Genomic DNA, 144,179 nt, shown 5'->3' on the forward strand with positions numbered 1-144,179 from the left:
TGATAATCTGCTTGTTTCCTGTCAAGACATATGGCTAAAGAAAATCCCTGCAGGCCTCTTGGTCAAAGATCACTAAATGATCAGTGATGTGTTCACTGAAAATGGGAATGAGTCAGATTGATTTTCCTGAAAGGCAGAACTTGTATGTGTTATAAATAAATAATTAAACACTCTCATAACTTAATATTGTATTTTAGCAATTATAATATGCACTAAATGTACATATTTATAGAATATGGTCACATATTGTACTTAGATAAAGGTGCAGCTGGGTATTTATGAGACACCAGTTTTTCCTAAATATAGAAATCTGGTAATTATCACTGTTGTGCAATAGGAATAAGCACAGCTGGGGAATGCTGCTGCAGTTGTTTCTTTGGCTACAAAGTTAATTTCAGACTTGCAGGTTCTCTCTAGTTTTCATCTGCTTTTTTTATTCTATATTGAATAAAACAGCCTCAGCACATCAGACTTAAATCTGTGCCTGCTCCATAGATCTGATTGTCAATGGCATGTTCTGAGGGAGTGGAAATGGAGGCAGTAGGACTGCTTCTGTGCCTTTGGATCAAGCCACAGACAACATTCAGAACTGAATCACTTATATGTCTAAGCAAAAGCCGAAACTGAAAACAACAGCACTTGACTCCCTCTCCACCCTTTCCTGTTGTAAATTTCCTAGCTGTTACAATAAAAATACTGGAATTATCTCTTATGCCTTTCATGTTTTCTTCCTACCTTTGTCATTTTCTTATTCTCTTTCCCTCTTTTTTACTGAGTAATCAAATACCGGTCGTGTTTAAACTAATGGGCAGTATGGATGAATGCTAACTATGCAATGATAGACAGCCAAACTGAACTAATATCCAGGAGGCTCTAATTACTTCGAAATTATCTAGACACATAGGCACCTGGTGGCTAACATTCTAAATTGTCACCTGCTAATTAAATGTGAGACATTCACGCACAGACTTCATTTACAGCTTGTAGAGCTTGATCTACATGAATAGGTAGAAATTGCAGTTGTTTAGTTTTTTTAAGAAAAAAGGCATTCAATTGATTTATTTCTTTTTACTTCCTCTCACTTTGTATTCCCAGAACTAACATGGAGCTGCTGTCTTTAGTTTACTCCCTCCAGCATAAGATGGTCAGATAGCCCTTCTTTTGGAGTGCATTCTCCATGACCTGATATGATTATTGTTAATATCAGAATTTATATCATCTGTGCATCTCCCATTGGAAACAAAATATCCCCAAAAGCTGATTGGAAGAGTAGCCTTTGTTGGCCCTTTGCACTGGCCTTCCAAGCTGACTGGCAGGGCAGAGGACAGCTGCATTTCACACTGTAGATTTGTTTCATTCCATTGTAGATTTATTTCATTCCTCATTCTTTTCTGGTTTTGCAACCAAGAAGTTAATTTTACTTCTTGAATACAGTTTTAATTTTTTGTGAACTACATTGATGAAGAAATCATGTAATCACCAAGTCAAACTAACCAGTGAACCTTCATTGAAGTCCACAGGATTTTCAAGAATTCATGGCCTGTGAAGTACCAAAAGTGAGACTTTTATACTCTTGACAGAAGGTATTTGTTTAATTTCTGTTAAAGGAGACATTTTTGAAACTTGTTCACAGTCTGGCTATACTTCAGCTTTTGGCAGTTTTTCTTCTAAATCTTTGTGGTTGAAAGTACTCTGTGAAAAAGTACTATCTGTGAAACAAATTTTAGGGACAACATCCTGATTAGAAATTTGTGTTTCTTTCTGGGGAGAGGTATTTACTTGGTCTTGTTTTGTTTTCAGCTCATGCAGATGGAGACCATGTGATGAAATGTAAAACAGAAAAAAAAGAAAAATAGAGAAGGTAAGAAGTAATGTCATGACTCAGTAGAAAAAGTGAAGCAAAACTTAGTGCAGGCCCTGTAGGAGAGAAAGGTGGTTTTATAAACAACGCAACAAAATGAAAATAAAAATAATAAATAAATTATAAACCACTATATTAACTCACATTGACACCCATGCTCACATACAGGCACCAAGATTTTTGTGGTTTAGCATCCTCTTCAGCATGCAGTAACCAAGATTCTTGTATATTAGCTGTTGGCCCCAGTATGATACAGGTTCCAAAGAACATCAACAACCCATCACCTCCTCAGTTTTTCTTAGGTAGGTGATTTGCCCATTTTTTATGTGTTTGTCAGACTCTTCAGATATTAATCTCTCCATCCTGTTCAACCTCTATAGGCCTTCAAAATTTACTCAGTTATTTGTCTATTGAATTGGATGGTTTGAAAATCAATGGCTAAGTATGGGTGAGTCTTGATGATCACCTGCTCATCTACATGCTATTCTTATAGGCTTAGTGTTCTGCTTTTTCTTCCATTGCTTCTAAAGCAGAAAAATCATCTTAGTTCTCCATTCACACCAATCTCAATTATTTTACTGCAGTTCCATAAAAATGAAAGATGCAGAACCAATTTCCTTTCAACTAATCACAGCAACTAATAGGTTAAAGTCATCTCTCAAAATGCAATAGCATGTTTTTTGCACAGTTTGTAAGCAAACTATGCCAATCAGTAAGCATTACTGCCTGGTCAGATGTGACAGCTGAGGAATATGCATGAACCCATAATGGTCCATGGTTCTCTGATGAGTAAACTGATCATTAGCAAAGAACAGAAAGTCTCTCAATTGAAGTATGTTTATACAGCAATACATAGATTGTTTTGAGGAAAACAAAGTCTGAGTGGCAGGAAGGCAGGAAGAAAATATATGCCTAGAGATGTTAAACCATTTCCCATTCTCAGCCTTCATCTGGGTAGTACAGACTAGGACATAACAACTGCCTTGTGTCCTGGAGATACAATTCCCATTTCAAGCCTGAGGAACTGTTTTGAAAACTTTTCAGCCCATCATCCACTTTCTAGGTTTCTTCAAAACTAATTTTTCACTTTTGATTACAAGGCCTTTAGTCTGAACTATCGCTATTGTTAACATTCTTGTTGATATTAATTTCTTTGTCCTAACATACCTTTCCAGATTTTCAAGGTTTCTTTGAATGACAAAAGCTTCTTACCTAAAGTACAGATGTAGTATTGAAAATTATTCACATAAATATTCTGTCATTTCTCAAAATTAAAGCAGAACCTGGATATTTTATATTTACTGCAGTTATTACCACACATGAGTAAGACTCTGTGAGGAGGAAGGAGAACATAAATGATGAATGATTACTCTCCACTACAGCGCTGAAAAGCTGCCAGTCACATCTTTCTTGGCTGTAGATCTCTACTTTCAATCTCTGAATAAAAAATATAAGTATGAATGCGAAACATAAAGTTAATCACATCTGGTAAAAGATTTTGTGGGACCATATTCAATAACAAGCACACAAACCCTGTTGAATTGCAAACCTGCAGTCCTTCACTGTAAACCTCCCTTTGAGTATGTGACAAATTCATTAAGGTGCAGCAAGAGGTACTCAAAGACTATGAAATATTAACAGGTAGATACTGTATAGTCATTCCACGCACTGTTAGATATTTTAGTCCCCTAGCACTCTGAGCAAAGTAATAGCAGGTACATTACAGCACCCAAAAGTAATACAGAAGGAATCTAGTTTTCTAAATCTGAGTATAGGTTTTCAAAAGGACTTCTGCAGAGATGAGTTAGTAGCACTTCATATAAGTGTGCTACAAAAATGTAATTTTAAGTGGATTTGAATACATTGGTAATCCACTGAAAATTTTTTTACAGTTTGAATATTTTAACACCTGTCTGAGTTTATAATTAAAAATTGTTTAATGCTATTGCAAACACCAGGGGGAAAAAAAAAAGTGAATACCCATGAAAATGCATGTGTTACTTCTTATTCTATATTTTCTGAATTAAATATTGATCATAAGGAAAGAGTCCTCTTCCCTGTCATTCTTGGTCTGATTCCACACTGCCTTAGGTAATTGCTATCTTGTGTGCAAAGAAGTATGATCAGAATAGTAGCATTTTACATGCAAACTGAAAAGCTATGAGAAATTACAGAGGCTTCAGGCAGTAACGAATTGGATTCTCTGCCTATGTTGGATTGTACACTGCTGTCTAGAACCCACTTTTGCAAAGGCAAAAGATACACAGAAGATTTATAGACAGCTGTTCTGTCAAGCAGTGAAACTTTAAGCTCATACTCCCTCTTGCTCCTCCTGATTTTCTTATCATCTTATTTTTGTTCCTGTTTTTATGAACATACAGAACCACAGATTACCCTACAGGAAGCATTTATAGAGATTTTCAGAAGACTGCACTTATCTTCCTGGAAAACTTTTGCTAGTAATTATTAAAAAAGCCTATGTCAAGAAAAAAAATCACCTAAAATAACTAACTGCTGGTGTTAGAAATGTTATAGTTCTGAATGTCTTTCTTCACTGACTCATCCCTTGAAATTTACACCTGCTTTGGGGAATTACTGTTCAGAAAGGCACATTGTGTTACCTCGGAAACAGCTGCGACTGCATGTGTATATTTAGATAGAAGGTATTTCACTTCCTTCACATTTCTGTCTGATATGCCATTTACTGTGTATTTAAGCTGTTAATGCAGTCAGCCCTTCCCTATCACATCTGCTCTATTTTAGTCTTAAATCTTCTCAGCTGCAAAAGATGGTCCTGTAAGGATGTACCTCTGGTGACACTGCCACACTTCTGTTACATCCAAAATTTCTACAGGAGAAAGAGTAAAAGAATATTGTTAACATATTTAAGACTGGAAAGATAAATCCTATGCACCATCTTTAGAGGATTCAATATTTCATAAAGATAGGTCATCTAATAAAATCACAGAAGGTGACTTCATTTCCTTTCATTTCACTTCACAACGGAGAACGAGAGTACTTGTCTGTAAGACAGATGCTTGACAGGAATGAGGTATAGCTAGGTAAGAAGGAGACCTAAATTATGGAATCTTATTTTTGTTACTGGAATGTGGACTTGGGTAAGTCACTTAAATGTTACTTGTGTGGCATTGGGTAAGTCACTTAAATTGTCTATGCACTGATTCCTTGTTTCCCCTGTGCCAATAGAATTTTAATAGTTGGCTAAATGCTGCTGAGCTTCAAAAATACTTTGAATTCTTCACACACAGCACATAATAGAAATCCAAAATTTTATCACCACCATTATTATTTTCATTCTACACTGACCTTTCCCTAATTAGGGGAAACAGTTGCATTGCTGATTTAAACGTAGCATGATTCTGCTTTGAGTGAACCTAATATTGCAAGTCATTCTGCTTTCTGGGTATGAATGATATTTACTTCAAAACTATGTATTTTGTAAAGCTATTATGTAAAAAATAGTGCTTTAAAATAAGTAACAAAAGAATTGAGAAAATAGATCCAGCAATTTCCTACTACTTTCTTGTCACAATAGCGCAGAGAAAATAGTGAAGAGAAGAAAGATTAAGAAGAAAAAATAAATATCATCGTATAATTTTGTTTCCAAATTGATCTGCATTTGTTCATTTTTGCATATAAAAATATTAAAACTCTTGATTGAAATGGTTTACTCCTTCAATACCAAACACAGGATTTTCTCCTTCCTTAATTTCAATTTACCCTTTTATTTTTAACTAGCAAAACCTCTTTTTCTTTTTTCCCCATTTCTCTTCTGGAGTCCTGTATACAAAAATACTGCACATGTCTTCTGAATTTCTTGCTCTTTTCTGTTCAGTGATATATATAGAGCAACATCAGTCATGATAACTTAGTGATGAACACTGCTGCCTGCAAATATCATGAGGTTATTCCTGCCAGACTGAGCTGTCTTTTCCCAATTAACTGCAGGGAAAGTGGTCTTGAGTGACATACAGTAGAGGAACAATAACAGTTAGTTTCAGATATTCAGCCAGAAATGAGAGAAATTGGAAAAGGTGAGATAAGTTTCAGTGAATAAAAAAGAAAAAAAAAAAAAAAAAAAAAAAAAAAAAAAAAAAAAAAAAAGAGAGAGAAGTCAGAATAGCTTAACTAAAAACAGTGATTTTAGAGGTATATACAATTGTGATTCTAGAGGTATATACAATTGCAGTGTTTAAGGCACTCTAATTTCTTGAGAATTACATAAAATGGAGTATTACTTGTGTTACCATGTAGAAAAAAAGTCAATAGCTTAAACACATAAATAAATGCAAATAAATAAGGAAAGAGAGCTTGCAGGGGAAAAAAGAGTTCTAGAGCAAAAGAGGCCAGTGCTGACCAGTTATAGATTGAATGGCATCTGCTTGGATTGGCACTGAAAAACTTAAACCCACAAGTCACAATACTATGTTCCTTTAACCAACCAAAAATGTCAGTGTTTAACATCAGATCAAAAGCTACTAAAATGCATAGAAAAAAAGCGGAGAACATGAAGGTCATTGATGCTGTCTTAGATTACAGGAAGAATATGAGCATTTTTCAGATGAAACCATATAGGTACAAACACTGAAAACAAATTTCCAATGTTTTCTAACAGTCTTTGATTACTTCCTGACTATTGCTTTAATGATATGTGATGATCACTTCAGTATCTAAGTATGAAATACCGTGTAGGCACTTGAAAAATTATCAGAATTTCTACAGCTACTTTTGAACATGTACAGTAGTCAGTGATCAGTCTCCAAACGTTTTTTGTGAAGGAGAATGAAAAATGAAACATCAAAACAAGAGCAAATTTTTCTGTCTAAGAGACAGTCTTGATGACATATAATTTCTGTGTAGTACCAAAAACCAGGGTTGGCATTTTTAATTAGTGAAACAATTGAGTTAATTTCAACAAGCTTTGAAAATTTGAATGAGTTGAATACATATAATCTTTCACTGTGAGAATTAGGATTTTTGTTTTATGTAATCCCTTCTTCTCTAATCTTCTCAATGTCAATGTTAGAGTCAAAATCATTAGAAAGGCTATCCCAGGACCTTACTTAGAAACATCTTTCTGATTGTGATGAAAACATTATTCATGACTGTCCTTATGGTCATGCATGAGCATCTTCTTCTAAAGCAGATCACTCTTGCCCTTCTTATATTTTCACACTAAAAAGAAAGTTATCTTCCCTCCACATTTGTTTTACTATATCTTCTAGCATGATTTCATAGGGATTTTTTTCATTTTCAGTTGTCTTTACCACCTTTTTCTGTATCTAATTCATGTAAATTTCATCATTATTAGCTGAGTAATACTGTATACAGTATTTTGAGTAAGATCCTCACAATATGTTACAAAACAGGAGCAATATTTTCCTATCTGTAATGGGAAATCCTTGTTTGATGCACTCCAGAATATTATTATTATTTTCACAGCCATGTCACAGTCCTCTTATTACTCACCAGTGTATTCAAATTTTCCCTTCCTTTCTTTCATACAACAGATGTCATTTACATTTATAGGCTCAAAGTCTTATTAACCATAAAGTATTAATCTTTGGCATTTGTGGTATTTAATTTCATTTAATTTCATTTCCATTGCTTTAGCTCCCAAGTTCATCCAACTCTTCCACTTACTGATCAGGTCTGGATAACACTTTCCCCTTTCTAACACTTCCACATTTCAGGGTGCCTACTTACTTCCTGCATAAAAGTCTCTAATGAAAACATTAGACATATCTATCCCAAGTAACATGACTGAGGGAAAGCATTGTCTAGTTTCTTCCCATTCTTATCTGTTCAATGCAACTTTTGCCATATTCCTGTTGTCTAGCTAATAATAATTTCTAATGAATATGAATCCATTCTTCTATAGGGAACTGTGTGAAGTTCTCTGTAACTCTAGATAAATTGGAATGACTTGACTATGATTATATAATAGATCAGAAAATATGCACATCTGTGTACTTCCAAGAAAAAATATATGGAGTGAATCTACTGTGCTAGACAATAACTTTATAACTTACACAAGGGTCCACAGAGTTCCATGGATTTGGTAATTTTTTCCTCCAAAACATGTTCTTGGCAACTATCCAACGCAGATTCCTGTTATGTGCATATATCTGCTGTACATACAGTGCTGTATTCTCTTCATTCAGAGAGCATTTCTGTCATTCATTCTTAGTACTGGACTTCCAATTTCAAATGATGATTCTTTTAAGGACTAGATTATTCAAGACAGAGACTATGGGAGTATTCAGATTAGAATTTGAAATGTAAGTTTTGTTTCCATTTCAAATATCCTTACTTTTGCCACATACTTTTTTTTTTTTTAGCCATTGTTTTTTGGTGTAAGTTTCTTTTTATTATCATTGGTTACTTTTTTTTTCTGTATAGCAGTTACATTGAAAGGAAGAAAGTCTGAGGCAAAAATATTCCTTTGGCAACTGGAATAGATTAACCTTGATATTTCTCCTTTCTGGGCATGTATTAGTATCACTTTACTTCTGTTTCCTATCCCTGCTGACCCTTTTCTATTTTTGTCTTTGTCACTGACAGATTTAATTTTCCTTAAAAGACTCAACTGTATTTTGACAATTTTTACATTGTTTCTGTACTTCTTTCCAATTTTGTCATAGGAAAATTTATTGGAGAGTCTTTTTCCATACTTGTTTTCCTAATAATCATTTGGACATACATGATATCATTTTATGTTGGCTTTCATTCATTAAGGCTTGCATTTCTTCCATATGAATGCCCTCCTGCTTTGAATGAAAGACTGTTCTCAAATTTCCGCTTTTTACAGAAAATAATTCTTTGCTCATTCCATTCAAATACTTGTGTCCCTCATTCAAGCCAGTCAACATCATCAATTAGAAATAAGAAACAAAAAAGTCAGAAGTTACGTTTTGTCTTACATTTCAATAGATCTGATTACGTTCTGTGGCTATGTATATATATGTTTTCTGATCTAAAATAATTTATTTCCCCTTCATTTCAGTACTTCGTAGAGATATTGCTCTCTCCAAGTACAAGAATAATTTGTTCCTAAAGTTATTATGAAATCTATTTTGAAATACATGCCTCAAAAATGGCAGTGTTTCAGACTTCTTTTACTTGTTACTTCCAGGATTTTACTGAGATTGTTACACAGTGAACTGCTGCAATTTATTATAGGTGAAAGAAAAAAAAAATCTAGAAAGGAAGACTTCAGAACTTTGTCAAAAACTGGATTTAAATTCTATCTAAACACACATCTCATTTAATGATTACTTTTGACCTGATTTGAACATAACTGATGGAAGTTTTGAAAGCTGAGCATGGTAGCATATTAAATATCGGAAAGATTTTATGACTGACCTTAACTTGAATTTTCTTTGCTTAGTCAACAATCTTCTTTTGTTTCTATAAGAAACTATAAGAAAAATGCTGAATTAACTGTGCTGTGTGAATTAACACCTAAAGCTTTCTTGTTCTTTCTTTGTGATGGCTAATAAAGCTGGTGTGACTAAAAAGAAAGGGCCTGAAGGAAACAATTTGTAATCAGATGGACCAAGAGAGGGTATTTCACTCTGTATGTTGTTTTAGTTCTTTTTGTCTTTATTGAGATTGCTGAAAAAGGTGTTAAACTAATGGTCAGCAGTTATGTAAGGACTTTATGACCTAGTTTCAAAGCACAGTTCATGTGATATAAGCTCCCTGATTGCCACCTGATTGTAATGTAATGTCTTTCAAATTTTATTGACTAGCAACTCCTTCCTACTCACAACTCAGTTCATATAAGTATGAGGTTTTTCTTCCTGATTCACTGTTAACTTCCTGAGGCATGAAGTCACTGTCTCACTCCATCCTTACTCTGTACAGTGCAAAGTTTCTTGAAAAGCTTTTCTTTTAGAATTCATAGAATATACATGCAGAAGAAGAAGACATAAAGCAGTGTATTGGTTTTATGTCTTTTGCCTATCTTTTATAAAAAGAAGAAAAATTCTGACCACATGTAAAGAGTGGTAGAGAATTTTTTTGCAGGTGAATCTAGAAGGCAGTGCTACCAGAAGCCCTGTATATAAAACTGCAGTTTAATTTTGCAATCAGATTGCCTTCCTTCAATCTAATTTTGCAACTTAAATAGTGAGAGTGCCTGGTATATCTTAACCTTTTAGAGGTTGTATAGCAAAACAAATTTATTAAAGTAGAAAAGTGTAAGGAAATAAGGAGAGGAGAAATAACAGAAAAAAAGTGGAGGAGTATGGTTGTAAAAGATGTCTGTAAAATCATGTGAGAAGTCATTTATTTTTCAAGCTGCCAACATGGCTAAACTCAGTAATACTGGTGTACTAACACTGCTAATTGACCTTTAAATTGTATGCTAACATTATATTTTGTATATATTTTAGAAACAGGAGAAGGTTAAATTTATCTTCTTGCAGACTACAATTTATGTATTTAGTCTTCCATGTTCAATTACATTTTCTGAAGTGCTCTAAGTTTAATAATTCATACTTAACAGCTCTCTGATGAATACTCTCGGTTGTAAACAAGATGTGCTATTTCTAAGCTGGTTAAAGTTGCATCCTTTTTAGTCTAACATCATGTCATCTTGTACATACTGAGTCTTCTGCCTGTTAGGTGTAAATAACATGTCTCTATGTCCTTGGACAATATACATAAAACCCATTGCATTTGCTGTCTGTCTTGTAATGCAGAAGTCAGTAGGCTCTTACTTACATAAAAATGATTTAAAAAATGAAAAGAATAGGGAGTTTCAGGAGCAGAACTATTACAGTTTTATCCTAAACCCAGGAAATTTGCCAATCTGCTAAACAGAAGATAATCTGATTTTATACATCAGTTATATTGTCAAAAAATTAGATTTTATAAAAGACCAAATAGGAAAAAAAGAATCCTTATCGATGTATGGTTCTCCCTCCAGCATGTGGAGTGCACTGGTTTAAGACCAGCTGGATGCCAGGTGCTCAACAAAGCCACTCTTTCACTCACTTCCAAAACTGGACAGGGGAGAGAAAATACAGAAAAAGTTAATGAGTTAAGGACAGGGATTCACTCAGTGGTTCCTGTCATGGGCAAAGGAGACTCAGCTTGAGGTTATTAATTGAATTTATTACCAACAAAATCAGAGCAGGAAAATGAGGAGTAAAACAAACCTTAAAAACACCTTTCTCCCACCCCTCTCTCCTTCCCAGTTTTACTTGCTCCCCTCCAGTAGTGCACAGAAAGAGGGAATGGGGGTTATGTTCAGTTCATCACATGTTTCTGCTGCTGCTTGGGGAGGCAAATTTTCCTCCATAAAAGGAGGAAACTTACACACTTCTCTGGTGTAAATCCTTATCACAGGCTACTATTCTTCATGAACTTGTCCAAAGTGAGTCCCTTTCCCCAAGGGTGCAGTCCTTCAGGCACACCCTGCTCCAGCATGGATTCCTCACATGGTCACAAGTCCTCCCAGGAAACCTGCTATTCCATGGACTGCAGGGGGGCAGCTGCTTCACCATAGTCTTCACCATGGGCTGTGGGGAAATCTCAACTCTGGCACAAGGTGCACCTCTTTCCCCTCTTTCTCCAGTGACCTTGGTGTCTGCAGAGATATTCTTCCCACATATTCTCACCCCACTCTTTTCTGGTCACAATTACATCTGTGCAACAATGTTTTTTCCTTCTAAAATATGTAATAATGGAGGCATTGCCACCATTTCTGATTGGCTTAATCTTAGCCAGCGGCACACCCATCTTGGAGCCAGCTGGGTTTGGCTCTGGAGGACATGGAGGAAGCTTCTGGCAGCTTCTCACAGAAGCCACCCCTGAAAACCCCCTGCTACTAAAACCTGGCCATGTAAAACAATACACAGAGAAATAAGGCATAGATAATTAGAATTTTTAAAATACTTCATTTTTAAATGCCAAATATTTCCAAGAAAAATGAAGGAGACTTTGTAAAGAATTTAACTAACAGACTTTTCATGAGAATTGTGAAGATAAAGCTTCATATGATGCTTTGGTTATTTGTAGATAAAAGACTGGTAAGATCACTTTCAATACAATAAGAAAACACCAAAAGATGAAACATATATGACCTTTTTTCTCTTATAACTAGCTTTCATAAGGTAGAGACTCTTGTCATATTCCAGTGTCTGAAGTGTTGTGCTCAGATGACTGATCTCTGGGAAATTGGGAGATGAGGGTACAGCTCTAATCATGGCCCTTAAGAGGTCTTTAGCAGCCACACTATCATCAGTCATGTGCCTAAATGCCTCCAAAATTCTGAGCTTGGCTTCATTCTGATGCTGAGTATGCTGAAAACCATATTGTTCCCTGGGTCAGTTCTCTGCTGCTCTAGTATCAAATAATTGCCACCATATTGCAAAAATTCTGAGCTACCGGAAGGCAAATAAAACATTGACTGTAGTTACAAAAAATCCTCTTTGATCACTTTGAACTCATGTCTTATGCTTCTCTGTGGTTTTTCTTTTTCCTCTTAAACATGTTGAAAGCAAACAGTAGAACGCATGTTCTGTGAGATCCCATTTAGTTCAGAAAATAATTTTGCTGTCAGAGTATTGGAATCCTTTTCAATTCACTCAGAAAAAATATAAGCAGTCCAGGTTTATTGGCCTGAATCTTGATGAAATATTTCACACATTATGTTTGAACAGTATGGCCACCTTTAAATTTAGTAATGTGTTGTTTTTTTCTGTATCAATTGGTGTATATAATTTCCATCCACCAACAAATTACAGAGATAAAGTGATAGAGAAAAACCTGGTTTTCTACTGAAGTTGGTAAGTGCTTACCTGAACTGCCTCCACTTTGATTTTCTAGCAGAGCAGTGATTTTGCTTTTCTAACCTGATGAATTCTTAGGCATATGGCAGATTAATCTTAAAGATATCATTTGGTGAGGTAGTCTGTTCAAGGCCATTAGCTTTCCTCACACATTGCTTTGCCAATAAAACTTGTTAGTGAGGGAGCCTTTAATTTCTTTAATTTCTAATTTCCAAAGAGAGGATAGATTTTCACATTTACAAAGCCACTGGGTTTTCTTATGATTGAATGGCAAGCAAGATTAATTAATTATCCCTCCTCAGATGGAGCTTCCATGTCAATAAAGTTTTTAATTTTTAGTCTCGTATTAGTTAAACCATAAGGTTTTAAAGATAGATGTTTTATTTTAGGCTTGGGTATTAACAAGCTTCAGCTGTTGAAACAAGTTACCTGAGGAGAAAATGCATTCTCAAAACCTTTCTGGTTACTTGCGAATATGTCTTCTTTCACATTAAAACATCAATCAAGTGTTTGTCTTTACCTCCTTGTATACTCAATGGAAGACTAGGAGGATTCCTTTTACCTCACAACGAAGTATAGCAGTCCTCAAAAATATTTGTAGGCCACTGCTTCACTGTGGATTTCAGAGAATGCTTACTTCAAAGACAGAATGACTAAGCAAATTAATTCTATCTCTCTTTCTTTGAAACTCTATGAATCATAAAATGTATGAAATTAAATTATTGGAAGCTATTTTGTGTGGGGTTTTTTTCCTACAGCATTCCATCCCACTGGTATGACTATCACATTGCATTTGTATGCCTTCCTAATGCCAAATAATTTTCAGGACTGCTTGTTGTTTTCTGATGCTTCCTTGCCATCCATACAGCATTGAAATTAAATTGTTGCTTTCGTTATCTAGGGAATAGTTTACTCCAGATTTTTGCCAAGAATGAAATAAACTAACAAGAAAAAAACAAACAGTAACATTAATGTTGCCATATTATTTTCATTCTCAAAAATTTTGAAAGTTCTCTGTTCCTCTTCACGTCTTTACATCAACAGACAAAGCAAATGGACCAACCAGTGCCACAGATGAGATCACTGACAAAGGTGGGCAGATAACTTGATATTCTGATTCCAAGACTGACAATGTCTCTTTTTTGACAGCATTATTGTTATTAGTAGTAAGAGTAACATTAGTATTGGTGTTCTGTTTTTATGGTTTAATCAACATATGTGATCAGTGGTATATATGACCATATAGAGAGAATTCACAAGTTAAAACTCTCCTCTAGGAAATACCATCTAGCGAAAGAGATGAGTAGCAGAAAAATGAAGAATGAGGCAACAAGATATTATCACTCATTGTAGGGAAAAGACTGAGAGAGAATTAAAGAAAACTGGGAAGTTAGTACAGAAATTATAGGAGGGAAATGCAGTTTCTTTTCCTTGGATAAAATGTGGTCAACATGCCCCATTTTCTGCACACAATACATGGTAAGGGGGGATGGAACTGCAAGTGGAGCAGAATGGAGAAACGGTGACCAGGCTCTGTTGAAATCCTTGCAGAGAGCAGAACTCAGGGGTACTTTTTAGCTGATAAGCCACGTGTAAGCTGCCTACCAAGGGAGATAAAAAGAGATGTCTTGCTGTTGAACCAGAAACCTGGGTGAAATCACTCTCCTCAGATATAATACACCCATCTCCATCCCAGGGTTACCTCAGATGTAATACTGATCCACACCTCCATCCCAAAGCTACCTCCCTCCAAGGTATGGGTACCCCTCACTGAGCATGATGCATGCCTAGAGTCACTCAAGCTCCACCTAGATACAAAGAAATATTGTAAAAGTAAGTTAAGAATTGGGAGAAGTTACGGAAAACTTCATCATAACTGCTGGGGTCAGTTGATAAGCGGAACATATAGTCTCTCTCATGGGGATATCTATCAGGTAGGAATCATACTCTATGCACACTGAATTATTATAATTTTCACATGACATTCAACATAGTCTGCCTCTACCATCAGTCTTATCTATATTGCAGGTGAGGCCAGACTACTAGTCAGCCACAGCTTTGGTCTATATTTGCTTTACTTCTTCATGAATGCAAAATTGACCAGAAGGCAACATAAATCTTTTCAGTTTCTGAAGCTGTGTTTTTTGTAGCACACAAAGGCCAAACTGAACTAAGAGAACTCTTAATACAGATGATGATAATTGGCTAAATTAGACTGATTTGAATGAATGCCATTGACAGAGGTTCCTGTGTTTCTATCTTGCTTTCGGTTTTAGTCAATTGGATTTTCGTACGTATTCACTGCAGGTGTTAAATTCAAAGAGTTTGCCCTTTCTGTCTTCTCTGCATATATCTACCCATTCCCAGAAGGACAAGAAGTATGGATTGTTGGTTACCACTGTTTATTTCCATGGAACAGTGGTTTTTTAATATTTGAATAACTCCACATTTCATAGTAGCTACTTGAATCAAAATCCCTTCATAAGAGTGCTTTGTGCATGAGCCAAGTTGGTGTACATTAATCTCTGAGTCCCAATAAAGTATATTGACCTGTGCTAAGCTACAGTAAAAAATATATGTCATACATACTATATCAGTCTATTTTTCATGATCATCTGTTACTAAGTATATATTTTTTCATATTATTTTATTTTGTTATCATATATTAACTTACACTTGTAAAAGGTAAATCAAGTCGAAAACTACTAGAAACTGAAAGGGAAAAAAGAACAAATATCCAGCAAGAATCAATAGCAGGTATAGGTTGTACATCCTATGAGAGCTCTATTCATGTGTTCCTCATACAGGTGAAGTTTAATCTCTCCCCTAATACCTGTTTCTTTATATTTGAATGAGAAGATGAGGCCAGGCCACTGCAGACTGCTGGAAGATATTGTTCCACAGGATGGAAATATTATTAGCTCAAAGGAAATTGTGTTCCAGTAGCATCTGGTAAAACATTATTTTTCACATCACTAGATAATCTATGAAACACTAAGAACACCAGAAAAATCTTGATACTTTTTACCTCTCTGTCATTTTGTTGTTACAACCCCTTTCTATGTTAACAAAATCTCAAGCATCAGCAAGACATGTTTCAAAACAAGAAGAATATGGTTAATTTTGTTTGTACCTACAATCTTCAAAGTCAGTAAAGCTACAGATGGTCCCACAGGCTGAGAAAAGTATATTAATTTAATTTTGATAGCCTGGAAATTCTGTGTGTTCTTTTTTTTTAAGGAGAAACCGTTGTTTGTGTTTTGGTTTGGTTTTATTTTCTCTAGGCAATATTTTACCGTTAGTACTTCATCAAATGTAAACCTTTCCTAACACTGTCTGTATTTAGCATGTGCACAGAAATGATCTTCATGAGCAAGGGTACTTTTCATTACAGCAAGGTTATGTGTACTATGCTGATAGTAAGTATCTTATGCCATTAAAAACATCCTATTAAGATACATGCATTACCATTAAAAGAAGCAGATTGTGCCTTTCAAAATGGGAAAGTCAGCAGAAGAGACTGTGTAAAAAGAAAAGGTATGTTGCTCAAAGCAACAGCCTCCTGTCTTGATGCTGTAAGTGATCATTTATCTGTCTCCCCTAACAATGTATAAATCCTGACACCTCTTGAAAACCACAGGGAGATCTGCCAAGTACTTCAACATGATCAAGACTACCTAGCATTCTGTAGGTGCATCAATAAATACTTCTTTCTCCATATAATTTCAGCAGTCTGATGAAAATAATAAAGGATGTTCTGCTCATTAAGGAAGTAGAAGGACATTAAAATTCAGGCTGAATATTCTTGTCAGACTCAAATGGTTTAATGTGGCTTGAATATCTGGCTCAATATCCCACTATCTTAATTTATTAGTAGTTAGTCTCAAAGAGAGGAAAAGCTATCAGTGTATGAGGAATACTAAGGCAGAGCAGTAATTAAAATGCTGCATTAAATGTTAGTGCACATAGGGACATTTTGTACTTGGGCTGTTTTACTTTTGCAATTTTTCCTTTTTTTCTGTGCATCAAGACCATGATATAAATAATAGTGATGAAACTGAGTTGCAAGTAACAAACCTTGACAATTCTAAAATATTATTTCATTAAATGTGTAAAAATGATTATAGTAGTGCCAGAATATTTCAAAGTTTTAAGATTAGATCCATGTCATGATTTGAATGGTGTTAACGGCAGCTTAACTATGGAATTTGTGAGCTTGTATTTTGAGAAAATGACAGATTAGTTTCACTGCAGTCTGTTGATCCTCTGTCCTTTTCTCCATAGCTTCTTGACATCAAAGAGAGAGAACACCTCAAGACTTTCTTCTGTGCTATTAACAGTAGAGAAAAAGGTGGGTATGGGGTCAAAAAGAAGAAAACCATGGCCGGTATGGTTTTGACCAGAGAAGAATAAACCCAAAAAATTCAATGAAAAAGGTCAGCTCATTCAAACATAAGTATTTCATCAAGAATACCAATTTTAACATTAACAAAACCATAAACAATCAAACATTACCCCCCAGGTCAAAACCCCCAAATCACAACTTCACAAGTCTCAGGTAGAATGACCTAGGCAGTGAAGACATAATCAGACAAGAATATTTGAATGGAATGACCAAGTAAATGTGTTTGAGCCTTCATGAAAAGGGGTAAGATCTAATTACCTGCTGTATTCAACTTAGGCTCAACATGATTTTGATTTGGTGTACAATGAGAAGAAATTCTGACTTTGACTGAGATGCTGGTGAGTAGGAGAAAGTAAAATCCTTGATTTTTTTCCAGTACTTGTTCATCATTCAGCTTGCTGTTAATGCTGCACAACAGGTTTATGACCTTAGTTAATCATCCAAATATTAAACACCATTTAACTTTACATAATTTATAGCAGTAGGAATTTCAATCTGATAATAACACTTTAAAAAATTCATGGAAATCACAGTCCTTGCAACACTTCTAACAGTTTTTAAACTATTTTGGGTCAAAATATGAAACCAATTTTCTTTCATTGTGGGGGCAATCTTAAAAATTTTACCTGACTCTAAACTACATTTTTCTATCTCAGCCATTGATGGGGATATACAAAGATTTTGAGAGCAGGATTACTTTTTTCCAGATATTCTCTGATTAAAGAAAAAATATTTAAAGAGGAATAGTTTGGGGGTGGAATGTTTAAATATTCATATAATTTTAGAAAATATGTTTTCACACATGAGGAATGTATGCAACACATCACTGTGGCTTCAAATGATGTTTTCTTCTGACTGCCAGAAAATTCTTATGCTAATTTCTTCTTTCATTTTGTTTATTAGATATATAAGGATTCATATAAAGATTCCATTACAACCTTGAGTCATATAAAGATTTAGTAAAAAAAGTCATTTCAACCAACATAATTCTATATGCAATTGTAAGGCTTTGCAGATTTTATGTACTGTAGGGAAAGATTTTTTTCTTTCTTTTGTGAGAAAGGGTAAATTATAGTAACATATTATAGCCTATCATATGTAGATTTTTTTTCATTCCCTTCATCTAGAAAATAGATTATATTGTTTGCTGAGATTCCCCTAGTTCAAAGAACAGCTAAGGAAAAAATCTATAAAAAAGAATCAGTGAACAATTAAATACATTTTTAGCTGCCTTGAAAATGAAGAGAGGAAGAATTTTTGGTGTGGAAGGAATCATCCTGGGGTGAAAATATTTCTTAGGATGTGTCTGGGAAACATAGATGTAGATCTGGCAAACTTAGGGATGACATAGTTAAGAGAGCAACTTGTAGAGCTCTGGTTTTTCTGTAGACTTTCCCACTTCTGTCAAATAAAAAACTGACATTTCTATCTTTAACAATTCATTTTTAGATTCAGAGACCAATAAATATATACTTGGCAGCTTCTATCACTAATAAGGTGAATAGAATGATGTCTCAAAGCAGTATTACTCTACATAGATTTTAAAGCAGATGAAAAATTTCTGTATAAAAAAAAATCAGTTCCATGAAATTGACAATTTGTACCAGATTTGATAAAAGTAATTGGGTTCACCTTTCAACTCTTTAATGATCTTAAAAGTCAATCTAATTGTATTTTTTATAGTATATTTATTTCCTTTACAGAATGACAAACTATGACTTTTGTTTATATCATACAAGAGTATTTGTCCATAAAAATCAGATGCTGCCATTTTATATTTCATAACATGCTTTCATCCAAAATCCCTAATAGGAAATATTTTTTTATTAATTATTGCTAGCATCTGAAGGGTAAATAGAAAAAATATTTGAGAAAAGATCTTCACCGAAAAGGGACAGTGCAAGGAATCTTCCTTCTCCCTTTCAAAACAAATAAAAGAAAGGGTAAAAAGGAAGCTGGGGTTTTTCTCCCTTCATTCTTAGAGACAAGGAGAAGTTTCACTTGGTAGCATCAAATTTCACAAGTCCCACAGTGATTGTATTAAGCAGCCATCAGAACTAGGAGACTTAGGAAGGCCTGTGCTATGTCTTAGTGGGACTATAACCTCGAATAAGCACACTAAGTTTATTCTTTTCAATGAGAAATAGAAGTCAGAATGTCTGTTCTTTGACTCTGTTGAATTTAATAGATTTCACACTGGTCAAAGCAGAGTAAAGAGTCTTTACCTTCAATCTTCTTCAAACAGGGTAATTTTATGTAGGGGTTTTTTGGACCCACTCTTAAAACTATGCACTTTTCAAGGTTCTTGGAAATCTCAATTTAAAATAAGCCTATTCAATTGGCATATGGCAGAAGGAAAGACATATTTTTATTCCACTTTAAAATGGGAGTGATTGCAATGTTTGATATACTTTTATCTGGGATTTGTGGCCTCTAGTTAGATTCTGAAACTCTTCAGAAAATTAAATAAATAAATACGTTTGGAAATATTTTTAAAGGGCTGTTCTAATTAATTTGCCTGAATAACTGCATTAACTTTCTAGCATAAAGAAAATATTCCTTACGTTTTATACCATTTAGCCATAAATAAGACTCAAAGAAAGAATTTGAATCAGATTACACACTCTGAAAGCCTATAGTCGTGGTAATTTATGGTGACAGTTATATAGTGTGTGTATTATGCACATCCTTATGTGTATGCTATAGTAATATCTGTCATCAAACATAAGAGATTTCCACCTTTCTCACTGCAACAATACAATCAGTAGGTAAGAATGTAGAATGTAACGGCAAACTTAATTAAATTAGAACTGTGCAAAAGAAAACATATATGCGCAAGGGTTTTTATGGCATGAGAATGAAACACATTTTTGCTATAAAAAGAACACAAAACCATACCGACCCTAACATAGTTTCCTAATAGTGGAGCTTTTTGGATTTTTTACAGATATAGGAAGTGGAAAAGCAGGAAAATTGGGCTGTTTACTCTAAACCACACTTAAATCTCCTGTGAATGTTATGTGTTAAAATCAGTATTTTTGACACCTTAATCCAGACACATGAATTATCTTCCCACAAACAAAAGAAGATTAATGAAAAACTGTTCTCTCAGAACCTTGCTGATTTAATACCTGCTTAAATTCTGCAGCATATCTTGCTCTCATTAAACTGTATACACATGGTTCTTTTTTTTGCTGTTTTTTAATAATTTTATTGAAAATCTTACATGTATGACTAAAAGTCATGGACGATATCTTTCAGTTCCATTACAAAATCTGTCATATATATATATATATGCCTATATATATATATTTAATACAACTAGAAGCAAATCTACTGAATTATGAAACAATGATTGTCTATTAAAATGTAACTCAAATTAAGTATGTTGTAGATGATTAAAATTATTTTTCTTCTGTGATGGAGCTGAAGGCCACTTTCACATAGTTAATTGATAATGCTGGGCTACAAAAATTACAAAGCCTTAATGATAATTTCCCATCCCCAGCCTCACATCACTCATACATTAGGATTTCAGTACAAGGATCCTTCTATCAGAAAGAAGTATTTTAGAGTGAGCATCATCCTCTGTGGAGTACCTTCTGTTCACAAACACAGTTCTGCAAACAATTCTGTGTACCTCTCAGTAACTGCAGGCAGGTCAAGTCATTTTAAGTTAGGTACCAGCAAAAAATTTGCAGGAACAGAGTTCTATTTAGGAACTCATCTACATTTTATCTAAAACAAAAACAGTCTGAAATAATACTTAAATCCACTATTTTACTTGAATATATGCCTTATCATCTAGTAATAAATCATGAAAGATGAAGTATAAATATTGTCAGAATCATAAAAAAGTTGTCTTACTCTAAGAAATCCTACTTCAAAACCATACAGTATATTAACCAGCAATGGTTGTCCTTCTGATTTGGCACTCCTGAACCAGCATAGAAATTATGTGTAGTGAGTTAACACCTCGGGGAAAAAAAATACTTATGTGCAGCAGGATCTAAAGATGACTTCTGAAGTTAATAGTATTACATTGCTTAACATAAGAAAGAAATTCAAAAATCTTTTACTGTGATTCATCAGCAGCAAAAGAGAAGGGGAAGGAGAAGAGCAAGGTGTTTAAAGTCTTTGAAGTATACAGCATGTTTAACCTTGAAAATTAAATCTTGCATTAAAGACACTCCCAGCTACCTCTGCAGTCTTCTTTCAAAAAATTCAATGTACAAATATTTTCTTTAAATGTCTCAGACTTTGTAATGGCTCAGAAGAGCAACTGCACATCCTTGGAGCTGCTCTCCTTTCTGTGGGATGAATGGTGGGTGGCATTGTTTGCCATGATTTCTCCACTTCCATGCTTCATTTCCTACATTTATCTGAGACTGAAGAAAAATCAGCATGTTCTGACAAGTCTAATACTATGAGGCAGTAAAATGGACCTGAATTTAGTGGAGATTGGAGCTCCAAAATAAATACAACACCTTATGTAAAACAATAATAAAAAAGGATAAATTCTCCTGTACAAATCAGAAGAGAGAATAAAAAAATAGCAAATAGATAGCAACATCTTTTCTATACCTACATGGGCATCACAAAACTTCCCAGCAATAAGACTGCACCTCCATATTTCTCATTTCATGTGGATTTTAAGCTGCTTCTTAAGCTGAAGACAAACACTGTGGCATTTCTTAGTACAAACAATAATTTCTCAAAAACTACTCAGAAAATTACAGAGACTTGTAATTAAATAGCTCTGAAAACAGAGGGTGAAAAAGAAAAAACAGATCTCCTGAGCTTTTCTTTGTTTTCATGTCAGTCTTTCTGCTTTTGTTCCAGCAAGCTGTATGCACACTGTAAAGAAAATTTTCTAAAAAAACCCTTGCATTTCTAAATACCATGTATTTTAATATCGTCTTGAGTTATATATTTAAAAATTTATTTCTTCTTAAACCAGATACACTGTATTCTCAATATACCAATACTGTGAAGGCATTTGCAGTGTCAGCAGCTTGCTGAGGTGGCTGCATAACATAGTCTTGAAAGTGATTTGCCTCTGCAGGTATTTGAGGGTTGCTATCTATTTGAATGTGGCTGAGCATTTCATTTTATCAAAAATGCCACCAAATGCTCATATACTGTGTGGTCAGTGCAGTCCCTAGGACAAGTCTAATGAAGATATGTTTCACCAAGGCAAAAAAAAAAAGAAAACTAAAAAAACTAAAATTTTACAAATGGAGAAATATTTACAACTTTCCTCAGTCTGTAAGGTTGAGTTTTCTGTTTTAATATTCTTCAGTGCATTTTCAGGGAAAGGTTCCAAGGCTATGAGTATAAGCAGTCTGCTCCGGTCCCATACATATCTGCAAGCCTTTTAAAACGAGGGCCCCAGTCACTGAGGTAATCATAGTTCTGGTCAGAGTTTGAGCTGATGGAATCTAAAGAGCTGAGCGACTCTGCCACCGAGCCGTTCCCCTCAAATGCGTACGTCTGCAGGGAGTCGTAGGGTGGTGCGCAGGGGTCCACGTCAGCTTCTTTTAGTCTTTCCCAGATAAATTCCCTAAAAATGACGTTATCTGGGATACTTTTAAAAGTTGGTCTGCTCAAGAACTGAATCTCAGGTGTCACATCCCTTCTGGTCTTGGTGTCTCGCATGATGTTGAGGTTCCTCAAGGCAGCCATGTCAAAAGCCTCTGTGTCTTCTTCTCCACCACCCTCATCATCATACCTCACAATGTTTTCTCTGATATCTCTCTCCTCATCAAAAATGAGGGGCTCTTTTTTCCGTCTCCTCATGGTGACAATCAGCAAGACAAGAACTGAAACAAAAAAAAAGCTAGAGTTTTAGCAGTGCTGAACTTCTCTTGTATTTTTCCTAATGTTGGAATTACACATTAATTTATATGGCAAAGACCCAAGGAAATAGCAGGCAATTTATGCAGTTAGATATGATACCTAAAAGGTTCTGAAATAACTTTTAAACCATAAGCCTTTTGGAGTCTAAAGAATCTATTTCCCAAATCACTCAGGATTAGCATCTTCATCTCTAATTCTATACCTTATGTTGTCTGCTAAGCATAAATTTAAATACTGGTTCAGTCTGACTATGACAATCTCACAGACGAGAAAAAAAATAATTTTAAAAAAAAAAGATCTTATCCTGAAATCTTAAGTGCCCAAGTGATAAAAGCACATTCATAAATTAACAGACTAGAATTTAAAAACCATCATTTGGGAGGTGTCTGAATTAAAGTGTATGACAAATATCTGCTGAACAAAAATAAAGTAAAAAAATTATAGATTGGAGAACACCGAATTGTTAAGCAATGTGTGAAATAAGACTGTCTCAGTTTATAATAAAGAGTGTCTTAGTTCATGGAATAAAAACACTTCTATGTAAGATCTCACTTTCCTGAAAAGTGCAAAGTACCACACTTGAGATTTATGAATTACACCTAATGAGAACTTCCAGGGCTGGTGTTTATTGGATGAACCAGTACAGAAATGTAATTGCTTATTTAATTCTAAGCCTTAACGTTTCTTTCAGCTTGAAAGCTAATACTAAACTGCAGCCAAAAGCACTGCAAGAAACTAGCTCAAGGCTCCTCTTGTTCAAATACAGTTTTGGTAGAGAAACATCATTTCTGACACACAAAATATGGAACCAATAACATGACTATTGCACCCATCTGTGGAACATGATGGACTGTGAATCATCCACCTGGAAAATGATTAATACTATATTGTAGCATCTGGATAACATTTGTTGAGTTTATGATACTCCCAGGAAATCACAGGCATCACTATGATTTTAAAAATAACAGTATGTTGGAAAGTGTCCCTCCACATTTAATTCATCTCTTCTGATTTTATATTTATATATTTTTAATTTTTAGAATATGTGATTATATGCATTGATAAGGTTTTCAATCTTTACTTACAATGCCAATTAAATGCTGTAGAAACATCTGGAAAAGCAAAAACTAAATGGAGATCTAGATAAACATAAGCTAGGTAGTCTCAAATGTGGCCTCCATAAATTCCATGACATGGGATTACTTTTCTTGAAAGCTTTTCTTTTTGTGGAGGAATTTTAAAATCAGTATCAACCTAGTCATTGTGAGGAATGATTTAATATTAGGAACACTTGGCTAGAATAAACCAGTAATATGTACATGCAAGAAAGCTGTATATGTCTACAGCTATTATGGTACTATTTGGAATTGGCTAAAGCAGGAGATGCCTTTCTGCACTCTTTTTATTTGCCTTTGGAGCTACACACATCTAAAAATAAAACTTCAACAAGCTTGTTGTTTGTTTTTTTCAGGAACTCTTTGAAAAATACATTAGACAACATTTATTTCCTCTTAGTAGCTACCAAGTGCACATCCAATAATCCATCTACTAATAGATGTCTTGTGACTATATTACAACATAATCAGCATCACCTTTTCACATTTTTGCCCCTGGCATCTACCTGATTCATGCTTTATGTATTGAATTCAGAAGCCAATAGTTTAGGGCTTTTTGCTTTGAACAATATTTACATAAGCAGTTTAATAATATGAAATATTGACCTTTAAAGTGGCATTTGTGAAATTTCAAAACATTCTGATATTTGTATAATACAAATTAAGCTGTAAATTATACAGCAGAGAACAGAAAATTCTCATCATAGACAATTCTTCATCAGAGACAATTGCACTCCACTCTTAATGTTTCTCCTTATTGTAAAAGATATTTTAAAGTGAAAGGGAAATTAGCTTGCTGACAGTACAAATATATATTTAAGCCAAGATTTCTATTGACATAACTTTTTTAATTATTATTTTTTAACATTTACTGCCACATTTTTATTGATGTGTAGGTAAGCAGCTAATCATTTACTTTAACTCAAGTGGAAATGCATTTTCACTCCACCGTCCCCCTTAACATACTTCATGTTGAAAGTTACAGACCTGCTAATAAGTGTAAAATACAAAACTTAGTAGGAAGGTCTGCCTAAAGGTACAATAAAAATCAAGATAAAATGAATGTTTTATATAGTGTTCTTTCTACTTCTCACACTTGCTTGAAGCCAAGAAAAATACAGAGTCTTTCTAAAGGTTAAATATTTTAGCATTTAGATGACTTTACAAGATTATTAATTTCTAGCCTTTCCAACAGCCATGAACAATAAAGTTTAACCTCTAAATGAACAAAGCTTTAGCTGCATTGCAGAAGCTGCAGAGAGGAATACAAGCCCTAAACAATTTTCACTGATACCTAAATCAAATGCAAATGGTTTCAAAGTCTTTTCATTTCTCATTAGGTCATGGTGGGTCTTTATTTCCTACACTTATGACAAAAGCAGAGATTAGGTTAGTAATTAGGGACTGGCTAAACTTCTAAAAACCTGATTTCATGATTCTTAGAAAAGAAATAATATGATGGAAAACCTCTAGGCATATATGTATTGCTCATTGAGGGCACTAGATTGGCTCCATACAGATACACCCAACTCATAACAAAGAGATGAAATACCAGTAAAAATTTCATATGTGATATAACAAATAAACAAATCAATTGGTATTTTAAGCAACTAATTAAAAAGACTAAATAACCAGAATCAACAAAGACAGATTTAAACAAACCTTTCATTTCTTCTGATTTACCTAAATTGTTAGAAATATTGATTTTCTTTAATAGGTACAATAGCCAAGAAAAAAATTCATTTGTCTTTATATTAGCTGTGGTAATACACAGTTTTATCCTTATGTCAGTATAGATTTAGCACTAATGTTCATAGTTTCAGTCTAAATCAGTCTTTAAACAAACACCTTTGAATGCAAGAGTGGGTTCCTGCTTTGCCATTTTGTAGTGTGCTTTCAGGAATTATTATGAAATTTCCGGTTTGGTATTATCTGGTAATAAGTCAGTTGTAGGTCACCTGAACACATTTCTCTGGTTAGTATTAATTTTTCCTTTTGTACTCAAGGCAACTGCAATGTAATTGTAAGGAAGCTATAAAAGTCGTGAGACACCATGAGAGAGAAGACTACATGCAGAGCTGTACAGTAAGGCACAGAGCTAAATCACAAGCATTATCACACTTTGTGTACACTACACCCCTAAGCCAGGAATTTACTACAGCAATAAGCCACATCAGCTGCAAGCAGATCTGCACACTGGTTTATGCCTTGGGTGTGTCACGATTCATAAAGCTGATGATTGGAGATCCTCAGCCATCTAAGCAGCACACTAATAACCTATTTAGTTATACCTTGCAGTTGCCAGTAAAGTCAGATAAGGTTTGGGGGATTACAGAGGCCAAGACTCAGGAAACTTGAATTTAATTCCTACTTAACAAGCTTCACCTATACCTGTTTAATCAGTTTGGACTGATATTTGCAAAGTGACTGTGACCTTTAAATGCCCACCCTGAGTGACCCTAATCAGCTCCCTAACTTTCAGAAAACAGCTGCTGCATTTCATATTCAACCACTTTCTGAAAGTGTTGCTTTGGGAACCCCCAGTTAAATATTTGTCCCCAGGTAAACATTTATCACTCTTAAAACTGCAAGGCTAAACTCCACACATATTACATGATCACATTCTGTACATGTTATACCTATTTAGAGAATAAGATTCTTAAACTTCTACTGCTTCTTGTTTGCAAATCAGTTATGTGTTCTGATTTAGTTTGGGTTTTGTAGGTATTTTGACAATGATAACAAATCTGCCATCTTTCAAAAATTATTTTTGAAAAAAAATAATTTAAAGCTGTATTTTGAAGTATCATCAAGGCATTATTAACTTATAAACTCTTGCCACACCAATAGGAAGCTGTCTTCACTCTTTCTAAGAAAAAAGGTGGTCCTAATAGATAACATTCAGGAGTATGCAAGAGAAAGATCATGAAAAAGTATTGCATCAATCTAGCTTTCCATTGGTTCAATAAAAAGAAAATATTTAACCTCTCAAATGCAATTAGGTTATCTACAGGTGAATATTCTGTGTGTTTCATTTTATGTCAACATTTTATGCTAAACAGTTTTTACAAAAGCAATTTCAGTGTTTGCTAGATACTAACTGAAAAACAAATTACCTTGAATTAAATTATTGTATCATTTCCAGAAAAGCTTAAAAATTCCTACTTACTTTCCTCAAAATTATGTGCAGTCCAAAATTAACTAAACTATCATTTCATATAGTTTTTTTCATTTTATATATTTTTTCCTTTCTGTAAAACTTAGCCTTACTGCACAATTGCAAAGCTGCTTTGAGTAATTAACAAAGTACAGGAACTTTCTTGTGAAATAAAGTTTACAATTTAATCTCCAGCAGTCAGTATGAGTATAGAAAGAGCTTTTGTTTTTAAATGTTTCTAAATTTTAAAAATTATTTTCATTTCAAAAAATGGTCAATACCATGTTATATGCAATTATCTTAAAATAGTATGATTTAGCAATGTTCTCCCTTCTTAGGGTCAGTGAAAACATTGTGCTTATCTAAAACTGATTGATTGCTTAGTAAAAAAATTAACACTAAGAAATCCCATTGAGAGAATCTGGGCTTTGGTAAAGACAAATGGTTATTTTCAGACAAAGGGATGTATGGGGCAAGAACAAATATCAAAGTATATCACACTAACTTTAAGAAAATAAGAGCTAGTGGAGAATTCAAGACACTGGTGCTAGAATGCATGCATTCATTCCATTTATGCAAATTTCATGCCTTCTCAGCTTTACAACTGGCACCCACTTTAAGATGACATTGATTAATGTGACTGGATTTGCATTGGGTGTTAATCTTGAGTCAGAAACAGATATTGATCCAGTAGACTGTATCCTCTTTTCACTGATAAAGTCTTACAAAAGAAGGTGCATCCCTTCTCCCAGGCCTGGTATTTTATGCTGTACCAGTGGACCTTCAGCCTTTTGCTCAGGAATGAATACAAAGAGCATTCAAAAAGGGAAAAAGGAAATTCCTAGAAATACCACCATGCAGTTGGTCTCAGAAAACATATTCTAGGAACAAATGAGAGAAGAAGAAAGGCTCTGGGACCAGACAAGCAGCAAAAATTGGCTGGGGTTTCACTGGGCAGCAGTGATGCCTAGGTGCCTCTTCCTTGAGGGCACTGGCATGTGGTTGAGAATGAAACAAGATACAGTACCAAAATGCAGGACTCAAAGCCAGGGTTATCACACAAATGCAGCCTAACCTGTTCCTGCAGCTTTGAACTGTACTCAAAAGGAACAGTTTAGACTGGAAGTGATGATGACACATACAAATGTCTTTTTGGATAAACAATGTTGATGCATTCAGACAGATGACTTTGGAAGTCCAAAAACTTTGACAAATAAAATCAGTCCTAAGGTGGTAATATGCAAGATTTTTTTACCAAACACTTGTTCAGAACAATTCCAAAATGACTGGAATAAAAGCTCAAGTTTCTTGATTTATTGGTTGTATTTGAACCCACAGGTACCAAGTAGAATAAGCAAGTTATTTGGTGCCAACATGTTGTGTCTTCACTCAATGGTCTTCTTAAAATCACACTGCTTCTATTTAAGAAAAGTTTATGACCGGACCAGGCTGCATGATACCTGCATGATATCAGTTTCCTAAGTAATCTTCAGAAACTCCCTTCTTATGTACAACAGAAATGGTGATATTTCATTTTGGGATCAGATGAATTGCTATGGTTACAGAACTTTTATTCCTAACTATATTGGACTAATGGGTGTTTTTTTCACTGATACTAATGCCAGTTGATATAAGAGGATATTTTTATATCTTTTTGAACTCTAACATTTAGCTTCATGTCCAAATAAAGTTCATTTGTATAAGTTGCCTAGAAATGTTTCTAGAAAAATGGTATTTAAAAAGGTTCATTAAAACTTTTGGCAATAATTCCCTTCCATTTCTTAAACCTAGGCCCAACCATGTGTTGAGTGAGAATAAAGTCTTATGGTGTTAGAGTTTTTTTTGTCACAGAGATGGAAAACTTTAGAAATACCACTTCTTATATATATATAGCTACTGAGTAAGTTGGTTGAGTTCATTGCAGACGTAGTGATTTTTATTACTCTGTAAAAAAAGTATGCAACAGGTTTTTCATTTTGGAGTCCTTTAGAAATACTTTAGCAGAAGGAACATTTCCTTCTAATGGTTCCCAGCAACATGAATCAGAGTGCAAAAGAAGAGATATCTATACATGGTGGAAATACTGCCATGAACAGAGAGGCTGTCACAAGTCATTTGATTCTACCTATCCAAATTACTTTGATAACAGTGACAGATAAAACACCACTGGGATTATACCACCATAAGAAGACTGTAGTCTTCTCCCTTTCCTTAGACTGGTACGTACAGCCCAGGAACAGAAAAAACGCTTAATTGATAAAAACAGGGTTGAAAATTGTTGTGTGCTGAACCAGCACACAACCTTGTTACCACGAATTTTCAGACAATAAGCAAAACTGCACTTTTGCTCACCTTATCCTTCATCTTTATTTTTGATGTGACCCTTTAATCTCCCACTTACTCTTTAATGACTAGGTATTACATGAGAAATGCTAGGCAAACTAGGATGTTGACACCATTCCACTCCTTTTCACTGCCTTTAATCTAGCTTCAGTTCCGCTGCTCAACATAAAATCCAGCTGTGCTACCATTTGCAGAAGTAACAAAAGATCACTCTGCAGATGCTGTCAATTAACTATGATTCTCATCAGGAAATTATATCCATTTTATTTTCTGAATATTTTTTGTTCTCTGCAAATCAATAAATGTTTAAAACCAGTTATTCCTGTGGAAAAGGGACACACTGATACTGGTTATATGGTCAGTATGCTAAACCAAATGCTTCTGTAAACTACATTGTCTATCTTTTAAATATTGCATTTGATGCAATATTTTTTTTCTTTTACTGTTATCTCTTGTAACTGTCTGGAGGCAGCTCGATATAGAAACAAAGTATCTAAATTGATAATCCCAATCTAAAGGCTTTTTGGTGTTCATGATATACAAATCTTGTTCTTCCTTGAATACAGGCTGTGCCTGTTTACAGAAATCAGTGTGGAGGAAACTTATGTTGAAGCTTATATGCATGCACATTTTGCATCTATGCATTGAATGGAAAATAAGGGTAACATAAAAAAGACATACCTAGCAGTGTCAAGACACAAGCCAATATTGCTATCAGGGCTCCAGTGCTAAGTCCTGCAGGCAAGATATATGCTTCTGCATTGCATGTCTGAGCAATGCCATCTGCATCACAATCACAGACCCTGATGGTGAGAGTGTTGGTGCTACTAAGTGAAGGTGATCCACTGTCCACTATGAATATTGGCAAGTAGAAAACAGACTGTTCCTGTCTTCGAAACCCATTTCTTTTGGTTAATACTGTCGCAGTATTATCTAGACAAAGGAATAAAGAGACAAATTATAAAATATGTGACTTTTCTATAACACAAGCTTATAAATACTATAGCCTTCGACTTAAAGATTTTATAGAAACATTCATATTATTTCAAGTTTACCTTTCTCAGTCATATATTTTTGAAGCTGTAGGAGTAAGATCAACTGAGAAATCATACCCAACTAAATAAAAAGATTTCTATTTTTAACAAAAGAGTATTTCAAAAATGCAGAGGTCCATTTGGTTTTAGCTAAGCTCAATTTCACGCTCTTTATAGACAGTTGAAGATGAGCTCATTATTAAAAAGAAAAAAAAATTCCCTTCTTTGATCAGATTAGCTATCTACATGCAAGTTTCCAGTTAATTCACAAGCATCATTTCAAATATTTACAGATACAGATATATTATTGGAAACAATGACCATATGAATAGGATAATAGGTTCTGAAGATCGATGAAATATTCTTTGAATGCAAAAAAATCCAGTCAGTGCATTATCACAGGTAATTGTGCATGCAACAAAGACATGCTGTTGCTTTCAGACTCTTCTGAGATTCAAGGTGACTATAATAATCTGTCTAAAAGGTGTAGTTTGACACTGCTCTCTCTGAGTTGTGTGATTTAAAAGCCCATGTGTTCAAAAAGATACGTGTAAAACTCACATTGTTAACACAGACTGAGAGTTCCTGAGAGGTAGGGAGTTATATCTCCCAGGATGTATGGAAATGTACATTCTGTTGGTCTATTTATCTACTTACCTATCCATCCATAGACAGATATATGGGTAGTCAGTAAAGTTATCTTTTTGTGCACAAAATTAACTTATATTGAATGAGGCATCTGCTGCTTGTAACACCACTGATTTTACTGGCATTACAAAAGTCCACAATCACTTTTATCAAATTATAAGTTCTCTGGAAGAGATCTTCTCTTTTCATTAAGTACTTTACAGTACTCATGATGTCAGTTTTCTGAATGGTCTTATTCTAATGCACTTTCATGATTTTGATCATTACTACTGTTAGAGTCTTCAGTTTCAAACTACAAGCTGTTCATATGAAGAAAATTAAGCATTTCATTAACCACATGTAAGGTAAGGCAGTGAAGACCTGTGTGAAAGAACTTTATTAGGTCACACATTATACTTCCTGAATATTATTCAAACTCTTCCTGTACAAACAGTGTCCTTCAGTTTCCATATGTCTGTTTTTCTCGTTTTACTAATAGGATGACTTTGTAGCTCTGGCTTAGTACTGATCCATAAAAGAGCAATGCAAGAGCAATACCATGTCTATTTAGTTTGTTTGCTTCAGCTAATAGCTAAACTGCCTGATGCTGCCTGCCCAGCTGCTGTACTGTGCAGTGCAACTAATGAGGGCAGTAATTAGAGTGTGTTCTCAGATATTTTAACAGAAATTTGATGTCAATGGGAGACTTTGAGGAAACAGTCATAAGAAGTCTGTGCAAATATTATAGGCAGCTTGCATTATCAGAAACATTCTTCAAAAGGGGGTTTACTTACGTACTGAAAAGATGTGTTTTTCTAAAAACAAAAGAAAATCCCCACAAATCGCAAAATATCTCCATTTACTGTGCAGTCATTTTTTATGCCCTGAGTTATATTAATAAGACATGAATTCCTAGACATTTTTCAGTCACTGCCCCAAGGTAAAATCTAATTTAGATAAAAACCTGCAAATACAGGGAGAAAATGTGAAGAGCGACTGATCAAAAAAAAAAAAAAAAGGAAAGATTTAAAGATTTGATGCTGCTCCGTTTAGCTCAAGGCTTTACATGATTCAAACAACAGCCTAATTCCTTTGACAAATAGTCTACAGATAAAGTTATTTTGCAGGCTGATTGTAATTTAATTTAAGTCCTTCCCAGAACAGAACTTTATGCACGTCACAATAAGCATGCTGCATTGAAAATGAAAGGTGGTAGTGGTGATATTTACCAAGTCAAAATTTTCTTACCTTTGTTGTCCTGCAATGTAAAATTGTGGTTATTTGCTGCCTCTGCTGTTAAACTGAAGTAGAACTGATGTCCATTTGGTGGGTCATCCTTATCAATTGCACTAATTTTCTGGATCACCTGTTTTAAATACATCAGGGTTTCACTGAAGCATATGTACATATACATTGCATAAACCCTCTGCTATCTATCAAAACATCAATACTCCCCTGAGTTCTGATCATCTTGCATTTTGGTTTCCTAATCTCTTAAGCGTGTAGAGGCACTGTTAAAATTAAAGCGTGAATCAACTCTTTACTTTACCTGTACCAAATTTATTGGCCAAAACAACACTCTGCAGGGCCTGGGAGAAAGTTAAGTCCTGTCATTCACCAGAGCTTGGAGTAATAAACTACATAACACTGAAAGAAGTGTATCTGCTGGATGGTTCTTAGTGTAGTTATCAGTGGCTGCAATCAGTGTTGTAACCCCTCACAAGGAAACCGTGATACTTTTGAGCATTTGAATTCAGGTACTCTTTTTTTTTTTTTTAATGTAATGAAAAATAGAAAGGCACATCATAAGTATATTAACATTCTCTGGAATTTATAATTATTGGTGGTGGTAGTGGTGGTGTTATTAAAAATTTCCATTTTCTAAAATTCTGTTAAAATCTACCTCTAAAGAGAGTGTTACCACTGCTTAAAATCCATAAAAAATGGAAACTCCAGTTCTTTGGTCCAATTGGGCCAGAGTCAATTGAGAACAGGGAAAACAGACAGGTACAGCAATAAGAGCATGCATAGTCTGTACCTCTCATGATCACAAGCTAATAATTGTAGTGGTCTTGTTCAGAATTTAAATTATGATGTGATTTTGAAATGTGCAGTAAACAACACCTGCCACAGGAACGACAATACTCTGGGAGAAGGCACAAAAGTGCAAAGTCTTCCAGGGAATATGCAGGACCTATGTAGGTGCAATGTTCACAAGTCTTTTGAAAGTAGGAGGGGATTCTGAGAAAGTACTTGTATTTTGTGAGGTCTTCCAGCTTAGAGAGGAAAAGGCCAAATATGAGTGACACCAAAGACAAAAAAGAGGAGATAGTTTTAGTTGAGTCTAGGACTACTTGGAAGATATTTGGCTAGTTGAAAATGTAGGAAGAAAAAATAAGAATATATTGTCCTTCTGAAACTGTGTTCTTAAGGTCCATACTTCCTAGGGGAAATAAAAGCATGTACTCATTTTCGGCATGGTAGACATTTAGTCTCAGAATAACCTTTGTGTTACTGCCTCTCACTTCCCACCAAAATTAGGAGGAAGTATATGTTCTTATTGGTATTCGAAATTGGATGAGTTAAGCAGAATGTATCAGTTATACAAGTAAGAAAGCCAGAGATTTTAACAATACCTTCAACTACTAATTTGTATACCTGTACCTTTCTTCCTGTTTGCTTGTACTGTTCATCAAAACCTTTTTTTTCCTGTTATAAACTGATTTTTCTATATCTTAAAACTGGAAGCCTTTCCTACGTAATGGCTGCCTATCTGACAAAAATAAACATAAGACTTATCAAGACATACCTGACCAGCTTGAGCATTTTCACAGACAGTCGTCTCATACTCCATGGCGAACTCGGGGGCATTGTCATTGATGTCAAGGATAGTGATGGCTACATAGCCTCTCCCAATCTGTGCTGGATTTTCTATAGGAAAAAAATCCAACAAAATAATTAGGAGTTATTGCAAGTTATTCTTAAGGTCATTGTCTTTTTCATTTGCATTCTTCTTTCAGATATGCATTGCAAATCAGTTATAATCTCTCCCTCAAATACAAAGGAAGTTCTTCTCTTGATCTTCTGGATCAACATTTATGTGTTCCAACTGCTTCAATTAAACTAAGATTTTACTCTCAAGATAAAGTGGAAACCTAACTCACTAATCAGAGCATTGAATCATATCAAATGGAGGGATAAGATCAAGATGATGTAAAATCATCACCAACCTAGCCAGAACATCATTATTATTCATACTGGGAATAACATAGTTATTATGGGTTATTTTTTTTTTCTGAAATTCAGATGGATCAGGCCATTAAAAAGTCAAATCCAGAAATTTATCAGCTATGTAAAATGGAAAAAATAGAAGGCTGCATTCCAAAGCAAATCCCAAGGTATTAAAGTGCACACACAAGTATTTCAATACTCTCATTAACATGTTGAACACCTTAAATATGAATCACATAATTCAACTGATACACACCTCTAACTAAAATATCAGTAAGTTCAGGGTGCAATGTCATAATTTAACCTTAAACAGTAATTATGTTTTGGGCTAAGCATAGGAACATCAGTGAGTGCAATACTCATTTTGCTCCTCTTTCAGAGCAGGGAAAAGGGATTTTTACCAAAAGTGGTGATATTAGTGTCACAGCAGAACAAGATTAAAAACCGTACAAAACTTCAAATACGTATGCATCTTTTTATAGTGTATTGCAACCACATTTCAATAAATATTTTAAGAACCCAAATGTAAATCACAGTGGTTTTGTTTGGTTTGGTTTTTTTATTCCACATGTGAAATACCAGAGAAGGAAGAAATTTTGACGCCAATGATAAATGTTAACTTTCAGGTTAAATGTTAAATTAAACTCTCTGAAATCAACAAGTGATGATTTTTACAACAGCAAGCCAGAGAACTGATAAATCTTTTATAATCACAGCCTAATAGAGTAGTAATAAGGATAAAATTTGAAGAAATAAATTCTACAGATATAAAAGCAGAAATATATTTTTCTTCACAGAATTTTTATTCAAAGCTGGACAAGTTTAGGTTTGAACTTGCATTAGAAGAATTCTTGTATCCATTTGAAGTGTTACATTTTTTAAACAATTTTTATCCTACACCAGAAAAAGATACCAAGTACAAAATCACCTCTACAGTGGTACCTTAAAGTCAGGAAAATGAAACCACATTAGCATTCACATCCCCTTTTTTTCATACCTTCTAAGAATGCTGTGGTTGACCAACAGCAATCAATTCTGACTAAGATGGGGTAGCCACTCTCTCTTATCTTCCATATCACTTTTCCTGTAATGACACTTGTTCTGAGACTGCTGACTTAATACATTTCATCTTCCTTTGCACTTGGAAGAGGAATACACAAGGTGTGAAGCAAAGGAAAGAGCAAATACCTAAACTATTGTATTTTTTAATTTTTATCATATAGATTTCTTTTGCGTTAAGCAATAAGTTATTTTTATCTGCCACGGTTTGCCAGAATTTTTCAGAATGAATCTGATCACAGCCAAGCCTGAAGCTTTACACACAAACTGTCGATAAAAATCTCTCTATGGATACTTACGACTTTCCATAGCCAAAACTGTGATATTATGAACAGCATTAGTTTCCCTGTCCAAAGATTTGGCAGTTGTAATGACTCCACTGTTGGCGTCAATATTGAAATATCTCTCCAGGTCTGTGTTTCGATCTATCGAATACCTAGGTAAAGGATGAAAGAAAACTTTTCATTTATGTTCAATTACAGCTTGTAAAAATATTTCATTGATTTATTACAACAGGGAAACGTGTTTCCACTGTTTCCTTAGTTTGAGCCTTGCTCAGCCAAGTTTCTCTGGGGCACTGAGAGAAGCAAAGCCTCATGCAAAGGTGAGAGAATTACACAGTGACTTGTGCTGATAGTAATGGGCTCCACTCCCACCATGTCCTCTTAAGGGAGGTTGTAGGTATTCCTGTCTTTTCTTGCTTCCGCTCTACTGTAAGACAAACTCAGGAATTAATCAAATAACATCCTCCTGAAAGCCAGCTAAAGAAGTTGGAATTTGCTACAAAGCTGTACTAGCCAGGCACTGATCCCATGGGGACTGGCAGTCTGAGCACAGAGCTTTCTATCACCAGCAGAAGAGCCCCTGAGTCACCCAGAGCTGAAGGGGAAGAGGGAAAAAACAAAGATGATGCAGACTAGGGTCAAGAGATTGCATGTCATCACTATCAGCTCCCAATGCTTTACTGTCATTCAACAAACACAGGCTCATGACCTTAACTCTTTGTCTCAACATTTTTACCTCCCAATTTGTTTTAGAAAGGAGAAATGAGTTCCTTAGTAAACTGAAAATAGCATAAGAGAAAAGGTCAAAATGCCTGTGGGAGATTTGTTTATATCCCTTTTGAGAGAAAGGGACAGTTGATTAGGCAGATTTAGATTTACAACTGGAATATTCTCAACATTAGATTTATTATTGGGTCAGATTCTTGCACTCACATTTAGGTCAAGTATGTACTCCAGAGCACTTCCCTATACTCAGGATGAATTAAAATGTCTGAATCACAACAAGCGTGATCATTACAATTACTGTCACAGTGATGATATATTAGACTATTGATGTAACATTAACCAAATCCTTTGAACAACATGGAAAGAAAGAATTATGGAAGACAATTAAAAAATGGGACTTCCTAGACAGAATGATCTTATGAAACTGTTTGTTCTGTGTTATAATACACATCTTCTTCTTTACTGTATTACTGTGTTTTTATCTATCCCTCTTTGCTTTACAACCTAAGTGCAGAAACTTGTTACATAATTAGAATTGTTTTGCTGTATTATGTCACAGTGAGGGAGAGAATAACAAGTTGTTAACAGCAACAGTAACAGCAGTTTTCATGGATTACTGCTTTCCCTTTTTCACTCTTTCTTTTCTTCTTTCATTTTATGTTAACTGCAGGCCATTTTAAACTTCATTTCTTGCCAGCACTGTTGTTTATTTGGTCAGTAGTGCTCTACAGCTGTTTTGTAGCTGGCAAGTTTCCCCACGAGACTATACTTGTCACCTCTGCCATGTTGTCAATCTTGGCAGGCCTTATAGCTGAGATTCAATCTCCTGCCAGATTTCCCTTAGAAATCCTTAGGTTTCCCAATTATTAAGACAATTATCACCATGCCACTTGAAGAGTCAAAGGAGAAGGAGGAGAAAGAGAAGGAGAAAAGGAGAAGGAGAGGATGGAGAGGTGAGAAAGAGGAAAAGGAAGCAAGTAAAAGAGGGAGACAAGGAGGGAGACAGGGAGGGAGGAAAAGCAAACAAGTTATATAAATTGGATGACAGACTCTTATGAAACAAGAAGAAAAATAATTTTTATGCATATGAAAAGGAAGCAGTTTCCCTTATTTACAAGCATTGTATCCATACTCAAATTCTAAAAAATATATTTTAAATACTTTTAATCCTTTAATTCCTCACAGCCATTAATACTTGAAAATCTTTGAGCTGCAGGAGTTTTAAATCCTTTATTTAAGCTAGTTCAAACAGCAATAGTTCTCTGGTCCTTATGAGATAACCTCTTATTTTCAAAACATTTATTATTTTCCCCATTCCCTGATATTGTCAAGGTTTTGTGTCTGATCTTGTAATTTCAACATTTTCTGAATTGAAACAAATCTAGTTTCTAATCAGTATCAATATAATCCAATGTTTGGAAGTTGGAATACTTATTTATAGATTAATAGTTTGAACTTCTTAAACAGATCATGAAAAGTTTTATGTGTTAATCCTCCTTAACACATTCCAATTTTAGGTGAATATGTCTCTGATTTATCATAGCATATGTAGAACAGCTTTAAATTATATGGTCTTTCAGTACCTTCGACAATGTACATAGCAGGTTCACAAGCATATAGATAAATCCTCACTACTTTTCTTTTTCCCTCTCCCTGAATTCCAAACTACTTTGAAAAGAAGGAGTCTTCAAGATGTTAGCTGGTGATAAAACTATTTTTTATGCTGGAGTTGTAAAAATTAACCAGCTCAAGGCCAATAAACTCATCTTTATGTTTACACAGGAGTTGAAAGCATTCTGAGCATGGTCTGCATTAATGTAACAGTGTTTAGGCCTTTTCTAAATGATTCTGCTAAATCAGATATTATACACCAGATGCTAACATCAGTGCTAGAAAATAGTGCCACAGCAAAGAAAGAGCTCAGCAAAGATAAATTTTACAAGTAAATCCATGCCAAACATTCATCTAGTACTTATTTATACATGATAGGAATCAGCTATTTTGAATATGTTGCAAATATATAAGGAAAGAGACAGAACACTTGCATCCCTTCTAGGAGTGAAACATATGCTTTACTTTTGCAACATAAGATTGGTGCTTTAGAAATTACACTAGAATCCCAAGCTCGTTTTCAGTGCATGAAAGGAAAGACTTAACATCACCAAAACAAGTGACATCCAAACAAGTGCTTGCAAAGGTCTTTACTATGTATGCCCCTAGTGAGCAATAAAAAAAAATTAAACTGAGCACTAACTTTTATTTGTTCCTCCTCCTGCAGATGTCTAAATTTACAGAGTTCCTAAGTCATAACCATTATTCTCTAGATCCTTTGCATATTTCTTTGAGAATTAATATTACTATTCTGCATAAGAAAAATAACAAGCAGCTTGTTACTGGTTTAACTTAGGGGATGAGTTTTTGTCCTTGAGCTCTGACCTTAGACACCAGCAAACATAAAATTGATAATTTGTGTTCTCATATGGTTTTGTAATGATCATGGACATTATATTATGGAAGACTTGAAGGTTTTTAGACACTGAAGACAAAGGAAGAGGACCTTGACAGTTCATGAATCTCTGGTGACTATATCCCTTCCCATTCAAATAGAAGATATTTGGCTGCAGCAAAACTTACAAAATCAAAAGCCTTTAACCATCCTGGCCAGAAGAGCATGCATCTCATCCTGGCCACTTCTTTCATGTAAAGAATTTTTACTAATGTTTCCTGCTGTGGGACCTCAGCTCCAATTTACCATGTGGGAATTTTTGTCCTATTGCATTCTGATTCCTAACGTACACAGCCTGTGAATCATTACTCATACACACAGAGACACACACACACATACATGTATATTATAGATATAATTTTTGATCCTGGTTGATTAAAGAGAACATAACTTGCTATGATAATAACAACAGGCTCTTCCTAAGCTTAGAGTGTAATAAATACAAACAATATTTTGAGATGCCTTTTCTCTTTGGGATTCTGAAACTGTATCTTCTCTTCTTGTTTCACAGAGATTTCATTTTTTTTTTCTATAGGTTCTGTAGTTTAGGTTATAAAAGTCAAACCACGCAAACTCATAGAAGATCTGAATCTCCCTCTGCAAGGGAATACAGCTTATTAATTACTTTCAGGGTAACCAAAACGCTCCCACCACAAAATTAACAACATCAAAGTCAAGGCTAAATAAAAAATTAAGACATCTTACCTGACAGGACTATTGGAGGCATCTGGATCATGGGCTGCTACAGTTCCAATGATGGTGCCAACCTTTGCTGCTTCAGACACCACCATGGAGTACAAACGTGATGTAAATACAGGTGGCTCATCAACATCTTCTACAATTATCTTCACTGTTGTCATATCACTGAAGGGCCCCAGACTCAGGAAACGAGGGTCAACATGCATATTGGCTGCTTCTATCCTCAAGGTATAGCTTGTCTTAGCTTCAAAATCCAGCTCCTATACAGGCAAAGTTATTTGGAAGTTTTATTAATCAGTGACATTGAAGCAACCTGTTTTGCTTATAACTCAGGAAGTACAAAATGGCCTTTGCCATTGGTATACAACCAGTACATTTGACTGACACACCATAGTTGATGGTTCATTTTTTAGATTTCTCGAAACACAATTTGCAGAGTCTCACTAGTGAATATTCTGCACTGACTTTAATGGTAAAGACAGTTCTACCTTGTGAGTGAAACAATTTTCTGAGATAATAGTAAAACTTTCTGTAGTTTCTGTGAGGACCTAATTCTCACTCATTATTTCACCATTGTGAATTAATACTTATTTTTGTCTTAACATTTTATCTAAGCTAATGGCAAATACAATGTGGCATACTACTCAGATGTAAGAACTCAACATAATCTTTACAGGTTATTTAGAGGTGAAAACTCCTCATTCAGAAAACTGTGGGTGGGGTTTTCTTTGGTTTTATATTTCTTTGGATTTTTTTTTCTTTTGTATAGTATTTGGATTGACTAAACAATTTTTCTTCAAGCTCTTATAAAGTTGTGTAGCAAATGTAGCAGTTGCTTAAATAATACTGCTTATATGACAATATTTCATACTGAGATGCAGCCTGGAAGTTGTTTTGCTTTGTTTTGTTTATTAAGCAAAACACACATAATTTTTTTTTTTTTAATATCTTCCTTCTGCCTTTTTTTTTAATGGAATTACAGTTTCTTTTCGAATAAATACTGCATTAGAATCAAAAATTACCCCCCACAACAAATGAGATCTCTGTGATCTGGAGGACAGTCTCATAAAGAAAATAATTTTAGAGGAAAAAAAACCATTTTCATTCACAGGCCATTACTGAAAGAAAGCATCAAGTTAATATTAGAACCATTTACCCTATATCTATCATTTTAGTTTGTCAGCTTCCACCAAACATTCAGCTAACTATTTCTTTGTAATTCCAAGTTTAATCATTAAAAACAGCAGCAAAATTCCTAAGCACTTCTAAAGCTGCAGTCTGGTTACTCAACAATATCTTCAAACTATAATTCCAAGTGTATAAAACAGATTAAAAATGTTTTTTTGCTATTCTGCTACTGAATACATCACAGGGATCTAAGATGTGCTTGCAAATTAATCCTCCAGCATCTGCGAAATATTCCAGTATTCACTCAGAGGAGCAGCAGAGGTGAAACACACATCTGTTGACCTACAAGGGCCTAAGTTCTCCATCTAGTTACAGTAGGATAAATCCCAAATGAGCATCTTAAAGTCAGCGATTATGCTGATGCTATAATACAGCTGCAAGCAGTCTAGATTTAAATATGACAAATGAGCTGCAGCACAGAAAGGCACTGAACTTTTACAAACTCTGTGTGGCAGCAAAAGGCTTCTCCGAATGGGAATACATGTGATCCTCACATTATGCAAACACTTATTTCTTGCCTTGAATCAAAGCTGCAGTATCCACAGCTCTCACAAAACAGATATTCAGAAATAGAAAGCTTGTCTGGATACTGGTCACAGTACTGGACACAACTGGTCAGTATTTATTACTAAAGCATGTTTTGTAGTTTTTTATTTTCACTTTGGTTTTATACTTAAAGTACAATACATGTTATGAAACAACCTCACAGCCACAATGCAAATGCAATGTGATGTTGGGATGATGAAAAATGCCTCAGAAACTATATTATATGCTGATAGCAATTAGGCAAGTAATATGCCCAGATGAGCAGCAAGGTTAAAGAGAAGACAAACAAACACACAAATATTCTAAGACGTCACATTATCCAATAAAAGCAAACTATTAATTAAGAAAGTATAACCTGAAAAAATGGCATATTAAATAAAGAAATTATAACCTGAAAAATGTCAAAGACAAAAGGCTCACATCTGTTGAACTAAAAAAAACCCAAAAACCAAAACCAAAACTCCCCCTCAGTAAAAAAAAACACTGACCATTTAGCAAACAGTATCTTTTCAGTCAGAGTGTACAAAAGTATGTAGTAAAGAAAAGAAAGCTAATTTATCCTCATTAATGAGTGATATCTGATGAAACTGTGTGATTGAGATTACAGTGATACCTACTCAAACACATGGATATATATTATGACACTGCAGACAAGACAGCTTCTTCTGATACACTAATGTTAACAGCACAGTCCTTTTCAGTAAAAAAGATTACGAAATTTCTGATTTAATAGACAAAGGGCATACAGCACAATATATGCAACTGGACAAACTACAAAAATTTTAATTTTAATAGACTAGCACAACAAAAAATAAATACTATTTAAATTAATTTTAAAACACCCCCACATTTCTGTATTGATCAAAGAAGGCTAAGTTAGTACTTTATTTAATTAAAACCATAAAAATGTGGTTTTCCATGTAAATGCTTATCATAAGGGATTGTTTGACTAGCAGGGAATTCACCAAAAACACACATTCATTAGGAAAGTATTTCTGCATAGGGAAGGGTGGAAAACTAACAGTGGTGTTGATACAGATTCTAAACAGCATTGCCTACTAATCACATGTTCAACCTTCTCTAACTTAACCACGTACATCTGAGAAAATCACCATATGGTCCTTAGCATAATTGTATCAAAGTTCTTCCAGGAGAGAAATCAGCTGCTCAAGTTATGAATGCCTGTTTTTCACCAGGCACTAGTAAGGGAGTCTCAATAATGGAAAGTAAATATTGCCTGTCAGCAACATGAATCCTGCCCTAGGGTTCCCTCAGATATCTTCTGGTATCACATGCTCCTGACAGTATCCAAAATCTATACGGAGCCTTGTTAATGAAAAGTAAATAAATAAATTTTAAAATCTAATCTATGTACATTTACAGTGGAGAACATGATGTTTAGAAAAGGCAAATATGACTTGGCAAAGGAATTTTACATGTCAAGGGTTATTGTGTTATGCAGTGGAAGTAATGCTGCTTTATTTCAGTTCTTTCTAGCAGAGCCTGTTTTCTGTGGGGTGTGGCAAGGTCTACAAAAGCTATGGTCATCATCTTCAATCTGTTCGTCTAAGACACACTACCTCAGATCCTGTGGGGAATACAGATCAATCAGGGTTTGAGGAAGAATGTAAACTGGGCAAAACAAACAACATATTTAAGGTATAATTAATATGCAAGAGCTCCTAACCTGGCATAAATATTTCAACATTTCTTAGCTAATATAATGAAGAAATTACACGCTACTGACACTAATGAAAGATGGAGAAAGTGAACAGAAAGTATTTTCTTTTTCTTTGTTTCTTATCTAATTATCGCTGGTGTCGGTTATACAGAGAGCATTATTTAAATGGCCTTGGGATAATGCCTTCATTATTTCCTGCTATAACAAAAGCACAAGATTCCAGTGATGGAACACCAAGTTAAGAGACTGAAAATCACTACATCAATGCTGAAGGTTAAACGGACAATGTATACTTCAGTCCTTCAGTACAGTGAATAGAGCTTGACAGCTTCATTAATATCTGTGCATTAGTATTATCTGATTAGATCTTGTGCAGGATCCATTAATCTTTCCTTTTGTGAGGCCTGTCTTTTTTTTATTCTTTTCCTTTTAAGGGGTAAGAATTTTATCCTCTCTGAAGCAAATTACAAAACAAGTCTTCTATTTTAGAGAGGCTGGATATGAAGTTATAACTCACGGAAAGCCCATTTTTATAATGTTCATTTTTATTGTATGGTAACTTTGTAATAATGTACTTTTCAGAGGTGAAAATCCCATTTTTAAGCCCAGTTGAGGTTTTATATTGAAAACTGCAGTACATCAAACAAATGCACACAGTCTCTCAAAGGAGCCATGGAAGCCTCAAGTTCTTACATTGTAAACTCTGCTACAGAATTGAAAGAAAAATTTCTAGTTTAAAAAAAGAAAAAGAAAAAGAAAAAGAAATGTTAACAGTAATGGAAAGATAGTTTTTTACTCAAAAGCTTATGCATAAACCCTCTTCTCTCCCCCCCCATCATTTCATAATTACCACTATTGCTTTTAGAATGAACTCAGGTTTTAAAATAATCTCTTAGCAGTCAATTTCTATGAGAAAGTACTTGGCAACATTATTTTTCCCTTTAACATTCAAAGTGGTTGGTGATATTGTTGGTAGGGCAGTGTATTGAGGATAGAAATGAAGGCAAAGTGAGCAAGAATTCCACCATGGGAAATCTTAATGCTTGTCACTTTCTGCAGCAAGACATTACAACCCTCACTCTACAGAATATTTAAGGATTTTTGGTCTTTTTTTTTTCCCCCTTAACTCCACTAAAATCTCTCTAGATTTCCAAATGACTTGAATCAGGTCTCATAACATTTCAAAAAGTCACATATGATGCCTAAAACAAAAATACACCTTACAGTCTTTTTATTATTAAATTACCATTTCTACTTTAAGCACTAAATATTTGATCAAAGTGTGGGTGGATACAGAGTATCATGTTTTTATCTTGAGATGTTTTTCTACTAAGCTATTAATATTACTGAAGTCCAACTTTAGCCTGCATCTTTGTGAATAAAGTGAAATCTGTACTTATATGATGCCTTTTTTAGTACACTATTTTTAGGAATAGTGCTTTGGAAACCACAAAAAATAAGATTTTGTATATGCATTTTGCTTAGAAAGTGAAACCAAGACTCCATTCATGTGTATTACAATCAGGATTCTGTGAAGAGTCAACATGAATTCCCTTCAAAATTGTACATAGTTTTGCATGAACACTTCAGAATATGTTGTATCAAATGATTGAATCATCATTCAGTTCTATAAATGTTTCTTCAATTCTAAGATTTCTACTGAAGAGAAAAATCTGACACATTTTTTAAAACTCAAAAATATGCAGAAAAAAATTACGCTTTTTCTCCAAACACCCTCACCACTGTGAAACTGAGCTATGCAAATGATCTGAGCCCTTACTAACAGAGCATTGATAGCAGAATGTAAATTACAAATGAAACCACAGGAAGGAATTGATCCTACTCTACAGATGGAGAACTGAGTCACAGCGTGAACCAAGAAAAAGATTTTAAATACTTCTAAGAAATATAAATGCCTGATTCCTTCTCATAAACTCTACACTTCTTTTTTCCTGAAGAGATCGCATAAAATGGATGTTTTCCTAAACCTGTCTTAAAGGTAACTTACACATCTAATTTAGTTTTATTTAGGAATTGTCAGCCCATGGCTTCGACAGGTGTACTCTTCACTGGGTTAAAAACTGGCTGCCTGGCCAGGCTCAGAGAGCTAGTAGTGAAGGGAGTTACATCCAGTTGCCATCCAGTTAGCAGTAGTGTTCCCCAAGGCTCAGTGTTTAGTCCTGTGCTGGTTAATATCTTTAGCAATAACTTGGCTAAAAGGATCGAATACACCTCAGTAAATCTGCAGTCAACACTGTTGGGGTGGGAGTGTTGATCTGCTGGAGGGCAGGAAAGCTCTGCAGATCTGGACAGGCTGGATCAATGGGCTGAGGCCAATGGTGTGAGGTTCAATGAGAGAACTGCAGAGCTCTGCACCTGGGTGACAACAAGCCCTGCAGTGCTACAGGCTGGGGCAGAGTGGCTGGAAAGCTGTCCAGGAGAAAAGAATCTGGGGATGCTAATCCTGAGCCAGCATGTGCCCAGGTGCCTCAGAAGGCCAGTGGCATCCTAGCTTGCTCCAAGCCAATGTGGCCAGAAGGACCAGGGCAATGACAGGCCCCCTGTACTCAACACTGGTGAGACCAGTCCTGTGTCCAGTTTTGGGCCTCTCACTCAGGATGGACATTGAAGTGTGGGAGGTGTCCAGAGAAGGGCAATTGAGCTGGTGAAGGGTCTGGACAGTAAGTCGTATAAGGAGTGGCTGAAAGAACTGGGAAGAAAAGGAGGCTCAGAGAACACCTTATTATTTTCAACTACCTGAAAGGAGATTGCAGTGAGGCAGGGGTCAGCCTCTTCTCCCAGAGAACAAGCAAACAGGACAAGACGACACAGCCACAAGCTGTGGCAGGAAAATCTTCAGGCTGGCCATCATGAAGACTTTTTTCATTGAAAGGGTGCTAAAGCCCTGGAACAGATTGCACAGGGTGATCTGTGGAATCATCATCCCTGGAAGTGTTCAAAAAATGACTGGATTTGTCACTTAGTGCTATAGTCTAGTCTGCATGGTGGTGTTTGGCCAAAGATTGGACTTGATGATTTTGGAGGTCTCTTCCAACCTTAATGATGATATCCTATGGTTCTATTCTATTCTGTGTTCTATGATTTATTACATAGACCGTGCTACAGTGAGGAGATTAGCCAACTCACATTATTTGCAACATCAGAAATCTACCATGAACTGCTCTGAACATCTCTTCTCTTTCATTTGACAAGTGAGAACTTTTCATTATTTATTAATGTTATTTAAAAATATGGAAAATGAGTAAATAAAGGGGTGGGAAGATTTCCATAGAGATGTGAAACTACTAGGCAACAAATTGAATTAATATATTAGGTTGCAGGAAAAGACTCCTATTAGCTTTCTTACCACTTCCCCACCCTTCCTTTAAGCTGAGAATACCACTTATGTGTCTCATTCACTTAATTTTTATACCAACCTCTGAAGAAAGGGGAAAGCCAAAAAGAAAGTCAAAGTTTGTCTCATATAATTTTTTATATCCTTTTTCAAGTTGTGAAATAGCATCCTAAAAATTACTTACACACTTTTATATACCATTGTAGATACCTCCTGGATAATTTTTTTCCATATGAATTCAGTTAACATATTGCAGAAGAGAGTAGATTTTATATTTTAGTGCCAATAACCAAGTAAATGGCTCAATACTCTTTTACTAGATTCTGTCTTTAGATGAACTTTTAGCTTCTTTAATCATACAAAAACTATCTCTACCTAGGCATAATAGACTGTTACTATGTAAGTCATAAATTCATTAACAAAATTAGTCCTTATCCCAAATATTTAAAAAATGCTGTGTAGGGGTTTTTGTTTATTTGTTTTTGTTTGATTGGTTTATTTTGGTTTGGGTTTTTTTGGTGGGGGGTGGTGTTTTTTTGTTTAGAATGAACTTCAGCAACTTCCTGGAATACATGACTTCACATCTCATTCATTTAATCCTGATTCAAATATTCTAATAGGGACAAAATAAAATAAGGTGTGACGAGTATGTGAGAAACAATAGAGCTGCAAAAACTGTACAATGATACACCACACATGCTTCTTAGTTGTGCTGCATAAGGTAGAACATCCTCCTTCTTACTCTCTGAAAGGATAAAGACAAAATGGATAAAATCAAAGAGAAAGCATTCTTCCCTTGTCTGATTCCATATGGCCAAGGCAGTTATTACAAGAGTACCAGACTATTGTGAAAATGTTATTCTGAGCTGAGGTTTGGTCTAGTAGCTAATCTACACTGACATTGGGCACCAGGTAGCAACAGTACTAGCATGTTCAGGAGCATGTAATCCCTATTCCTACCATGGCTATATAAACTGAGTAGAACTACCACTGCTATTCAGAAAACAGCACTGTTCTCAAAGTGTTTAAAGAAAAATCCATCCTGAATAAACTGTGCAAGCCAAATAGATATCTGGGTTTATAGCAATGCAGAAGAGCTATAAAGGAAGGAAGAATACACTCCATATATTTCAATGAATGTCACTGTTAAAGGGAAAACCACAATTTTTTTTTCACTGCCTTTTGATGTATTGAAGTCTCTGTGTTACAAGGTACAGAAAAGAAATGTGTTCAACTGTGCATGTAAAACAATCCAAAACAACCCAAAAATTAAACACACCAACATCTTATTCACTGGTTTTTTCACCTTTCAAATCAACACATGTATAAGTCAAATCCATTACACACAAGTAATCTTGAGATACTCTGAATCATGTAACATTTTTGTCTTTCTAATTTAATGGTATTTGGTATCTCTCTGTTTCAAACTAGATCATTTTCCTGCAATTTTTGCTCATCCTTGGGCATTTTCTTTGGTATTCCATAAAATGAATATTGTGGAATAAAAGTAAAAAGAACATAAAAATTCTGCTTTGCTCAGTGAATTCTTCAATCTCACTTCTCTTCCTACAGTTTTCTTTTCTTTCTTACAAAAACTCTTTTCTTTTTATTTAATGCAACTTATGTGTTAAAAGAAGTGTTAGTTTTGAGTGAGGAAGTCAACATTCAAAATTTTCTTGAAGTGGTTTTCCTTCTAAAAACAGAATGCAAGATCCTCAGCTTGTGTGTGGAACTCGGATAACCAGGTGCCAAACTTTCTCCACAGCACCCAGCACAAAAATGAATGGAGAAGTGCCTTCAGCTGCTCACAGTTACTGCCGGTGATTTTCATGCCCAGCCTGCTGAGCTTTATGCATGATTGCAGCAGAAGTATGCAAAACTAAAGCACCCATTTGCATTTAGAACCAAAACGTGCCTTTTCATAAGTCTCTGCCTTGGCATTTTACTGCCTGATGTGTACACAGACATGTCATCTGAGCATATCAATACTCACAAGTTGAAAAGGATAGGCATGCATTTTGAGGCTGAGCTGTTTCTCAATACCTCAGCTGATTTTAGGGCATGAAAAGGAGAAAGATGATTGAACTAAGAAGAGTAGAGAACATCACTTGCTGGATAGTAAAATGTTTAAGCAGATTCCACTCTACAAACTTAATTTATTCCCTGATTTCTTACTAACCAGCTTACCTTATCATGCAGGGATAACCTGACTCCGTAGTGATCTGTCAAGTAAGGCTCAGTGGCTGAAGCCCACTTAAAACTGCATAGACATTTATTAATGACCTTCTATGGATTTGTTGTCCAGAAGAAGGTGCAGTTGCCTGGTGGCCACTGTGCTTCAGCTCTTCACTTCTATCCTAGACAATGTTCTCTACAGAGTTGGCAGGGAGGTTCTTTCAGCGCTGGGCAAAGCACTAGGTTCCCTAGAGTCAAAATGAAAAGCTAAGGACATTCAGAGGTTTGGGAGATGCCTCTCAGCATGGGGAATCACCTTGGGGTATGTCAGAGTACATCAGGCTTCAGTGAAAGGCAGTCAGTTTTTCCCATAGCAGCCCTCACAGTGCTATGCTTTGAATTGGTAGCTAGAAAGGTGTTGATAACACACCAGTTTTTTTGGCTACTATCAGGCAGAGCTGGCACAGCATCAGCACTGTTTCTTCAATATTCCCTGCACTCACCAGTAGGCTGGTGGGAAAAATCTTGGGAAGGGACACAGCCAGAAGAGCTGATCCAAACCGACCAAAGAGATATTCCATGCCATAGGCAGTCTGCTCAGATATAAAAGCTAAGAGAAAGGCAGGAGGATAAAATGGGGAAATGGACATTCATTATGTATGTTTGCCTTCTGAAGTAACTACTACCTGAACTGATGCCCTGCTTCCTAGGAGGTGGATGAACATCCCCAGAAGTAATAAGACCTTCTGTCTTTTCGTTTTTCTTGGCATTCATGTGACCTTCAGTTTTGCCTTTGTAAACTGCTCTTACCTCGAATCACAAGGTTTTCTCCATCTTATTTTCTCACCCTGTGAGAAAGAGTGGCTTGGTGGATACCTGGCACTAGCCAAGGACAACCCACCATACAGAGGAAAGTAAGTCAAAAATAATAGGAAGATAAGAGAAAAGGTCTAAAGCTGCAGAGATAAAAGTCTGAATTCTTCTGTCAAAATATAGCAGCATGTGGGTATAAAAATTATTAACAGAGTAGACCATTTCATCAGGTCAACAATTTGTACCCTTTTAATGTAGTCCAACAGCTATTTCATAGAACAGTTCTCAGGAAAAATGTTTAGTAGCAAAAAGTCCGGTTCAGCTCCATAGCTAAAATTATTATAGAAATAATAAATGACAATTATTTGGTCTACTGTATAGCACTGAAATCAGAACATTGCAGAAACAAATGGCATGACTACAAAACTATACTAAAAATGGAAATGAACTCACCAGTTCTCATATTGGATCACTGAGGACCCTGACCAATTCATTGTTGCTCATTGTGGCACTGGTAAATATTCTCCCTCTAGGATAGGCACATTCCTCCCAAATCTTTGCTCAAGACTTTAAATGAGCAAACTGAAGGAGCCACATTGAATTTGGCTGTTGAACAAAAAGACTACTAACTTTTCATCACTTGTATTTCAAACGAGCTAAGCAGAAGTAGATTTTGCAAAGAAGCCTAAGACGGGTGTTTTTTCCTTGAAAAATGATGATTCACATTACACATATTAGAGTCTGATCTTTCAAGGGTAAACATGCTCCATTTGTTGTGATATCTGTGGATGATTATCGGCTCTCAACAGGTGTTAAGGGCATCAGAGAATTAGCCCACTTTGCAACATCATGCAGTCTTCTTTCAAAGGGGAAATATTACTGAAGCTTTATATTGCTTTAAGAAGACATTGATGCACCAGAGAAGGGAAAAAAATCCAACACAACAAAACAAAAAAGCCCCACTACTCATAGGTGAAGTTTACAAAGACTAAAGCATATATAGGGAAGAAAAATCCATTATGGGATCATATTAAATACAAACATAGGTCCCTGTTCAGAAACATAGTACATGTATTCCAAAATGCCAAGTCATCCCCACATTTTAAGGGTATTAAATTGTTGAGGAATCCATTCAGTGCAGGTAGCTGGGTGTGCACCTGCAGTGGGAGCTGCTGGTTGAGCTGAGTGAGAACCCCAAGCCATGAAATGCCAACCATTTGCATAAGAAATGTCACAGGGACCTTGCCAAGCATTCACACATCAAGAGTGAAAAATTATATGAGAGGTTCTTCAAAGGTGTTGTATTTTCCTGTTCAAAATTTTAAATTTTCCTGAAAAATATTTCAGCACATTCTTGTATTTTTAAAGAATAGTCTAAAACAGTGTCACAGAAATGTCAGAAAGCCTAGTTTTAATATTTTTATATAAATATGATTTTTAAAAATTTCATAATATTTTCTAAAAGCTAGGAAGAAAAAAGCATTTATTTAAAATTTTCAGGATTTTTGAAATAATTTTTAATAGTAGATGATCTTGTAAACCTACTATTTTACTGTTACATAATTTTAAATTAATAATATGTGAATTTCTGAATAGTACCATCTCAGGCAAAGACATTTAGATAATTATTTTTAAAATTAATTTTGGGATCCATTTTTTATTTGGAGCTTGTATTTTTACTGCAAGATACATTTTCACATTTTCTGTTTAATACAAAGTCAAATGAGACTAAAGATTAGATTCCAATTCAAATGTGGTACTTTAAAATCATTCCACTCACACCAATACAGGTTTTGTCAAAGAAAATGCAGAATATTTTTTTAGCACAAGTCATTAAAAACCTCAAAATCACATGGTGATATCAAAATAAAATATACAAATGGAAACATTTACAGCAGACAAGGTTCTTAGAAACAAAAGCTCATGCTCTCATTGCCTGCCCCCATCTTGAAGAGTTCCAAACAGAATCAGTAGGTAAAATCAGACTCACCTTCTGAATGGTTATGATTCCCTCCTGGGTGTCTTTGTCAACAGTAATTTTGAATACTCCCAAACCATCACCATCCACAATCTTGTACTCCATTTCAGCATTAGGTCCAACATCTGCATCTGCAGCTTTTATTCTGGCTACAACAGAAGCCACTGGCAAAGACTCTGGGACATTATACTGATATGATCCTGCAAAATTTAAAAGTTTGATGAATTCAGAGTGTTCTGGGACTGAACGCCAAAAAAAAGAAATCTAACTTTCTTATATCTATCTCCCTTTAAATCATGTGCCTGGATATTTACTTAGGCTACAAGAATATATTCTTCAGTTTTGAAACAGAGTTGCTCTATTTCCTAGGTTTTCTTTGTGATAGACTCCAAGTACTACAGGCATAACTTCTTCATGTGAAAAGAGAAGCATAAGGCAAAGATGTAAAAATACAATTCAAAACTTAAATGCAAATCAGGGATATTAATCCCTGATAAGGCAGCAAATGTTTTACTTTTTTTTCCAGAAAAGAGGAAGGAAAGCAAATAAATAAAATAATACCAATATAAAATCTAAATTTTTTTATAACTGTGTATCTTGATGAGGCAATTCACAATCTGAGTATCATTAGAAACTAATATATATTGATTTCTTTAACAGTAAGTGCACCATCTTGAAAATTCTAGCTTTATTACTCAAGTACAAAATTATGTATATGCTGTCAAAAGAGTATCAGAGTGCATTCTGTAGCCAATAACACCCTCACCTTCAAAAACAACTTCAGTTATTCTATTCTTTCAAGGAGTTGCTGGCTTGAAATAACAGGGAACCTATTATGTACAGATCTATTTTTTCCATATTTGGAGGTGAGGCTGGAGCCAACATGGATATATTATTCACATTATTTTAATTCTATGTTACCGAGTAATTTTTTTTTCTTTATTAAGAAAAAAGCACCCCAGACAGAACACTATGAATAAACCAAGCTCTTCAGGTTTGAGCACACAGCTGTGTGCTCCTTTCTTTGGTTAGGATGAGAGCCACCTTGGTCAAAGAAATCAAATGGAGGGAAGGTGACTTTCCAGCTCTTTTGTGATTAACTCTAGGAAACATTGTAAGCTCATTACAATGCCAAAGGAATAAGAAGAATTAAAAGTCAAGTTAAAGAATCCTGAAGTTTAACTAGCAAGATCTAAATATTCCAAAGTTTTTTTCTTGTCTGTTTATTCACAGAGAGGAAGTAAATGTCCCTGCTGTACACCACTTAATTTTAACTGAATTGGTATGCATGAGGCAAAGGAAAAAATTACTTAATAATAATAATAATAATAATAATAATAATAATAATAATGTAGTCTTGCAGTCAGTGTTTACCAAAGTACTTAACCTGGAAACTAAGCACTTTTTTCTAGAAATAGCAGGGCATGTAAAAAAAATAATAACAGTGTTTAGAAATAATATTACAAGCCACGTATTTACAAAGTAGCTTACTGCGTGGAAAGCGGGGCGGGTTGTCATTGACATCAGTCAGGGTGACAGTGACAGATGTAGTCCCTGACAATCCACCATTCTGCCCAACCATGTCCTTTGCTTGGATAACTAAGAGGTACTGGTCCTTGGCTTCTCTGTCCATGTTTGGAAGAGCAGTCTTGATAACACCTGCAAAAGGACAAGGTGTCAAGGATTGCACTAGAAAAATCCTCTACTGTGAAAGCTGAGTTTGCCTTTGAAAGGTAACAGCAGATCAGTGACTGCAGCAAGAGCAGAAGTAATTAATTTCAACAGTAATATCACAGGTTTTGACTAGGAGTTGTGCTGAATACCATAAGCTTATTTTAAATAGCAGCCCAAACTCACCAATTTTTATTTAGTACTAGATTCACTGTAATCTGTGATGGTAATGCTGTGCATGACTGTGTTTTCCAACTATCTTCTCCCCGAACTTCATAATGTCTTGGGTAACACTCCTTTCCCTGGAAAGATGTAATCTTCTGTATTTGATTTCCCTCTCTTTTAGAGTTCGGAAGAAGAGAATATTCTGCATTCATTTTTAAGATTCTAAGATCAAGATTAATTTCACTATCTTTTGAATAGTCATTTACCACATTAACTCTTACTAATATTGATAACATGTCATGCTTTTCAGCTATATCGAATTATCTTATTTTACCATGTATTGGATTTAACAATATCCACTTCTAAAGAATTAGCATAATTAAGAGGTTTTTTTATTTATTAATGAAATTCTGAAATATCTGAAGTAGTTTTTGTTATGTCCATTTGATTATCTGCATAAATAATTAATGAATTTGTAAATCATTGATTTGAAATGAAAACTAGAAGAAAATTCCATGTTGAATCCTTTCAGTTATGCTGATATAGATCAAAAATAAATATGTCTTCTCAAAATATGATAACTTTATGAATATTTCATGCTCAGTACATAGTACAGCTGCTAACCCTGATTTCCAGAGAGGCAGCCATTTACTGCACCAGCACTTAGTGTCAGCAATAAAAGAAACATAAACAAACTAAATAAAGAAGAGGCACATTGGGACACATATCTCTTCATCTGCTATTTGTTGACTGTTTGCTTAGAGTTTTATTCCTTTTTTCCCTTATGAATGCCGGACTTGCCATTAATCACCTCTGGGTTGAAACATTTATTTCACAAACAGACTACCTGGCACTATTTCACCCATTTTACAAGACATGTTAAAATACAATTAATATACAATTTCGTAGTGTTATTTTTTCTACCTTGCTTTTCTTGGCCTGCTTGTTTTTCTGTCATAGTTAAATTACCAGGCAAAGTTGCCCAATCATTTGGAAGCAAACTGTCATGCACACAGGAAATTTGAGTATCACATCAAAGTGATGAAAATGTATGCAAACATTTCAGTCTGAATTCTTCAAGATTTTGATTTAGCAGAAACTACTATATTATTGTTCAAGGGCTGCCTGCACTCATTTTGACAACATATATTGTACATAAACACATAGAGAGGGGGAAAGATAAATAGAGAGAAAACCAATGTAAATCATACTCTTAGGAGGGAAAAAGACAGTGCCATATATCCTTTCTGAACATGGATCTGTTGCAATATGAAGATAATTACAGTACTTATTCCTGCAAATTTAGATGTTGCTAATCAGAGTGTGACCGTTTGGTCATAGCATTGGGACTCAGGTCTGATTCACATCACAGGTTGTTTATGATTAAAAGGGTAAGTATTTTTCTTTCCTGTTTTATCTCAGGTTGGCTATATCCAAAATGAAGATACTCTTCTCTTTGTAGGTGCAAGTGAAGGCTCAAGCACTAAACTGAAATGAGCAGAGCAAGAATGTACTTCCCTGCTTTATGAAATTATACAGCAGAATGGGCACTATTTATTAAACTAACAGGGAATTAAAGTTTGCATTTGGTTGTGGTTTGAAAATATTCACAAAATTTCAAGAAAATTGTAAAAACAAAGTTTGACTAGTAATATGCTCTAAAAGTGGCAGCGAAACGTTATATCTGATAAGCATAGGAAGCACAGTGTGTTCTACAAATTAATAAAGAAGAGATTGATTCCCCACAACAATACTTCAGTTTGAAAAGTAGAATGGAGAGTAATTGTGCCTTAAGTCTATTGTTATTGAATCTATGTGACATTTAGATATTTCTGAAATCTGCAAAAAAATGTTCAAAGTATTTTGAAATTTTCAGTGATAAGAGAGATGACAACAGGCAGCAGACCAAGCAGCTGGTAGATTGACAAGACAAGAATTTCTATTCCAGCTAAGTCTGTTTACTACATAGCTCAGATCATGTGGTTTTCATAATCTATTCAAAAGAATAGGAGATTAAAAGACCAACAAAACCCAAATGTATTCCATTAACCAAGAGGTCATATTAATAAGCTCCTAGCAAGTTTTAATGCACATTTTCCTTTTTTTCTCAGTGTTACTGCAAAGTGTTTGTGTAAAATTACCTGTTTTGGGCTCCACAGAGAAGTAAGGCTGTCCTTGCAATATGCTGTAAACCACTCGAGCACTGTTGCCATAAGTAGGATCATCTGCATCAGTCGCTGTCACTTGAACCACAGAGGTACCTGTAAAATGTTTAAGGGACTATTGTACATGAAAGACAAAAATCTGCACTATGCTTATTCCATGTGCTGTGCCAGTATATATCTGTGGCTTTTTCACAACTGATCATCATTTCACTACTGACTCTGTTAATGTATAAGTTCTATTTATAAACTAGTAGTATCTGCTATTACAGAGTTCCATCTTCCCAAATAGTCACAGGCTTTGACTCATGGCAGTAAAACCATCTCACTCAGTAGCTTCTCCTCTCTATCTCTGCCTTTGCTTGGTTGAGGATATGTGAGTAAAGTTTCTGTAATGATGGCTCAGGTGAAGTCTGAAGTCTGAGTATGAAATATAGTAGTTTTCCTTTTAATAGTAATTTCCTTTTAAGAGCATGCTGATTCATTAGAAATTCAAACATGTTTTATATGTTTTACAAATTTTGATAAATGTACACATTATTGTTAGCCTGTAAAATTATTTACTGTTTCATACAGAGGTGGCTGAAGTTTCTTTCTCAGTTCAGAGAAAACCTGGTGAAAGCTATCTCTAAATTCCTTTAAAAAGCTCTAATTTCCCTCAATGATCTGAAATGCTAATTTCCTTCAATTTATCTGCAATATCAGTTGTGATAATCTGTTGCATAAAGATTCCTTGAGCAAGAAATATCTCTATGTTGACAGGAATAAGAAAGAAAAATTTCTAACTGTCTAAGCAAGAAGGGTATATTTTGTGAGGACCTCATTCTGCATCCAGCTCCTATTCATTATATTCTCCATGTCAGTTCCCATTTGTTTTGTTCTATACAACAGTTTCCATGGTGTGTGCTGAGAGCAGAATAAAATAATACTCGGGAGCCAGGGCCTTGGCCATGGTCACCACCCTTTGATAGACAGAAAGGATTATTTTTTCTCACTGGCAGATTGTCTGGAACATTCAGACCTTCCATTCTACAGCCCAGGGACCCATTTGGAGGTTAGATTGCAAATTAATATTGTAGCAATTTGGCAGATGCCCAGTAAAGGTCTTCAAAAGAGGATCAGATTGCTTCACAGACTGGATTTAGACACACCATTAGAGAAAAGCATTTGTTAAACACAGTGTTAATTTTCTGAAAGAACACATTTTGACACATGAAAATAGACCAGCAAGTCTTGAAATCACTTTTTAAGAACAAACTGCAATAGTAAGTGTCCAGGATGAATTTAACATAAACTGTATTCTGATAAGTTTTATTTGGATTTTTTCAGGAAATGGTGCGAGAAGGTTCTGAAATTCTTTGTATGTAATATAGTTTATCCCCCCCATCCATTTTCCTCATCTTTTCCATTCTCACTTAAGTAGAACTTCATAAATGGGTCCTGGGACTAGGCTGAAGGTTTGGAGTGAGGACTAAGTGCAGCCCTTCATAAAATGGAACAGATTACAAAGGATGGATCTGCTCGAAAGAATTCTGACCAGAAATGATCATATGTAAGATAAATTTATTCACTTAGGTTATGGTCTAGCCAGCCCATATTCCTGATCTCTATTCCTGAAGTATCCATGACAAAGTAGTATGATTTCAATTCTATTTAAATGCAATTTTTCTCTCTTGTGACCTGTCTAATATTTTTGGACAGGGAAAAGGTTCTTCCCAACCTGAAATTTCACATGCAACTATTAAGTAGATGGAAAGTTTGAAAAGAAAATTGGTAGTTAATCCATCAAGTCATTTATCAGTTATGGAACTTAAAATACATCAATTTTCTGTTCACCAGTAACTAAGAGCTTTGATTCAGTATGTCAAACTGATTTTACAGATTACTCTATAATGCAATTTCATACAGGGACCTATTTTAAACTTGCTGAAGTCTATCTAGGTTTTGAGAACAAGAGTATCATAATGACTATTTGACATCCTGTGTTCTTCGTGAAAGCCAGGCTTACCACATTTACAAAGTCACTAAGCCCTGCCAATGAAGCTTACAATGTCTGCAAATATTGGCAAAAGTGCTTATAAACCTCACACACAGTTACATCTTTGCCCCCTGCTCTTACTGCTTTCAAGGGCTCCACACCAATACAAGATCAAAGAAATTACAAGCTCTGCAATCTTAGCAAAGACATTTTCAAAATTCTGCAAGTTTAGAAGTGCTTGTTTGCTGTAAAAGTCTGTTGATGTAGCAAACAAACCCTCTACATTTAATGAATGAATAAAGTCATTATCTGAATCCAATTGTCTCTCTCCTAAAACACATGGGTTCTTCAGAAAAGGCTGTTTTTAAAGTAGAAATTCTAACACCAAATCTTTCTGTGATAATCCCACTTAAATATAATCAGTAACTAAAAAGCAATTATACTTTTCCAGTCCCTCTGTGATAATCACCTTCTTCTAAACATCAATGGGGAAAAGATCTTAAAACCCTGCTATTGTCATTATTTCTTTACAAATTGGACACAAAAAAATTGAGCTTCTGCAGTCCCATGCTAAGAGGGAGATTTCTTCACAATATATATTTTTAAGAATATGGGAGATAACAGAAGGTATTCTAACTATGTGAAAAGTCCTATGTGTAGGAAATCTGTTCCAAGGAAGCATAATGCACAGAAAGATCTGTATATGAGTATTCCAGAGATTTTTCCAGAAGAAACAGATTGCCCTTGAAGAACAGGAATTCCTTCTGAGGATAAAAATTGCCATGCACTGCTGCCTTAATTTTCTGCAATGGATTCATGTCAAATTAAAATACTTACTCCTCTTTGAAAAAAACCAAAAACATAAGTTGTAGGGATAGTCATGGATAGTCAATAAATCAATAGGTTGAGGAAAAATGGGTTGCTACATCATAGCTCCAAGTACATCTTCTTAGAAGAGTTTGTGCTCCTGCACAGAAATTAAATCTTTCCTGTATTCCTGTTTGCTTTTCCTTGCCTTCTAACACAGACAGTCAGCTGTTGCACATGCATCCACGATTAGGGCTTACAGGTGACATGGGCAGTCAACAAACGGTGCTACTCCTTTACTCCATCCAACAAAATCAGTGTGCCAATAAATCGTGTTTATGTCTGCATTGTTCAGAGCCCTGGAGTGAAAGCATAGACAGGACACTGACCCTACCCCAAACTTTAATTTGTGAATTAATATCAACTGCAGCTTCACAACTAGAACTTAAAATTTTACTTACAGTTTGTGTATCTGATATGGGTTGAAAAAACAAATAGGGGTTATTTATTTCAAAATAATCTTTCTTTTTCGGTATTAATTCCTCTACAATTATTTTTCTCTACATAACATATTGTCATTATTTCTTTACTAATTGCACACGAAAAATTGAACTTCTGAAGTCCCATGCTGAGAGGGACAATAAGTTATGTCTTTGTAACAAAACTTAGATATCAGTTCATTGAAAATAATTCTACCTGTAGCCACTTCATAAGCTTTTTCAGCAACAATAACTAGGAAGTACTGAGAAAAAATCTGTGCGGCATATCAAAGTGTTCCACATATTTCTTTTTTTGATAGAAGCTAATAACAGACTTAATTCTATGTGATTGGCATAGATTTCTGGTTTTATTTTCCAGAATGTTTAAGATAATTTTTAACATAATCTTTAATAGATATTGGTAGAGATTACAAAATTACGGTAATCTTAGAATTTAACCTATTTATGCTGATATTAGGGTGAAAGGATGGGAGGATATTTGCAGAGAGAACCTTGAATTCAGAATGCTATTTGTACTTAAATTTAACCAAGTCAACACTCAACAATGTTCCTGACGCACTGAGGAGATCAACGTTTTCTGTGAAGAGAAAAAGCTAAAATGCTTGGTGAAGTCTATTTTGAGTTGCAGATCCTTCTAAGGGAACCTTTCTGAATCTCTAAGTGTAAACTCCGCAGAGAATTTTAGAAAGCTTGCTAGTACCTTGCTGTATATTTTACCCAAATTTTGAAACATTATTTTATGAGAAATGATTCTGTAACTTCTGTTTTAATATTGGTGAGATCATTCAAAGGAAATCTGGGCACAAACTCTTTTCAATTGAATTTTTGCCAAATTAACAAATTAAAACCAGAGTTTTAAGGTAGTCAGTTATTAATTGATATCAATTTGCTATGTGTAATATGTCTAACACACAAAACAATTACATTATGGCATCATACTTCTACATTGTATTAGCTGCTACTAAAAACATTAAACACCTTTACTATCAAGTTATCCATAATTCCTGCTTAATCCTTACATGCAACCATTCAGACTGGTTCTGCTCAGTACCCTCTGGTATTTCTGTTCTTCTGCCACTGGCCCTCACCCACAGGTGATGCAGCAATGCCCCACAGCCTTTTCCCTACAGGAGTGTGCAGGGGGAGAATCAGGACCTTCTTCACCTCCTCCCTCCCCTCCACAGCCTCATTATGTTGCCTTTACTTGGGGACAAAGCTCAAGACTGGTCCCAGCTAAGCAGTCAGGTCAGATAAAGAGAGGCAGAGGTGGCTTGTGCCTGGAGAGAGACACTTCCCCTTCATTCAGGCTCTCAAAATCCAACACACAATCATATCAAAGATTTAAGCATGATACAATGCTTTTGCTTTCTTTTGTCTGTTATAAAATTCAAATATTGCTATCCATCTCAATCAGGGGTAATAAAAATAGCAAGAGAGATATTTATTGTATTGGGTAACAAGCAAAGCTGTTGATATGGATGGAAAACAGAGAAGATTGGAATTCTCATCCCCACTTCCCTTGGCTATAACTCAAACAGCCCCGTATCTTTTTGTTTGAAATATAACACTGCTAGATTTTTTAAATATGAGACGTGCTTTAAAAACAAACAAATAAAACCAAACCCTTATGATTTTCAGATAAGCCATATCTTTGGGGTTTTTACCATTAATAGATTTATAAGCCATCAAGATATTTACCCTGTTCAGGATAATCAATATAATTGGGCCTGACCCATACATAATTTGAACCTGACCCGAAGTCATTTCAAATAAAAGAAGAGATTGACTTCAATTAGCCTTAGATAATGTCTAAAAATATTTGTCAAATAAAATACATAACCATTATACTTGCATAACCAGCCTGCAGGTTAAAGGTTATAGTTTTTCTAGCTTTATAGTTAATTTGGGTTTATAATCCTGTGATCTCTTTCATTTCCTTTAATATCCAATTAAAAATCCTTGTCATGGACATAATTTTAAACAAAATAGGAGAGAGATACTTTGTATATCCTTAATATTTCATGAATGCTCTAGGTGATTAATTAAAAATTATGTTATATGAATAAAGTATGAATTGCTGTAACTATGTAAGACAAAGTGAAACAAAGTGTGACAAAGACATTTCATGGCAATCCTTAACTCTGTAACAGTGCAGCATTTGGTAGGTGTGTGATACTAACCAAGAAGATGTTTAAAATGTGCAGTTTTCTGAAGTTCATGAGTTTGAAACTACCCTTAGTTGACACAAATCTCAAAGAGTGCACAATTCTCAGTTAATAACTTTGCATAATATTTCACCTGATTTGAAAATACATATGGTCTTGTACAGTCCATATGGGAGAGAATTTCTTTTATTCATTTTTGATGTAAAAATTCAACAAAATATGCAAAAGCAGCTCATTTTGAAAAATAGTCCTTATATTCTCCTCTGCACACAGCGCACTCCCCATAGATTGATTTCCAATATGTTTTTGGAAGAAATGGAGCATAGGTGAGGAGAAGAGGCATGGATTTGTATATGTAAGTAAACCTCATATATCTGTTGTAGTTGTCTGTACATCAATATGCCAGTACAAGAAAAGACAGAGGTAATTAGTGCAAAACAGAAATATGGAGATAATTTCTTTTTGGGGCATAAAACAAAAAGAAAGTGAAAATTAAAACACAATCATTGCTGCATGCTATATCTTAAATAATCTAATTCTAAAATAGATGTCGCTGTTGAGCAGCTAGCAGAGTAATGAATGCATCAGTTCTCAGTGGCAAGAAGGAATGACCCTTATTGTTTTGATTTCATCACATATATAGAGTTCTCAAAAGTCACCCAGATTGGTCAGTCAGAAGCCTTCCCCCAGGCCTGATTGGCCAGGCCTGCACTGCCCAAGTTCTGGGACACTGTTCCAAAAACATCCAAACTTTATTTACAAAACACAAGAAAACTTCTCATGGGAAAAACCTGTGCTAGCCACAAATAAAGGAGCGACATCATTAATAAAAAGGTGTATTTTAACACAACATATCTATGAAGTGGATCATTTAGGTTTTACAGTCTTAGATTATCTGTTTGTATAGATTTTTTCAAACTTCAGAAGTAAAACGTTCTCTGCAATGTGTCTCAATTTCATTTCCGCCCTGTTACTCCACAAAAGCTGTGGTGTCTTTCTCTCTTCCAAGGCTAGTATTGCCTCTTCAGCCATCCACACAGTGCTTGAGTGACAATGAGCAAATGCCAAGTATCAGTGAGAAATAGTGTCTGTGCTCACTGCTTAGGAAAACAAATATACAGAAAACTCATTAGCAAGGTTTTACTCATCTCCTATTGACTCCTAAGCTGAGATTCAAATATAAAAACAATGTTTACTACTGATTGCTGCAGGGCACTTAGGTAGGGAAGATTCTTTTTCTCTCTCTAGCTCCAATTTAGATGCATTGTTTAACATTCAGAAACACAGGAGATCATATTGAGGAAACTATAGCAAATTTTATATGTGCAGTCCTCCTGTAAGAGTACCACATTTTAATATGGTTTAAAATCAGTCAAGCAAAGAAAATCTTTATTTCAATCACCATAGGACTCTCTCAAGCTGAAGTCAGTCTTCCCATAAACATATTTCCAGTAAAGTAAATTAAGTTCTTCTGCTTTCTTGGTTTTTGGGGGTTTTTGTGCTTGCATTTATAACTTTATCTTAAAGTAATATTTACCAAAACATGTCTGGGCCAAGCCTCAGTCTGGTCTAAAAGAGTCAGCTTTCAAAGGAACAGTGGTACCTGACAACTGATGAGCATTTGGTCTCTTTAAAATGAAGAGAGAGTAGATTTGATTTTGAAATTCTCCCCTAATTCAAACTCAGGAAAAATCAGCATTTCTTAGTTTCCAACAAAGAGTCTGAAGCCTCTAAAATCCATTCTTCTCTGATTTCACTAGAACTTTGAACTACCTTAAGTTGTACCCCAGTTTCTGCTGCTTGCATATATTCCTCAGAAAATGGGATTTCATTGTTAGAAAAAATATACAATAAACTATTACCAATATGAGCAAAACTTACAAAAAAAATGCTATTCACTAGCAGGAATCTGAAGAATTTGTTATGAACAGACCTTATCTGAATGAAATTATAAATTATCACCTCAGAGTACCGTTACATAGGTGTGAAACTTATTACTGTTAATGAGAATTATAAAACAAAGCCTCTGGGCACTGGAATGAGAAATACACCATAAAATGGTTATCTTAATTCTGGCATAGCAATTTGAGTTTCACAACAGTTTTGAAAGGGTAAATACTTAATCTAGCATGTTATTTCCAGTTAAGTCTTGAAATATCTAACTGTTGCAGGTGCCTCATAGATAATTAAGTAGCTTAGTGTGAAACAGTAAAAAATAATGAAACTTTTAAAAAGGCAATAGGAACAAATTTCCCACAACACCAACAGTATATTTTGCACTTACCCACAGGAGACATCTCAGGAACTCCAGCAGTGTAGGGACCATCCAGAAATTTTGGCTCATTGTCATTGATGTCCTGAATCTTAATGACGAACTCAGACTCTGGCTCCACGGGTTTATTAGTCAGCCTATCTAGAGCTTGTGCTCGGAGCGTGTAGTAGGCCTGCTCCTCTCGATCCAGCCTCTTTGTAGCATGAATATCCCCCGTGTTCTCATCAATAATGAAAATGGAACTTGCCCCTTCGCCTGACAAGATGTATTTGATGGAACCATCTCCTTTATCAACATCAGAGTGAAGCTGGTGAAAAATTGATGAGAGATGAGATTAACTTACAAGAGAGTCAGTGGCATGGAGATATGTAAAAATTATTCCTATGTTGAGCAGTAGTATATGAAATTTTATTGTTCTTCAAAAGATAAGCTGAATGTTTATCACACACAGCATGTGAGAGACCATTAGAATCTGTCACTTTGCTCATTTAGGCAAGAAAACTTCATTCTTTCCTGCAAACAATCTCACGCTCCTCATGCCAGATTTTTACATAGACACACACATGCACACAGATGTCATAACCATGACTTTATTCCTACCTGAATTAACTACATTGTGCACTTCTGCTTATCATCCTAATGAAGGGTAAGACTTCAAACAAATGTCAGTACAAACTTAGTGTCGGAGTGTGCTTGCTCCTGTGTGTATTTATGTATTATCTCAGTGCTTACTGTGGAGAGCAGTAAAACATGTCAAATGTTCCTCACAAGGGAAAGTGGAGGGGCAAGTACTTCACTCTTCACTCCCATAACCAGTGACAGGACTTGAGGGAATGGCATGAAGCTGGGTCAGGGGAGGCTTAGGTCGGATATGAGGAAAGGTTCTTCACCCAGAGGGAGGTTGGGCACTGGAACAGGATCCTCAAGGCAGTGGTCACAGCACCAAGCCTGTCTGAATTCAAGAAGCATTTGGACAATCCTCTCAGGCACATGGTGTGACTCTTGGGGTGTCCTGTGCAGAGGCAGGAGTTGGACCTCATTGTTCTGGTGGGTCCCTTCTAGCTCAGAATATTCTATGATTCTATAAAATGAAGTAAAATGCACTGGTTGATAGGTTGCTCGCTACTGTTTGATGGGTCAGTAACTTCAGTTCTTCACTTCCGTGTCTTGCTTTCCATTGTCTAATTTCAGAAAAATGCAGACTCTGAGAAAGACCAAGGTATCCTGGCACTTTTGGAAATACACAACATTGAAAGCCAGGTGCAGTTTCCCTGGCACTCCCTGCAGCAGGCATACAAGAAATATACCTTACTAGATCAAAATGCATCTTCCATTAGAACGGCAAGATAGATTTGCAGAAAGAAAATTTTTTCCTCGTCACTCAAGCTATTTTAACTTACAGAGCAAGATTTCACAGGTTTTCTAGCTCTTTTATGTCCACTGAGTTTCATCTCCCTGTGACAAAACACAAACTGAAACACTTCTTATGTACTTCTCAAACTTGTATCAATAATGTAATTGATCTGGATATCATGTTATAGCAACACACACATGTCATATAGTTAATACTGCACAAGTGAAAAGAATATCAGTAAAATTTAAAGTACTTTATTGCTTGTTAAAAGTGGATTAATACTTGTAAATAGCTGAAGACTTGGATTTTTCTATCTCATATCTTCTTTAAACCTGTCCTAATTCAATGTCATCTTGAGTTTGGAGGTAAATCCATGGTCATCATCATCATCATCACAATTTCCATCACTAAATTTTCTCCTCTCTGTTAGGAGTATCACTGTGAGAGTATTCACTTCCAGCATACAGGGAGAAAATTGTTATCTTGGGCATAACTTAGCACAGCTGCAAAACCTTTTCCCATTTCAGCGGGGAAGTATTCATGCTCAGTTTTGAATTTTTCAGCTGGATAAAAAGCTGCCTATTTCTTACACATTATTTCTCTTACACTGTTTGGATATCTCATATTTATGCAATTACAGTGCACTCCTCTCTTTTAAAACAGAAATGGAATCTGGAGTTTTGGACTGGATTAGAAAAAGAGAACTAGGGTATCTAAATCAGATTAGCTACATTATTTCAAAATATGGTTTATCCTTTTTCTGCTGCTACCTAAATCCAGAGCCACTTTAACAAGCCTGAGATTTCTTTGGTAGAGTTCCCCAAACATTTAAAGCCCTACTTCTCTGCACACTCAGGATTAATCAATGCTGACACTGTGAGCAGGTCAAGGTAAAATGTGCTTCACAGTCAAGCTCTTTTGAGATCCACAGCACTGCATACTCCTCAGTCCCTATGGATGGGGCTTATTGAACAAACCATACCTCTGCTCATCTTGCACATCTGCTGCTCTCGATTCTTTTTCTAACCTGACTTCCCTACAGAGGAGCAGTGGCCTGTGCAAGTAAGAATCTGTCTAACAGGTCTTTGATTTTGTTTTATGTTTTTTTATTCTTTCCTCTTTTCTTTCTAATACCTACTTCAGCATGCATAAGTCTCCTGTGTGCTATAGAGGGACTGTGTGGGCTTCCCTACATAGCCAGAATCCTTCAGTCTAGACTCAAATGCTGAACACCACATTACACAAGAAGTGAGGTTATGGGATACAAAGATTCCATGCCTTTGTCCTAAGTGATTCCATTTTCTCCTATATATCCTAGCTGGTGTTTCTGTGGTGGCTGAGACTCTCACATTCTCCCTGTAGAGGCTACTCCACCTTTTGTGGCATTTTTAAGGATGTGCGGTGTGAGAGAAAAGCGGACAACAGCATACCCAGCAGTTCATCAGGCAGAGCAGTTTTCTGAAGATTAGAGATGTACAGGCAGATCTGCTCAGGCAGAGAAAGGAAAGTTTCCATGTCTCAATCGCTGAGAGCAGCACAGCACTGCCCCATGGGATGGAGCTGAGCCCATCAGCACACCACAGTGGTCTCAAGCTGCAGGGCTGCACAGCCTGTCTTTCACCTTGTGCTAACATCCAGCCCTATCCTAAATAACTAACCAGCAGTGTTTTGAAAAAAAAAGAGACCTTCAGGGGAGAGGCCAGTAAATCATTGAAGATGCACTGAGCAAGGTTTTCACACCCAAGGGAAAGAAGAAATTCTGTAGCTTCAGCATTTCCCATTTGCTTGTTCAGTGGCTTGCTGATTAACAACACACTGTTCTTTAAGGAGTCCCACTTTGAGGTCCATAAATCTCCTCATGGATTACACTACAGTGGTTGGTGGCCTGGTGTGAAATGCTGAACAGAAGCCACTTTTTGGAATGATGCCTGGGTAAGAAAACTGCTACCACGTGGATTAGTAAAGTGATTAGTGAGGACCTTTGTTATTCAAGGTTAAGACTCTGGAAGTGCAAACTTCTTTGTATCTTTTATTAAAACTTTGCTCTACTAAGCATTTAAAAACTGTGCTGGCCCATGCTCAAATTAGTAATGCACCATTCTCTACCTACTTAACCCCAGGAAGGTGATACAGCTCAAGATTTAGTTTATCTTTGGCACTACAGAACAATCAATTCAGTGTAAAGTACTCCAAAGAGCTTTTTTCAACACTTTTATATGCATTTTAGAGGAGATCTGAGATAACTTAAAAGTGCAGTACAAAAGAACAATGCAAATAAAAATTTGCTGAAAACATTAAGAAATTTGGTGCAGTTTTCATGTCACCCATATTCCAATTCCACACAATATAATTTTTCAGTGATCTTCAAAGTCATTAATGCAGAGGCATCAATGCTTTGCAGCTACAAACAAAATTTTTGAATGTCCTGTACCATGTTTAGAACTCTGCTCCTACCAAATACGACTACAAGTTGCCTGTGGTTCTAGCTATTAAATTTTAATACTGCAGGAAGTGAGAAGTACAATTTTCCATTTAATGTTGGCTTAAGAAAACACTTTGCAAATTTTTTGTTGTTGTGGGGTTTTCTTGTTTGGTTTTGTTGTTGTTTAGGGGAGAGGTTTGTGCCTTTTATAACAGGAGAAATACATTAAGTAATAAGAGCTGCGATTTTTGTCTGTTCTTGTTATTAATTTGGCAACAATTAGATAGAATGATATTTGTCCTCAGAATAGTTGTACTTTAGAGGAAGGTTCTAGAAAGCATCCATGGTGGTGCCATCTTCTAGCTTGTCTTTCACTCCTCCCACTTTCTACAGGGACATTCATGTAGGAGACAGAATTGCAGCTCAATCTGCAGCTGCACATGGGAACTATGGCTTTAGAAGCAGAGAGGATCAAGACAAAGGCAGTTTGAAATTCTTGTTTCAAGAGACATGGAGGATTCAAGGATTCACTGGATAAATATCACCTGATTCCATTCTGGGTCATTCCAGATTATTTTTCTTTCAGAATCAGTTTGCCATAGATATTGTAAAAAATACCCCCTGTTTTCAGAAAGAAGAATGATAGAGACAGCTGTATGCTTCCAATTAACTTCATCCATTGCCACCTCCACACAATATCCATAATGGTGACTGTCCAGTTTGCCTTGGCTATCAATTAACTTTATTTTCCATATAAGATTCATGATCCAGTTCTTACATGCTAATCCTATTGCTTCTTTGTTACATTCCACACACATTTAACAAGAAGATTTTAAGAGTTCTAGTCTTGGGTGATCCCTGCATGTACAAGGAGGAGCACATGAGAGCAGGAAACTGAAGCAGCAGCCCTCTGCAGAGAGATGATGTATTTTTTAACAGGAGCATAACTTTTGATGTGCTAGGAAAGTCAGCAGACAGTGAACAGATCTAACAATAAAAGCTACACAAGACTTGTGGAGACAGAAAGGGACAGTGCACATAAGTTCACTTTTTCTTGTTTTTTAGAAGATAATTTACTGAGTGCCCTCTGTTGACTCTGAATTCAACCTAAAAAAAGAGGGCACTTACTTTTCTTAGGCTTTCAGTTTTAGAAAATACTTGTTTGGATATGTGTGACAGAAGGAAGCAGTCAGCTTCACTAAACAGCAAAGGTCTTATTACCCTAACTCTTTTAACAAACCCAGTTTTGTTCTCACATTTTTTAGGTCTGCAGCAATATAGCTTAATATAATGTCTCCCCTAATTCATTTATGTCTTGGTGGACTTTTAGGGTGGTGTTTATTATAGAGAAACCTAAATAAAACATTTCTTCTAAAATTCCTAATACTCAGTAGTTTCAGGATATTGCCTATTTGTATATAAAGATCTGTAAAACCAAAGATGACATCATTTTTCATCACTTGCCATTAAAGTATGCTAATGCAGTATTTCCAATAGAGAAGAACATTTACTTTTCTCAGTAAGGAGAGATACTGCACTGCATTATTAAAAGCATTTAAAGTATTAAGAGCAGCTTATCTGGCCAGCGCTGATCTCTTACATGTCTGAATTGGAGGTTTGCTCTTTTTCTGATTTTCAGTTCAGGCTCCTTTACAGCAGGTGCAATGCTCATATGCCCCACTGCTCTGATTTCTCTTTTCTAAAGTTCTGTCTTTGTTGTTGTTTCTCCCCATGCCAGCATGGCTAATGATTCCTTGCAGAGTTTATAGATTATTGGTGAAGAAGAAAAGTAAAGCATGAGGAGCTGATGGTTTTTTGACACCAGCAGGACCACAGAAGTAACGGAGAGAAAGAGGTGTTCAGGGCAAATATTAGAAGCTTCAATGCAATCTAGCTCCATCGTTCCCTGAGACCATCGGAATGTGTGCTCCTTTGTAGAATGACTGAAAAATTTTTTCAGGGAGGAGTTGCCTTGTCTGCACTCCTTCCTTTATCTCTATGAAAGTAACAAGAAAGGGAGGAGAAGAATGAAAACTGCCTCCTCCTCCTCCTCAAGCTCCATGCAGTTATCCATAGTTATTGGTGATATGGAGCTGACACAGATGCAGCTTTATTCCTGCCTCCTTGCAAAAAGCAAGGAGGCACCAGGAATCAGAAACAACCACCAAAAAAAAAAAAAAGTAGAAATATCTCCAAGCCAGTAGCAATCTTCTTGTCCACTTCATAACCACAATTTACAATCATAAAACAACTGAGAAAAGACTGTGGGAGGAAGACTCTCTTGTGTCATGCCACCTTTTCCCCTCCTCCTTTCTGGAAAGACTTAAAAAGGGTATTTAAAGATTAAACATGTAATTTCTAAAAGATTAAATAAAGCTGGTGGTCTGAAACAAAGACGCAATTTAGCCATTTCTATTTCATTTTGGTCATCACAACAGCCAGGTTCTTAAAACAACTGTTCTTGGATTTTCTTGGAGTCAATATTTGTTATGGTTGCACATACAAAGTTTTAAAATCCCCTTTTCCCCTTAGATTATCATTTTTAGTATGTGTTTTGTGATGACTCATAAAGTACTAGATATTTATAAGGGTTTTTTCTCTTTTTTTTTAAATATAACACTATATTTCTCAAATATCCAGATAACTAAGGGTTCAGTGTTGGTTATTTGGAACAATTTCAATGCAAATAATAACGAATATTTAAAATTAAACATAGACAATAGAGTTAACATTTCAGTAAAAACTAATGTGTACACACACCAGCTTTCTGCAACGTCTAAAGGTTTCACAAACACATTAGTTACTAATAGGATCATTGTTTTCAGAGGAAGCCATGAAACTATCATTCTTGTAAACTGGAACCATATTTCAGTATCAACAGCCTAAGATATCTTTTAAAATTTATCTTTCAGTTTCATTACAGAAGTCATGTGGGAAAGAAAAAGATTCCTCAACATTTTATTGGTGTCAGCAAAGGCTTGTGATTCATATAATTGACTTTATACCCAGGCACCAGTGAAAGTATTATTCAGCAGGTAATGATTTTCTTATAAAAGTCTATTCTCCAAGAAATGTTGAGAAAGTGATAAAGGAGCTCCTGGAGGGCTTTTGTTTGCTTTTAGTTTTATTAATTTATGTAAAACTATAGTACAGGCCTCGGCTCAGAAAGAAATATGCTGGTCTACATTTTGTGTTTTCAGCATAACAGATAATACTGAGGACAAGTGATCAAGTCAATATAAATGGCTATACCCAAAACTCCAACACTTTTAATTAGAGTTTGAACAGAAGGAACATGCTTGTAATGCTGCCAGAGTTTCCTTGTCTCAACAGTGTTGTCAGTATAGTAGGGAACCAGCACAGACAACTGTGTCACTGTGGCACAATTTGCTGTGTAGATGAACTGGTAATTTCATGCACTGTTTTATTGCCTTCAGACTTCCTCTTTGTCAAGCAAGTGCAGAGATGGTCATGTGGGAATACAACAAGGTCTCATGCCACAGACCACAGTATAACCACATTATATTTATCTAACACAAGCAGTTGGTGGCAGGATTACTAAAAACCCAGACATGACTTCTGTTCAATGTTGATTTAAAATACCCAAAACAGTGTCTGGTTTGCTCAGAACTGACAAAGACCTAAGAGCTTCTGAGATAACTGAGGTCCAGGACATTTCTGTGATTTCTTCACATTGAGCATCGACCTTACAGGCTGCCTGAACTCAGACTGCCTCTGAATCATATTTTATTTTGCCACAGGTAACACTAGAGTCCTATGAATGACCACAAGGCAGATAAATATCTGCCCAGGATCACCACAAATGCAATGAGGTAATCAGAAGTTACCTCTCAAATGAGCACATTCCAGATTCAAAGTAAAACCAAGGCACATGCCTTTGGGAGTATCAAATGTCATGCCACAGATTGTCCTTAATAGTCCTCCTCCAGTCAAAATGTATGGCATTTGGTGTAATCTGAACCTCCAAGACCTTCACATTCAACAGTATATAAAGCCAGTAAGAACAAAGCTCCATCTACAATCAAGGTATTCAGGCATTATTAAGATAGCATAGGATAAGGTAAAATAAATAAGAATGTTTAACAGGGGAGAGGAAAAAAAAATTTTAAAAAAGTAAAAAATATTCACAGACCAAAAGCCAAAGTGAATGAGAGCATGGATAGGTCTGAATTGCAAGACTAGTACTTGAGAATAATGCTGTATAACTTTATCAACATTTTCTTTTCATACTCTGCTTAATACAACTGGAATTGAAAAAGATGATTAGCCAAATTTGGTCAAGTGTCATTTTACTGAGGGTGCATAGTGCTACTACTCCAAGTGTACCAAAAAAAAAAGCCTACTCTGGAGGTGGGGAAAAAGGAAAAGAAAAAAAGAAAAAAGAGATTGAAATGTAAATTGCCATTGATTTTAAAGTCCTGAAACCAGAGTAGCAAACAAAATAAACATGACTAATGGGCAGGGAGAGTAGCATAACTGTCAGCTTGCTTTGAATGAACTAAGCACTATTCTTAAAAAAAAAGAAAAAAAAAAAAGAAATAATCCTTATTTCCCCTATTAATGAAGATTTTTGAATTCCTTCCTTTCTGTTACAGAGTGCATGTTTCTGTGCCTAAGAAATTAAAATAGTAAGAATTTGTATTCATTTATTTCTTCTCTCCCATCATCACACTTGAAATAAGTAGTTAGGTTTTACTATTTCCTCCTTCCTCTGTGTTGTTTCCCCAATAAAATGTTCAGAAATATTGGTGAAAGAGTTTAGTGAAAGCCCTTATATAGCCCTTATACTTTTAAGTGGTGGATCAGTGCTCCAGGAGGATAATAACCTTATCACCTTATCCACATGAAGTGGAGTGAATATTTAATTTTGCCAACCTTTTGAAAACAGGGGTTAAACAGGAAAGAGAACAGTGAAACTTCCTTATTTTCTTGATGGTTATTTTTCAAAAAAAATTCAAATTAGAAGTACTAAAATTCTAAAGCTTTCACTTCATAACATCCCAGTTAGTATCTAAGTGAGCCCTCAAGGCTTCTAGGTTGAAGACAAAGTTCAGATAAAAAGTTCCCCTAGGAATAACTGATACTGTCATCTAAAGAATAGTGAGCTGAATAATTACTAGGAAATACTGAAAACTTGATGTGATTACAGCATCCATGCAACATTTTTGTGATTTTTTTCTCTTAATAATACTCAATATTATCTGCAGTGTTCTCTCTCCCTGTGTATACCTGCATGATGTAACTCTAGATAGATATTGATTTTATATTTGTATATACACACATTTAAATGCATGCACGTACATATACACATATGCACATGCACACACATACATGTACCCTTCCTTTCTCTGTCCTTCTCCAGTGTCTGCAGATGCTGTACTCACAAATCTTTGCCTTCTCCACTCCCAGTTTTAATAAGAACACACAATGCCCTGTGGCGACAGGGAATTGTGCAGCCAGCCCATTAAGTTTACTGCAGCTACAGGAGGAACTCAGAAGCAGCTGCTGCTGTGGATGGAGCTGAGTGGACATATGTAGCTGGCTGAGTATTCTTGAGGAGTTTTAATGGGCCATCATCATGACATGTCACTCTCCAAAATGACTATTTGTCATTCACACTCCTAAAAAGACAGTTTGGCAGCTTTGGGAGGTAAAAACCATCTGTATACTGTGCATCATCATGTACTAATTACATAATATTTATTGGGGGTGGGGGGACAGCAACACTGTATTGTAGCACCACCAAGAGCCTATAGACAACATAACATGTTCATAACAGGAACTGGAAATAAAGAGACCTGCTTTCCCCTCACACACAGGCTTCAAACTTTTCAGAAATCAGCTTCCTAGAATGGAAACAGACCCACACTGTTTGCAAACAACATGCACATTGGAATGCTTATAGAGCTGTTTATATTCAGCTTTGCGTGGTGGTTTTTTTGGATTTTTTTTTTGCTGGTGGCGATGTGGTGGGTTTTTTCCCCCCACCATTCTCAGTCTATCAATATTTACTCTTTGGAGTACTCATTCTGATTAAGAAAACTGCATCATTGACAAACCAAGGCATAGAATGGATTTGCCACCTGATTTACCATATAAAAACTGCTGACTTTTACTCAAATGGATTTAATTTTTGATTAAAGAAACCAATGACTCAAACCTCATTTATGCAAGTGCCTAAACAATTAAATAATGTAAAAATACTACTGGAGAGAAACCCTATTTACAAATTCCTGAATGTTTATTCTTACTAGCTCTATTTTGGTTCTTACTAGATCTCCAGGAAAGGGCCTAAGTTCCCTTCCATACATGCCAACATCATTTTCACATGATCCATATCTATTCATAATGCACCATACAACTTGCTGTTATATACTAAACCAACGTACTTACTGGTCCAGTGGTTTGATTTATTTTGTTGCCAAGAATCATTGAAGCTGTAAGAAAAAATTCTCTTAAAGTCACTGTACTCTATTTCAGCAGTATAATGAAATTGTGTTAAGGGTGCTTTCTCCCTGCATTCTCCACATATGGCTTCTATGAAAGGGTTCAGGCTTAAACAATGTAGCATGGCAAAAAACCACCAAAGACCCCAGCATGTTTCAGAGAAGAATGTCTCTAGCTGATGTCCATGGGCTTGAAAAGTTTATGTACGCATAGCAGCTTGCAGAAAGAGAACCTTCCAGAAACCTCACTCATCCTTCTTCTCAAACTACTTCCTCACTATACATGAAACAATCTCTGCTTGCACAGTATTAACACATATGTAGTAAAGAACTGTTTCCAGAGCATGTATTTGTCATTAACGAAACACATGCCTGGATGCACAAATACATATATTTACAGTAATGTGAATATTTTCTTTCCTTATACCACCATATATGCTTCCATTAATTATTAATTATTTCAGTATAGTTTACTTTTTTTAGTTAGTTAGTTAGTTAGTTAGTTATTATGACCAGGCAATGCATGTGTACACTATCCATTATATAACAGAAAGAAGGGAAAGAGGGTAAATGAAACAAAAAAGGCAGTAACAGAATTTATATACCTTCAATAATGAAAAATTAATGTTTTTATTTTTTTATCTGTTCTTGAAAACATAAGAAATTAGAAATAAGAAGTTAGAATACAAATATGGTGATTGGAAAGCTGTTTCCCCATAATGCTTTTTCTGCTCAGCCATAATAATTCGGGCCTAGGATTTCAACCATGGAAAATGAGAGCACATTAGAGGATCTACTTTTTCATCTCTAACTCTGTAATCTAAAGAATTATCTCTAACAGCACTGCACAGCAAAAATAATCATACACACTTCTTGTTTGACTACCATATCAATAATACCAAATTTACAGACAAAAATTCATTTGGTATCAAACTATTTTCTGAGATAAGATATGCACTTATACCGAATGTATTTATTTTAAAGTGGAAATTATACCTCCCATATTGTCTCTTCTTTGTCAAACTACTGATCTATAGTTTAGAGTGATTATCCTCTTTCTGCTTCAACTATCCAAAATAGCTTGCAGCATTGCTTGGTTGATAATGATTTTTCTCACAGGAACCTGCTTCCAAAGAACATTACTACCAAGGAATAGACACCCAGAGGGTGCAGAGCTTTTTTCATTTGTTTTCGTTTCGGTTTTATGTTGTACCAATTCCTCACATTTAATTTGCTTTTGAGAGTTTAATGCTACTAAAAATCGAGTCAAAATCTTACCTTGTGTGTTAGTGGGAAGTGCTGAAACCCTGACAGACTGAAAGACAATGGTAAAATATATAACTGTAAAGCAGTGTAAGTAAGTAGGGCTATGTGCCTGTAGATGTTTACAAAGTACTGGACTACAGAACAGACTGTATTCTGACCATTTTAACGATGAAAGACTTGCAATACACAAAAAATGTATTTAGCTGGGTCCGCATACCCCCTAACCTATAATTTCCTGAAAGCAGTGATGGACTTGTTAATTAATATTTACGAAACTGTCGAAACAAAACAGAATTCACATGTTGATCTAAATATTAATTTTAATTTTTAACAAAAATGATAATACAGATGTAAAGATAACAGTGTTATTGTGTTTTGCTTCTTAAAAACTAAATTCCTATTGTCTTTCTTTATAAAATTTTATGTTTGAAAAAATGTAGTACTTGGTGTTGACTTTTGTGAAAGTTATATAGTCACCTTTAAACTGACAATTCTCCATATGAACAAATTGGCTATAAGTTATAAAATATTTCACGCCATCCCAAAGCATTTTCACAAATCTAATCCCATAAATCTTCTCACTAAGATCACTGGGACTACTCCTGGACTCAAAGTGCAAAATTAAGATTTTGAAACAATGTCCACATCAGGCATTAGTCCCTCGGAAGGCATGTTGTGGAGAAAGTCAAAACTGATCAGAACTGATAGTGGGCCAAGTAGATAAGAACTGAGAATTTGAACACAAAATTTTACTATAGCATTTTAAAATGAGTAGATTATTTCATATTAAAGGGTAGCAACTAATATCTATAATAAAGTATTATACTTTCATTGCTAGTGCGACAATGTAAGATGAAAAACCAATGCATGACCAAATAAAGTGGAGTATTAGATAGCTTCCTTCAGATGCTTACCTTGTGTCTTAAAACAAGTTCAGGTAAAAAAGAATCCCTTCATTAATTTATTATCAAAAAAACATGGGTTACTGTTGCTAGTATGTTTACATTTCATTTAGAATCTCTTTTAGAGTCTGGTTTGGTCAAACACCCTAACATTTCCATAGCGCTTTCCATTAAATACTATGACAGATTTCTAACACTGCAGTAAAGGTAAAAGCAAAGGTAAAACACTGAATGACAAATAACACGCTCTTTTTTCAGTAGACTATAGGATGATATCTTTTCCCCCCCTACTATTATATATTTCACTGAAGATAGTTTATCACATTGATTTTTACCCAAAAGGGCTTCTCAGGTCCATCCATCCATCTATATATACTGGCTAGTTAATTCACAGCCTGTTGTTCAAAATTCACTTCAAAACCTAGGGAAATTTAACCCAGTGCTTCATCAAATTGAATCTCTTTTAGAATTTTCTAAGCTAGGAAATCATCCATATCCATGTGCATCATGTAAGGACTTGCTTAGCAGCCATGAAAGTTGGTACTAAGCATATGCTTAAATAGCTTCCTGAAATAAAGTCTTAACCCCTGTTCAAAGAAGAAGGTTGCTCTAATGAACATGTGTGTCACATATGCCTAATTATAAGCAGCCGCATTGAAAGATTAAGTGATTCCATTACATAAATTCACACTGTAGCTGCTCAGAATTCAGAACAAGCTGAAGCAGAGTATGCACAGTAAATATGGACACTTGAAAGTCTGCTTGAAACTGTTCAGATCATTTAAAGTGATCCTTTGTGAATAGATACTTTAAAAGGTTTGATTTCTCTCTAGCTTTTTTTTTTTTAACCATTCAAGCTTGTGGGTTTGCAAGGGCTTTTAGATATAACCAGGCTGATCTCAAGATAGTAATTCATATCTTGATAAGCATTTAAACTCCATAGGACTAAGGACAGGGAAATAAATGCTTTTAATGCCCATGTTTTCTGCTTGTTTTGAGAAAATGTTTGAGGGGGAGGATAACACATATTTCAAACCCATAACAAACTGCCTTAACATGAACAGTACTAGGTTAATTGTAAATCCTCCCAATTTAGAAGGATTCTAACAGTTCTATGTAAAAGGCAGTGCTTTCCTAGTGCCTTTTTCTATGCTGGTGAGTACAAGAGCATTTAGCAAAGTAAATCTCATCAAATTCCTATGCAGGCATCATACCTTGTTTCCTTAAATCATATTTTGACATTTCAAATTAAGTGAGAAGATACTTATTGGTTAAGATTGAACTTCATTTGTATTTAAAAAAAATAAAATCAATGGATATGAGATTTGCCATATAGAATGCTAATGACAATTCAAGATTTTTTTGTCTGTTATTTGTGTTTTCACCATAACATATTCTAATTGTGTTTCTTAGTCCTTGCCATCAAATGTTGATGATATAGTCAATGTGTGTGCCATTTCTAAACAAATTTTGATGAAAAAAGTGAAATGGCAGGTGTTATTTTAGATTGGTCATGTATACATGCTGAATCTACATTACAACTCAAATTGTGAAGCCCTGTTTCTAATTCTGTAAGATATCTGGATTCTACTGAAAATTTTAGTGCCTTCCTTGAAAACTCATTTCTGACAGTTCCAGTACTTTGCATATTTTGAGAATTTTCAATTCCCACAGAGACACCTCTGATTATCTTAAAAAAAAATGTCCCTTTGACACCATAAAAGACATTGAAAGGGGTACATAATTTAAATTCTTAGGTGGTCTCTGATGAAATTACAACACTCTTACCTAATGATCATTTTCCTGTTGATCCCCTTCTGAGTGAACACTGGTTCAATGAAAATAGTCCACACAGTGAGTTACACAGTGAGAACACTCCCTGCTTAGGAAGCATTGTGGTGAACGGGAAGGTACAGGAGTTATAAGAATTGCGCATTCTGTTAGCTGCAAACAAGATCAGTCATCTGAAGTTACTCTCATCTACCTCAAATGTTGCAACTCAAATGACTGCTACTAATCTGTCTGTCATACTTGTATGTACCATCAAACATCTCCTTAAGGGATCTTTTTTTATAGTGTGTGATTGTTTCATTATAGTATCTGATCCATTTTATAACTAAATCTGAAAACAATGAATTACTCATGGAGATTAGAGTTTAAATCACTATAATACTTGCCCCCAGCATCCAAGACTGATCTTTGCTAAGTTTCACTTGACACAGCGTGTAAACTTCTCTACCAGATTGTCTGAGCGCTCTCAAAGCTTAATTGATCCAATTTGCATGTCTCATCCTGGCAGAATTGTGCATCATTTCTATCCTCTTGGACTAAGTGATCACAATCTAATCACTTTGTATACAAAGCAGATGGAAAGTTTCCAGCTCCTTTGCTATCCCCTTGCATGCATCCATATTAAAGCAATTCTAATTCAACAAACAATCTGATCTTTCTGTATTTTTATAGGATTACTGTCTCATTGATAGGCCTTCTGTCACCAATTGTAATGTTCAGAACTTTATACTCAAGGCATTTTCACTTTTGTCTCCCACCTTCTGTGTGGTCCATTAAAATGATCATTTCATTTAACAAACTCCCCTTAGGGAAGTTCTGTACAGCTTGGTGCAAATCAGCACAGCTCTGTGCACTGAAAGAAAGGTATAATTTCTATTAATTGAGTATTCTGTAGTTTTAAGGGAAAACAAATATATAATTATATCCTTATTAATAAAGCTCTGAGCCCTGTACACTAATAGATAGTGCCAAAACTTGTATATCTTCTAAGAGGAGAATGTTATTTTAAATTCAGTAAATATTTTCCAAATAGTGACTGTTTCTGCACATGAAACAAAAATCTCTTATTTATGTTATTTTGCTGAAAATTTTCCCTTCAAATTTCTCCAAGTTGTCATTTATACACAATGGCAGTTTAGTAAATAGTTATGTTGTTCACAAATAGATCAAAACTACCTTGTGAAAATAACACAAACAAGAGCTTCTGCAAAGAAAAGTCATGAGCAGAACAGTCAAATTAATGAAGGATCTACACATTTCAAATCACTAAAATCAAACTTTCTGAAGTTAACAGAAAGTTCTATTTCCTAATCTCACTAGTGATTCATTGACAGAATTTTGTTTTTGCCACCTGTCTCTACTTTATGTACATCTTCAAAGGTTGTTGTGTTCTTCAACCACTCTCTTTCCACACCTTCCTACCTCTTGAATCCATTGTCCAATAGTACCTCTGCTCTTCTGGGAGTTTGTGGTTGGCTTATTTTTCCCTACATACATCCTTTTCAACACTTTTCAACTTTTGTTCTCTCCATTAATCTCTATTCATATTTGCTCAATAAAATTTATGAGAAGGAAAGGACATTGTTCAGGGATTTTTAAAATTTGTTTTCAGTGAAGAATATTCAAGAAACTCTAAACCATGTTGTTCACAGAAGCCATCAATCACTGGTGGTCTGTTTATGACAGCGCAAGATAAAGAATACCCTTAAGGTAAAACCAGTGCCTGTATAAGACAGCGAAGGAACCAGAATACACTATTAAATTCTGTAATAATTTTTGTCAAAAGTAAAGCATGCCAGTTCACTTATAAAATCATGCTTTTCTGTATATATACACGAAAACAGTGGAAGGATGGCAGCTGTTCAATAGCAAGTCTAGTGAATTCAATGTTAACTGGTAAAGAACAAAATGAATTAACCAACTAAGCCAATTTAATCATAAAAAATGCACTGGGACAGTAAACAGATTTTCTATATGTATGCAGCACAATGAAAAGTGATAGTATAAAACCAGCAATGCCTTTCTTTGACTTGCATTTCAGACTCAGTGGACAAGTCACATGTAAGGTGCTCATGTTGCAACCTTGGTTGAGTCTTTTACCTCTTTACTTACACAAGTAAAACCTCTGCCATCTTCAGATACCTTTCTCATTTTAAAAATGTGAGATCCCATAGCTTACAACAGGGTTTTGCAGGTGTAAGTCAGTGGAACATAACAAACAAGTCTGTGGATGACACTCAGTTTTGCTGTCTCTTGGCTGCGTTAGCTCAGCAGGACTAATTGCAATAATAGGTAGAAAAAAAATTATCACTGGAACAGGCAGGTGTGACTCACACACAGAATTCCTCTACTGAGTAACACATTATAATTTTATACAGTAACTTTTAAGAGCAAATTTTCTGCTATCTGTAAACAATCAGACACCTATTAAACCATCATATTGTTTTTAGTGAAGACACTCAGAGTTTGTAAGCTAATGTGAGGTCTCAGGGCCCTGAGCAGCTTTTCACATGTGACAACATGCTACTTCTTCTAACACTTCACCCTGAAGGTATTTAAATATTGAGATAAAAAATTTAACAGTATTGAATGCCTTTGTTGAGCCCAAACTTACAGAAAAATGTCAGGGAGGGTCTATTGATTACTGAGGCATACAACTTCAGAAATATGTACAGAATAACTCTTATCTTGCCTTGCAAAACATCATTTATAAAGTAATGTTACACTCTGCCAAACATTATTAAATTGTGCCTTAATGTTTAAGAAAATCTACCTTATTTTATTGCAGTACTTCTGTTGCCATCAGCAAAAGCAAAGACACATGTTGATTTTGAGAATAGACTGAATGTAATGTTCATCCTCCATTGTATCTATATTTTCACCAGATACAAGTTATTATGGAAGAAAGCAAAAAAACTGGTTTTGCTTCATGACTCTCTACAATGGCACTCATGTAATTTCTGTCAAAGTTCTGCTATCAGTAAAAGTTATTTACAGGTAAAGGAATGTTTAACTCCAGAAAAATTTGTGATATTGCAGATCATTTTTTTCAGTATAACAACTCTTCTAACCTTGATGGTGAAGCTGCAGCATGTCTCCTCTTTATCTTTCTAATTATTTTATGAAATAATTTTCAAAAAAATTTAATCTGAGAAACAAATTGTTAGCACATCCTGCTACAGCCCCAAACTGTGTTCCAAAATGATATTTTCAATTTAAGTACAGTACAAAGAATGCATCCAAGGGTCAGAACTGGACAGTGGGCCACTATCTAAAACACAGACGATAACATAATTTCAGAAGCAAAGGTAAATATCTTCCATTTTTAATATGGCATACAATACAGACCCTTAAATCTTTAAAAGTATCGGAAGGATGTGTCATCAAGGTGGACATCTTAATCTTTCCATCTTCTTCACAATCTCATTTTCTGCTTGGCAGGTATTTTGGAAGCCTGACAAAGCACCTGGGCCCTCAGTCTGTATCATCCCACACAAAAAACAGTCACTTTGACTTCACTTTGTGGTACTAGACACAAAATTGGCAAAAAAAAAAAAAATCCAGAAAGATAATTTTGCCACCAGACTAGCAGAATGGACCATCATCTTCTACCTGTCTCTACTTACTAAAGTAATAGCTGAATGGAAATTGTTGAATGTGACACTGTGACTTACACAATATGGAACAACTTCTAATTTTGACAGGACATTGAAATTAGTCTGCACGAAAAAATTCTCATTCAGCCTGCAAACAGATGGGAGGAAATACAGTTACATGAAATGATCAATGTCAAAATACCAGTCTAGAAGGAAAGGTGTCTACTAAGGTTCTGAAAACCATGGGTGTCATTATTTCATCCTTTTAACTCCCAAGAAAAATTTGCTTTGTAAAGTGTGAGTTGCCTTCTTTAGTGGTAGACCAGAGAATTCATCGTTTTGGTGTTTGGCTCTTAATTTGGAAACAGTCTGGACATGGTCCAGTTACTTCCATGACAGCTGCACATATTTGCATCCTTCCATCCATCTGCTGAGAGCTCAGACTTGCTTGGACTCCTCCAGATCTTCATGTGGTTTTTTAATATATCCATGCTTTATCTTGACCCAGTAATATTTGGAACCTCCATGTATGCAATGTTATTCTGTCTTGTCCTATGCTGTTTGGCACTGTCATGCTCATGTTTTAGGCTTTGAACAAATTCCAAATTCTATAGCTCTCTCCAGTAATTTTTTAAAAGAAATATTTACATCTTTCATTTTCTATCTATTGCTTCCTTATTCCCATTAAAGAAGCTTAAAACCTAGTTCTACTAGTTTTTGCTTTTACTTTTTTAGCATTTGCTTTTAATGTCATGTGTCACAGATTATCTTGCTGCACATGTTTTCCTCTTTCGATTAAAAATGAACTTTACTTACCTTTTTGTCTCTTTCAAATGCATCTGCTAGTTAACAGGCCTACTCCCCAGCACATTCCTCAAACCTGGATGTTACTGTATCTCTGGCTACCTGCCCTCCTTTTCCATCTGTGCTAAAGTAACCAAGTCGAGCCTTCTTTCTAGAACCCGTTGTATGAATTGGTGTGACCTCAACTGATGTGTGACCCATTTGGATGGATATAGGTTCTCAGCAAAGAGCAGGGGGATCAAGACCTATACCCTAGATGAGCTTCACCTCAATCCCTGGCCTCATTTTGAAAACCACGTGGATGACAAGAAGGTGATTCGAAGTAGTCAGCATGGATTCACTAATGGTAAATCACACTGGGCCAACCTGATTGCCTACTGTGATGAAACAACAACCTGGTTTGGATGAGGGCAGTAGATATTGTCTATTTTGACTTCAGCAAGGCTTTCAACACTGTCTCTCACAACACCTCAATGTGCCAACACAGGAAGTGTGAGTTGAATGAGAGGACAGTGAGGCAGATAGAACTGGCTGAACCAGAGGGCTGTAATCAGTGGCACAGGGTTTAGTTGGAGGCCTGTCACTGGTGGCTACCCCCAAGGTTCAAAACTGGGCCCAGTATTTAATTTATTCATCAATGACTTGGATGAAGGGGCAGATATCTCCTCAGCAAGATCCCTGATGACACAAAGCTGGGAGAAGTGGTCAATACCCCAGAGGGCTGGGCAGTCCTTTTAAGGGAGCTCAACAGGTTGTGGAGGTGGGCAGAGAAGTACTGTCTGAAATTCAACACAGGCAAGTGCAGGGTCCTGCACCTGGGGAAGTATAACCCCACGGAGATGGGCAGAGCAGGGTTGACCTGCTGGGAAGCAGCTCTGTGGAGAAGGACCTGGGGGTCCTGGTGGACAGCAAGCTGTCCATGAGCCAATGTGTCCTTGTGGTCAAGAGGTCCAATGGTGTCCTGGGGTGCATTAAGACAAGTTTTGCCAGCAGGTCAAGGGAGGTGATCCTTCCCTCTACTTAGCCCAGACAAGTTCACATCTGGAGTGCTGTGTCCAGTTCTGGGCTCCTCAATAAAAGAGAGAGCTCCTGGAGCTCCATGGAGCTCCTGGAAAAGGTCCAAAAGAAGGCAACAAAGATGATTAGGGGACAGGAATATCTGTGTTACAAGGACAGACTGAGGGAGCTGGGTCTATTCAGCCTCAAGAGACTTCTGAAAGTGGACCTCACCAATGTCTATAAATGTCTGAAGGAGGGGGGATGCCGAGAGGATGGAGCCAGGCTCTTCAAAGTGGTGCTAAGCAATGGGACAAGAGGCGCAGGTAGAGACTGATGCACAGGAAGTTTCACCTAAACAGGAGGAAGAATGTGCAGATGACCATGCGCTGCAACAGGCTACCCAGAGAAGTTGTGGAGTCTCCCTCACTGAAAATACTCAACTACTGACTGGACACAATCCTGTGCCATGCACTCTGGGATGACCCTGCTTGAGCAGGGGGGTTGGACCAAACAACACACTGTGTTTGGTCCAACCTGACTCATTCTGTGATTAGATCGTTATACCTTAATATAAATTTATATTTTCACTGATTGCTTTGGTATGTTGTTTTCAGTTTTACACGAGTCTCCAAAGTGAGAAAAACACAGCAAATTGCTTCATCATGGTCCTTCCCTTCTCACACTTACTCTTTGGGATATATTTTCTTCTCTTTAACTTTTTCAGTCTCTATTTTCCCGTACTAAAATCACCAAGACTAGAATTTTTACCTTTTCTTTGAATGTTAAGATAAATCTGAATTGAATAAATGTGTCAGTACAAACAAGAATTATTCCTCAATGTCCCTCCATTTTTTCCTAGACATATATACTCATGGATGCATTTATGCCTATGCTTCATCACTGCTATCATTCTAATTCCTGCATGTTTGCAAACAATAAAACATTGTTTGACATAGCTTCACTTGCTTTGTCAGTCAAATAAATTGAAATAACTTTTCAAACAACTAATATTTCCTTTTCTTTGGGACTGATACTCACTCAGGAGTGTACTTGATTCAGCATAAAGAAAAAGAAAACAGAAAAGTGATGAGGCTTTTAGATCCTCAGCATGGTAGTGGACATGAACTTGCAAAGAAAGAAACAAACATGAATGGTGCAATTTGAATCTTACAATGAGAAAGTAAGCAATGGTTTCACTTGCCTTACTTCCTGTTTAGATGAAAGTATAATAGAGAGCATTTGTTCAAGGTTTTTCATTGTCAAGAAGATATTAAAAAATAGAGGGGATGAATGAAAGAGCAGTATGGAGGAACACAAGAATACAATGCTGACACAAAAGGAAAATCTTTCAAAAGTATTGCTTAACTAAGCAACAGTTAATTGGTAAAGGGTGAAAGATAGGTGGCGGGGATAACAGTCTACATATGCATGAAGATTACAAACATCCAGGAGCAAGTGGAATTATTTAAACAGTTTTTAATATATAGACTCTGCAGCATTATAGCCCTGCAAGTTAAAAAAAAACATAAAAATATGCCAAGCACTTTTCCAAATGCCAACTGTGCCCATATAACGTGTATAAATTGTGTAAGGAAGACAAGTTAAGTATTTTGCAAATTTATGGCATTACATTTATACCATGATTATGGAAACTTAAGAAATGACCATCTGCTTTTCCCAGCTGTGTCTGAAAACTTTTCATTGTTACAGGATAACAAGCTAAACTTTGCCTAATACAGCACCTGCCTACCTTGTAAGGGAAATGAATTGCCTGATTGCCTAGTCAGCAGGGTTACAACTTGGTACCTCAGTATGAAGTGTTTAAGCAGCTTATCATCCAAGGTACACATGTACCATCCAAGCACCAGATTTTCCATATTTTGGAAACATTTCCAATGAAAAATAATTTTTTGGGTTCAATTCTTCTCACACATACTTCACGGCAACAGAATCGCATGTCTCTGTAATCCTTAAGGTAGTTTCTCATGATTTACAGAAACAGGAAAACTAAATGAGACAGTATGACTCTGGCAACATTTTGTGGCATTCATGAAGAAAAATCTCTTTATATCACCTGGAGAATGACATTAAATTTCTTTCTTTCTATGCAGAGAGGGCCTAAGAATTTCCTGCGATGTAGGTAGAATATTATGTCAGACTGTCCTTGAGCTGTTCTTAGCATACACCCTTTCACCCACATAAAATGCCACAACACAGCCCTTTGATGTATTAGGAATGTTCACGGACTGCATAAAAGGAAGGCACTGTTTCTTCGCTGTCAAAATGTGGAATACATTGATATCTGTTGCAAATCAGTCCTCAATATTCTTCTTTTACTGACCTACAGAATAAAATATCAGTAAAAATTTCAATTTTGAAATTACCAGATAATTGTATGGCAACATTAATATTCTCAAATGGTCTCCTAGGGTCAATAAAACTGATCTGAATATTCTGGACTAAATCTTCAGTTACTCTATGAACAACATAACTTAATAATCAAAACATATTAAAAAACCTTTTTGCCTTCTTCTTGAATGTTAAGAATTAACTTCTCCTGGGGGAGAGCTCTGAAAAAGATAGCTTGAGACTAAGTCAGTAAGGCATATTTTATGTTTTCTGGTGCATGAGTAATTTCACATGAACTACTGTATGCAAAAGAGCTATATTTGTCTTTATATTCCTATTTATCTGAATAAAAAAGAATGTTTTTTCTTTTCTATGTTTATGACTTGTAGAGTGCTACTACTATACTACATGCCTTACACCTACATAAATAAAAATATTAGTTTTGTAACGGCCAAGGGCTGTAACATCAACAAATATTTGTACATTGGCAGAACTATTAACGGTAGTAGTTTTTTTCAAGAACATCTGCAAGAAATAATCCTAAACATATTCTTCAATTTTTTGAACCTCTTTATTGATTTTGGTGACCAGAGTCTTTTGTCAATGAGCTTCTTCATTGGCTAAGTTTACACTTGCCTGGGAAGGTTGAGGGGATTTCCATTCATACACTGAGTTTAAGTGATATATAGTTAGATGGTCACAACATTTATTTATGTCAAGTAAAAAACTCCTTATTTTTAACTGGCTAATCATCCTTCTTATAGCCTTGAAGTTATGCGAGATTAACCATTATGACATCCTCAAACTTCTGCTCTTGGTATAACCTGGTACTCATACGTTGACCGTGGTTTGGACCGTTGGGACAGAATTAGAGTTCTCCTAGAGCACACACTCCACTGCCTTTTCTAAGAGCTACTTGTCTCTAATTTACATGACAGTAAGTGTCTCTTCCAGTGCAAAAGTGACAGAAAATGTGCTGGTAGCACAAGGTAGCTAACAGTTATTCTTAAAGAACTGAGCAACTTAGTGAATTAACATCTTCCTTCTCTCAGCAGTTCCACCATTAGTACTTAGCTCAGCTATCTCTCCCAAGGAATTGCATAATGCTGAGAGAAAAAGATTATACTGGAGAGATTTTCCAGTACTTATCACCAGTATATTTATGTAAAAGCCAGATTATTGCACACAAAGGAATCATTCCCAGATTTTTCTGGATTTTTAAATATGTTGTTCCAAGTCCTCCCTTTAACTGGTTAAAGTTAGCTTTGAAAGACTGATGTGTGTACACAGGTGCTATTTTCTTAAGTGATTACTGCAAAAAAAAAAAAAAAAAAGAAACAAAAAGAAAGAAAATAAGAGGAATTAAAGAAAGGCAGTATAGTATTTAAAAACAAATGTGGAGCAAAGAAGAAATTCAGCAGAAGAAGAATGCCAAGGCAATAACAGTCCTGGCAGCAAATTTAGACTGTGACACATGGAAAATACTTAATACATGAAATAAATGCCCAATGAGACAGACATTTATGGCTAACAGAAGATGTATAAGAAAAAAAGACAACACTAAAAAGGTAGTTTGGCAGCAGGCTACAAGATGTAAAACTTTAAAGCATATGCAGTTTGATATTTCAAAAGAAAGTGGAAAGCATCTTTTACTGGTCTGAAAGAAGATGTAGCCTTCTACTAACATATTAAATAGGTCTGCGCTTAGGAGTTTCAACCAACTTGTCATCTATAAAGGCTGGTAAGTAAAGGCAGGAAAGAACTCTCTATTATATGTTCACAATGTTTTAAAATGTTGCATGACTCATTTTCAGAAAAAAATAATATATCTTCGTAGCAAGCAACACTAGTGACCCGCTGTTCTCAAACGAATTTCAAATGTTGACTAACACTATTTTTCTCTGAATTTTGTCATTGCTTCTTAGTCTGCTATTGCTTCTTGCCTTATAAGACCACTGCCTCACAGCAGGGGTTGGATTTACTTTTATTTTACCTAGCACAATAATTCATGAATGAACTTCCTTAGTCTTGGAATAATGCAAATACTCAAAGTTCCTGATAGCCATAGTTTTACAGTGTTGTATTTCAAATGCTGTTAACACATAACTCTGAGACTAGAGGAAGGAGGTAAAACTGGATGTTGAATAACAGCCAACAGCAAGAGCTAAGGGACCTAGAACAACCTCAGAAGACAAAAAGGAAAAAGGATGTCAGAACATTACTAAAAATGTCAACTGAAGCAGCATCAGCTTGACTGACATCAGAACTGTAAATCTCATTCTCTCCTGAAAATAAGGCATTTTCTGATAACCAGCCAAGCATACAGGAGCCTCTCATCTACATATAATTGCAAAATTAACTTTTAGTCTTGCTTTTCTATTTTGTCAGAGACTCATAAAATAGAGTTTTGAATAATGCCCAAAAGACATTCAGTGCAGAGCACTGCAGGTAGAGCCTCTCAGTCTGCTGCAATACAGAATTGATATTACAGGATTACATAAATAGCACAGCTGTGCCATTGAATGAAAAACTGCCACGAGGGCTTGCTTAATTTACCGATGTTGTCATCACCTTCACTAACCTTCCTCTTCTGTAATGGCACATGTTAAGGATCAATGTTCTATATTATACTAAGAGATCAAATAGCTACATGTTCTAGTTCAGGATCCAACCGTAAGTCTCTCAACGCTATTATCACTTGTAATAATGGAATTACATACAAATTGTCTTTTAGTGCTTGGGCATGTGAAATTGTCATCACTTTAAATCTCTGGCCTAAAACCTTCTCCTGTATCCATTCAACTATGTGAGAAGAGGACTTCCTGTAAAGAAGGAAAGAAGAAATTACACTATAGCTGTGCAGGCTGATGAAATCAACCAGGAGAAAACAGTAGATTTCAGGTTATCCTTTTGGATGATTCTTCCTTTATGCCTTAATCTCACCATTCTCCCCAGAGACACTTTAGCCCTGTATGCTAAGGAGGAAATATTTGGATTGTCAGTCAGCTTTCAGATATTCGGGGTGATCCACATAAAGTATAGCATGGAATAACACAAAGCCCACAGTGACTATCCAGTGAAGAAAAATGTGTGATACTGAGACCAGATAGAACAAGTTGAGATGGTAAAGTCATACCTCTACAATACAACTGAAGCATCGCTTCCCCAAAACCTATTCAATCCATAAAGCAAGTAAGAAGGATTAATTATTTTGTCTTTTCATTTGTTTCATTTGCAGCACTTGTGGTAGAAAAATATTTGACAGGAATTGCATGTCCCGTTTTACTTAAAAGGTCAACTGTTATCAATTTTCATAGCACAGAAAAACAAAGAGATCCTGAGATGGATAAATATCAGAAATACAGCAGATTTGCTTTTTCCCTTTCATAAATGGCCTTTTGGGAGTATATAAAACAACAGTGCCTCAAAGACTATGATAAAAGTAAAGATAACACAAATAGAAAAGGAGAAAAAAATATGGCAAAGGAGAATTTTCTAAGTTACTATGCCATCTTTGTTTTCCACAAAGAGACCACAAAGACAGATGAAAAATTGTTGGTCTGAGTTTGGTTTGTTTGAATTTTTTTTTCCCCCAAAACTACTTGGGGTGGAAAAAAAAGAAAAATCTGTAAAGCTGTGAGTACTCTCAGCCAGGAGCTTGCTTGCAGAGCAGACATGAACATTTACCTTGCACAGAATGTTTGGAGGAAAAAATCCTCAGAATAAAGCTGAGCAGAGAGCCCTAGTCCCTGTGGGTGCCTCTAGAAGCAGCAGGAGGGTCAGATCCCTCCAGGGAATTGCATCTGACTCACCTACTTCTTCACTATGTGCAAGTGAGGTGGCCTAGTCCTTTTTACCTATATTTAGCGTTTGTAATATCACCCCATCTCCTCTCCATTTCCCAAAATGTCAGAAATATTCCCACAATTCAGTCTGAGTTTGACTGAGTGGCCTTCACCTCCACAGTACTCACTGCCTTAAAGTATTTTAGCAAAAACACTCATTATCCATCTCAGTCAAAAGTCATCAGCCACATCTGAAATTGTCAGGCTATGATTCTACAAAAAGTACCCTACTGCTGACTGCATCTGTATGGCTTGACACAAGGTCACACCACAGATAAATATAGTATGTGAATAATTCTGTCACCTCTTTGACACATTCACCAACACCTCTGAAAAACAAAACATTAGCTCAAGCCCCCAGCATCCTCTCCTATCCTGCCTCCTTCCCTCCAAAATGAGGAGACTGGAAAAAACTACCCACTCTCTGTGCTAATAATAAAATACACTCCTTGTTATTTTGCTGCTTTAAAAACCCTCTCCCCACCCTGCCTGTAAGTTGTCTAAAAACTTGTAAAACCTGCAAATTCTCTCTAATGACCTAATTTTATGGGAAAAGTTTAAGTTCTCTGTGTTTTTTCAGGTTTCCCTCATTCTGTACCACTCCAGAAAATAATAATGCAAATATTAGCTTTTATGCACTTTTGCCCACATTTGAAAATTGAATCTAACAGGTTTATTTACCTTAAATCAGTCAGAAGAAAAGCAAAGAAGCAGGTAAAATTGTATTGGAAGGCAATGATTGTGAGCTCTAGGAAACTTTATGCTCTTAGTTCACTCATTTAACCTTTTCTCTTGATTTTACATTCTACAAAAATGCAGGTAAGGATTTGTGCTTTGCTTTCTCATACATTATAAATAAAAACAACACTCAGGGAATCTTATGAGTTCCAGGTGTTATTTCTGAGAATTACCAGTGGGCCTCTCAAAGTTACACATGAACTTCTTGGGTTTGTGCTCAGGGAAAATCTCTGTCTTTTATTTTCAGTTCTTCATATGTTAGTGAGATCTCAAGGGAAAAGAAGAATTCAACTTAACAAAAAGCTTGAAACTGTCCTGTAACTATACCTAAATTTAGAGCCATTGGAAAAGGAGAGTTGGTTTTGATCCAAAAGTAAACATTGAAGCCAGCCATCAGTCAACATTTCACATGGAGTTCACAGACTTGTTTTGCTTCTTCAGGTTTATTTGTGGCTTCTTTTGTTTGTTTGGGATTTTTTTTTAAACTTTTTAATAGGAAAAATGACAGTATTACTGGCAGAGATTTTGTGTCATTATGACGCTTTTGACGAGACTGACACTCTTGCAGCAGAAGACATTAAAAGAAATAATAATAAAAATACCCCAAACCACCACACCAAAAAAACCCCAAACCCTGGATGTCTGATAGTTATGTAACAAAAACAACAAAGTATCAACAAAATGTTCAAGTTCTACTTCAACTGCACTCCTTTTTGCCAACATGTACCCATGGAAACTTCAATTACAAGACTATATACAGTTTTTCAAATACTCAACATAATAGCATACACTTTTTCCTAATTTTAGGTGTTTAAGTTTCAAATCATTTAAATCTGCTTTATACTATTATTTTTTATGCCCAAATAGATTCCATTAACATCATTTATATGGAAAATAGAGTACGGCATTTCACAAAAACATATTACCAAGCAATAGTAAACATTTTCCAGAAAACAGACGCCAAGTATACTTCTAGCTCAATTAGCATCACAGTTAACTGCCTCATCTCCTACATGGCATGTCTGGAAGAGAAAAGTGCCTATCCAAACTGTTTAATGGTTAAATAGCTAAGTGCTTCAGCCCTTCAAGTGAATATAACATATGCTGTGCTGACCAACAGAAAGGAATTGTATATGGTTCAGTCCACAATCTGATTACATGTTAAGCACCTCCCAAGAAGTGCTCATAATTACATCCAAGATGATTAAAATTCATACCATAGAGAGGAAAGACCTAAATTTAAAAAAAGAGAGTAAAAAAAGGCACAAAAATTCTGTCACTCCTGACTCCTCTTGGAGTAAAACTAATGGAATTCCCCCAGAGGTTTCTCTAGAGTCACATGAGAAACAGGGCCTGCTGCCTTAAGAAAAAAAAATCTATATGCATTTAGGAAAAAAACGATGTCCAGAAGGAAGGCTGCAGTATACCTCAGGTATAGATCTGGAGCCTTGTTAAACAAACATGAAAACACTGAAAAATTAAGGGCAAGACTTGTTTTACCGAGGTGAATAGGAATCCTGCTACATTATTTATGAGGAATAGGATTTTACCCTGCATGATCGTGTAATTAAAGTGTCAGAATGCAGACACCCAGGAGGACAGAGTTAATGCTGAACATGGAATGAACATTGGTATTTCACGAGTCTTGAATGCTTTGCCATGTAAACCTAACATCCCCCAAATGCTGCCCTCCAACCAGAATTGCCTAGGGCTTTGTAAAATTGAATAGTGGTGGGGAGACAGAATTCCCCATGGCAGCTCCATTTGCTTGAGAGTTTCTGAAGCCTTTTTATCTCACAGCCCTTAAAAGCTTAAGGACGGTCCCTCCTTCCTGGATGTGCAGTTAGGTTGGCTCCCTGCAAAGCATCCTGAATGTAAGGCAGTGCAGGACTGGCCTCCCCAGAAGCAGAGCACTCTGCAGAGTCTGGTTGCTGCTTCCACTTCATTTGATGAGAAAAGTGAGTTATGCCAGCTTTTTGCTTGCTGTAGCTTCCTCACCAAGGGGGGGGAGGGGGGGGCGGGGAGAGGTAGAGGAAAAAAATCCAGCCTTACTATCCAAATCTCGGTGTTCTCTGTCCCTACCTGCCAGCAAAGGACTTGAAACAAGAACAGCAATGTTTTTGAGGGGAGGAGAGGGGGAGGAAGGTGACTGCTGCTCACTTCAGAGTGGTGCTACACATAATATGTTAAGACACAGAAGGAAAATCACTTCTTCACCTTTTTGCTCCCCTGTGTGGGAATGCAGCTTCGGTCATGATTGCACCTCAGGGGCCACACAGTGAAAAGCCTCTCCAGTGAGAAGGTTAGGAACTGGGCACATCTTATCTTACAAGATGCTCAGCAAGGGCTCTGTTTCCAGGAAGAAGGGTTTCCTTTTGTAAGTGAAAATTTTTATCTGCTTTTCCTACAAAATGGATTGCTGGTACAAATTCCTGAGCCAACAATCCATATTGTTGATACAAAAGCAGGCTGGGCAGAGACTGTTTCAGAAAAAAAATGGTTGCATTTTGGAAGATATCTGCTTGTGAATGCTAGGGCTCTTGTAAAGGACAGGAAAGAGCAGACTGTGAAGCTAAAAATAACCACATACATGCAAATATCATGTACTATAGCGCTACTACAGCATTTTTGGCCATAATATAGGAATTGACTGAATATGAGAATTACTACAGATCAAAACTAGTCTTCACTCGAGTATTTCAAGATGCTTCTTTTCCAGGGCAGAAATTCAAATTTATAAGCCACACTTCTTTTTTTATCAGTAGGAAAGAATGCCAAATAGGCCATTTCCAGAGGCACAAGAGAAACTCCAACCTGGGAACAAATTTGCCTAAAAGACAAACTCGCACAGACAACCATTAGCTGTGTGGCATCAGAATGGATGTGGCTACATTACCTAAAACTTTACCAAAACTTTCAAGAGACCACTGTAATACAAGATGACATCTCTGATTCTAGCACACCTTTCTTAAGGGCCTAATTATGCAAAGTACCAGTTCCAATTCAGAAAAGCACCTAAATACAACCATAGCTGCAATCATGGATGCAGTTCCCTATTTAACTTGGTTATTCAGTTTGCATGATTACATTCTAAGTGCTTAACTGTATTAACACAAACATCAAGGTTTTGTCCCAGTAGGATGAATTAAGTAATCTGAAATTCATTGCATTGGTATATTTGAAGCAGTGGATTTCAGATTACTTCATCTCTTTTCCTGTAAGCATGTTGTTGTGCCAAAAGCTGTCACTCCCTTGTTTTCTCTGCATTTGCTGTATTTTAATGAGAAACTCTATTTATTGATTCTGATATTACCGAGAAAATGGGTTTTCCTTTCAATAAGATGATTACACATAAACGTTACAGAGAAACACAAGAGCCGGTTTTGTTTTGTGAGCTTTTTTTTCCCCTTCATGATTGCTGAAAGCAGCATTTTACCCACTAGCACAAGGCAGTAAATGAGCTAAACCCCGGATTCACAGCTGTGCTCAGTGTGCTCCATGTGCAGCGACGGGAGCTCGCAAGGAGCCATTTGGGATGCCCTGATGTGCAAGGGCTGGCTCGGTACTGGACCTGTGCCCGTCACAGGCGAGGTGAAGCCACAAGGCTGTGCTGTGCAGGGAGAGCAGAGAGGCCCCCAAGGTGACAGTCTGCCAGCCAGGCAATGTCAAAGAAAAGCAGTAGTGCAGACATGACCTCCTTCTCACTCAACACACCCACAGATGCCTGATTCTTTCTCTCTTGCCTTCAGTACTGCTGAGTTTTAGGGAGCAAACAACATAATGTAGAACTTCTTTTTTCCTGGGACTAGCTGATAACTCTTAAAAAAAGAATATTCATCTCTTTTTTTCCTCTATTTTAGCATTTAATATAAGTAATGAATATTTTCTTTCCATGTGGTGGCAAAACACCTTCATTACTGTACTTTGTTAAACAAGCAGTGTTAATATATAGAACTCTTAAAGAAAATTGCAACAGGAATCTTGCATTCTTACAAGAATTCAATGTGTTGCTGTTCTGAAGTATTAAAATTTTTCTCTTTTTCAAACTACAAAACTTTGTCCACTTAAGTCAACTAGGCTGACAGAACTATAATTTTTAGGTAGTACCATATAAACACATCGAAAAGCAAGCATCTGCACCCTCCAAAATTTATTTAAATGCCCTACCTTTCCTACATAGAGTGGGTCTGTACCCATGTATTCTTCCAGCACAAAGAATTGATTCCACACCCAGCTGCGTTTGGTTCTCGTCCTCCCTGATTGAAAATAGGGCTTTGATCTGGACCTTGTGAGCTCTGCTTGATTCATCCCAGAAAGACACAGGAAAAGAGCTAGTATCTGAAGAAAATGGCAGAACTCCACTTTGCCCAGCTTCATCTTTTTTTTGTTTTTTCCTCGGTGAAAGAAAAAACCTTGACCAAAGCGGGCACAATTCCAGTTGTCTCAGTAGCTCTAGCCTCCGGCAGGGTGTCAGCTGGGAGTCCAGAGATAACAATTTGCAGAGTGGTCGATGGGAAGATGTCACCACTGCTGAACAGCCTTCACCAAAGAAATGGTGTAATGGGTACCTATCCAAGAAAAAGACAAGAACTGTTGTCAGAATTTTGATTTTTTTTTTAAGGAATACAAATTCTTTGCAGCAGCATTCACATCATGCGTCAAAACTGTTCATTTATTACTTTTCTCCTCATCAACACCAATGTGTTTACATAAATCTCTGGGAGTTTATAGCAAAGTCCTTGGATGGCATTACTACTGCTGGTACAGCTGTATTTATAGTTGTAACCTTATCTCCTAACTGTTCTCTTAATGTATCATTTTTTCCAGTACAAGTGCTAAAATAGTTTCTCTTCAAAATAATCAAAGCAAGTGTGGTTATTTACAGTTATTTGGTTTGATTTTTTCTCCTCTGCTACAGTCTGCTTTACTTGCCATTACTATGAAATAATTACAAACCAGCTACAGGCAGCAAGTTGCATTAATGGCAGGGACATATCCTAGCTTAACTCTCTTCCATATAACCCAAAATTAAAAGAAAGGAGCATAAGATGAATCAGAACAATTTGATTGATTCTTAGCCACAGTACACCAGATGCTATGATTTGTTCTGATCTGAACCTGACCTGCTAAAAAGCCCTGAGTCTCCCCACTCAATTTCACTAGATTCCTAAAGCAAATGTCAGGCACCGTAAGAAACATGTTAGACTACTTTATATATTTATACAGAAATGTGCCCAGAAAGATCAGAAGATAATGTGATTTTGTGTTTTCAATGAAACATTGATTTAATAACAAATGATTTTTCAGCACTAACACATACAATTTTTATATTTTTGTGTACCTGTTTTTATTTCAAAATTTAATCATCTAATAACTCATGGAACTTACTTTTTTTTTAAACAAAACACAGACTTCAATACTTAAACAAGACTCTTTTCTGCCTTTTACAACTCTGAGCCTTCTCTGCTGAAATAAAAATGTATACTTAGTATAATGTTTTTAAAAGTATAAATTCTGTCAGTCAGAACCCAATATAGCTTTTGGGGGAATCACCAGGTAAGCAAAGTTATCTCTTAAATAGACATCCTCCTTGTCTGAGTGAGCAGTGAGGGAGACAAGAAGCATTTACAAAGTGCCAAACATGAAGTGGAAATCAGGGTGAAATTAAAATAGATAACAGGGCATTAATTTGGAGTGAACGGCTGCTACTTAGGAAGCCATGGAAGAAAGAAGATTTCATCCTTTCCACATTTAATTAATCTAAAAAGGCTAGACATTAAATCACATACACATTAAACACTCTGAACTGATTATCATATTCCTACCTACTACTACTAAAACTGAGTGAAATGTGATATCCACTATCTGTTTTCAGTATGTCAGGCTCTTTCAGCTGCAGAACGCCTATGCATTGTGCTGCCAAAGGTACCTAGAGGGCAGAAACATGAAACAAATAAAAAGCTCTTCTGATTACAGACTGTATTTAAAGCCTTTTTGTAGTAATCCCTTCTGTGGTACTGCCCTGCACCAGAAAGGCTTTGCTTGGAGGCTGGTGGGATAAACCACAAACCCACTGAGCGTGTTAGCTAAGCAGCAGCAATTTGAAAGCTTCCATATGGGAAAATGCAGTGTCTCCCTCCAGGCAAAACAAAGAGAATAGGCAAGTCTTACCTAAAGACCCTAATTTTGAAAACATGATGCTACAGTTATAAAAGACATCACTCCAACATGGACCAAAATTCTTCTCACGGTGGAAATAACAAGCAGGTGCCATCCTCGTTAGAGGAGCCTAGCTTGAAATGATTAATCCCAACTAGTCATAGCTCAGTTTTGATCTGGCCCTTTGGGTAAATCATGACCATATGACAGTAATTACTGAGAGGGCTGCCAATGAGTGTTAAGGAAGTAGCTATTCTTTCTCTGTGATGTGTTCACTTCCTACTTCTCTGTTCAACTATGGTAAGTGCTGTTTGTAGTAGAAGCTGTTTATGCATCCCTGATTTCCCCTCTCTGTGTCTAAGTTACATCATGTTAAAGACATCTGATATTGATAAACTGTCAGTTTATTTCAAAGAGGCAGCAGATTGTTATTTAACAGAGATAAAAATACAAAATGGATTTTCTTAAGAAATGTCAGTAAAACATTTACAATATGTTAGAGTCTTTTCACTAAGCAGTTTGAAATGTCTTGTTCTTGCTCTGAACAGACATTTCAAACCTAGAATTGCTCTAACCTTTATCTCTAACAGTGTTCTCTTATATCCTTTATTTTACACCTGCAGGAGAGTATGAAAGCCACCATATGGAGTGCCATGGTCCCCAGCCACACGCCACAGCACAGAACTGAAAAACGCACCCAAAATACCAACTGAAAAACAGTCCATATGCTAGACAGCACAATCTGATGAAAAGCAGAATACTCACACCTCCGTGAAAAAAATGTTGTTGTGGTTTACTCATTCTCAAATACTTTCATCACACAGACTCCAAAATTCCAATTATTTTTATTCAGCTGTGTGGCAGCACTTTCTGGTCTGGAACACTCTTCCCTCTCTTTTTCGTCTTCTTCAGGATAAGTCTTCCTATTCGTCTTAGGGCCCTTTTTTGGGTTTTTTATTTATAGTTCTTCCAGCACACTGCCTTTTATATGTAATACCTCCAAAAGCAGAAGCCTCTAGTATTTAAAAATCATTCTTGTTTTGGGAATAATTCTCTATTAAGTTGCATTTCATTGTCTTTCATATATAGATAGATAGATAGATAGATAGACATATTTTTACAGATTTTTTTTAATAATTTTGTCCAAGCATAACTAGCACTTCAAAATCACCTGTTATATGAAGTCCATGAGTATCAAGTCCACAAGACCACATAAACAACGTCACAGCATTCATAAAACTGAAAACTAAGATGTACTGTTGGTGGTTTTTTCCTCATTAAGGCATAATTTCAGTATTCAGGGTTGCACTTACAGCAGTGGATAGAAGTAACCCTGACAGTGACAGAGTGTGTTCAGTGCTCTGATTCCAGTGTCTTCACTGTCATTTGTGTTTACTGACTCGAGTGTGACGGCAAAACTGACCTGCAACCATTTTGTACTTTTTGTTTAAAGATGTTCTTTTATGAAATGCTATCACTTTCTGTACAAACAAGATTCAGAGAACAAAAAAACTAAGAAACAGGTACACTTGTAATTGATGCCACTAATTACCCTAGGACAAAAGTGCACCTTTACATCTTGTTTCTGATCTCCAAAAATGCTACTCCTCTCTCCAAAAGGGGCAAAAGGCAATCATATCTCCTCATTCACACTTTGCCCACATAAAAAGTAACTTAGGCCTTTAAAAATAAAATTGTCTGTTAGTGTAATTAAAGCGTTAAGCTCTAGCTTTCATATCTAAGCTTGTATTCCCTATTTGCCTTACAAATGTGGAGTCCTGGCAATCACAATTATGAAAAATATGAAGTAAAAGAGCTGGTGTGTAATTTGGAGAGTGTGTTATGTGATCTGGACAGTGCACGTAGCATGTCTTAGCTGAGCAGTAGCATGCTGTCCAAGTGAACAGCTGTAAGAATCAAAAAAAACACCAAAAAACTCAAAAAACTAAACATAAAAAATATCCACTAGATATCCAAACTCTCATCTTTATGTTCTCAAATGGCTGATATATAAAACCTCAGACTGAAGAATATACATCTGAAAAAACTAATAACCTCTTCATTCAATATACATCATAAACCTTACATTTTCCCCCATCTGCTAAATTAAACTATATTTAAGCCACAGTGTTCTGGTGTACACTGCTAATCTGAAAAATGTTACTACTCTACTTCACCAAAACAATCTGCTAGTGTCAAAAAGACACTATTGTGCGCTGTCTCGAGGGGCAATTTTGATTAGTTGAAAACATTCAGATCATGAATAAGATCCTCAGCTTTAAGGAATAGTCCCCCTCACTGCAAGCAATTAAGGGTAATTTACACCCACTGAAAATCTCTCTGAATATTTTGCTTCACTCCATAATTTCTAAAACAAGGCATCAAGTCTAGTGTTTGCTGTTCGTGTGTCACAATGAGCACCAGTAGATAAGGACAAATTTTCAGTCTCAGATAGATCCTCTCGGAAGCACTCCTTCCCCACATCTGAGATTTCCCCAGCCCTGTAGGGCAGTTTGCTAGAGGCTCTTGAGATCATCTTTGCATCACCTAACCTTTGCAGCCAAAATGCAAATTCCTGCAGACTTCTGCTCACACATTGCTACCAATGTCACAGTGCCAGCTTAATCTATGAACCATATCATTTTCCTGTCAACCTCTTCAACTCAACGGAGAATTTTGTCCTTCAGCATATTTTGTCCTAAAGTGTTTCTAATGTGTAAAATGCTTCAGGAAGAAGTGGAAATCCAAACTCTTTTCCATTACTAAACTCAGCCAGTCTGCATTGCGTTACTCTAGTTTGAAATCTCACTGTCAGCCGCTCACTGAAGTTTAACTGAAGTTTACCACTCCTATTTTATTGCCTTCTCTTCCCTCATCCTCCACCCTGCCCCTTTAGTCTCCTAATGCACAAATATGGACCTCACTGATTTGACCAGCTGCCACCTGCTAGTAAATCTGACTTTAGCTTGGACAACAATGCACAGTTATCCCACATTTTTTGGTTTTTTCTCTACTTTTGTCATTCAGTAAAATCAGACCCAGGGTGCTGAAACAGTTCCAAGGGTGAATGTTGCCACTGGATCTTGAACCATGATCCCTTAAACATAGTAGAACCAGCAGGTGAGCCCCCTGACATCTGGACTGCCCTCACTGAAATATTTATGCTTTGACATTTAATTTTACAATGCCCATTGGACAGGGTGTTACATTTAGTGGCAGAGAAAATTCCCCTTTGTTACAAGCCTGCAACTCCTCCATGTCACACATCCTAAATATTACTGGAGACTCCTTCACAGGCAGAGGAGCAGCAATGTGATCCTGGAGACAAAAAGGTTTTGAGAAGATAACATGTCTAATTATGGTGTCAATTGCAATGTCTGGTTATCACTTCTTTCTGGGAAAGAAAAAAAGAAAAGGAGGGTGCCTTGGAGCAAGTGAGGTGGGGACCCTGAGATGAAATGAAGCTCTGAGAGTCAAGGCAGTACAACGAAACCTATTAACTCCCTGTGCCAGATGACATTACAACTACAGACCACAACCTCCTGCCGCTAACTGGCCTAAATATTCACATGGGAGATCTGTAAATGTAGTGCACATCCTGCAGTCTGCATCTGGTTATCAAGCAAAAAACTATCACTGCTCCAAACATATGGCACTGTTACACTAAACTGGCTACAATACCCTCTGACTCAGGTGAAAGGACCTGATGAGACAACAGAAAAACTCTAGGCACACTGCAATAAATTATATGGCTTTTAAAAATGCATAAAGAAAACCAAGGAACAGCTTTTGGTCTTTTATACTGCTCTGCAGTTGATCATAAGATTGCACGTGTCTAGAGTGCTAAGTTGTTTGGGTTGTTGGTAGGTTGTTTTTTTTCCCCCAAGCAAAAATACCAAAAGAATGATTTTAATGTTTTTTTCTAATATCATTTTCTCCATGTGAAAGGGCTTTGTTGGTTTTTCACCTTGCCATGGTACATTTGCAAGACTAAAGTTGCTGGGAAGGATTATGCTAATTTGATCAGTTATTGAAAAGAAACGCCAGCAGTATTTGTGGATCTGGGACCAATCAAGGCAAATATTTAAATTTCCGCAAGCTCAATTTCTGCAGCCTCATTTCAGCTGAAGAACGTCACATAATGCCTAGGGATGACTTTCTTGCAGAACTGCTGAATTCCCAGAGGAGGCACTCCTGCATTACTGCTTAGAGTTAAGCCTGGTTTGACAGGAAGAACCGAAGTAACCATCTATTTTATGTACCCTTCCTCAGCTGGAATTCAATGATTTTTATTACCACAAGAAAACAATACCCAGTAGTAGCATGAAAGCGTAGATGAAAAAAAATGTGTGTGATAAACTAAAGGAAAGGGAATGGCTCAAGTAAGGCCTTCCTTGAAGAACCGCTGAACACATCACATACTGAAGCCAATAGACTAAAAACTCACAGAGAAACTTACTAGACAACTCACCACTAGGACCAGCTCCCAAGCAGTGTATTAATCTGTAAAATTAAAATATTTTCTATTTTCATCACAGAGTCAATTTGTGAGTTGAATCCCTTTGAGTAAAGGCTTAGCCAGGTTCATAGTAAAATAGGAATTTAAGTTGGAGTAGAACAATATAAGGTCTTGCATTAGTAATGATTTTCTTCAGTCAAGTCTCTGACTGCTGAAGAAACAGAAAAATGTGGGCACAACATGTATGTGCACACAGGCATACATGAAAAGGATAGGCGAAAATCTACATGGATGTTATATCCATTCTTCTAATCAGAAAATTCACAGTTAATCTGCAGTTGTATAAATGCTTTACAATTACCCTTTCACATGAGCAAATAAGAATGCTTTGCTATTAAATCAATAGCAAATAATCAAGAGTGCTTTGCTATTAAATCAATGAAAGTAGACTTAAGAGAGTTGTGAGGCTGTCATCTGACTTTTAACACAATTCTAATGACCTACATCAGCCTTTAATTACAGTAAAGTCTCCCATTTGTCTCTTGATTAAAACTGCAATCTTTAATGGCTTTTTGCAAGAAAAGAGGCTGTATTACTGATATTTGTATTTTCACTCACATTAACCGGCACACATTTCTAACATGCAGTGGTAGCTCAGATAATTACCTTTGATATTTTCCTAATATTCCAGGTAGTTTTAAATCTTTATTAAGTACTCAAACCCTAGATATTGCACATACTTAATATTAAAAGTGTTCAGAGCCAGGCCTTCCCTTACTGTGGTTTTTATTGCAATTGTTTTTTAAATCTTACTTAGCCTTTCTTCATGACCCTGAAAAAGAAGTGTGTCTAGATTAGATCCCCTGGTAGTTGCAGCCCGAAAAGCTATAAAATTGTGTAGAAGGACTTTAAAAAGGATGGCACATTTGGTCCCTGGATAGTTCTTTTGGGTTTGTTAAGTGGGTTTTGTGTTTTTTTCCTCCAAAGATGGTAACACACCCATTGCACTGAAAAAGCTCTAATGAGACACAATCGTTCCATTTCCAAAAATCTTCGCTTCACTTCTGCTTCGTTAGAACTGTTAGAATATTGCTGAGAGAAAATCAGCACGACTTTACAACTGATCTTTATCTGTTGACCTGTTGTACCTTCAGAAGCTACATTGTAAGCAAACTTAATTTAGTTATGCAACTTTGATGCTACTGCCTGTCTGAGCAGCTCTGCACCTGAGATTATGGAGATGCACATTTTCAGAAAGAAAGTACCTGGCTTTCACCAGTGACACTTCCCTGCAAACTGAAATAGTGTGACAGAGAAACAATAGGTAGATATAATAAGGTAGAAAAGTGAAGTCATGCATCAATACCAAGGAGAGACTGTTTCAGAAACTGGCATGCTCAGGAGTTTGGCTCTTTTATGTATTTATTTATTTGTCCTGGAAAAGCAATTTATTTTCTGCAAAGCTGCACAGTCACCTATGTTTTAGCTGAAAAATGGCAAGTCAGTATGTCTTGTTAGAGAGACTGTGAAGTATACTCTGCCCTTTCAAGTCTCTGGTTTGACTTGAGCAAGTTATCTATCAGAACATGAGATTTTATCCTTGCAATGGGAAAAGATTAAAGTATCAGCATTTCAGTTCCCAGAATCAGAGCATATCGCTAGTCTCCGTCTCCCATTCCTTTCTAAATCCTGGGGAAGACATCGTTTGTAGAATCTTGGCTCACCTGAACTACTTCACCTTTTGAAAGCAGTATAAAGGCTAAATCATATAGGGACTAGGGATATATTTTTTCTCCATTAGCAACAAGAAGTCTGAGGATCCAGATCACAAACCTCTTGCTACTGATGTACACAGCCTATTGTAGGAAAGCAGGACATGCCCGTGTGTGGATATGTGGATGGATTGGGGGACAGGGCTGAGGGGGAAGGGTCAGTATCAGCCAAGCACTGCAGAGCTAGCCTTACCAGCTGAATACTAATCAAAGAAATAGCTCCCATAATTTCAACGTTTGCGGACTCTAGAACATCCTTGACATAGAAGGACGAAAGCTCTGGGAAATAACTCAGGAGATTTCCTTGCCTCTCAAGTCTATCGCACTGTATCATTACTGCTGGACTTCAAGCCCAAGCAAGACAGATGCTTTGGCTTGGCAGGAAAGACTGAGACAGTCAGGACTTTGGGCTGCCTATATTTTGCAGAAGTCTGTGGTCCTCCCTTCCCCCACCCCACTTCCCCGCTTCTCTGTGAGACTTCTCCAAAGAGTCAAGAGTGATGCTATTGTTCTCTTATTTCTCAGAAGGTGCACACGCGCCTGTAGTCCCAGTGCTTTGACTTTCCACGGTTTCCCCGCCGCACCTGGTGTTCGGTGCTGCCGCTGCCGGTCCCAGCCGCGCTGCCCGGGCCGCCCCCAGCCCGGGGAACGCGAAACTTACGGCCGCGGCCGCACCGTCCCCGGCAGCTCCGCAGAGCCGCGGCCCCGCTCCGGGCAGGAGCCGCTCCGGGGCGAGAGGGAGCGGGGGAACAGCACACAGACCTTTCCCGCAACTGCTCCGACCGCCCTCTGCCTACTCGGGAAGGAAAGGGGAAGGAAGGCAAGGAAAGGCACAGGTGCAGCAGCACTTACCTGCTCCCCCTCTCCCTCGGCTGCCCAGTGCGGTGAGTATTTTAATCCCAAGGGCCGGCGGTGCCTCCGCGGCGAAGTGCTGGCGGGATGCTCCCAGGCGGGGGGGCGCGGGCTGCGGGCGGCGGGGCGCCCACCGGGCATGGGGGCTGCGCGCCCGCCCGCGCACTCGCCCGCGCCCGCGGAGATGGGAGCGCTGCCGCTGCTCCGCTCCTCCTCCTCCACGGCACGGCGCGGCACAGCACAGCACAGCGCAGCGCAGCGCGGCGCAGCTCAGCCAGCCGCTGGGCACACGATGGGAGAAGTGGGTGCCGGTGCCAAGCCCAGCTCCGACTGGGTGCGGATCGTGGCTGCGGGAGGAGGAGGAAGAGGAGGGAGGGAAGGAGCGGGGAGGGAGGGAGGGAGAAGGCAGAGGAGGTGGGGATGCTGCTCTGGGCAGGGGATATCACGGCTCGGTGGCTGGAGCAGGCTGCCAGCTCCGTCCGAGGGCGCGCGGAGGCGGCACAGGGACTCTTTGTACCTCCCGAAGACCCAGCGGTGGCTATTGAAGAGGGATCCAGGGAGCAAGCAGCCTGCCCGGCCCCACTCCCCCCCGCCTCTCCTCCTCCTCTTCCTCCTCCTTGACAGGATATACAGATGGAGTCCTTTGGATAAAAATCAGGAGCCGGGCTAGGGGGTGGGGCGGGAACCAATCTCTCTCCCTATTTGCATTTGAAACGGGGAGTTGAAGGAGAGACTTCAAGATTTTTTTTACTTTTTTTTTTTATTTCTCCCCCCACGACCCACCACGCAATTTGTCCTACAAGCTGCGACTGAGCTTTCGAGGCGTGAAGACAAAGTCGCAAAACTAAACCGAACTTGCAGTCCCTGCTTTAAAGCTTTGCCCTTCCAGCCTGCCCAGCCATGCCACTCGTGAAATCCACACTCTCTTCCCCGGTCTGTCCGCCTGCCTGGCGTGGGGCAGCCGCGGGTATTGGCCCTGCCCGGGCCGGGGTCCCCTCTCCTGGTCCCTGGGCAGGGCACGGAGGCACCACCGACCTGCTCAGGGGACCGAAAACCTCGCGGTCCTGCTGCCCTCTGTCTCCCTAGAGCTGCTGTCGCGCCTCCCAGGCCACTGTTTATACCGCGGGGTGGTTGTAAGCGGGGAGAGGAGGATTAAAGAAAATAAAAAATACGTGGAATAACTAAACCAGGTGCTTTGATAGAATAAAGGGTGGAGAGAGCGGAGTGTGCGCACCGGCAGCAGGAGAAGGCTCAGTGCCACGCTGGGCTCATCACTCACGCACAGCCCCGCAACCCCGGAGATGCTCCGGGCAGCCGCTCTGGGAAATGAGTACCTGCTTTGTTTGGATGTGGTCCGGCTGGGAAAGCGGCAGCACAAACTTTCTGCCTTATTTCAGCACTGCTGAAGCCGTTTGGGTCTGCAGAATGAAACAGATCTACAACTGAAACGTGATCAGCCAGGAGTCAGCACGCCTCCTGAAAAAAAAAAAAAAAAGCAGAGGTTCCAAATGTTGGCAGAGCTGCTGAACTGACATTTTCCACGGACAAAAATATTTTTAACACGTACTGTTTTTAGAACAATGGATCGTACCAAGGGCAACTGTAAGATATGCACCTTGCCCAATGTCTTTTGATTTATATTTACCAGAAAAGCATTCTCAACGTGCTATGAACAAGCTAATAATATGCACATATAATTAATTTTCATTCCTACTATACATTATACTATGAAGTGTGGTGTTAACACTAATAAAGTAATGTGTGGATAAAATCACTTAAAAAAAACAACAACAAAACAATTAGTTTGGATCACAAATTATTTTTTAAAAATAATTTTAATTTCTGAATTTGTTTGTAGCCTTTGAATACACAAATGCAACATGCAGGACCATTTTAATAAATGTAATATGTAACTGCTATGTGTTCCTTGTTTTTAAGCTTCACTTTCAGACGTGATTTCCAATGTCACCCTTCTAATCAGAGGGAGGCAATTCAACATCATGGCATTTGTGAACTGAAGAAGTGGTTTAAAGAGAGCAACTAGAAGCAATCTTCATTCTCCAAGTTGTGGAGTGTCTGAGTGCATGGTTACAACTTAATAAGATGTATTCAGGCAAGAAAATCCTGAAACATGATTGCACACAGTTGCCTAAGATTGTAATTAAGGATTCGCCTTTCCTTTGTTCTCCTTTCCCCAATCCCTAATTCATCTTTTACAAGTTAATCAAAATAAGACTCTTTGCACTGATCCTTAGAGGACAAGGTTCAAGGACAGATTATCTTTTTTTTCATCATGAAATATCAAAAACACCTCTGCTTTATCTTCTTTCAAATTCATTCAGAGATGTAACCAGTAGGTTGAAAATTCATCTTTTACTACTTAATTTATTAGCTATGACTTCAATGATGAAAATAGAACAGTTAAAAACAGAGAAAAATATTTTTTTTTTCAAATAGCATGATATAAAATAAGAATCTACCAGGGGCCATGAGCTTCCTAAACTTCAGCTAAGATCCTCAAACTTTGTCTCTGCTCTTCAGGTTGAAAATATGGACTAAATAGTTTTACAGTTGCTTAAAATTATTATAAAGGAAAGACTCCTTCTTATTAATTTTTATTCTGTTCCAGATATTATTAATGGAGAAATGAAATAGTCAATTATCACCCAATTAAAAAGCTTTCATGTGTAGACCTTCACGGAGTATTTCATGACATTCTTCCTAGCTCGACAGACTTCTATCAAGGATGTGCTTTATGTTCCAAAAATCTAGTCTCTCAAGCAAAACCTTTTATTAAACTGTGTGTAAGTGAAAACATTTGAACTTATTTTTGCTCTGTTGACTAGAGGATAGATCTTTCTGTCTTATTATTTTCCTAAATGCTTATGTTGTCATATCAAAATAAAATGTATGAAACCCTTTGACTTTCATGGGAGCAAAACAGTGACTCCAAGCAAAATGTGTGACTAAGCAGACCAATTTAATTTCGTTGCACAGGCAGAATAAAATATAAAGAAGCAATTATTCTTAGTCACTTTTGGCAGTCTAACATTTTTAGAAACATAAGCAAATGTATATTTTTTTAATACAATTTGTTCTTGACTATCTTGATTGTGGGTTTTTGCCAATGAGTCAATCTATTCCAGTGCATTGACTGGATCATGTTGGCAGTAATCCATACCTACAGCACTGCTGTGTTTCTTTCTAATATGTTTTGTAGTGCATTTACTCATCCTGAGATGTACGGGTGTACCACTTCCAGAGGAAAGTCTACAATTCGTACAAACAAACCCTGGACCATGCTAGACTGTCTCTTAGGTAGGCCTGTAAGGACTAACTGTGGGCATCAGAGTGCATTGGTACTGGCATCTTTCCCATCTTTTGACTTCTGAAGTTATCAAGGATGCCTCTTCATGGTACAAGTTACATTGCTGTTCTGTATAATGCATCAACAGGCAGAATTAGGACCACAAAACCTGAAACCATGTGCCCTGAAACATGTTCTTAAATGCTTTGTAGGCAAGGAGAGCTTTGGTGACCACTGCTTATGGAGGATTCTGACCTGAAGCACAAAAGAGAGAGATTTCATGGTTGTATTCAGTCCCCTGAGCCTCTGACTGTCTTCCAGTATTAACATTTCTATGAGTACACTCATAATACACATTCTGAAAAGGAGCAATGTCAGGTAACTGCTACCTGGGTCCTGGTAATTCACTGTGTGGGAAGAAAAACTTTTATTATGCACTCAGCAATAGCTTGTAGAGTTCCTTCAATATGAAAATGTATTACGCTCAGAGGCAAAATGTTAACTTTTCCTTTTCTTAAAAAAAAAATTTATGTGGATATTAGTCTTTCATGAGGCAAGCAGGAGAGCTTGCAGTTTAGTATCTTTTCTAAAGGAAAACACTTCTTAACACCATCAGTACATGGTTCCCCCATACAGGTACGTGTATGTTACTGTATGTATGCCTCTGTATGTTACTCTTAGCCAAGGGCTTCCACTGTCCAGAAATACTACTTACAAGCAGCTACAATTCTGATGTGAATATTTTACCTTCTGTATCACCAGGGAAGTCACTTTCCATTACTGTGGTTACACTAGCTCTGATTCCTATCTAGAAGAGAGCATTGTTTTTCTTCAATCTTCTTTTGTTCTCATTTCTACAAATAGCAGAAGGCAAATCAAAAAGTCTATTGAAATTGAAGACACTCACTGCCTTTAACAAGATACTCAACAGAGGGATGTCTCTGCCTTTCTGTGTCCTCACAGTTACATTTGAATTCCCTATTTAAATTTGGAGATTTTTGAGACAATTATATTTTTTCTATATTCCAAGGGTTTTTTCCACCCAGTGTGGAACTACAGTGATTATGGGGCTTGCCTAATAATAACAAGTTCAACAACCTGTTCTTCAGAATATATTTTGCAGAATATCTTATAAAGGTATGTCAGCCAAAATGACATAATAATATGAACTAAATTATGGTAAATAACAGTGGTGATTCAATTAGGGAATTTATGAGGTCTCTTTGTGTATACACAACCACCTATTCTTCTTAGGAAGTGTTACCTTATAAATTCAACATTGCCACCATGGCTCCATCTGTCTCACTTTGGCTCCTCTCTGTCCTCCCTTGAGCTTCCACTTTCTTTCGATGACATATTTGGTCCATATATACTGGCAAATCTGAGTAACTGATATATTTGCAAGAGTGGTATTCTTCAAAAGTAAATCTAGTTAATCTAAGGCAATGTAACAGTAAAAGAAACAAGAAGTTACAGTTGCCTGAGGTAATAAAAGTGAATGCAGTTAAAATGGAGTTTGTGTCATCAGGAAGAACAGGGAAAAGCAACAGAGGGAGTTGTAGGAAAGGAACTTGTAAAGTTAAGAAGCTGTAGATTGAAAATAGGATTGTTTAATCATAAGGAAGCTGTAAAATTAAAACAAAAAGATTCTACAAGTGAGGGTAATTTATTAGTCGCACACCAGTTAGAACAGCACAAGAATAAGTCAATTGAAAAACAGCTGCATGGAAAGAATTTTGAAAATGTCACAGGACGATGGTGGCAAATGGCAGGTAGGCTGTCAGAAGACTGAAAAGAGAAATGGAGAATTTCATTATGGCCACACAGGAATGGGCTATTTGTACAAGCAAGGATAGATGGCTTAAAAAAGCCCTAAGACCAGAATGGAAGCTTTGTGGCCAGGCTCCAGGTGCTATTCATCATATTATAAGTGGATGTACCAAGCTGGCCAGCACTGAGATATGATACAGAGTGACAAAGCTGGCAGTGTGGTGCAGTGAGTACTCTGCAAGAAGAATGGATTACCAATAGGGGAATTAAAAAAAAAAAAATCAGCAGCAGACAAAGAAAGGTGCTAATAATAAAAGCATTAAAATTATTTTAAAACATTAGAATGAAATTAGGGGGGTTATGAATAAGAGATAGGAAATGCAATATTATAAGATGATTAGAAGGGAGAAAGAAACATTAAAAAGCTCTTTTTTTTCTGTTTCATTCAAAAATGCTGTCCAAACAAAAAAATGACCAAAGATGCAGTCAGGACAGGAGCAGAAGAGAATCCAGTTTCTGAGAAGTGCAAGCGAAGTGCCAACCGCTTGTATATCTTTGGTCCTGCACTAACATGGTAATGGTGCTAAGTTAAACAGTAGCTCTCTATCAGACCTCACACAGATACTTTTATGAGCATCTCTTGATGAACACAATCATTCAAATTGTGTTCAAAAAAGCATGTGGGTCTCAGATTGATGCTTCAAGCCAGCAAGATGCTGCTGGCGGAGAAGCATTACTGTCCTTATAATCAGTACTCCTCTCCTTTTTGATATATGCTGGAAAAATAGAGGTTAGATACATTTCTGCTGGATATCAAGATAAATTCTGCCATACATTCATACTGTGGCACAACTGAAGTAATTTTTTCAGAGGAATTGTGATAGAAAATAAAAACATTTGTCTGATCTTATGAAAAGCTATACATAGGAAGTCCAATTGACTTCAGGGAGTTCTGCATGTTTCAGGGAGACTGCTACTGTGTAGCATCCATCTGAATGTCTGCAGCTAAGTTACTTGTGAAAAATACCGATATACACACAATTAAACCTGTAACTGCCCAAACATAGAAGGATGTCTATCTTCAGGTCAGATTCTAAACTCTGCATCAACTATACAAAATTAATATGAATAACTCCTCCACTGACCTCTAAACCCAAAGTGTTCCAGTGTGATTTGTCAAGACAAGCTTGAACACTTGCACAAATAAAAACAGGTATTACAGCTGCAATTTTAGAAGTCTTTTCTGAATAAATGGCCCAAATTATGTATACTTCTGCATCATAACTGATATTCAAGATGCTCATAACCTTCCCTGTGTGAAAACTTCAGCTGAGTAAGCAACTTTTTTATTACTCTTTGTAGGTTTTCCCCTGACCACAGCAATAATTGGACAAGCAGTCTCTCTTTCAGAAAAACCCTCCAAAATTGAAGAGAAAACAAGGCAAAAAATCCCCAACAACCCCAAAACACTATACATTTTCAAAATGTACAATCTGAGTATTACAAGCATGAAAAACATTACAAACAAGGAGCATGCTCGTGACCCTTCTTCCCTTTAAGGAATCCAACTTTTCAAGTTTGAAAGTTAAACTAAATGTTAAACTCCTAACTCCTATACCTGAATATTTATGTAGAAAGGTTTTTCTTCCCGCATGCAAGCAGTTGTATAGGAAGCAGATGGAAATGTCTTCTAAGTGAGTTAGAGAAAAAAATGTCACTATCTTCATCATCCTGAACTGCCCACTCTTGAAATTACTTGGTGTGAGTGCTGAAGGAGATATAATTTCACATGTCAATTTTCCACCCAGCTAATGTATCCATCAAATTTTTTATTCCTTAAGAATGACAACTTAGACATTACTTTTATACTTAAAATGTTAAAAACCTTATAAATCCCTTAATCCTATCCAGCTTCTACCTTTCCTTGGGATAGATTCTGCATGCATTAATATTAGTGGGAAAACATTGTTTAGTCAATGAGACAAAAATAAGTTTTATGAAAAACTAAGTTGTTGTTGGTTTGAAAACTAGCTCAGAATATGGAGCACAGCATTTTGTCCCACTCCTACAGAAGGTGGTGGAAATCTTTGCCTGTTGCCATGAAGATGCAAATCCCAAAGCGTCACACCAAGGGTTGTGCTGCAAGAATAAAACCAGAGCTTGAACAATCCTTATTTCCTCCTGCTTCTACCCATGACTTTGTGAACAAGGGAAAAAAAGGGCTGAGGACAGATGAAAGAAAATAGCAGTTCTGTGGAACTTGCTTCCTCCCACACTTAGCAGGTTAATAATGCCCTAGCACCAGAAATAATTCATTCAATCCCTTTCACTCTTTTATCATATTTCCTCCAGTCTGGCCTTTGGAGACATCGGCACTGGTCATTGGAATGCTGTGTCTAATCATTCAGCAGCACTGACCTTGGTGTTACCAGCCCTGGAAGCCTTGCTATTTCAAAAGAAGTATTGCTTTTGTTTTCCTCTGAGTCACTGAAGTTTGTCACATATATTTCTGCTGAAAAGTTCCTGGGACAAGGGGTTTTTAAGGTCAATCATGGGACACAGAGCAAAAGAACCCTGATCTCAGTGTGAAGTACTACCACACATATATATATTAATAATTTACTGCACTCATGAATATAGTACACACATGAGTCAGCTACTTTAAGACATCCCATGTCATGAAGCTTGTGTTCATCCATAGATATTAATTTTGCTTTGAACTTACTGACCATGGCCTGATCAAAACAAAATTCAGTAAAACTGGAGGCTGCACAGGGTTTCTCCTTGAGGATTCTAGCAATATCTTCTGTGTCCACAGATGTGCACTTATATCAACCTTTATTGCTATTATATGTAATTGAATAATTCTACTAGACTTCCTCTGAGTAGCTTTTATTTAATTTACTATGGTTATCCTCAAAATAGGGGAAGGCTGATAAGAACGACTTCGTGTATGGGATGCAATATACATCCTCTGTCTCAAGGCCGACAAAGGAATAGGTGCCTTTTGAGCAGCAGATGCCTGCAGGAGGATAATATACCCACCAGTTACTCAGCTGCTTCATCTGTCATTTTTATGAAGGTATGTCATGGTTGGACAGAGCAAAATTGCCTGTGAAAAGCTATGTGAGGAAAAAAGGGAGAGAAACATGTAACTGCTTCTTCCTAAGTGCTGGATGAAATTAATGTTTATGAGGGAGGGGGGGAAAACACACAGGAAAACAAATATAAGAAATAACTTTTTAAAATATATCTTCTTGCAATATCAGTCATCTCAATAGTGCTAAAATGCTGCAGTTGCTCCACTGCTATTACTAGTTACTTTAAAAGATAAATTGATGTGGAAATTAGAAAGTAGCAGATGTGAAGCAATCTTAAGTATAAATTCCTTCACATTTCTTATTAACTGTAGTTAAGATTTTAGTTGTCAAACACCCTTTAGTTCAGACAACAAAAGCAAAGAAGGGAAAAATTAACTGTTCTTCAGTGTTTTAAGCCCACTGAGCCCTGTAAATTGGTGAAGATTTGTTTTCTGACATTTTCACCAGAAAAGGGAAGAGTGGGGGAGGGAATGGAGAGCTATTTCTCCAAAAGCATTCTGACCCACAAAAAGACCCAACTGTATGTGTTGGGAAACATGTCCAAACACTTCTCTATTTAAGGCTTTTTTCTCTTTCAGTAAAGTGTCAGTAGCTCTTTGAATAGCTATTGGCCTTGGCCAAGACCCTAGTGAAAGGCAACAGATGTTGCTAAGATTGTACCCAGGCTATCCTCTATCCTGTTTCATTTCTGAAAGGGAAAAAGAGAGAAAGGGAGAAGAAAACTCGCTTTAAATCACTGGACCATTTTGTACTTCAGCAAATCTGTTTGCACATGCTCGACTGGCCTCGCAGAAAAGGCTGAGCCTTTTGCATTCAGCCTGAGGTCAGTCCTAATGCTCTGTTCAGTGGTCCACACTCCTTTCACATGGAGCAGCTGCCTCTGATTGCTAGAACAAATTGAGGTGATTCAGGCCACCAGCAGGGCCATGGTACAAGTGCTTTTCACCAGAAAGGGAGGGAAAGCCTTAGAACAGGACCAACTGGGGCTGCCCACAATAAACCGTAGGATTAATTTGATACAGTCAATATTAAGACATGCTCTTGCTGAAAAGTAGGCCATAGTGACACAAACTACAAGACACTTGGACTGAAAGAAGAGGGAAGAAAGTGGTGTTCAAACATTTATTAAGTTACACCTAATTATTTAATTGGGGAACATTTAAAATGGTAATAGTGACAGTTCAGGCTTGGGAGCATCCTGCTGTCTAACTGCTGGCAGAATATTCTTCATGCAAGTGGGACTAAAGATCAGTTGCATCAACATCTCCCTAACAATATTGTTTGAAATATTGACTGCAAGTTCTCTAAACTATTTCTGTGATAAGTTTACAGAGAAGAATAATCAACAGCACCATTTCCTACCATATTTATCAACGTGTTTCAGTGACTGGAAGTGTCTACCTAGCTGTAACCCAAGGAAAAAAAAGAAAAAAAGGGCAAGAAAAAATATTTGATATTTACCCTTTTTTAAATTCTTTCCAATCTATGAAAAGAGAGAAGAGCACAGAGTAGGCACTAGCAGGGAAATATGAAGGCAAAACCTTCCCACTTTCCCTGGTGCAGCCAAGCTCCTGCATTACTTGCTTCAGTCCCAGACATCAGACCACAGAATTTTCTGCTGTGTGAAGGATCAGGCCAACAGCTTTTCGAGTCTGAGGCTGAACAAAATACAGTACTGCATTAAGGCACAATACCAAGCACTTACCACTTCAAAAGGAAGCACGCTTTGATGCCTCTGAAAGGAAAGCAAAATCTCTACAGATAGGAAATTTTACCAGACTGGTCAAAAAAATGAGTGCTAATGTTAATTCATAAAACTGTGGATTTAAGGTCAGGGGAAATTAGGAATTACAGCATTTAGTCTGGCTCTGCATTTAGATGGAATGGCTGAGTATAACACGTGGCCTTTGAAGTGCAGTTATCCAAGAGGCAGCTTATTAAGCTGAAAAAGAAAGGAGAAAAATTTTACTATTTACCTAATTAGCAGGTATAGAAACAGAATTTAAGGGAAAATATATGCAAAAATCTGCCTGTTAACTCAGAAAAATTGAGATGCAGAAAGATGTCCAAATAGTATATCAGAATCTGTGATACATGGCTTCACAAAAAAAAAAAAATCTTTTAACTCCTTGAATTATGGACACAAAACTGAGGTGCATCTCAATCTTCCTTTATTAGCATTTCATCCCATTACTTGCCACTGTTGTCACATAGAAAAATAAAAAGAAAGAAAAGTTTCAGGTTCGAAGAAAAGTTTTAAAAGAAGACCAGGAGGAGTTGCATCTTCAACAGAAAATTAAATTTTAATTTTTCTTAAGAACAATAAGTAAGTAAATACTCATATCATGAAATCTTCATACCGTTTCTTAAAACTTTCTTTTTTTAAGGCACTGGATATAATAAGTGCGTGAGCTTTGAAAAGCTGCATCTGAAAACTCACTCCCGATTGTAATATGTGGTTTTCAGCTAGGCAAGGGGTGGAATTGTGTGTTTCAGTGCCAGTGACAACAAAGCCAGCTGAGACATTCCTTTCCTCCTTCCTTCCTACCCTCAGGGCTCACGCTTGCTCTCTGGTCAGCAGGAGTGACATCATATGTGTGAAGACTCACAGTGCGAAATAGTTCAATGATTCAAGTTAAATCAACCAATAAAAAACAGAAGTTTTCAATTAATTTTGTTTAACATGTATTGTTTCCCTGATCAACTTCACAGCATGAGTCCATATGCAACTATGCAGAAGAAAAAGTAGGGATGAGAGGGCAGAAGCAAGCATATTAATGTTTCCTTCAGAAACATTTCTTCCCCTTCTTTGGGAAGCTTAAGGTAAAAGGTATTTTGGCATATCTGCTGTTTTATTATCTGGATTTGATCTCATGCTGCTAGTTGGGTATATGTTCTTCTGGTTTTCTCTTATGGTCTTTTTCCAAGCCTCTGCCAACTCATAGTTTCCTGAGGTACAGATATTGAATGAGAAAGGGGAAGGAATTGAACCTTGCCAAGGTCTTCAGTGGCAAGTTCTGGAGATGGAAATGGAGCCTTCTGGGATTAATCTGACAAGAAAGATCAGAGTCACTTCAGCATGCTTCTGCCTACACTTGCCAGATTTATACAGCATGTGAGCAGGAATGTATGACTGACAGTGTCAAACAGTGCTGAGGAGAGCAGTAGAAAGGGTATGGGCATTTGCCAGTTGTTACTCTGATGTGATACAGGGTTTAATAGGATAGGCACCAGGGTATAGAAAGGGACCAAATTCATGTTTCATAGAAGCAAATTCTCATTTGGACTTTTACAGTTTCTTCTTGTGCATAAAAGAAAATGAAATAATAGTGAGCGTGCAACAGCTTGTGCCTGCCCTCTCTGGATAATGCATCCTATTTTAAAAAATAATATCATTTCCCATATGTTCATTTACACTTTTTTCGTGGTATACAAAAAAGGAGTTATATATGTGTGTGTGTGTGTGTGTTTATGCTTCAGCAGAATGTAGCCTAAGACCCAAATACTGAAGCCCTCAGAATTTAAGCAGATAAGTTACTAGAGAAATTTTAAAGACCTCCTCTTTAGAGAGAATTCATGGATGGTTATTGCTATGCCAGATTTTAATAAAGTTACTATCCATATCACATTAGTTGTACTCCAGGCACTTCTAGTACTGAAAGGAATAGGAAAGAGCCGTGCAGATCTAAGTCTGAACTCCTGTGTGCGTGTGCCTCCTAATTGGTAGCAATGACCAAAGGTCTATAAGGATCTCTGATCAGTATAACATGAAAAGGAAAAAAAACTACAAAGCTTATGAGATTTTTACATTCTTAAAGGGTTAGTACTACTTGGGATAGTTAAAAAAATACACAATAGAAGCAGGCAATATAACTGGTTTAGAATTTCAAGAGCATTTTGAAAGATTTCTTCTTTTGAGGATATTAAGCAATGAGAAGGGATGATGCACAGTCATGTCATGGATTAAAAACTAATTAGGAGACAGAACACAGAGGAGGAATGTATTCCAGCTCACAACCTGGAAGTGAGTGATTGTTTTTACACAGCAGTGCCAGAGCAAGCCTTATTTGCACAAAACTGCACTCTTTGCTCTCCAGTATCCTTACAAATTAAGAAAAAATAAATCAAAAAACTATTTTAAAACTTCTTTCCTTTTTCACTATAACTGACATGGAGTGATCTTCAATGTTCAAAGGATACCCTGAATTTTACTTTTGTTCTTGACTAGTTACCTGGAAGAAAGAAGTTATAGGGAAATGTCAAGATTAGCATAGTGTTTCTTTTTCTACTTGCGTAAGTTAATGAAAACTGAAGGGGAGTGATCATCTCTGAAGTGTCTTCTTTCTCTGCAGAGAACTACACTGGCAGTAGTTGGCATGTAGGATGATCACCTGACTAATTTCTTGTTTACATGAGGTACCTACATTTGGCATGTTGACAATTCCAGGATTGTCAAGAAGACTGGACAGAAATTCAGAGATTTAGCCCACTGTGGATCTATGGGAACACTTCAGGGCAAATTATGCCAAATTCTTCCCTTTCTAGCCCTTCATGGGGTTCCCTTCAGTAATGGTTATTTGCTTTCCAGGACCTCTGGCACCCATTAGCATATGGCCATGCTGAAGGGATGGGTGATCTCTGTAATGCCACATTGGTTGCAGAGGATACCCCAGCGAGAACTCATTACTTCAGTTTGGTTCACAAGCCTCACTCTCTTCGGTCCTTGAGGCCACAAACTGCAGGTAGCCTGCTAATGAAGTTAGGAGCCTAAGGTAAGGAATTTCTCTGCAGAATAAAAAGCTTTTTACTGCACAGGAATCTGCTATCCTCCTTCTTTGTAAAATTGAATAAGAACCTGATAAGAGATAGAGTGAATATAGACTGAAATGCTAACAAATAAAGAACATAATCAAAGATTTAGTATTGACTTCAGGCATGTTTTCACTAAGGGACTTCATTCATTTGCATTTATGAAATATCATTTTAGTCTTTGGTCAGTATCTTTAAGGTCTATCAAAAATTATCCAAATGAAAGACAAACCAAAAGATTATGAAAGGTTTTGATCTTGATTTAGTTTTAAACCCAGAATAAAGAAATGATTTATGAGTGAGAGGATTAGCATATATGGAAAGTTACACTGCACTATAATCCCCTGATAGAGAAATAAGATATCAGAGAAGTAGAATCAGAATATGGATACAAAATAGTTGACAGAAAATGAGATGACAGATAACAGAGGTAATGAGGGTTTTGGGGAATGAAAAGGACATATCGGTTGCAGTTTGTTTACACACAACATCTTTCTTTGAGAAACCCTTGCATGGTTGTGATTGGGCAGCCCATTTGTTCACTCAATTGCTTCCTTGTACAACTGCCAAAAACTTTTTCTTCACCCACATCTACTTGAAGAACTTAGCTTTTTTTGCACACAATACATAAAGCACTACATTTTTGTACATGAGACATATTGAAGTGCTTCATGATCCAGGGTTGAATCTCTGGTTGCAACCAAAAAAATTTCAAAAGAGGAGACAGACTATGTGATATCAAGTGCCTGTGGAGAGGGCTCCAGGACTTCAAAGCATCTGACACCGGCCACTTTCTCAGACAGTGATTCTGCTCAGGATAGGCTTTGGATCTGAATCAATACCACAATTCCTGTGTAATAATAGCATAAGGTGGCCACAGAACTAGTCACAACTTTGCAGGAACAGTCCTAAGTGTATACAGTGTGAACATAGTGTCACATCTTTACTTTTCTAGAAAAATTCAATGATGTGCCCTTTCACACAAGTTTAACCCAAGAAGGAAGGCTATATCTATTACTGAAGAGTTTAAAATGATGTTTTGTGAAAGTGGGAAATAGATAAAGGATTTGCATGATACTACAGTAAAAATAAGTATTCTTTTATGTAATGCCATGCTTCCTCAAAACACTTTATAAACATAAACTAATTAATACTTAATAGAGTATGCATTAACATTATTTTTCATTTGTCCCCAAGACAAAGTGTTCCATAAAGTAATATTCCTCAACTCCCCCAGGCTACATAGGCTTGAAAATATGTCACTGAGTTGAATATCACAAAAAACCCAAGAATCCCTTCCAGTCCAGAAGTTTTCATTAATATACTAATTTACATTCAGTATATTTTGACTTTCCTCCATACTTTATGAACTACCATATGGTACTTTGTTTGGTGTTCAGGTAAAAAAACAAAAGACAACAGCAACCAACCAACCAACCAACCAGAAAACCACAAAAAAAAAACCCCAATGCAATTAAAAAAAAAAAAAAAAAAGTAGGAGTAAGTAACACAAACCCCACAAAAAGCTATAGGGTAATGTGAGACTAAGTCATCCCAAGAGAACACACTTCATCAAAGATTTGCACTTCAGTTTTGGACTTCATTTGCTATTTTCAGTTCAGAGTAAAACACTGTTCTCAGTTTGACTAGACTTCAAGTATAATTTGGATGCCTTTCCATTTGGAGGCAATTACAAAGGTGATAAAACTGCTTACCAGCTTAGAAGCCTCCAAACCATTTTATGCTCTTATCTAGAATATACAAAAGTGTTTTAATGTTGTTTCAAAGGACGAATTTATAGAGAAATTCCACTTCAAAAGGCAACTCCCCAAAACTCCCTTATAGTACAAAGCATATGAAATATTATGTTAATTAATTAATATATCAGCTACTCTGATGTAACAAAATAAAACTGATACAATTTGTCACTTTAGAATTTTGTCACTGTAGAATAGCAGATAGTAATAAAGGTTAACTGACCTTATCATCAGACACAGTGACAACCCTCACAGAATAACTGCAGAAGGAATCTACTGTAGATTCCCATCCAAATATATTTAGCCCTTAGCGGTTCAATTAATTGGTCCAACAGCAGTCTTTATATTTTGGGGGAAAAAGAAAAAGAGTACAGAAGAAATTATGTGAAAAGTGCACCATAATTTAACAGAAGAAATCTAGAAAAGAAGAAGAGGAATCAATCATAGTTTAATTATGTTACAGTCTGTTAAAACTCTTAAAATATGAAGCATAAGCTATGAAAACTTGCATATAAAATTAAAGAAACTTAGAGTGAGTTTTGGGTTTCTTTTCCTGAAACTGAATTCTGAATTTAGCTTTGGTCACCCAAGTAATATTTATGAACATCTTGAAATATTTATATAGAGAGAGATAATAAGAAGATTTGTTTGTATGAAGTGGAGAAAGCGATAAAATATTTCTAGAGTTTTTAAACTTCAATTTTTATTTTTAAATGATAAAAATATTCCCTTGAAGAACCTAAACAGTATTTTTCTAGTTGTTTTATGTTCAGTAAATACAGTAGTCTTAACAAGCAAGTAGACCCAAAAAGCACACAAACTGAATTTATTATTCAGAAATATCCTGACTATACAGAGTCACTTTGTCCCAAACATGATATGTAATTAGAGAAATTATAGCAAGGGGCATTCCAGTACTACTTGCTACAAGAGGCCTCAAAAGGAACTATGTTTTAAAAGAGCATTTATTCTCAAATGAAATGAAGAATGAGCCAAAAAAATTATGTCTGGTGAGGTTGGTAACTTCTTAGAGTCATGAAGTAATTGAACTGGATATCAAGTTCCCTCTATACTTTTTAAAATCACAGTCACCTATCAGAACATGAAATGTTGAAATAAGCAATTAAAGTACTCATCTATTTTGCTGCAATGTGGAGTGAAGAAACTATGAGTAAAAATGCATAGTACTACCTTTAAGAGACAAAAGACTATTTTAATGCAGTATACTGAGAGCCAAAAGAAATCTGTGTTTGTAAAAAGAAAAACATTGGTAAAAGGAAGGAAGGAAGGAAGGAAGGAAGGAAGGAAGGAAGGAAGGAAGGAAGGAAGGAAGGAAGGAAGGAAGGAAGGAAGGAAGGAAGGAAGGATCTGAAGGAAGGATTCTCTCTTTATTATGTGGAAATAAAGTCCTTTAATATCTATTGTGAATTGTTAATTCCCTGGGTATAAAGTAATAATCAGTGTAAACTGTGAAGACATAGACCTCTCAGCCTTATACCTGGCTGCAATAAGCATAACATTACAGTTGAAAATGTGTGCTACAGCCATGATTTCTAAAACTAATGTAAACCATGTGGAACACTGGACTGATTTGTTAAACCTGAACATAACTCTATCCCTAGCAAAGCTGTTCATACTTAGATGAGCTCATACAGTAAGAATTTCAATACTGTAAGATTTACAGGTTGATGAAGATGTAGATGATATTTAATTTCTTAAAATAAAAATAATTTTTCATTCTACCTTTAGTTCTTACAGTGGATTTTGTATATCTGGGGAATATATTGTGAACATTGCAATCAAAGTCTGAAATGTAAATACACACTGAAAATAAGGAGTGTAAGAACATGAAAAATTCAGTTAGTTGCTTGGTTCATCACCAGTAGTTCTGAGATGTAATCAGAAACCAAAATGTAAAGTCACTTTTCAAGTCAATTTACTTAGTCTGGAGGAAAAAATGCATCAACCTGATCTGCTGGGATGTTACAAATTGAATCAATAACCCTACCCTTTAGAATTAATGTAGATGCTGAATCAACACAAGGCCTATGAAAATGAGTGTAAATGGGTTAAATTGCAATACATTATATATAGCTAAATGCATCCACTAGTCTGCACATATAGCTTCTCAAATGAATGAGTGCTATGCAATTTGTATATTGAAATGATTCTGCAAATAATGTAAGTCTTCTGAAATCATAGCATTTTTAATTGTGTGGCATCTAGATTTAAATATTGAATGTTTCAAATTTCTTTTTTTATTTTGGAACATTAGCCTCTCTTTCTTGTCTAGAGAGACCCTCTGCTTCATTCTGTGTAGTTGTTCACATAACTGATGAACAATGTCTCAAAACATAAAATGTTCTTCTGGGCAGAGATCCCAGGTAAGGAATCACAGGAACTGAAGGATCCAATGACTAATAGAACTGTGTTTCAAGTCATCCATGAGGTCAGTTGTCTGTGGCACAGCACCGAAGACTGATACGAATAAAATGTATTCTCCGCTCAGCTCTCATTTGCTTCAGCCTGAGAATCAGGATTGCAGCTCCATAAATTTATTGAATCTCCTCTTTAAAAAGAATTACATGAGCTGCATTTAACCTGGCCTTGGTTTTCTTTAGAGATTGTTCAATAACTGATTTGCCCTCCGCTTTTGTTTTGACCTCTATTTCATGTTGATTTGGGGGCATTCGGCTGACAAATTTGCAGCAACACTTTCTTTGCAGCAGCTTGCCCTGTAGCTGAACTCGTTGGAGAGACTGCACAAGGTATAGGGCTGATGGCTGATATTCTTGCTCTTTTAAAGTGCATGTAAACAACTTTGAAGTACACTTAAAGCCGTTGCCAGGACACCATAACCAGGACCACCCTTACTTATGTGAAATATAAATGGCAACAAAAAGAAGTGCCAGTATTACTTGGGTATAATATTACTTACCTTAGTTTCCACTATAACATCAAAAGAGATTCCTGGAACAAGAGATGTTGGATTACTGGGCAGATGGCAGGTGTGTTGGGTTTGCATGACCAGATTTTGGTAGTGGGGGTCTACAGGGTGGCATCTGTGAAAAGCTGACAGAACCTTCCTCCACATTCGGCAGAGACAATGCCAGCCAGCTCCAAGATGGATGTGCCACTGGTCAAGGCTGAGACAGTTAGAAATGGTGGTAATGCCTGTGGTAACATATTCAAGAAGAAAAGAACAAAAAAGTTATTGTGCAGATCTAACCGTGGCCAGAGAAGAGCGGGGTGAGAATATGTGAAAGGAACAGCTAAGTAGACACCAAGGTCAATGGAGAAGGAAGGGCAGGAGCTGAGATTCCCCTGCAGCTGGAGCTGAGATTCCCCTGCGGTCTGTGGTGCAGACCATGGTGAAGCAGCTGACCTGCTGCAGCCCATGTAGGACAGTGGGAATGCAGAGATCCACCTGCAGCCCATGGAGGAGACCCACACCAGAGCAGGTGGATGCCTGAGAGGAGGCTGTGAACCCACAGGAGGCCTGTGCTGGAGCCAGTTCCTGGCAGGGACCTGCAGACCCATGGTGAGAGGATCCTGTGCTGGATCAGTTTTCCTGGTAGGAATTGTGACCCTGGGGGAGACCCATGCTGGAGTGGGCTGTGCCTGAAGGGCTGCACCCCATGGAAGAGTGACCCATGTTGCAGCCATTTGTAGAGAAGTGTTGCCTGTGGGATGGACTCATGCTGGAGAAGTTCATGGAGGATTGTCTCCCATGTGAGAGACCTTACACTGGAGCAGAGGAACAGCTCCTTTCTCTGAGCAGTGATAGGAACAACCTGTGATGAACTGACACAACCCCCATTCCCTCTCTCCCTGTACCACTGGGCAAAAAGATAGAGATGGGAAGGAAGGAGGGGTGCAGAAAGGTGTTTTTAATGTCTTACTTTACCTCTCATTATCCTGCTCTGACTTGGTTAGTAATAAATTCAACTAATATTTCTAATTCATGCCTGTTTTGCCCATGATGGTATTTGGTGAGTGATCTCTCCCAGTTCTTACCTCAACCCATGAACCCTTTTCTAAATTTCCTCTTCTCTCTCCACTTACAAAACAGATGATAGAGAAGCTTTGGTAGGTTCCTGGCAGCCAGAGAGGGTGAAACCTCCCACAGCAAGGAAAACCCAACTGTGTTTCAATAGTTATTTTTGAAATTCATGGTGTTCCTCTGGTTTGTGATGCCATTAGACTAGTTTGGCTACCATCTAGATTTTGGGTTTTTTCAAAGTTTTGCCTAAGAAAAGTTTTAGGAAATAATATTTAAAGAAACCTGAGCAACTTCCTCCACATCATCAAAATCAAATCAATTTTACTGTGTGCGTCTAGGAGGGAGATATTGATGCAGTTCTTCATTCCAGAGAAAGAATTTTAACCTAGAAAATGTCTTTCATTGTATGTTTGTATTTTAGAAAGTTTGTTTAAAATTGAGAGTGTGCCTGAGGGTTTGTCTTCCCTGGGCTGTCTAGCATGTTGTTACATTTCTCTCTTAAAAACATTTTCTATTGAATATGTGATTAACCCTAGAAACTTCATGTAGTGACTCTAATTCATATCAATAGTAATAGGATGACTACCTTTTTTTCCAGAACTGTTCTTTTTGAGATACAGTGGCTACAGGCTTGTCAGAGGGGATTATCTAAAATAGTGATCTTTAGTAATTTAAAAAAACACTTGAAAACCAGTACTGCTTGAAAAACCCCAACAAGTCATGCTTAATATTAATTATGAATTTAGTGTGATTTCATTCAGTAATTACTGCTACATAAAAATTTCTAGAATTCAATTAGCTATTCTTGAAGTACTTCCTCAACAGAGCTTGCTTGTCTTATGTGGGTCCATGTGAACTATTTTGCCAGAAAGAATTGCTTTTCACAAGCTTGGTCTGAGCTGCAGAATCCTTTATAGACTTCAGAAAATAAAAAGATGCTTTCCACTTGTGTGAAACTTTTTACCTGAGGCTCAAAAAGTGCTTCCTGACACTTTCACTTTGCAATCTTTGCAATGTAGAATAGCACCTTTATGATCTTACAGGTAGGGAAATTTAGGAAAAAAAATCTCGGCTAGCTTATATACCAGAAATCCTTGGCAGAAACATACTCTAGACAACGGAGTGGAATATTAATATGCATGTAAATTAGGTGGCCACGTATGTAGATTTCCATGTGGTTATTAACAAAATTTACAGGTGGTTTACATTTGTCAGGAAAATTTAGACATGTTGAGCATACAAAAAATAGTTTTCCGATACACCCTGGACCCAGTGTTACAGCTGATACTGCACAACATTTCTCTCCTCATCTACCCAGACAGAGACACAGCAACCAGGGCAGGGTTCCAGGAGAGCCAGTGGGGATCTGCTGGGAGCTCCCACTTTAGATCCAAGAAGTGTATTGATTGTTTAGTTGCTGTATGCTGCCAAACACTAGCCTTGCTGTTTAGAGCATGTTGTGGTCAAGTTGTACTGAACCTTAGTAAGAAACCAGAGGAGGAAAAGATATCTCAGGCTGCATTTCACTCATTGTGTTCAAAGGATTGCATGATGAGACATAGGGGATCAGAGCAGGCTAACACATGTGGCATAATCCAGATAACTTATCTAGTTGCGTGGGTTTTAGTGTAAGTTTGGACACTATTTTGAAACACGTGTCCTAGATCGAGGGATTAACAGATTGTGAAATGTTTTCTTTTTTTTTTTTATTTTGCCTGAAGAAAGAAAAATACTGCAGTGAAGGCATGCCAAAGGAGGCAACTTTGTGTTAACATAAGATTTCAAACATGTTGGTGTCTGTTCAGGAAAATTCCAGTGTATTCAATAACATTATCCTGCTTTCATACAATCTAATTGAGTCCAATGCTATTCTAAATTTCTCTGGTATCACCCCAAACAAAAAAAAGCTGAAAATATTTGGCAGTGTTCTTTAAGAGAAATGTACTACAATGTATTTTCCCTACTACAGAAAGGACTAATTCACATGCAATGCACCAGCACTCTATATTTCACATTCCCACTCAGAAATACACACATGTACTCACTCTCACAAGAGTATACAGTAGCTGCAGTCAGATTCATGTCTCTGTGGAGCAATTTGAAAGAGTGTGATCCAGAAACTAAGCTGAACATTAAGCCTGGAGGAGCTGTTAAGCAACAAGGCTTTGCTGATTAAAACATGAACTTTATTTTAGTTTTTTAATTCATGTTGCATTTGGCTGTTTTATGTTAATTAACTCTTATGCAATTTTTATTAAATTTACTTTAGGCCCTAAATGAATATTTCAAGTTGCTATTGACAATTGTATATTGACTACAGAACCCACACTGAATGTATTGCTACATTTAATTCCCAACACAATTATGAAAAAGAAGAGTATCTCAGTTGTCAAACACAAGGATAGAAGGTCAGGAGGTATCAATATATATGGAAATATGCAGTGTATTCTCTGTGTAGGCTGAAAATCTACAACTACTTTAGATGAGCATGATGATTGATTTTTGAAAGAGTAGCAAGAAATTACCTTTGAATATTTGGAAGATACATTGGAAGACCTAGTTAGAGTATGCTCAACCCAATATTAGGCCCCGAAAATGAAACAATTCGAAAGTCTCTGCTTTTTACTGTAGTGGAGGACAGGGAGAGTTACCTGGAAGAAAACCCAAAATTTGTATTTCAGTCTCTTCGTTTGTATGTGGTCATGGTTGCCTGCATGTTTGAAGTGCTTCAAATTTTATAATGTCTTACGAAACAGATTCAGTTCTGTTATAAGCAGATACAACTTGACTGGCAGTTGTACTACAACACTGGGTAATCTTTTAAGTAATAAGTACTATCAGAAATGACATTATTAAAAAGCATTACTATCTTAGTTTTGCCGTGCAAGGCAGAGTGGAAAGATGATCTTGCTGTTATAGGACAGAAGTTATGAGTTCGATATCCAATATCCAGGTTTATTACACACTTGCTTAGCAAGTCATGGGTAGTGTCTTCACATTTCAGTAAATCCTCTCTCAGGAAAACTACAAAAATTGCTAAGATTATTTTTTTTCTGTTTCTGTGTTTAGCACCACCACAACAGAACAATTAAAAGGTATTCTTAGACATTAGCAGATGTTTTTTGTTTGCCATTCTGATACTCTCTGAAACACTGTAAACAGTTCAAGCACTGTTATCTGTGACCATGCTCACTTTCCCTCAAGTTACTTTTTAATACTTTGAAAAATGCAAAGCTGGTAACAATGGACAATAAAATTCATCTATCCACAGACTAGAAACCTTAAGAAAGTGATGTGCATTAGACCCTTTCACATCTGGAAATTTCTGCAAGGTAGTTTAGCTCTTCACTGTCTTCTCTCTTAAAGCCACTTAAAGATAGTAACATCTGTTCTAATGGTTTTTGCTGATTGGTATGCCTGATGAACAGGAAATGGGCTGAAATCAGCAGTTCATTTTGTAGGCCAAGCACTGCAAGTAGAAATATGTCCAGGCAGTCAGCTTCTCTGAAAAGAATCAGGTGAAATTTTCTTCTCCAGGGGCAGAAAGACTTGCAGCCCCAGCAGATGGCTGCTTTACTCACAGGAAGTAGCTCAAATGGGGATGTTTGTAGAATCATGTGAGGTCAGTGAAAAATGGTGCCAGCCACTGAGTTAAATGACTGAGGAAGCATAATGGCTTTTCACCTTGCTTCAGTCTTTTTGCTAAAAATAAGATATGGTGTTCCTTTCTCCCTGCAGAAAGCGGTACGGTATTATGAGCTGTCCTGTCCACTGACCCTATGACACAAGTAATAACACTTACTGAGCTCATAAACATAAGAGGTCTTCTGGAGATATAGATGGATACAGCCATGAAAATGAAGGGAGATGAAAAGGAAAAGAAAAATTTGTTTTTATGGCCTTCTTTAAAGAGAAAGGGTATTATTCTATCTTGGAGTTGGTGCTTCAACACTACATGCAGAAAAGACCCTTTGGCTAATTTAGAAAATGGCAGTAGTGGTACAAAGATGATGGAGATTCTTTTGTTATTTGTTTTCTGACCACTCTTCAGGAACAAGTTTGGGAAAAAAAATCCTAGAGGAGCCTTCATTTCTTCGTCCTGTCGTCCTTATATCTTCCTTTTTAGCAGCTTGCTGAAATCAAGCCAACAGTTTTCCTTCCCACTGAGAAATATGAAAAGAATAGCAGTGGTATGGGAAGAAACCTCTTTGAGGACCTTCAGCAGAGCAATTACATTATAGCAGAAAACAGATGGCAGATCTGAGTTGTGGTAAAAGGATATACAAGTATTTAAGCTCTTACACAGTGTGATTTTTTTTCACTCAGCTACTGGCTTCTCTCCTATGCTTCTGGTACACTGGCTGAACATGGATGACTGATGACATGGATAACCTGAGTTCCATTCCCTCATTAGTGTTGCTAGCTACAAGAGGAAAAAATACTGGTTTGCACTAAAATCATGTTAATTATTAAAAATGTGTAATTTTTAATAAAATCTCAAGCTATTAACCTGAGAAATAGGACAAAGGCAATTTGTTAAAATATTACACTCAGTGAAAAATAGTGATAAAGTTAAATTCCTACTTAACATTATTATCTGATAAGGCTTTCCTCATCTGACTATGCTGCACAAAGGCGAAAGATAAACAGCATGTACTTTAGATGCTTGCAGTCTCTGGAAGAAAGGGCCTTTGCCATTCTACAGTAGGGGTTTAAATGTTTATTTTATGTGTGAGTGCAAATCCCCCCTGGAAAAAGCACTGGGGATGATGGAAGATTATAGGGTGCGATTTACTCACATCCATATCCTGAGAGACAAAATGCCTTGAAATGGTCCCCTGGGTAATCTGATGTAAATTATTGTGGAAGTAATAAAAGTAACGAAGAATGTGTACTGTTTCCTATGTAGAAACTGTTATTTCACACATTTGACAATCTACAGGCAAAAAAGTCCTGGTTTTGATTGCGCTGTTATTTCCAACAAATCATCCACGTTTGTTGTTTTTGTTTTTAATGATGTGCACTTTTGCCCCACCCAGTGGCCTTTACCTAAATTGCCAGCTCTGCTTGTTTTTTAGAGGCGTTTTCTCCCCTTCACCCCAGTCTGCAGGGTGGATCTGCCACTGAAAACTGAACAAAAGCAGCATCTGTCCCCTGTTGCTACCCTGAGTATATTAGGCTATCATTATCTGCAATGACACTACCATCTGTAATGTGCTCTGGGGCAAACACAGGCACTGCCAGTAGCTTCAGCACCACAGGCAGATGCTTCATCATGCAAGAAGATACATGAAGCCAAAATATGCTGTACATGAATTCAAGTACTTGAGAAAAGAGAGGGAAGGAGAGGGAAGCCAGGAAATAAATGCTGTTCATGTGTCTCATCAACAAAGACAGAAACAAGGAAGCATAGGCTAGGTCAGGTACATTACTCAATCCAAAGAAATAAAAGGTATAAAAAAGAGACTCGTTTTATTGCAGTAGGAAATCTGAGAGTCTATAACTTTTTATAGACTTTTATGCCTTCCCTCTTTTCACAAAGAACTTACAAAAAATTGGGTTCAAATTTAAGCAATAAATAGGAGTTTGGGGTTTTTTTCCTCAAAATTCCTTCCCTCACTCATTTGTAACAGAAAAAAACCCCACACACACACAGAGATAAAAAATAAAGACACAGAAAGGACTTTCTTTTTTTTTTTCCTTGAAATTTTGTGATTTTCTTCTCTCTAAAGCTCAGAACTTTTATGTAGAATTCTATCTTCCTCTCTCTGAACCGACATCTCTGTCATTAAATTCTCAAGGAAACAACTCTCTCCCTGGACCTCATTGTCACATGCAAAGGCACAAGTGCAAAACAGAGCAAAAAAGTCTTTTCAGAAGCCACAAGCATTCTGGCCAGTATTCTTTTACACTGTCTTTATAGGCAGGAATGAAAAACCATGTATTTGAACCAATCTCCTGATTTGTCAACCCGCAAGACATACATTCAAAGAACACAGTTCTCTTTTTGTTATAAACTAGATGCTTACTGAACGTGTGCATTATATGTCTATTACAACACTACCGAGTTCTCTTGGCCAAGACTTGGCTTTCAGCATCATTTTTCTTGTATTTATATGGCAAAAGAGACCCACTATCAATAAAAATGCACTTTCCTTCCAGAATGAAATGCCTCCACAAAAGCTACTTCAGTACTTTGTAAAGATGTTAACAACATCAGTTTCCAGAACTCCCCTACACACGAGGAGAATCAGATCTGCATTTTGGTATCATTTCATTCCCCCTCTCTGTCTCCCTTCTCCTCTGTCTGGTCTCAGGAATTTACTCTGGACATTCCAAAAATGGACTACATTGCTGCAGGCAAAAATCCATCTCCTGAAATATGCAAAATGCACATGCTCTTGCATGATGGTACACAGCACATATATAAATCAGCAATGTTTTCCCCACTATTTCATCTGCTTCATTAAAAAAATAAGGCCTGCACTATTTTCGTAGAAGTAGAGAAAATAATTTCTCTATTAATATGTTGAATTACACAACCAGCTTTAATCATAGTTAGGTGTGGAAGAGAGGACTGTAATAATTCTGTGTTGTACAGAAAAAAGAAACCAAAGGATTCTGGCATCCTAATCCTCAAATTTTTGTATGTCACCCTCCAGTCACTCCTTTATTGAACCACGACACTGTCTCATTGAGGGAGGGAAGGTATGAAACGTTGCCTTTGTATGAGGAGGTCCAGTGCTGCCTCTATCAAGGTTAAGTAGGTCATTTATAAGAGCCCAAGCACACACCGTATTTTGCAGTAGGAGTTTGGAGGTTAACAGACAAGCAGCCATCCAGGCAGCAGCAGTGATCACATTGTATATGAGACAATATTTTTCTCAGAGATTCTGCTTCCAAATGAGAGCAAAGTATCTTTAACATGTCTAGAGGGAAAATGGTGCTTTCACTATGTTTTCCCATATGGAAAATGTTCGGTAGGCACTGTTTGCACATCATCATGAGAAATCTATGGTGATTTTCTGGGCATTTGTACAGACTTGCTATTGTATTCCATACATTGTTGCTTCTTTTCTAAAATGAGCCTACATAAAATTACAGTCCCAAAGAGTTAAACCAATTGCAGTTATTCTGAACTTGCTGCATTTTTCTAGGGGAAGTTTCAAGGGGTTTGTCAATTTTAATTAGAAATGGCAAATGATTGTGCACAATGCAGCAGATTATCAGGGCTACTTGTTAAATTATAAAAGGCTGGCTACGCTTCAAAGTGAAGCTAGTGTCCAAATTAGCAAATCTGATAGTTTATAGTTTATGCTTACAAAAGTAATTGCTTTTTCCTCCTTTCTTTTGCAGATTGTGTTCTTTATCTGAGAAAAAAAAAAAAAACAAAACAACAAGCCTATAGATCTCTAGTTAATTTTTGTGAATTAAACCTGTGTTCACAACAATAAAACCAAGTAAAATTCCATGCCCTTTCATAAGCCTTATCTCTTTTTAACATTTCTTATTTTTATGTTAAATCCATAATATACCCTCTGCCAGAGTACAACGTTTTTTCACCTCAGAAGGTCATTTATTGTGAATTCTGAAATCACACTGAACTGGAAAAAAAAATCTATTTCCAAGAGGTGATAGGCATGGATGGAAAGAGAGGGAGGAGTAGTCCACCATACACATTTTCTTTTAGGACTGTCTGATGTGCAAGATAGCTCCTCCAGCTCCAACACTGAGGGAGAAACCATGTCTTCCTCCACCAGACATGGTGGCCTGAACAAAACCAGCCTGGCACTGGACACACAAAAAGCTGAAGCTTGGGCTTCTGCATCATCCCCCATCATCCTTGGATGATTTGCAGTGCTGTTTGAACTTGACTTGTGGGACAATTCTAATTGCCCAACCTTCATGCCCAAGGTAATATGCTGATTTTCTTTCCTGTAGAGCTAACTCTGGAGACAATACAAAGTCTTTATGAAAGAACCAAAAGAAAGATAGGGATAAATTTCTCCAATTATAAAAGCCTCAAATGCTAATCCATGACACATCAGCCACTTAATAACACTGCTGGTGGTCACTGGAAAGTTATAAGACAGTTCTTTTAATTTTCAAGCATTACCTTATGCTCAAATGTAGTTAAGAACACACTGGGTAAGAAGCAAACTGTATTTGCAAATAAAGCAAAACAGATTTCACAGAAAGCTATTGGAAATATATAATGAGAAACTTGACTAGATATAGTTCTTGAGACGTTGTAAGCAGTTATAACTATCCTGAATCTTGGATTCATTAATTTATTTTTTGGTGTTTCTAAAACAAATGTTTTCCAAGTTGCCTAATTGCATGCAACTTCAAGGTCAATAGATAGTACACTATTAAAAAAAAATTCAAATCCTATACTCTGAAGGGACAAGTGAACCAATGACACTCTGATTCTGAAAAAAAAAAAATTCTCAAGGATAAAATGGGAACAGGAGCTAAAATACAATTTCTCTGTATCAAGTCCAGCCTCTCTACTGATTATCTGAGTTGCATTGACACCTGAGGGGCTCAATAAGAGAGCTTGAAATCTACCACCCATACATCTTCCCTCTTTGCAGTCATTTAGTCATCTTCCATCTATCACAGGATCAACAACCAGAGGGTTTGATGAGGTCAAGTGGCTCCCAGTACATGTCAAGGGGGCCAGAGAAAGGTATGATAAAGAGCTATTTTTAATTCTCTCCCTGTTTCCCTGCTCCCCTCCCTCCCTCCTTCCCACCTTCTTCTCTCCTTCTCTTTCTCATTTAGTGTGTTGACTGGCAAAACAGCATATCTGCACTAATATATTCCATCTAGAAATAATCTCTTACAAAGTACCTTATTAAAGAGTAAACCCATATAATGATTAATTTCATTAAGCAACATTCTTCCCTGAAGGCTCCTGTTTGTAATGAAATCTTCAGACAATCACCACCTAGGGAAGCAATATGTTGGCTAAGAGCATTGCAAAATAATTATCAAACAACAAAATATGACATACCAACCTTTTTAGATGATTGAGTAATAATACTCTAAAGAACACCACCCCACCTCCTCACCCTCCTTTTTCTTCATCTACATTCAAGCTGTTTACACTCCATAGTACAAAATGACCATTAACTTAATTAAAACTTTACCAAACCTCTCTCACTAGAGCACACTGACAACATGCAGAGCAAACACAGTGGACTAGAAAAACCTTAATTTTAAAATATTGGCACACATTGTACATTACAGAACTGAATATGTTCAACTGAGTATAAATACAGTTTATTTACTGTATCTCTACATGTCACAGTAATTTAATGAAATCCCGGCTGTCTTGTTTACAAATTTTACCAAATGTAGGAAATATGAAAACTTCCCAACACACACAAAAAATAAGCTTTTCTTAAAAACATAATTTAGAGACCTGACTAAAGCTCTTCATGGAAATTGTAATAAGGAGCTTGTTTATACATATTTATTGAATGACAATATCTTGAGGCCAAGACTTGAGAAATACTTGTTTCAAATTAGAATAAGCTTCACTTTGGAGCCAGAGATTAAGTTTACAGTGGACAATGTGCTTTTTTCTTTTCTCCATACGGACTGCTTCTTGTATTGACAATGAGCTATACTGAAGAGTGCTTGCTCTGAAAGAATAAAGAATATCTGCATTGTGCACACATTCTTGTGCTGAATATTTACATTTGCCTACAAGAGTTTAGACTCCAGTAAATAAGGATTATGCGGTGGATCTGCCCTTACAAAGGTTTGCTTACTGTGTGAAAAGCTAGTTTCCTCTATTGCTCCCTTTATTGCTCTTTTTTTTTCATTCCTCAAGAATTCAGAGATAAAACATGTTTTGAACCCTTTTTCGATAAAGTTGCCTCATGTGCACAATTCACCCTGTATTTCAACCTCTGCATTTTGCTACTTTGCTCTAATTTATTTAAATTTAAGCATCTTTCAGCACAGCTTTGTTCTCTTCTATAATAAAATGATTGCAAAGATATTAAATTTTCAGAATAGTGTATTAGCTCAGACTACTGAATGGGCATTCTAGTAGAAAAATTCTGATTATTCAGCAATGCAACTCATACTTCTAGTGCTCTGCACAGAACAGATGATGTAATCCCAATTACCCTACTGTTGCAACCATCTGAGCTAGGAGTTGAAGAAAAAGAAGATAAGCAGGAGGAAAGTGTGTCTATCGTGATATGTTTTCTTCCAATTATCTTGTTTCATGTTTTAAATGAAATTATGAACTTCAGGAAAGTGTGGGTTTTCATTATTTTTTCACAGTTTTGAGAAAACAAGATTCTTTTTTGTTAGTAGATAGCGAGCTTTTTAGCATTTAAAAAGTTGCAAAGTGTTTGCAATTTACTGTCTATCAAATGCAACATAATTTATTCAGTAATTAACATGCAGTAATTGCCATTATGAGTTCAATATTTGCTCACAATTGTTGCATGTTGATATCAGAGACAATTTGAAATTACACTTTCCTTACCATGGGGAGGTATAGCCTCATTCATATCCCATGCAGAGCACTGCATTAACCACCACTGACACTCTCATTAACTCCTGGATCTTTAGAGCTATATTTGGTATGCTCTGTAGGATCATCTTTCATGCACACTCTCACCATTCTGTGTAGATACATTCATCTTTTGCCTTTCATTTCCCCTTTTTCATCATCTCCAAATGATGGGGCTAAATGGAAGCCATTTCAATGAAGAATACAGTTATCATTCCTTAGCACTGCCTCAAGTACCTGAGATTTTCACGTGATTTCTGTAATCCTTGGGAGGATACAGAATGGCTTTGTTTCCAGGTTCACACTGCTACCATTACAGAACAGAGAGTACTTAATTGCTATGGTAATTTATTTCCTTCCTTTTACTTTTAGTATATAGCAGAGCATTCCAGTCAAATGATTGGTACCAAAACTAAAAGTCTTCCCTAACCTTTTTCAGGCACTATTTTCTGCTTTGAAGTCTGTCTTGCACATGTCTTGAGCAGGGATTCAGAGGTCTGTCAGCTGCTGGAGATGACCCTACTCCAGCCCAGGACTGACTCCTGGGTTGGGAAGACCCTGGAAGGCTGAACTCGTAGAAACCACAGCAGCCTCATGTTCTCTAGCACAGTGAGGCTGTGGGTTTGCTTGGGCTTCTGATTAAAAGTGCAGTGCAGCAACATGGGGAAGGAGAAAAAGTGACCTGACAAGCAGGTAATTTTCCTAACTTTCTAAGGAAACAGGTAGTTAAAACAACTTTTTTGCAAAACTGTGTGTACCGAGTTTGCACGGCAAGGTTTTGGTAATGGCAGTGGGGTGCTACTCCAGTGGTGGCTTCCATGGGAAATCTGCTGGAAGTTTCCCTCAGTACAGACAGAGCTAATGCCAACCAAGCTGACCACTGACCAAGGCCAAGCTCATCAGCAACAGTGGTAGCACATGTGGGAAAACTTAGTTAAGAAGTGAGAAAAAAACACTTCAACAATTTCATCCAAAAAGAGGAGCAAGAATATGTGACAGAAAGACATAAAGGCCAGTGAAGAAGGAGAGGGAGAAGGTGCTGTATCTTGAAAATAAAGCATGCTGCAATAGTTTGCACTGAGCATGGAAGGAGAAACAGATCCCAGAATGTGAGTCGTGCTGCAAACAGCAGCACTCCACACCGCAAACCCACTGTGCTTGTGTTCCCCCTGCCCATTCACCCTCCTCTCTGCTCCATTAAATTCAATTTCAGCCTATTAAGCTCAAGAGTCAAGCAAAAGAACTTTAAAGAAACTTACTTAATATTAATTTGAACTCCAAAGTATTCCAGTAAAGGGAAAAAATCAATGTTGTTAAGATGTGCAATATTTCACATGAAAAGGGCTGAAGGAATAATAAAAAAAGTTCAATATCTTATTCTGAAAACCTGCAAAATCTGTTAAATGAACTGTTTGGTAAATATATTCATAGCTCTTCCAACCAAGCCCACAAAATAATGTATTCAAGATATTTTTAAATAATATATACAAAATGTGAGAAAATATGTTACATTTATAATTTGATGAAGAGTGTAATGAGACATCAACAGAAGTTATTGTTCTTCTTGCACATTGAGAGTTATAGTGTATGAATGGGTTGTTACTTATTAGATTTTTATGGTTAATGTAGAGTTTATCTTCTTTGGATACTAGTAAATGCAACTTTGCAACTGCGTATTGTTCAAGGTATTTAAAATATAGAATAATTATTTAATTTTCTTTGAACTTGATGACTTCTGACATGTCCAAAAAATCTTCTAGAAAATTCTGTTTAGAGATTATAAATTTGCCCCATCAAAATGATTAAATTTTGTTCTTCCTGCTGTATTTTTTTTTAATTAAAACCTGCTCATATTAAAGTTCATATAATTAGAAGATATATGATTAAAGTATGGTCAGGATTGGTTGGATCCTTTGAACTTGATATTAATGTGTCAAGACTGCTCTTGTCCATGTTGGATGCTGGGTTTTTTGATAAACATAACGCCGAGTAAGTACATTCACAATACAAATATGTGAGAAATTCAACAGCCAAATTGCCCACTAAAGCATCCTCACTGCTGTCCATCAGGTTATACCAGGAAAAAATTAGATCCATCAAGTATAGTGTAATTAATCTTGGATTCAGTGTGACTTAGGGCAGAAATCACTGAATGTGATGCAAAGAAATCTGTGGTCATGATTCTCTCATCAACACCTTTCCCAGACCCTTAGAGATTTCAGAATATCACTTAAAATGGGAATAATTCTAACTCTTCAAATGATGTATGCACTCAGGCAGTGTAGAGCAGGGAAGACAGATTCGTTTCAGGATACCTGAATGAAGTATTTATGGAATCACAGAGTCATTTAGATTGGAAAAGGTCCTTAAGATCATTGACTCTAGTCGCAATGGACTCAGTTCAGTGGAATGAGGCCTTTTTCTGTGTTGCAAATCAGTGGAAAAAATAATCCTCCTGATTATTCTTGAAAGAGATAGCAAACTTTTTTTCCAAAACCATAGTTTTCCACACTACCCACTCATATAATGGAGTAGTTGAGACTGGAATCCCAGCCTGCTGGTTAGTTGTTTGGCTGGTATAGTGCTCTGCAGCACTGGGTCTTTGTAATGCCAAGTTTACAAATAAAGCTGCCTGAGAAGTAAGTTGTTTTCTATGTAAAATATTTGAGTTACAAACCACTGAATTTTTTCAATAATAGTTTCAACTTTTAGCAAATAGATATATTTTCCCCCTGAGAGATGAAAACTCTGTACAATAAAAAAAATAGTCATGTTACATGTTGGCCAAAAGTGCATCAAGGGGAAAAATCTTTGCTAATGAACCAAACCTACTGAGAGTAGTGGCATGAGACTTCTGAATGCCCATGGGGCATTATTATCAGCAGATGTGACTAAAATGTTCCAGCTGAATATTTTTGACATTAAGGTGTTTTTGTTTTGTTGAACAGATACAATTTTCTGCAGAGGGCAGACACATCTTTCTAATTTTTATTTTAGTCAAAATCTATTAAATCTGTTTTGAGAAAATATTTTTATTTGGTATATGTGTATATGCATCTCTTTCTTCTAGCATGTCCCCTACCCCTAAATCAAGAGTTATTTCATTACTGTTGGATTTGTTTTGCTTCCTTGCTCTCAGAGACAGCATGCTTGAGAGAGAGCATCTTTTCAAACACAGTATGCACTTTGATATTAACAAAAATAGTAAGAAAATAGAATAAAAAGAAAAATGTAATTGCTTTTGCTGCATGACTGATTGCTTCCACAATACAATTAAGCAGAAGAGAAAAATTATTGCATCTTTGGCAGTTAATTCAGGGTGTAGCACACCACTAATCCTCAGAGAACTTAATTTTCTGCCCTATCTAAAGAAAGTATATTAAAAAAAAATACCTGATCACTAGAAAAGGTGATTCAAACCATAGTTTGTAGCTGTTGGGAACACTGCCGCTCAACATCTTTGTCAGCAACACAAACAGAGGGATGGAGGACACCCTCAGCAAGTTTGCCAATGACACCAAGTTGTGTGGTGCAGTTGACGTGCTGGAGGCAAGGGATGTCATCCAAAGGGACCTTGGCAGGCTTGAGAAGTGGGATATGGGAAACTCATGAGGTTCAACTAGGCCAAGTGCAGGGTCCTACATGTGGGTTGGGGCAATCCCAAGCACAAATACAGACTGGGAGGAGAATGGCTTGATAGCAGTGCTGAGGAGAAGGACTTGAGGGTGTTGGCTGATGAGAAGCTCAGCATGACCCAGCAATGTGCAATGTGCACTGGCAGCCCAGAAAGCCAAATATATCCTGCCTGGGCTGCATCCAAAGCAGCATGGGCAGCAGGGTGAGTGAGAGGACTCTGCCCGTCTGCTCTGCTCTGCTCTCATCAGACCTCACCTGGAGTGTTGCATCCAGCTCTGGGGTCCCCAACATAGGAAGGACATGGACCTGTTGGAGCAAGTCCAGATAGGGACCATGAAGCTGATCAGAGGGCTGAAGCACATCATTCATGAATACAGGATGAGACAGCTGGGCTCACTGACTCCAGAAGATAATGCTCCAGTTTATAAGTTTATATATAAACTTGTAACATCTTTCCACTACCTAAAAGGGACCTGGAAGAAAGCTGAAAGGAGATTATACATGGGCATGTAGTGATAGGACATGGGAGAATGACTTTATACTGAAAAAGGGCAGATTTAGCTCAGATATTAGGAAGAAATTATTTTCTGTGAGGATTATGAGGCACTGGAACAGGTTGCCCAGAGAAACTGTGGAGGTCCCATCCCTGGAAGTGTTCAAGGTCAGGTTGGATGGGGTTTTGAGCAACCTAGTGTAGGGAAAGGTGTCCTTACCTGTGGTGGGGATTGGAATTTGAACTAGATGACCTTACAGGTCCCTTCCCACCCAAACCATTCTATGATGCCATGATTCTGTGGAGAAAATTAAGCTACACATCATAAATCAATGTAAGACCACAAACAGATTGTTTTAACTAAAGCCATCCCTGCTTCAGTAGAGTTTTTTCCAGTGAATTAAACCATCATATCATGACACAAAACATTATTTCTTTAATGTTATGGAAGAATAGTTTTGACAGATCTAAATATTTGGGAGAAAAGAATGGTATTGAGTTTCTAAAATAGGGAAACTCATCTGTATGAGTAAAAGTGTATATATGTTTTCATATCTTTACATATATACAGACATGTTTACAGACATTTATGTATAGACACACACACACACACACACACACACACATATATAAGGTCATTTGGCTCCTGCCAATCTGCTGTTACTCTTAGGTGGCACCAGTTTTATTCATCTCTGAATGCAATATTACCTAGGTACACTCAATAGTGATTTTACTCACTATTTAATGGTTTTCTAACACATTTTTGAGGCAAAAAACAGCATCAGATGATGGTGAAATTTTAATAGATTAACATTGACATTTTAACTTCAGTCAATTTCCTTTTTTGAATTTAAATTATGTGATGTTTCAGTAGCACATAGTTAAGGTTTGTACTGCCTGTAAAAGAAATAATTTTCCTTTTAGATTCATTTGTTTTCGATATGTAGAAATTTATACACAGCATGTCAGCTCACTTTAACAAATCTGTTTTATAGTAGTAGTAGTAGTAGTAGTAGTTGTAGAGGAAGGAGAAGTAATAATAACCATAATGATAGTAATTGTAAAGACGTGCAAAATCTGCTTCCTCCAGGTGGCAGAGGTGAAATCAAATTGACTTTTCTGTATGCTCAGAACAATAAGATTTTTTTGTGAGTGTTCTGATATTTCTGTTTTCATATCTTATCCTCTTATTTTGTTATGAAAAGATCAATTTTAAAGCCATTTGCAGTTATAACTGAGGAAAAACCTGCACTTCTGCAGGTAAAGCCCCAGCTCTGCAAATATGAATGCAGTGAAAAAAGTCTGAGACACTGAGCAGAGCAAATATGTAATTACTTCTTGGTTGAAAAGCCTTATTTATTTACAGTTAATGCAGGCTTTTGAAAGCAAGTGATTTGTAAGTTCATTTTTTAATCTATCTAATTCACAGTTACTTGTAGCAGTCTGGCAGCAGAAATTTGAGCAACTGATAAAGGCATTTTAACTGGTTCACCTGCTCTGTTCTGTATTTCTTTTGATAAAGGAGAAAATACTGATTCAACCTCAAAAATGTGCCTGTCTTCTACATTTTCTGATGCCTAATGCAAGCACCTCTCCAGTAACTGTGTCAGGCTCTGTGCCTCTTCTAAATAAGAAAATTACTCATAGCACACCTTTTCCTTAAACTATAATAATGACTAGCAATAAGTCTTTCTTTCTTTTTTTTCCAGTTCTCTCCACTAATTCAATTGGAGACAACATTTGAAAGTATATCTGCATAGTGCTGTGCAAGTATTCTCTTTACCACAGCAAGAGAAGATAGAATGCTGCAGGATCTTAATCACTGCTCTTAAATACACTGTGAGAGAAAAAGAACAAGAATAGAAAATGTATCCAGCTGTCTTCTTTCTGTTCTTTTTTTTCTAATTTGTGCTTGTTAAAGAAAAAAAGTCCAAGCATTGACTGTGTCTAAAAAGTTCCCAAACAAGTAGTTCTGTACAAAACTTACTGACAAAAGGATTTTGATGCAATTGCCAAATAAAATAACTCCATCATTGAAATCTGGCCTTTTTAAAACCAACAATATTGATGAAAGATTTAGTTGATATTCAATACATTTTATGTTGAGAATTTATACAAAGGCATCAATGATGTCTCTCAAAATTTCCAACCAAAAAAAAAAAAAAAAAGGCTATCATATCCCTGTGGTCCAATATCCGAGGAATCACACTAGAGAAAAAACGTGACGAGACATAAAAAATTATGGAGGGTGATAGTGGCAAACAAGTTGGCTTACGAATTAAGCAAATAAGCTCAAGACATGCTAATTCATATTTATATGTAGATGTCTGAATATAGGAATTGACAATTGTACACATATGCACATGGGGTCAAACAGAAAAGCAAATGTATAATTGAGCAAGTGGTAAAGATAGGTATAGACAAAAAAGAGATAGGATAGAAATGGATGGGATGAATAAGGAATGCAACTTCTTGCAATAAATAACACTGAAATGTTATCATGAAATAACATTTTTATCCTTGTATCTTTTTTGCTTATCCTTGTCAAATAAAATATACACGGAAATATAATTATGATACCTACTTAAAAGCACAGCTTCTGAAAATAAAAAAGCTTTTAATGAATAAATGTTTTCTATGTAAAAAGGATAAGTTAATACCACAGAACAAGCTTTAAAATTGTGTGTTTTTAATATAAAATTGATGACCTTCCTAAAAAAATAAATGAAAAAGCAAGAAAATAAGGAAGTTTTTAAAAAAAGGAAAAAAAAAATTTAAATCTTTCTTTTTAATTTGATTATGGTTTTGTGTGCATTTTAAATAAATTAAGTCTAATAACATCTGCATTGTAACCATAAATAGCAGGAATTCCCCACTGAAGGCATATGGAAACACTAGAAATCTGAAAGAGGCCTCACAATTTTCAAAACTGGGATGATTCTTATTATTTCAGCATCAACCACAGGTCTCATCCCTAAGGCACTTACATGGTAAATTATCATTAGACAGAGACGGAAACAAGCTAACGTACACCAGCAGAACATAACAGCAATTTCCACACTGGGACCATGATTTTCTACAGGATGGAGACAAGATAGAAAAGGCTTAAGAAGACATTTGTACCAACATAGCACACTGGTACTTCACAGTTCAAACATTCTCAATATGCACACACACAAACCTCAGTGAAACCAGCAGCTCAGTGAGATTTAGATCCAAATTTTGTCTGTCTACTAGCTTTTGATCAAGAGTTTTGGTGTGGATCAGTCACTAACACTGCTTAAAATAAGCTAGGGCTTTGAAAGGTTTTTCTAGTAACCAGACATAGGGGAATTCAGTTGTTTTTTTTTTTTTTTAAACTCTGTGTGCATGCATTTTGGTATCCATTCTGATTTTGCAAGAAGGACTATATTTTACAATCTGAAAATGTACACTATTTGCATAATGTCTGCACTGCTTGGAGTATTGGAACACTACAGCAATTAGATCCATGCTCTACTCACTTGCAATTCAGGCTTCTACGATAGTTGAGCTAATTTAATATTTAGTTAAAGGAGAAGACATATTTTTATTTTCCCTTAATGATTAATGTTGTATAAGAAACCATCACATAACTTGTTTTATTTCCAAGCAAGCATCTTTAAAAATATTTTCCATATATATTTTTTGAGTGAAAGAGACTTTGATGAATACTAATTTAATCTGTTTAATATGTGACTGTTTGCATCTATATTGTATGTTTTAATTGGACTGATTTTACACAGCTGTCATTCTACAGCCCATAATCTGTATGCATACAATATAAGCATAACCTCTAAGGAACAAGATCCACTTGCAAAAGTTGCTAATATAATGCTAGCATAGCAGCACCTGCCAACACCTCTACAATTAGAGGTGTGTGTCAGCATTTCAATTATAAAGCAACTTCTAATTTAGAGGATCATAACTTGACAGCAAAAATTCTTTCTGTGTTGCAAGTTGACATGCAAGGTCTCAGTTCAAAGCATTTTTATTAATACAGGTTTAAATTGGTTTAGATATTATGAAGTTATAGAAGACTACAGTGAAAAATGAAGACACTCTGTGAATGTTTTTTCATCACCACCGTAGCTCAAATGCTTTGAAAGGGAAATCCACAAACATTAGAGTTGTTTATGTGCAACTTGGATCAGTGACTGATTTTATTTTTCTATTAATTTAACAGTGAGATCTAAGCTTTAAAACCCCAAAGTGTTATGTTTCTTTCTATTGTTTGTGGGATACATATTTATAATTGAGTATAATAATTAACTATAATTACTATTACTAATATTTAGTTAATTAATTGTTTAAAATATTTGTTTCTGAATGCATCAATTCACTTCTAAAGCAAACCATGGCAGTACATGTGTGAACCTATGGACTAGAGGTATCTTCATAATGCCACATCATTTGCTAATAGCATCTCCATGAATTACAAATTTCCCAAGTGTGTATTGACAAAATTGTTCCAGCAGAGAAATTACCATTGTACTGTATCAATAAGCTACTTGTCAGAGTTGCCTATTGCTTCACACTGATACAGTAACTACTGACTACAGCTCAGATATAGCACTATCTATTGTGGAAAGGAAATAATTTTCAGTTTGTGACAGGGTTAGGATCCACTGAGGGAGATAAATGACAAGGATTTCATTCTATTCTTAGATGGGTGGCTGTAAGAGGCAAGAATGTCAATAACAACTAGATCATTTTTGTGACCTTGCTGCGAATATTCCCCTCCACCCTATCTCTAGCCCTTTCATGCTGTTTTCAAAGCCCTAAAGGACTGAAAAGCAGTGCAAGGAGCTCCTAGAGTCCAACAGTTACATGGAATAGTGTGCAAAGGTTCTCATTGCATCCTTTTGTTGCCAGATAGAAAAGAGCATCTGAGCTTGACAGGGAAGGTAAAGAGAACTACCACTGAGGAAGGTCAGGAATGTGGCAACGTGAGGTGCTGGAGGAATGGTAGCTTGCAAGCCACAGCAGCAGGGGCAGCATCTCAGCTGAAGCCAGGAGCTTATGGGGCCAGAGCTTCATACAGAGATGCTCTTCTTCATCTGGGGCACACATTGACACAAACATGTCCATGTAGCAGCTGCTCCATGGCAGAGGATGGGCCAAGAGAACCCACATCTCCCTGCAAATGACTGTGCAGTCAAAAAGACAGCTCCTGAAAATGCTTTCCAAGCAATATGTTAAATCTGTGCACTTCACAGCCACGTTAGCCCTCTTGTGGGCAAGGCAGCTCTCTCCTTGTAGAAAGACAATTCTGGGGCATTGCTCCCACCTCTCTGTCATGGTTCCAGCAGCACATGGCAAAGCTCTGGGCTTGCAAACAAAGGCAGTAGCTTGCACTGTTGTGCCAGCAGCAGGTCCTGGAGGTTTATAGTCTCCAAATACATTATGGTGCCTTGTACTGGTCCCTTTCAGTTCAAAAACAATATCTGTAAGCATTGTTTGCTACTGGGCAATAAAAGTGGGTTGTAAGTGCATTGAAAATTAGTGTTAATAAAGCTATCACAAGTAAGGAAAAGCTAGGGGAACAAGTTGTCAAACAAAAGCAAGGAGGATGTACATGAATAAGGTGGGCTTCTTTTATAATCCTTCACCTCCATGTACTACTATTACATCTGAACTGCATTTGAAATTATGACAACCATACTAATACACTAATCACACACATCCCTGTATCTCTTCAGTGTTCATTATCTTACAGGAGGCTTTTAATTGGTAGCTGTTTTCTCAATTATGTAATTTCTCACAGTGTCTTAAATCTGACAGAAGTTAAGATATTGTATGTGCCCCTTATTGTAATTTAGTGATTTAGTAAAGTCACAATATTTTCCACCATCTTTAAGAGGTCATAAGTACACACGATAGTTCATAAGTGTAGGCTGTAATTTGTATTATTTATACACAATTCAGCCAACACCATACCACACACTATTTCTTCTATTGGTTTGTTGTTTCCATTGAGAAGTCTTTGTAACAACAATGTAAAAAATAGAAAAAGCACGTCTTGTCCTCACATAATATTAAAGACATAAGATTTTACTTCAGTTTTCCCAGAAAAGTACAGTACTTACTTTCTTAATTAATCTTCTTGACTCAACATAATGGCATACTAATGGCCAGAAGACATGCTTGAAATAAATTTGAATTATTGTATAATTGTGGAAAGGTGTCCTAATCTAGACCCTTTCTAATGCATATAATGAAAACCTAAAACATACCATTATTCATCAACTTTCATATAAACTTAAAAATTTTTCTACCTTTCCTTCAGGTTATGACATTCAAGCTTATCAGCCAGTGATAGTTCATCAGTACTTCACAGAGATTTTCCTTTCCTGAAAGTTTAGACTTGTATTTTCTACAAACGGTAAAATAAATACTAGCTATTTGGATAATACATTAGAAAACAACTTTGCAGCACCCTCTAGTGACACATTACCAAATCAGAATGTTCTGGAAAATGAAGTAACCCGGGAGATAGCCTTGTTCCTGAGAAAACCACTTTTGACATTACTGTGATGGTAGAAGGTGCTCACTTTCACCATTCCAATTTCATAAGGTAAATTACAAAGACCTTACCTCTCCAAGGCACTCATAAACAAAAATGCATTTACTTGACCTTAAAGCATTCCAGTAAAGTAACTGGGTTTATTTTGTGTTTGAAACCACTCTGGTAATATAAAATCAGGTTTTTTTTTTTTTTTTTACTATCTGTTAAGAATCCAAATTGACACCTGCAGAATTCCTAAATCCCTTTTATTCCTTGTGACTTAGATCTGTCATTGTTCAGTGCTTCCTGTGTCAGTGTGCTCCTACAGCATGAAGATGTGACAGCAGACACCTGACAGCTGAAAGATCTGCTTCACTGCATGGAAGTATTTGAGCATGACTTTTGGAGTTTAGTATAATTTGGCTCCTAAGCATTTAAAATCAGCTGGAGATCAACTCATTTCCTAAGCTTAGAAATATTTTTCCTCCCCTTATAACCACCATAGCCAGCTGCCAATACAAAACCCTGCATGTGTATGAAAATTAGGCTTTATCACTGATTTATATTCAATATTGTGGTAATCTAGCTTAGGAAACAGTACATTTCTTAAAAAAAGGCCAAAACTTTTCAGCAAGGTATTGGTGGGTTTTGGTGGGGTTTTTTTATTGCATTAATGTCTGTGTTGCTATTAGTGGAAATTATGCATGTGGCAGACTCATCTGTTAAAAAGGGTAGCTCTGGATTTACCATATTGTGCAATTGAAAGTTTGGCTTATGGAGTTTCACACTTTTTTGCTCTCCAAGAAAGCCTCATGCACCTCTAATAAATTAACAAGGAGCATAAATTTTTGTGTGCGTGCGATTTTTTGCCTTTAGAATTGAACTGCTCAGAAATGCTGACTTGAAGCTTTTCATTATGTCAAATGATGCTTTGCCATGTGGGGTATGACACTTTCTTTCTTAAATCTGGATATATAATACCCAAAGAGGTATAATGAGGTATAATTTTAGTATATGATCTAGCAGAAGTATTATGAAGTTGTGGTATTTCGAGTTGTTTTGCTGCATTTAGAAGTGTGTCACTTTAGCTTGCAGGGGAAAGCTAGTAATGCAGTTTTCTCAGAAAAAGAAACATTAATACCATCTTTCATTATCTCAGCTCTTTTCTCTAAAATAAAGGTTGCCATGCTGTTATATACACAGATAAAAAAGACATAAAAAATATGGAATAAGGACAACTTATTTGGTGTTGATACACACTGTGAAACCTAAGATCC

At 36.6% G+C, this 144,179-nt stretch overlaps 1 protein-coding gene and 1 long non-coding RNA gene across 2 annotated transcripts; one reads left to right on the forward strand and one right to left on the reverse strand.

Moving 5' to 3' along the window:
- Nucleotides 1–21,779: 21,779 nt before the first annotated feature.
- Nucleotides 21,780–103,616, reverse strand: CDH7 (cadherin 7). The gene is made up of 12 exons (XM_085052469.1): nt 102,961–103,616; nt 93,886–94,286; nt 63,198–63,492; nt 55,443–55,562; nt 52,957–53,124; nt 51,478–51,665; nt 39,736–39,989; nt 35,814–35,950; nt 34,034–34,155; nt 32,473–32,590; nt 30,245–30,496; nt 21,780–22,911 (listed from the first exon to the last, which is right to left on the reverse strand). The coding sequence occupies exons 2-12, from the start codon at nt 94,093–94,095 to the stop codon at nt 22,418–22,420; spliced, it is 2,358 nt and encodes a 785-aa protein (XP_084908595.1). The 5' UTR covers nt 94,096–94,286; nt 102,961–103,616; the 3' UTR covers nt 21,780–22,417.
- On the forward strand, nt 102,680–104,877 carry LOC146441820 (uncharacterized). Its single transcript, XR_014850055.1, has 2 exons — nt 102,680–102,992; nt 104,163–104,877. It is a non-coding gene; the product is annotated as an uncharacterized LOC146441820 (long non-coding RNA).
- Nucleotides 104,878–144,179: the final 39,302 nt, after the last annotated feature.

The sequence above is a fragment of the Lichenostomus cassidix genome, chromosome 2, assembly GCF_008360975.1.
Source record: "Lichenostomus cassidix isolate B80296 chromosome 2, HeHo_3.0, whole genome shotgun sequence".
Taxonomy (NCBI): Eukaryota; Metazoa; Chordata; class Aves; order Passeriformes; family Meliphagidae; genus Lichenostomus; species Lichenostomus cassidix.

Excerpts from the sequence above, each read along its gene's own strand:
- CDH7 (XM_085052469.1), bottom strand. The coding sequence starts at position 94,095 with ATGAAGCTGGGCAAAGTGGAGTTCTGCCATTTTCTTCAGATACTAGCT. Across the intron at positions 39,990-51,477 it reads GAATCATAACCATTCAGAAG|GAGCTGGATTTTGAAGCTAA; the intron begins GTGAGTCTGATT and ends TTGCCTGTATAG. Across the intron at positions 32,591-34,033 it reads AAAATGCTCAAGCTGGTCAG|GTGATCCAGAAAATTAGTGC; the intron begins GTATGTCTTGAT and ends TATTTAAAACAG.